The sequence below is a fragment of the Diadema antillarum genome, unplaced genomic scaffold (assembly GCF_040938485.1).
Source record: "Diadema antillarum isolate AM-2024a unplaced genomic scaffold, OU_Dant_1.0 scf00000053, whole genome shotgun sequence".
Taxonomy (NCBI): Eukaryota; Metazoa; Echinodermata; class Echinoidea; order Diadematoida; family Diadematidae; genus Diadema; species Diadema antillarum.
The window spans coordinates 2531366-2675544 of record NW_027270942.1 but is presented as its reverse complement, the minus strand read 5'-3'; the positions used below and the strand labels follow the sequence as shown (position 1 = coordinate 2675544).

The window sequence follows — 144179 nt, the reverse complement described above, 5'->3', positions numbered from 1 at the left end:
GACATATCTATATGATACATTAGAATAATTGCGGTAAGGGAAATAACGAACGGACAAAAAAATGATTAAAAAAATATACTCAGAGAATTCAATTACATACAACTAAATACCTAACTGACGTAGTAATCAACAAAATAACAAAATATGTTTGAGTAGTGTGTGTGCCTGTGTGTGTTGGGGCGGGGGGGGGGGGGGGGGGGGGTAATCCAAAGCCTGAAACCTGTAACCGGTAACCAAATTATTAAAAATCGATACTTTATTGAAAATGTTTAAAATATTGAACAAAAATATATCAAAATTACAACTTAAGACGTCTGAACCTCATTTTTCATCTTCTGACAAAAATAATTCATATCTCGTGTTCTGCGTATCCGGTGTCAATGAGTCAAATAAATTTGAGCTTAACATACAAAAACTTCGCTTCATAAAATTTGTTTTAGGTATTGGTAACCAACTTTGCACCTGAGAACTACGAAATTTATAACATTGATCCTTAAAACATATTCTTGATGAAATATAATGTGATGCGAACCCATACAAACTAATGGTAACTGGACTTTTGTCAAGAAAACGATTAAAGGGGCACATGAAGACAATAATAACACCTATCTAACCGCTTTTGGTGCAAGGCCCATTTATGTTTTGTTTTGTTTTGTTTTGTTTTGTTTTGGGGTTTTTTTTTTGTAAAGCTCCTGGCCATTTCTGACAAATGTCTCACCTAGATATCGAGATACAATGTACAGCAGTGCTTGGCGATAAGGATACTCATACACACACACACACACACACACACACATATATATATATATATATATATATATATATATATATATATATATATATCATGGCTCGACACTAACTTTTTTGTTTGGTGGCCCGATGGGGCCACCAAAATCCTAAATTTCAAATTTTTGGTGGCCCGAGAGAAAAATTTGGTGTCCCGAAAAAAAACCAATAAAAAAAATTAAAAGTCATTTTTTTTAATGAGTCAAATATTTAAGATTTATGATAGTAAGAATTAGAAGTTAGACATATCTACTCATAAATAAACTTCAACAAACTTGCAACACTCACTCTCAGGCATTCATTCAGTCCTTTTCATCCAGCCTTTGAACAAATTTAACTGCTAATTTCCGGCGCAAAAAGTTACGAATTTATTGACATACACTTTTCAAAAAATTTTGGTGGCCCGAGGCGGGCCACCAAATTTGCCTTCTTTGAAATTTGGTGGCCCGACTTTCATTTTTGGTGGCCCCGGGCCACCGGGCCACCGTTAGTGTCGAGCCCTGTATATATACATATATATATATATATATATATATATATATATATATATATATATATATATATATCCGTTGGGTATATATCCGTCGGGAATATATGGTTTGTTGAGGATTGAAAAGTGCTCAATGCTGTAGAGCAAACCAACCTCAAGGTAGTGGACTACCTAGATGTCACACTCAATCTAGACACTGATGGCACCTTCCAACCGTACAGGAAACCAAACGACACCCCCCTCTACGTCAATAGGGACTCCAACCACCCGCCCTCTACACTAACACAAATACCCTTAGCAGTTGAAAAACGCATATCGACATTATCTTCAAACGAAGACATATTCCACAACGCAGCGCCACTGTACGACGAAGCCCTGAAAAAAAAAGCGGTTACGAGAAAATCATCAAGTACTCCAAACCGAGTGAAGAGGGAAAAAGAAGAAATAGGAAAAACAGGAGCGGGAATATCACATGGTTCGACCCACCTTTATACAATGCAGCGACTAAGACAAATGTGGGGGGGGGGGAGATTTCTGAAGCTCATCAACAAACACTTTCCCAAAGGGCACAAGCTGAACCCAATATTCAATAAGAACACGGTAAAAGTGAGCTACAGCTGCATGAAAAACATGGATGCAGTCATAAAATCCCACAACCAAAGAGTTATCGGACAATCCAAGTCACATTCAGTTCAGTTCAGTTCAGTTCAGTTTTTATTTCTGCATTTCAAAATCAATACAAATCAACAAATCAACAAAATACTTACATAGTCATTTACACAGCTAATATTCGTAACGTTTGGATCTTACATACATTTTCTTTTTTTTCATGAACGAATATCATATATGAAAGGAAGCAATAGGAAATGATAAAAATGAAATGCAGGGGACCATCATCATAAGCTAAGCTTGACGAGGAAGATGGCCCCAGGTAAAAAGATACATAAAGAAAATCTTGCCACTCACTGAGTGGGGGGTGACACCGATCCCAAACCCAAATGCAACTGCCGCCAAAAAGATCAATGCCCGTTGAGAGGAAGATGCATGGAAACGGCTCTTGTGTATAAAGCAACCGTCAAGCATGACAATGGGGAAAAGTGCTACTACGGACTGGCGGGGGGTACCTTCAAGGACAGATATAGGAACCATGTTAAATCCACCAAGAACGAGAATTACAAAAACGAAACCCAACTCTCAAAATACATCTGGAGCCTGAAAGACAAACGCGCAAACATCACACTGACATGGGACATCCAAAAAGAGTCAAACTTAACTCTAAGAAGGAGTGGCATGTGCAACCTCTGCCTCGATGAGAAGGCCATCATCATCAGAAACAAAAAAAAGCACTTAATAAAAGGTCCGAACTTGTATCCAAATGCAGAAACCGGAAAAGAAAAACCATCCATGCGTCAAACCGATCCACCGCGCCACATGAGCACAGAAACACACCACTTTGTCAGTCGGCCTGAAGATCGTGACAGCGTGAAACCGCCGGTAGCAGACAAGGCACCAAAACGCAGGTACGCCTATATGTATATATATATATATATATATATATATATGTATAAATGCATGTATTGACTTCCTATATACCATCGCGTGCTAGTCTTTACAGACGAGGACAAAGATTAACAGACAATAATGCGTATTTTGCCCAAATATAACCGGGACTCACCATTTTGTCAACTTGCCCGACATTTTTAGAAAGGTATACGAATGGCGGCGCAGCAACATATAGCAATATCTACACGATCAAAGAGTCTATTCCCACTGGTCATGTCGTATACGCCAACCTATTGAAGGGTGCAAAGTGGCAGGCCGAACGATTCCGCTCCACGTATAGTAACAACCACTCAACGACCAGACATAGTATATAGTCTTACTAGAAAGAATGAAATAAATCCTGATTGTTGAATTGACAGTCCCATTCGAACCTAACACCAAGGTTGCCCATGAAAGCAAGGAAGATAGATACAAAAACTTATCAAATTAACTGAAACGCAAGGGCTATAAGCCCTCCTTTCTTGCCGTCGAGATCTGAAGAAGGGGACAGTCTGATAACACTTTAAAAAACAGCGCCTGAAAGGCCTACTTAAAAGATATAATTCAAACCACCAACCAAGTCCTACCACATTCCAGTAGCAAACATGCAATAGTGTCTTCCTTCGCAATATGCTATGCAAAAAAAGAAAAGACTTGGGGGACGATAAACGCATCTATGTAATGTATGAATGCAATATATAAGTATATAAGACACTTCAGTGAATTGTAATGCTTATATAACCTGGATAAATATAATGATTTCCTGGAATGACACTTGACACTCAGAACATGTAATGTGTATCCTGGTCTATTATGCTGATTAATTGGTTTAACACTTAGACACTTAGAAATTATGCAGTATGTACCCTGGACAAAGATGACAATTCATTGGATTGGCACTTGACATTTTGAAAATGTATTATGTATCGTCGATTTATTATCTTATAATGATTTATTGGTTATTGACACCTAAACTCTTATATACTATGTCATATATATCCTGGTTAATACATAGATACTAATGCTTATTGTAAGGAAATGTAATGTGTATACTGGGGAAATGTACGATTATCAATTGAATTGCTGTCTGATCTATAGCTTTTTCAATCACCACAATGTGTTGTTCTTATTACTATTATCATAACTTCTTCAATGTTACTATTTGTAAGTGTGCCATGTGTCTAGAATAAGACATGGACCTGGTATAATTATAAATTAACATGTTCTAGCTTTTGTTTATTTTTGGTTTTTTTTTTTCGTTTACCAATAAATGCATGATTAAAACAAAATGCACTTCTAATATTTCCTCCTTGCATTGTTTATTTATTGAACATGACCTGTTCCGTAACAATGTATTCTAAACCTGAGATGATTTCCTTTGCTTGGTCGTACGTTGATTATTTCAATAATCGATGATTAAATTTGTCTCCCTCGAGATTTTTCTTTTAATAGTGTCATCTGTTTGCAAAGCTGACTACACCGTTGCCATGGCAAAATTTTGCCATGGCAAAAGGAACAAAAGTAAATACGAGACCATTTGCGATCGGGCCCATTCGATGTTCAAACAACAGCAATCGCTCATCCTAGTTGATGAGTGTTATTAAACAAATAGCTTTCCGCTGAATCTATTATTACTGTTTAAAAAACGTGTCATGTCGAGGAAGTCTACTCCATACCCATCTTTACCAGGAGAAGTTTGAATAGAGCACTTAAACTAATAGCTTCGAGTGGAGAGAAGATATAATCAAATTATTAATACACATTCTGAAGAGCGATGTCGTGCCTAAGCAAGAAGGAACTGGTTTTTTTTAATGTCCTTCTGCGATCATTATTTGATCTTTCATGTGCTTTGAGTGTCGATTACACATAAACTTAGCGTTATATACAAAAAGTTTTAGGGGTTTTTACACACTGGTCAGATTCTCTGTTACAGAGAGGGTTAAGTTGCTCTGCAGGAACCAACACAGTGTCTCACATTGTGAACACAGTGTGAACACATTATGAACACAGTGTGAAATCTCTTCACACAGTTCGAGAGTGTGAATAATAACTATGATAATAATAACAATAATAATAATGATAATAATAATAATAATATTATTGAGACTCGTATGTATCGTGATTCTCTTCGCATCACTTTGGGGTTTTTTTTTTTCTCGTAAATATATAAAAAGTGATTATTTAGATAATATTTGCTGTATATAATTACCCATTTTGGTACCCCTGGCAGACTGCCAAATACTGTTGTAGGTTTTTTTTTTTTACCCATTAATTCTTCCCGCATATTCCAGACATTGTTTATTTTTCTAGTTCTGTATACGGTGACTCTAGTTTCAAATAAATAATTTAGACGCTTCACTCTTTATCACATACACTCAAGATGAATGCACACGCACGCACGCTCAGCGCACATGCACACACAGACACCTGCACTTGCACTCAAACCTCTTCCCACAACCCTTCAATTTCTACTCATACCCCCACACCGACAATGATCCCTCATGGTATGATCTTTGATGATCAAAGTTTGAATGACTCCGAAAGTACTTATTACACAACTGCCGAGTTTAATGCACTCATAAAACAAAATAAATTTCAATCATTTTTGGATTTGTTTAGTCTTCTTCACATCAATGCCAGAAGTTTAAATAAGAATTTTGATTCCATAGAATCATTTCTTTCCTCTTTACAAAATTTTCAATTTAGTATAATTGGCATATCAGAAACTTGGCTTAATACAAATTCACCACCAATGTTTAATTTAGAGCATTATCGAATGTATCGTTCTGATCGTTACTTAGGCAAGGGAGGTGGGGTTGCTTTCTACATTAAAAATAACATTGATATAAAAGTCAGGCATGACTTACATATCGAGGGTACGGAAGATATTTTTGTTGAAATTGTGAACAGTAAAGCAAAAAATATAATAATAGGTAATATATATAGGTCCCCAAGAAATAACATTGATTGTTTTTTAGAAAGTTTTGATCAAATTCTGAGTATTATTTCTCAGGAAAAGAAAGACACTTTTATAATGGGAGATTTTAATATTGATCTTTTAAATAATTCTGATAATCATACAATGCAGTTGCTAAGTTTATTAGCAACTTTCTCATTTCAACCACATATCAACAATCCAACAAGAATTTCTAGTACATCAAAAACTCTTATTGATAATATATTTTCAAATGTAATAAACACAGAATTCACAAATGGTATATTTTATTATGATATATCCGATCATTTACCTGTTTTTACCATCAACAATAGTTCTTTGAAAATAAAACAATATTTTGAAAATAAAAAATCTCAAATGTATTATAAGGAAACAGAAAGTAATATAAATTCTTTGATATTTGATTTAGCGCAGGAAGAATGGGACGATGTATTTGATGAAAGCAATGCTGATACTGCTTATGAAAAATTTATCAGCAGATTATTGTATTATTATCAGAGAAATATTCCTTTGGTTAAACGGAAACCTTTAAAGAAAAATAGACAACCCTGGATTACCAAAGGTATTATGCGGTCTATATCAACCCGTAATAAGTTATATAAGCAAGCAATAAAGAATCAAAGTAATAACTCATTTATGAAATACCGGAAATATAGAAATCATTAACATCAGTAATAAGATTGTCCCGAAAATTGTATTATTCAACTAATATAGAAAAAAATAAGGATAATCTTTTTTCATTGTGGAAAACTGTCAATGCTCTTATGGGAAAGACGGTAAAAGAAACTACCAACTCTATCATCATTGACAATGAGGAAATTACTGATTTTACCACAATTGCCAATTCATTTAATGATTATTTCATAGATATTGGTCCTAGTTTAGCATCTAATATGAATTCATGTAATACACATTTTACTGATTATTTACCCAATCCTTGTGAAAATTCATTATATCTCACGCCTACCAATGACCATGAAATAATCAATATTGTTCAGAATCTGAAAACAACTAAATCGAGTGGGCATGATGGTCTTAGTGTTCATTTATTGAAACAAATAATCTTTTACATTGCAAGCCCCCTAACTCACGTATTTAATATGTCTCTTTCAACAGGCATTTTTCCGAACTCATTCAAACTTGCAAAAGTTATTCCCATTCATAAAAAAGATGACTTTAAATTAATGAGTAATTATAGACCAATTTCATTATTACCAAGTATATCCAAAGTTCTTGAAAAAATTGTGTATAAAAGGTTATATCAGTTTTTACAAACCAATAATTTATTGATACCCAATCAATTTGGATTTAGAAGTGGATATTCTACTGACTATGCAATCGCTCACATGTGTGATAAAATGATTGAAGCTTTTGCTGATAAAAAGCATGTTATAGGTATATACATGGATTTGTCGAAAGCATTCGACACCATCGACCATGAAGTATTGATACATAAACTTAATACGTATGGTATGCGAGGTCACGCTCTGCTCTGGTTTATAAATTATTTGCAAAACCGTCAACAGTATGTTAGTTTTCAGTCTTATGAATCACACAAACTTGATATTAAATGTGGGGTACCTCAAGGCTCCATTTTAGGGCCTCTGTTGTTTAACATTTATATAAATGATATTATAGGTTCTTCTCCATCTTTGAATTTTATACTTTTTGCTGATGATACATCCATTATTACATCAGATTATGATATTGGGACACTTGTTAATCGTTTGAACACTGAATTATTGAATATATTGAATTGGTTTAAATCAAACAAGTTATCTTTGAATGTTAATAAGACAAATTTCGTTTATTTTAGAAAACCCTACTCACAGGATCTTAATGTCAACATATCAATTGATGGGTTTTCTCTTTGCGAGAAACAGGTTATTAGATTTTTAGGCATTACAATCGATTCTCATTTAACATGGAACGAACATATATCCTGTTTACAAAGGACCCTATCAAGAAATATTGGTGTACTCTGGAAGTTGAAAGATCTCTTATCAGAACGATCCCTGATTATTTTATATAATTCTTTAATTTTGCCTCATATATTGTATTCAAATATTGTATGGGGAAATTGTAGTATTACTAAACTGAATTCATTGTATTTACTCCAAAAGCGTGCTATTCGTGTTATTACTAACTCTACATATTTATCTCATACAGATCCTTTATTTCATCGTTTGCATACTTTGAAGCTTCAGGACATCCACATTTTACAAACAGGTATATTTATGTACAAGTATGCAACAAATCAACTTCCCTCTTTATTTCATAATATTTTTCACTTAAATTCGAATATACACACATATCCAACTCGCCGTTCGACAGATTTTTACCTTGTAAACCCCAAAACTGTTTTAGCTCAGAAATCAATTAGACATTACGGTCCCGATGTCTGGAATAACCTACCTGATCAATTAAAGCAGTGTACTTCACTGTTTTCCTTTAAAGCTCATTTAAAAAAGTATTTATTATTGAAATATGTTTCCAGTTAGTAGTTTTTGATCAATGTACTTTTTCTTCTTTTTTTCTGAAGTCTCAGTAAGCCCTGATCCATGCAAAGTGTTTTTTTTTCATTCCCTCCCGTTCCTTTCCTTTCTTTGATAATGATATTGCATACATTCATTAAAGCGTATACCTTACCCCCAAAATAGGCATGCTACAGCCTTTATTCTCTCTTGCACTGTCACCTGCACACACGACGCACTGTCACTCGCACACACCTACACTTTTATTGTCTACTATACCATGCAGCAGTCAATGGTGCTGCGTGCTGTTTTTTTTTCTTGTTCTAAAGCGCCAAGTCACTATTTTTCTTTTCTGTTTTTTTTTTCTGTAGCAAAATGTGTTTTGTGTATTAAGATTAAGAGTTTTATGAGTACATATATAATTGGTGTTGTATTACATTGGTATCACATATTCAGATAGGGCCTCATCCACGTCAAGCTCTGCTTATGATGACGGTCCCCTGTATTGATTTCTCCTTTGTTATTAGATACAGTAAGCCTTAATATGTTATTTTGATTCATAATTATGCCACTTCAGACTGAATGTTGTTACGCAAATGATTTTTTTTTTGTATTGATTTGTATGTATCTGTATCATTTTGTTTTCATTTGCAATTGTATTCGGAGAAAGAAAATGCAGAAATAAACCAAACAAACAATAATGATAGTCAGTTCTTAGAACGCATAATACCATAAGATAGTCTCTATGCATGCGTGTACAAAATTAATGGAAACAAAATTTATCACATATTACTCAATTCAAACATGCAATTAACAATTATCAAAAAGGTGAATTTAAAAGACAGATTTGAATTTATCAAAAACTGTAATGCATCTAATACCGAGAGGGAGATTATTCCATAATGATGGTGCCATTTTTCCAAAAGCCATATCACCAAAATGTCTTAAATTAGACACATTGTGACTCTTTAATTCACAGAGTGAAACAGAATATTACTATGTGAATGCCCCGTGAAACACTACAACACAGTATAGGAGATAATCTACACACCGTTAAATTCGAGTGTTTTCATATGGTATAGTCAACTATTTGAATACCGTGTGAACACACTATGGGACACTGTGTTTTCTCCAGCAAGACATGATCTCGATAGATCTAAGGTGCGATTTTTCGTATCATCACCAAAAACAGCAGTTGTTTAATATGTTTGCTTATGTGATACTATTTTCCTTTAAAAGTATAGCCCTTATATATCTTTGTATCTTTATTTGTTTATCATAATTTTTACACATATTCGTTTGGCATGACAAAAATGGACATAGTACTGTAAAGTCAGTAATAGCAAGTATATAACTTTCATACTCTCATATCATAGGTTTGGACTAAATAAAACGATTCTATTTTCATGACACGTTCAGTTCAGTTCAGTTTCACTTTGATCATGTTGATTCTATTTTCTGCATTTGTTTGAAGTTTGTTGATGCGAAAACAAAATGACGTTCGTCATCCTCAAAGTTTGTCAGTACGTATGAACCTTCAGAATAACGAACCTTCGTGATCACGTCAGAAATATTCGGATAAGCTAACCCTTTTTCAATTTCGGATATACGAACACGTAGATATAGGGACCTTTTGTGTTTTGGAATCACGAACCTTCGGAATGACGAAACATGATGTTTCACTTTCGGATTAACGAAAGAACGAACACCACCAGAAGAATTTGCCAACTTATTGCCTTCCCAATATGACGTGCCCGTCAGTTCTGGTTAGGGAGGGAGAGGAGACCCCTAAGTATAAGAAATCCTTTTGAATTTTGCCTTTCATAAGACTATCCTTTCGGAGCAACAACCGAACCTGCGACAGAGACTCCATAAAATCCTGATTAACCATTGCCGAGCTTCTTTTGTCAGGATCATGAAGGCGATCGGAATTGATGTAGTACTTATCACAATGAGTATATCAAATAGAGGGTTAAATTTGATATCAAGTAGTACATTTTTTAATAGAAAGGGTAAACATGCAAGAAGTAGGCAGATTAAAGTACCGCAGACACGAGATAGAAATTTAGTCATAGGGTGAAAGGTCAAACGCAATCGTCGATTTTGTGTCGGTTGTGGAGCTGGTGGAGATATCTGTTCTGGGACTACCGATGTCGACTGGTTTCTGCCGAAGGATTGATCCTCGTCGTTAGACGCTGCTGGAGCCACTACCGTCGATGTCGGTTCAGTGTCAGGGGGAACGGGGGGAACCAGATCGATGCACTCGAAGTCTGTCCGCCACATCGATAGCGCGGGACTGCTTCCGCACGATTCGAGCCAAGCCACCGCCGACGACCACAAAAGAGATGAATGCTGTGAGAAAAGGTACGGTTAGGATAAAGTAGTCGTAGTCGGCGACAACCGATTCGGCGCGAATTGCCTTTCGGAGTACGCATTCAAGCGAGAAGTGGTCAACGAAGGGCAGACCAGGGATGGGTAGGTAGACGATACAGAAGGCGACGTTCATCGACGTAATGAGCGTAAAAACTAGTTGTAGTCGTGTCATAGTGATGACCACGTGAAAACGAAGTGGGAGCAAGACGCTAGTGTACACGCAGACGCCAAGGAGCACCAAGCTGCTGAGCGTCACTAGGTAAGACCCCGTTTACAGTGCTGGGCCGGGCTCGGCCGCGGCTCGGCCGCGGCCGAGCCCCGCAATTTTGTCCGTTTACACTGCTGGGCTCGGCCGCGCTTTTGATTCAAACCTTTCAATATTTTGTCGTAGTGGCGCTCTGCTTGTAAACAAATGCAATTTGGTATTGTCTGGTTTTCAGACCCTTTGCCAAATGAATTCCGTGGCGACGAAGTCGCCGTTCGGGCAAAGGCCTTTGCCGAAGGAAAGAATCCTTTGAAGGACAAAACCACCTTAAACTATACTAGTTTTCGACGTCGAGGGGGTTAATATCCTGAATAGCGAAAGATACAGGCAGAGGGTTTGGAAGCCAGACTAAAATTGGCCGCGCATTTGGCCGCGCATTTGGCCCAGTTTGCGTTTACACCAAGAAAAGGCCGGGCTCGGCCGCGGCTCGTCCGCGGCCGAGACCACCTCCAGAGCGAGGCCAAATGCGATGCCAATTTTGGCCTCGCATTTGGCCTTTTGCGCGTTTACACTGAAGCGGGGCTGGGCACGGCCGCGGCCGAGCCGCGGCCGAGCCTCGCACTGTAAACGGGGTCCAGGAGACACGACACGTAAACGGAAAGACCATACTCAAATAAGCGCACATGGTGGCAGTAGGCCTACTGGAGGAGTACCAGAACAGGGACCATAGGCTCCAACAAATACCAAGCGACATATTGCCGATAAAAGTCATCATACGTGCGCGTTGTGTAACTTCATTCATGAAATCCTTCTGAGAGCTTAACAACGCCAGCACATTGACTAAGACGATAAGCAAAATGTAGATAGTGTAGTAAATCGTACTTGAGACAACTACCATTGAGCGTGGCGACCACGTCGTGTTCATTGTTTCGTCTACCATTTTTGCTCTAAACTACTGTATCATTATCATTATTACTATTTGCATCAATAGCTCATTGGTTTCAAATACATCTTCGTTGCAGCTTGATTCGAATAATAAACAAGTCAAGTGATTACCCCCTTGTATACCACACAACAATGTGCCCTGCTCTGAACACCAGGGTGACTACATCATCTCAGCGGTAGTGGGTTAATGTGTAGATGGATTTTATCGTCTTTAGCAATCCATCCAAGTACGTCACAACAGCCCAGCATACTTTTCCGACCCTTGTGGTTGTCCGTGGTTGCTGATGTTAAATGAAAATTTGTCTGTTGCTCATGTCAGTTTTCGGAAACAGGCTTACCACGACGGGGTTGATTTTGGAAGTTCGATAAAATCTACTCGTTCAAACTTTCTTGCCGTATATGATCAGACAGATGGTATGGAATAACAGACAAATCAGTCGTTACCCATTTTCTGCTCCGGTAAATGTTGTCAAATAGGTGACTACGTTATGTACCAGCTGTTGTGGCCTGGTTCAGCAGAGAAACTTTTTTTTTCCAGACGTCTTGCCGCGTTCGGAGATTTTGGTTCGTTTAGGTCTAAATAGGGCTCTAATCTCGAAATCTTGTGACCACTGTGATAGCTGCAATTCTCCATGGCTCACCGCTTGCCCAAACAAGTCCCCACGTCAAGTGGTTTCGACTTTTCAGCTACTGATTTAGATGGCAGCCGAATAAGTGCTGAACGGACAGAGGCAGTCATCTACCGTAGATGTTGATCACGCGCTCGCACACGCATGGAAGTGCCTGGGGGGTAACATAAAAACGTTAAGCAAATATTCCAAGATGCTTTCTTTTTCCATTGCCTGTCAAGAATCCTTTTGGGGAAAGGAGGTAAATGCAGGCAATAGTTTACTTGATTAATGTCAAGATCAATGAAAATGTCACGTAGCAGTATGTGACTACTGTGTGTGATAGCGAATTACCTCACTGCACACCAAACTGCTCAACAGACGGCCACGCCATAATAAGAAACTCGGCTTCCACTGATTTCTTTTCCTGTATGGCGATTTTATTCTTTTACAGGGCCGGTTAATAACAATACCATGTGGTCCAGCAACACTGCAGGACTTGTTTTGATGTAATCAACTGGAAAATTTTACTGCATAGAAAGCTTCTAATACAAGCAGTGCCTGTTTTGTTTGTTGTTTCATTTGTGTGTCACTTTTAAGTGACGTTTACTCTATACACATTTTTATAGTGTTATCAAGTTCTTGTTTTTACATTTTCATTTTATATACATAATTGTGTTACACATATAAATATGCACATAACATACATAACATATATAATATGTATATACACTGTATACATATATATATATATATACATATTTACATACATATACATATGTGTTTGTGTGTGTGTGTGTGTGTGTGTGTGTGTGTGTGTGTGTGTGTTTCCTCGCTGTATCTTACATTTTCAAACAGGACTGGTTCCGCAATGACGTATTTTAAAACTGACATGATTTGCTTTTTTTTGTGGAAGTACGTTGATTATCTCAATGAATATTGACGTTCTGTTCCCCATTATATTTTTTTTCATAATGTTTCCTGTTTGCAGAGGTGACTACTTCGTTACTATGCCGACGGGAACAAAGCAAGTACGACATCATTTGCGGTGGGGCCCATTTTATGTCAAAACGACAACATTCGCTCATCCTTCCATTGAGGTTTTGTTGGCGAGTATCATAACAATACATTTCAACAGAAACCATTTTTTTTTCTGTTATAATGTGTGTCATACGAAAGAAGTCTGCTCCCCACCCATTTTTACACTCGTAAAAGTTTGAAAAGAGCACTTAAACTAATAGCGGTGAGAGCTGGAAAGATAAAATCAAATTATTCAGACATGCCGTGAAGAATGATATCATGTTGTTGTTGGTTGTTTTTAAAAGAAAAGAAAGGAGAGAGAGAGAAAGAAAGATGGGACCCTATTAGAAAGTAATTTGCCCCAGACAATATTGACATTAAATCAGACTATTAAAAACTCTATCAAATCAAACATTGTGTTGTATGCCTGGGCAAGGTGGAACTGTCTCACATCTTCTCTCTCTCTCTCTCTCTCTCTCTCTCTCTGCTCAGATGTTATGTTGTTCGTGACAAAATTCAGGTACGATGAACAGAATTTACAAACGCACTTCTTTAAAGAGACAAGATGTAGAATGGATAGACAGCGAAATCAGATGCATCTTTAATTTGCGTATTGTTTCTTCTTAGATTATGATCTGGGCACAATCATTACATATCGGTGACAAGGGAAAAGTTACCAAATGCTAAGAAATGAGATTTTTATTGAAACTGTAATAGACATGCAATACAAAACAATATAATTCTTCACATTAACGCTTCATACTTCTAAAATTATTTGTTTTCCAAGTAGCGCTTTATTATAGCATAATTATATGAAAAGAATCACACACAGGTGACGTGGAAAATCACCCCTTTATACGACATCATTTACATCACAAAGAGGGGGTACGCAAAACATTGCAACTGATTGACAAAAAATCGACGTAAATAAGCACCGAGTCAATCGGTGTTTTAGTAGTAGTCATGATAAAACAAGAATCTCCATGGGCTGGGCAAACATATTCGGGCAGGCTTCAAACATTCAACCTCATGATCACCGGACAGGAGCCTTGTTCAATGGACCATTCACCTATAACCACCCGACAGCCAGTGCTGGTTCTAATCTTGGTTCTAATCTTTATAGCGTGCAGTGGGTATACTGCGAAAACGAACAAACAAACAAACATGTCACGCATATCTGAATGATATGTACGCAAGAAATATTCAGTGGTCAAACAATGTGTCTGGAAAGTGTCTGCAACAGGTGTATATATAGTGAAGTGAAGAAAAGAGTTATACACTCCAGAAATTTGATTTAAAAAAAAAAAACATTTTCATATAGAGGTATATCATTAAAATAGCAAAGTGCCCATGTTTGAAGACAAATAGAAAATTCAATTGAAAAAAAAAAGGTTTGTAACGTTCAAGTGGCATTGTATGAATGAACGTTGTGGTTGTCCGGGCAAACAAAAATAGCCATCTTGGTTTCAAGCCAAACAACAATTTATGTAGTCACAATTATTCGTTTTGTTTTGTTTTGTTTTGATTTGTTTTGTTTTGTTTTGTATTGTTTTAGGGGCAGGAGCTTTAGCATGAAAGTTTTATAACCCCCCACCCCCTCCCCCCCCCCCCCCCCCCATTTAATGATGTGGAAAGGGTGATCTTCGAGATGTCTTTTACACGATTCAATATGCTGGTAATATCACTTTCTTGTATCTCCTCCCCTCCCACAATAATATTATGAAAAAAGTAACAATGCATCATCTCTAGTTACGTTCAGACGGTGATCTTTAACCTCGAAGAAAGCTATTTTCGATGTTAAGCTCTGGCCCACTAAGTGCGACACGCGTTCACACGATGAAGCTTATCCTCGGAAGGTAGCTATCCTCGAGGATAGGCTCACTGCCCCCAAACTACGCTTTAATGTAAAAGTTCCTATCAACATGTTCTGTCCACACGATGCTTAACTACAAGTGAGGACCCTCCGCGGACCCTCCGCCCGTTGATAGAGCGCTAACCCTGAGATATTTCATTGATAGCTCTCTTCAAGATAACTTGAAGTTAGCTATCACCGAGTGCGTCTACACGGTAATAACTACAAGTTTATCCTCGAAGATAGCTATCCTCGAGGTTTAGGATAACTGTCTGAACGTAACTTCTATAATTTATGACAATTTCAGGGGCGGATCCAGGAATTCCGTGAAGGGAGGGGGTGGCGCCTTTACAAAATTAAAGCGGGCGCACGCCCCCTCCCCCACATTTTTTTTCTTTGTATTTCTTTTGCTTTAACAAAAATAAAGGGGACGTGCCCACTGAATTTATGGATGTTTCTTTTACTGTTGCCCAGTAGTAAAGCATTTCATTCACCTGCTCCCGAAACGAATTTTTCCATAACTTTAAGTATATGTAATGAAAATTGTATTTGTTTATGCATATATATTAATGTATATACACATGCTGATATGTATGAATACTATCTAAATGATGCACATCTGTACATTGTGAGAGTACGTTTTCGTTTAAAGTCGAGATGCTACGCACTCGACATTATTTACATTGATCAAATATGACCGACATGGTAAATACCCGACATCTCTAGTGCGCCGCAGGTTAGCCATTGCTTCCTCGTAAACTTAAACATGTGCATTATTCGTTTTATAAAATCGGTCTATAAATAGATTTTTCACTTACCTTCACATTTTTCGCCATATTACAATGTAATGGGACCCCAAATGATTATCTTTTTGGATTGGTTACAATTCAAACAAATCTTATGATATATTTCATTGCACTTTTTATCAAATGCCATGTGGTGAGCAGTTGACCAATTATCACAAAATTATTGATGCACAATGACGAGTATAATTTTGTCGCTCAAGGGATAATTTTCACATACATGTATTTAGTATTATATTTGATTCTTTCATGTGTTCTCCCATATGTATGTATGTATATATACATATACATACACCTATATATATATATATATATTTATATATACATATATATATATACATATATATATATATATATATATACATATATATATACATATATATATATATATATATATATATATATATATATACATATATTTATGTATAGTGGAAACCTTGAGCACACATACACATACACAGCGGCACACATACACACACTAGCTTCTGACCACACGAACATTGAGAATCAAGGCTTATGGGACGAATACTATACCAGGGCTTTCTATAGCTCAGTCGGTAGAGCACCGGGCTTCCAATCTGGAGATCTCGAGTTCGAATCCCTGTGGGAGCCCATTTCTTTGGTCAAAATTGTCACTATTTATCAGTCGTTTCTCTTCAGTTTTCCCTTTGTTTGTGTTACGATCGTATCCAAGCAATTACCCCAAGTGGGCAATTACACCCGGCTAAATACTGGTTAGTGGTAAGGTTAGAGTAAAAACTATGGCTTAGGATTAGGATTAGGATTATGGCCAGAGGAAGGGTCAGGGGTAATTGCCCTAGGCCCATATATATATATATATATATATATATATATATGCAAGGAGGGAAAGAGAAAAGAAGAATGGTGAGTGTATGTATTAGAAACCATCTCGTATTAGGCTGTCCTATCAGAGTAGCATCGGAGCATGCGACAGAGGGGCGAAAACATCTTGATTATCCGTTGCCGTGCTTCTTTCGTCTGTATCATGTAGCCAATTGGTGTTGAGATCGTACTCATAACAATGAGTTTATCCAATATAGGGTTATATTTCATATCCTGTATGGCACTTTTAAAAAAGTATGGTAACGCTGTGAGAAGAAATAAGATAAAAGAAACGCAGATACGACGCAGACTCTTGGCCATAGGGTGAAAGACTACGCGACATCGAATATGTTGCGGTGGCTGTGGTGGTTGTGGTAACGGTTCTGGTATTGCCGATGTCAACTGGTTTGTGCCGAATGACTCATCCGCAGCGTTGGACGTTGGTGTCATTACCGTTCCTGTCGGTTCTGTGCCAATTGGAACGCAGAAGGCAGGTCGATCCACTCGAAGTCTGTCCGCCACGGCAATAGCCCGGGACTGCTTCCGCACGATTCGAGCAAGGCCGCCGCTGACGACCACAAAAGAGGTCAAAGTTGTGAGAAAGGGTAAGACAAAGACGAAGTACTCGTAGCCGGCGACAACCGATTCGGCGCGAATTGCCTTTCGGAGTACGCATTCAAGCGTGAAGTGGTCAACGAAGGGCAGACCAGGAATAGGCAGGTAGACGATACACAGAGCGACGTTCACAGAAATAATGAGCGTATAAGCCAGTCGAATTCGTGTCATTGTGATGATCATTTGAAAACGAAGTGGGAACAAGATGCTCACGTACAGGCAGATGCTGACGAGCGCCGAGCTGCTTAGCATCACTAGATAAGAGACACGACACGTAAACGGAAAAACCACACTCAAGTAAGTGCACATGGTGGCAGAAGGCCTACTAGAGGTGTACCAGAAAAGGGACCAGAGGCTCCAGCACACATCAAGCGACATATTACCGATGAGTGGCATCATGCGTGCTAGTCGTGGTACGTGTTTGAATGTTGCATCATCATGAGTACTTAACATCGCAAGCACATTGACTAAGACACTAAGCAAAATGCAGATGATATAGTATATCGTACTCGAGGCATCTAACAAAGATGGTGGTGGCCATGTAGCGTTGACTGATGTGTCTACCATTTTGATTTTTTGCTTTCATAGGCCTACTTCGATAGCTTCAAGATCATTCTCGTTGCATCAGAGTGATTCGGGTAACCCGACTCATGAAACCCTTATGCTTACCAGAAAATGATGCATCCAAAGTCACATCAGCTCAGCAGATTAATTTCCAACACCTTTGTTGATGATGCATGTTAAACGGAAAATTGTATGCCTCTTGCTTAATAATCTGTCAGCTTTCCAGAAAACAAACCATGACGGAATTGATGTGAAGATAAAAAGACTCGTGCGGTACTCGTTCAAACTTTCGAGCTATGTAGATGACGATCAGACCGATAATGTCGAAGCATCGACAAAGCATTCAGTACACGGGTAAGACCTACACCTTTTCTCCTTCTGTAATTCTTATCAAAGAGGCGATTGCGTATAGCCGGTGGTCAGTGGGAACAAAAATGTCTTCAAGCGTATGTATGTGTGTGTGTGTGTGTGTGTGTGTTCGACAGAATATCTTTGGATAGTAATCGTCTGCAGATGTTTCGCCCATCTCAGAGATTTTGACTTGTTCTCGGAAAAAGAGGCCTCCGATCTCGAAGTCTTGGAACGACTGTGATATAGCTGCAGTCCTCCATGACTCACCGCTAACCAATGCAAGTCCCTACGTCCAGTGATTCTGACTTTTTGGATTTAGATGGCAGCTAAACACGTCTTGCACAGGCAGAGGCAGTCATCTACCGTAGATGTTGATCAGTCTGGCTGATCACGCAATCGCCTTGGAGAACACGCATGGCGGTAGATCGGAGCGATAGCAAAGAAGACGGTAATATAATGTCCTGAGATTCCCTCTGTTTGTTTTGTCTTTTAATCCTCTGTTGGTGGGAGTATAATACAGCCAAGAATTTAAAGTGATTAATGTCAGGACCGTTGAGAATGTCCCGCAACGGTGTGTATTTGTGCGTGAGAGCGAATTACCGCGCTTCGGACCAAAACGCTGAACAGACGGTCACAGCATGGGAACTCGGCTTCTAGTGAATTTCTTCTCGCGACTCGAGATCTGTTCTGTTTTGTCGAGGGATTGGTAGATTATTGCACAGTCATGCACGCATATTTTTATGTGACGTCATGACCTTTGACCCCTAAAATCTTAACTAGATTACAGTGTATCCTAGGGGAACTGTCAAACGGGGACTTAACGTTATCGTTGATATACATGAAACTTATATTCAAACCAATCACTTAACGTTCCTATATTACAAAAGAATAACAAGATAAATAACATATTCAAGAACACTTTTTTATTTATATATTAGCATCGTACGGAGCAGAATATTACCGTTATTCATTTCCAAATTTAAAAGCAAACATCCGACATTTTATTGTTGTCCACTTCCGAAAGTGAAATGAATCATCTGACAACTATTTTACCATCGTACGGAGCCGAATGTTACTGTTTTTCGTTTTTGAACGTCAAGGCAGACATCGGACATTTACTTTACCATCAAACGCAGTTGAATGTTACTGTTATTCATTTCGAAATGTAATAGCAAATATCCGACATTTATTTTAGCATCGTATGGAGCAGAATTCTCCTGCTATTCACTTCCGAACGTAAAAGCAATTATCTGACATTTATTTTAGCATCTCCCGGAGCCGAATGTTAATCATATTTACTTTAGAAAGCAAAAGCAAGCATCCGACAATCAGTCACATTTATCTAATCATCGCACGGAGTTGAATATTATTAGTATTTATTTCCGAAGGTCAAAGGGATCATTCGACATTTATTTTAGCATATTCCGGAGCTGAATGTTATTGCTATTCACTTTCGAAACGTGAAAGCGAACATCCGGTATTTATTTCATCATCGTACGGAGTTGACTATTACTGCTATTCGTTTCCGAACGTCAAGCAAATATCCGATATTTATTTTAGCATCGTCCGGAGCTGAATGTTGTTGCTACATTCGAACATGAAAGCAAACATCAGACATTTATTTTATCATCGTACGGAGTTGAATATTATTGTTATTTATTTCCGAACGTCAAAGGGATCATTCGACATGTACTTTAGCATCTTTTAGAGCTGAATGTTATTGCTATTTATTTTCGAACGTAAAAACAAACATCCGGCATTTATTTTATCATCGTACGAAGTTGTTTATTAGTATTCATTTCCGAACGTCAACGTAAACGTTCGACATTTATTTCAGCATCTTCCGGAGCTGAATGTTATCCTCGTTCATTTCCGAACGCAAAATCAAATATCTGACATTAATTTTAGCACCGTATACGGAGCTGAATCTTACCGTTATTCATTTCCAAAAGTATAAGCAAACATCCGACATTTATTTTCGTATCATACGGAGTCGAATATTACCGTTAATCATTTCCAAAATTCAAAGCAAATATCTGACATTTATTTTAGCATCTTACGGAGCCAATTGTTACCGCTGTCCATCTCCAAAAGTAAAGGCAAACATCCGACTTTTTTGGTGGCCCGACGCGGGCGTTTATGGTGGCCCCGGGCCACCGGGCCACCGTTAGTGTCGAGCCCTAATATGCATATGTTACACATATAAATATGTGCATACACATATATATATATATATAGATAGATATTTATGTCTGTGTGTGTGCTTCCTCGTTGTATCTTGCATTTTCAAACAGGACTTGTTCCGCAATGTTGTGTATTTTAAAATTGACATGATATACTTCCTTGAAAGTACGTTGATTATCTCAATGAACATTGACGATTACTGAATCTGTTCCCCATTAAGATTTTTTTTTTCATAATGTTGCCTGTTTGCAAAGGTGACTACATCATTACCATGACGACGGAACAAAAGCAAATAATTTGCAGTGGGGCCCATTTTATGTCAAAACGACAACATTCGCTCATCCTTCCATTGAGGTTTTGTTGGCGAGTATCATAACAATACATTTCAACAGAAACCATTTTTTTTTCTGTTATAATGTGTGTCATACGAAAGAAGTCTGCTCCCCACCCATTTTTACACTCGTAAAAGTTTGAAAAGAGCACTTAAACTAATAGCGGTGAGAGCTGGAAAGATAAAATCAAATTATTCAGACATGTCTTGAAGAATGCTATCATGTTGTTGTTGGTTGTTTTTAAAGGAAAAGAAAAGAGAGAGAGAAAAAAGATGGGACCCTATTAAAAAATGATTTGCCCCAGACAATATTGACATTAAATCAGACCATAAAAACTCTTTAACAAATCAAACATTGTGTTGTATGTCATATGCCTGAGCAAGGTGGAACAGTCTACATGTCTCTCTGCTCAGATTTTTTGTGATTAACGACAAATCTCACATACGATATATAGTATTTACAAACGCACTTCTTTAAAGAGACAAGATATAGAATGGATAGACAGCGAAATCAGATGCAACTTTAATTTGCACATTGTTTCTTCCTTAATGGGCACAATTCTATTTCGGTGACAAAGCAAAAGTTACCAAATGATGCTAAAAAATGAGATGTTTATCGAAACTGCAATAGAAATGCGTATGTATACTGTTTTGTATCACATTATATAATGCAAATAAAATCATTTGAATTGAATTGAATTGAATGTAACACAAAACAATACAATTCTTCACCTTTATTATGGCTTCATACTAACTTACTAATATACCTCCCCAGTAGCGCTTTACTGTAACATATGAAAAGAATCACACACAGGTGACGTGGAAAACCACCCCTTTATACGACATCATTTACATCACACAGAGGGGGGGGGGGGGGTACGCAAAACATTGCAACAGATTGACAAATAAGCACCGAGCTAATCGGTGTTTTATGTAGAAATAGCCATGATGAAACATGAATCATACATATTCGGGCAGGCTTCGAACCTTCAACCTCCTGATCACCGGACGGGCGTCTTGTTAACTAGACCACCCATCTATACCACCCGACAGCCAGTGCTGGTTCTAATCTTTATAGCATGAGAGGGTACTGCGAAAAAAACAAAAAAAAAACAAACAGACAAACAAACAAACAAACATGTCACGCATATCTGAATGATATGCATGTGCATAACATATTCAGTGGTCAAACAATGTGTCTTGAAAGTGTTCAGAACAGGTGTATAGGGAAGTGAATAAGGGAGTCATACACTCCAGATATTTGTCTAAAAAACATTGTCATAGAGGTTTATCATTAGAATAGCAAAACTGACTATGTTAGAAGACAAATAGAAGATTTAATTCAAGAAAAAAAAGGATTTGTAACGCTTAAGTGGCGTTGCATGAATGAACGTTGTGGTTGTCCGGGCAAACAAAAATAGCCATCTTGGTTTCAAGCCAAACAACAATTTATGTAGTCACAATAATGTATATTCGTTTTGTTTTGTTTTCTTTTGTTTTGTTTTGTTTTGTTTTGTTTTGTATTGTTTTAGGGGCAGGAGCTTTAGCATGAAAGTTTTATAACCCCCCCCCCCCCCCCCATTTAATGATGTGGAAAGGGTGATCTTCGAGATGTCTATTACACGATACAATATGCTGGTAATATCACTTTCTTGTATCTCCTCCCCTCCCACAATAATATTATGAAAAAAGTAACAATACAACATCTCTAGTTACGTTCAGACGGTGATCTTTAACCTCGAGAAAAGCTATCTTCGAGGAGAAGTTCTGGCCCCCTAACTGCGACACGCATTCACACGATGAAGCTTATCTTCGAAGGTAGCTATCCTCGCGGATAAACTCACTGCCCCTGTAACTACGCTTAAATGTAAATGTTCCTATAAACAAGTTCTGTTCACGCGATGCTTAACTACAAGTATAGCGTTGCTGGGGTGACAAGACCTTGTATCTGAAATTTTGGTGAAAAAAAATTTTTTTTGATTAATGGCCAGATAATCAGTTCAGTGATGTTCTCTCCAAATCCTAGCTGTCTTATTTCCAAAATGAGGCCTCCACTGCATGTCAAAGGAAAGGCTTTCCCATCGGATATAGTGCTTTGGCTGCCTTGTTTCTCTCTCTCTCTCTCTCTCTCTCTCTCTCTCTCTCTCTCTCCTGAACATTTCACAGTTTTATAGATATGAGGTCTTGTCTCCCCAACAGCGATAATAGGGACCCTCCGCGGACCCTCCGCGGACCCTCCGCTCGTTGAGCTTATAGATCGCTAACCCTCTTGGAATTTCGTGGATAGCTTTCTTCAAGATAGCTTGAAGTTAGCTATCCAAGAGTGTGTCTACACGATGCTTAACTATACGAGTTTATCCTCGATGATAGCTATCCTCGAGGTTAAGGATAACCGTCTGAACGTAACTTCTGTAAATTTGTTGGAATTTCAGGGGTGCATCCAGGAATTCCGTAAAGGGGAGTCGGGCGCCTTTACAAACTTAAATTTTTTTTCTTTATTTCTTTTGTTTTAACAACAACAAGAAAATCAAAAAATGGGCGCGCATGTTGCGCCCCCGCCTGGACCGCCACTAAATTTAAGGATGGTCCTTTTCCTACAGCCTAATAGTAAAGCATTCCATTCACCTGCTCCTTCCAGGTACCTTCCGTAGACAGGAATTCACATGGTTTAGGTAAGTATAGGACAAGCCTCTCTCAAGCTTTTGGTTGTGAAGGGCAACCATTGTCAACAAAGCATGTATGAAGTCTGAATACATTACAGAACCCGAATACACGCAAAAAAAAATAGCGAAACGACTAGTGGTACATATTTTTTCAATAACTTTAAGTATAATTATGTAAGGAAAATTGTATTTATGTATACATGTATCAATGTATGTACACATGCTGATATGTATGACTATCATATTATAAATGATACACATTACATTGTGAGAATGCGTTTTTTGTTTTTTTTTCTTTTTAATTAAGCGGAGATGCTACGCACTCGACATTATCTACATTGGTCAAACATGAACGACATTGTAAATACCCAACATCTCCAGTGCGCCGCAGGTTAGCCATTACTTCCTCGCAAACTTAAACATGTGCATTATTCGTTTTATAAAATCGGTCTATAAATTAATTTTTCTTTTACCTTTATAATTTTCGCTATTACATTGTAATGGAAACCCAAATGATTATCTTTTGAGATTTGGTACAATTCTAACATATTTTACGAAATATTTCATTGCACTTTTTATCGAATGTCATGTGGTGAGCAGTTGAATAGTTTTCTCGTTTGGATTCATAATGACGAGTAAAATTTAGTCGCTTAAGGGATACTTTTCACATATCTAATATTACATTTTTATCCTTACATAATTATGTTCTCCCATATGTATAATCTTATGTATGTATATATATATATATATATATATATATATATATATATATATGTATATATATATATAGTGAAAACTTTGAGCAAAGAAAATGGGTTTCAATCGGCACACATGCACACACTATAGCTTTTGACCACACGAGCAACACTTGTAGCAAGGCTTTCTATAGCTCAGTCGGTAGAGCACCGGGCTAGCAATCCGGAGATCTCAGGTTCGAATATCTATGGGAACCCATTTTCTTTGCTCGAAGTTTTCACTGTCTATCATTCGTTTTTGGTCAGCTTTCCCTTTGTTTGTTTGTTTTTCCATTATATATATATATATATATATATATATATTCCAGAAGGGAAAGAGGAAAGAAGAATGCTGAGTATTAGAAACCATCTCGTATTAGGATATCTTATTAGAGCAACATCGGAGTATGCGACAGAGGCGCGAAAACATCTTGATTATCCGTTGCCGTGCTTCTTTCGTCAGTATCATGTAGCCAATCGGCGTTAAGATCGTACTCATAACAATGAGTTTATCCAATATAGGGTTGTATTTAATATCCTGTATGACACTTTTAAATAGGTATGGTGCCATTATGAGAAGAAATAAGATCAAACTGGAGCAGACACGACACAGAGTCTTAGCCATAGGGTGAAAGGCTAAACGACATCGAAGATTTTGCGGTGGCTGTGGTGGTGGCGACAGTGGTGGTGGTGGTTGGGGTGGTATCGGTTCTGGTACTGCCGATGTCGACTGGTTTGTGCCGAATGACTCCTCCTCATCGTTAGACGCTGGAGTCATTACCGTCCCTGTCGGTTCTTTGCCAACCGGAACGTGGGAGGCAGATCGATGCACCCGAAGTCTGTCAACGACGGCGATAGCGCGGGACTGCTTCAGCACGATTCGAGCTAAGCCGCCGCTAATGACCACAGAAGAGGTGAAAGCTGTGAGAAAGGGTAAGGTCAAGATGAAGTACTCGTAGTTCACGACAACCGGTTCGACGCGTATTGCCTTTCGGAGAACACATTCAAGCGTAAAGTGGTCAACGAAGGGCAGACCAGGGATGGGAAGGTAGACGATACACAAAGCGACGTTCACAGAAATAATGAGCGTATAAGCCAGTCGCAATCTTGTCATTGTGATGATCATTTGATATCGAAGTGGGAACAAGATGCTTACGTACAAGTAGATGCAGATGAGCGCCGTGCTGCTAAGCATCACTAGGTAAGAGACATGACAAGTAAATGGAAAGACCATACTCAAGACAGTGCACATAGTGGCAGTAGGCCTACTAGAAGAGTACCAGAACAACGACCAGAGGCTCCAGCTCACACCAAGCGACATATTACTGATGTGCGGCAAAATGTGTGCTAGTCGAACGTTTCTAAATGATGTATCATCATGAGTACTCAACATCGCAAACACATTGACTAAGACACTAAGCAAAATGCAGATAATGTAGTATATCGTACTCGAGGCACCTATCAAGGAGGGTGGTGGCCAAGTACCGTTGACTGATGTGTCTACCATTTTGTTTTATTAATAGACCTACTTTGATAGCTTCAAGATCATCCTTATTGCATCAGAGTGATTCGGGTAACATCCGACTCATGAAACCCTTATGCTTACCGGAAAATGATGAATCCATAATTCGCAATAGCTCAGCAGATCAATTTACAGCGTCCTTGTTGGTGATGCATTTTAAACGAAAAATAATATGTCTCTTGCTTAATAATGTGTCAGTTTTCCAGAAAACAAACCATGACATTGATTTGAAGATAAAAAGACTCGTGCGGTACTCTTTCAAACTTTCGAGCTGTGTAGATGACGATCAGACCGATAATGCAGAATCATCGACGAAGCATTCAGTACCGGGTAAGTCCTACACCTTTTCTCCTTCTACAATTTTTATCAAAGAGGCGATTGCGTATAGTCGGCTCTTGTGGTCAGTATGAAAAACGTATTCAGGTGTGTGGGTGTGTGTTTCGACAGAATATCTTTGGAAAATAATCGTCTGCAGATGTTTCGCCGATCTCAGAGATTTTGACTCGTTCTCGGAAAAAGAGGCCTCCGATCTCGAAGTCTTGTAACGACTGTGATATAGCTGCAGTCCTCCATGGCTCACCGTTAGGCAATGCAAGTCCCTATGTCCAGTAATTTCGACTTTTTGGCTACCGATTGAGATGACAGCCGTACAAGTCTTGCACAGGCAGAGGCAGTCATCTACCGCAGATATCGATCACCCTATGACCACGCATTCGCCTTGAGAACACGCATGGTGGTATAGATGGGAGCGACAGCAAAGAAGACGTTAAAACAATGTTCTAGGATTCCTTCTGTTTGTTTCGTTTTTTAATCCTCTTTGGTGGAGGTATAATACAGCCAAGAATTTAAAGTGATTAATGTCAGGACCGTTGAGAATGTCCCGCAACGGTGTGTATTTGTGCGTGAGAGCGATTTACCGCGCTTCGGACCAAAACGCTGAACAGACGGTCACAGCATGGGAACTCGGCTTCTAGTGATTTTCTTCTTGCGATTCGCGATCTGTCTTGTTGTTTTGTCGAGGGATTGGTAGAACATTGCACAGTCACGCACGCAGCTCTTATATGACGTCATGACCATCGACCCCTAAAACTTGACTACATCGTTACGGGAACTGTCGAACGGGGACTTAACGTTATCATCAATATACTGGTACTTGCAAGTTTTATTCAATCCAATCATTTAACGTTCCTATCATAAATGTAAAACAAAACCATCAATATAACAATATATGAAATTATGCGTATTCATAAACACGTTTGTCAGGGTGTATATTATGTGATTCAGCTTTTTATGGATCTCCACTTTCTACGATGTGTTTGATTAGGTGATATAATATTGTGCAACAGCAAAAAAAAAAACAACAACAAACAAACATGTAGTAAGGACATATCAAACAATGTGTATATATTGTGGATAGAAGCCGAAAGCTGTCAGTGTTTAGCTGTTATCTGAGTTTCCAGATTTGGCACACGACCTAAAGCAAAACAGTTGCAAGTAGGCCTACTCTTTAAATATTCTTGTTTTTTTATGTGAATATTGTTGATTTGTCATGATTTCATTTGAACAAATGGAGAAATAAAACAAATTATCAATGAAACTGAAACGTCCCCTCGACTCAGCATAACTTGCATGTTTCTGTCATACTGTGACTAACAAAAGACATGGCGAGGGAACATGCAATTAGTTATGCTGAGTCGAGGGGAAGGTGCATTCCAATGTCTTTTGTTAAACATTTCAGCACTTTAGCAATGATTGACAGGATGATGTCATCTCAAGAATATGAATATTGATTGGTTTGGAAGGATTTTTTTGTGGGTGTTCCCAAGTAATCTGAGGAAAAATAGAAGAAAAAATCATAAAAAATATTTGGAATGTTTCTAGATATTCATTTCACCGCAAAAGTGATGTTGAGGATATCATAAATCAACACAGATCAACATGCATTTGGATTTCAGGGTCCCTTTAGGTGTCTGACGCGTGGGCTGTACGACTCGGATATGGGCAATACATGTACAATATGTGACTCGTGGCTCGTACGACTGGCGTGCATCCGGTGACTCGAACCCGGGCTCGAACCACGGATCTTGAATCAACAGTCCATTGTCTTCTCTGCTGAACCGCGACAGCTCCATTAACGTTTACTGGCAGAATAACTCGGAATGTATAGAATTGGAGCATAAGCTGGTCTACTAGTAGGCCTATATGTGTACATGGCATACTAATGGCCAGTGAATGGCAACCAGTAAAGATAAATTTACAAACAACTTTTCATTTCTTCCAGTGACTTGTTGTAACTGTTCTGTCAATCTGATTTGAACTAAATTTAGTTGAAGTGAGCATCAAATCCATGAGTGGTGGATCCAGGGGGGGGGCGCAACCGGCGCACCCCCCCCCCTTTATTTTTCATTAAAAACCAAAGAAATAAAAAGAAAAAAACGAAATGAAACCCGGAAGTGGCACCAGAAATATTAGTCACGCCCCCCCCCCCCCCTTTACAGAATTCCTGGATCCGCCCCTGAAATCTTTCCCCAAGGTGTGTATGCACTTCAGACAACAAACAAATTCGCATACAATTCAATATCCTAAACATTCTAAGCCACTTCTTTTTTTGAGTGTGTGTGTAGGTACTATAGTACAATGTATTACATATCCCATCCAATGTTCCCTGATGGTACAATGTACATAGGCCTATATATGTATGTATGTATGTGTATAATTATATGCATATCTATAGTAGGATGACCCTGATATTTTTACCGAACGCTTCTGTCATCTTGCATGGGAAGAATAATAATATCATTCCATGGGTATATACAGCCTGTATTACATACAGACATATCACACAATGCCACAGACAGCCACGACACAACCCAAGAAACACGCGCGTCTGCCTAGCAGGTATCTACACGTACATGTACATTAACTTTAGTTATGTTTATTTTTGTTTATTATCTTTCATTGTATGATAATACATGTCTTACAGCAATATATTGTGGAGGGTTTTGTAATTCCTAAATATGTAGCCAAGCATGTTCTGAAGTTGTTAACTCATGCTGAAACTATACTCAATGTATCATGTTCATTACTTCATATGGTTTGTTATGCTCAAAACCTCTATTTCATTTTGTATAAACAGACAATAAAGCTGACGAGGACCTCTGGTCGAAAGCGTCTACCACCAGCCTGCATCTGCGACATCTACTGTCTCCGTTGTATCAAGTGTATGTATATATATATATATATATATATATATATATATATAGGGCGCAACGGCAATCTCGGAAAGGTTTTTCACCGCTGCAAATTTTGCCCAAAATTCCGGATTTGACCGCGCCCGCCGACATCGTTATTGTTATCACTGTTTTGGTGAGTGTCTCAACATTTTAACCCGTCGTTGAATTTGATATGTTATCGGTTGATATTTAAGAAAATATCGGCAGAACATTCCGTATTTTCTTATTCGGAAATTACAACGACCATAACGGGTGCTCAAGGTGACGACCCGCTGACCAACCCCACTAGCCGATCGCCGTCAGCCCCCTACCTTTCCAGCTGCTACCATATCAAAGGTCTTAGTGGCGCCACCTAGCTGACCACGTGATCAAGCTTCGCAAGTGCATAATGGGCCGCAAAGGTATAATGCATTCCGTCGTCCTGCTGCTAATCATCTACATAGCTCAGACTGAGGCTTTCACTCGCTTAGCCATCCCACAGTATGCGAGGAATGAATGGCAGCAAAGGAACAATGAGCTGAAAGAACTCATGAGCACCTATTCATCGTGACCTAAATCACCGCATCTTGACCCCCAAGGAGGCCGCCGACTCTTTCAGTCATACCGTCTTCGGCTACTTCGCTTCGCAACCCGACTTCGTCCAAGAAAACAACTCACGAGCATACGTCGAACATGAACCAAAAACTCTAGCTGACGCGCGAAAAAAGAAAAACATTCTCCGTCGAAAAGCATTTGGCAAGGAAAGCACTGAGGAAGACAGAAAAAACTTTCGGTCAGCAGTTAAAGCAGTATCTTTTCTGAAAAAGCGATCTGACAAAAGGAAAGCTGGAAAAACGGCAGCCTACCAGGAAAATCTCTACAGAAAAGACTTCTGGAACTTCTCAAAACAAGTATGTAACGGAGACTTTAATAAAGCTACCCCCAGTATTTCCTTCTCGAAAGAAACGGCAGATGAGTATTATCCACAAAGATACTCCCGAGCTGAGCACATCGATTTTAATCAGCTCCAATGGTAGTATACATAAACGTAGATGAAAGAAATTATGAATTTGATTTAACCCCGGTTACACCTAAACAAGTGAAATTAGTATTACAAGCCAAGAAGGCTTCTTCCTCTCCCGGGCCAGATGGCCTTATGTACGGCTTGCTTAGAAATACTCCTTGTGTTCACCATTTTTTTGGCCACTCTATTTTTCTCAACTACTTCTTGAAACAAATGACCCCCTGAGAGCTGGTCCTGTTGCCAAGTAACGCTGATACATAAGGCCGGGGATACAAATGTACCGGAAAATTTCAGAATGATTTCGTTAACTTCTTGTGTAAGTAAAAAATTTTCACCAAATACTCGCAAACCGTCTAGCATGTTATCTGACTACAAATTGTTTCATTGACCCGAATGTGCAGAAGGCTTTCATCAATGGAGTTAATGGTTGTGTCGAGCATAATCAAGTCTTACATGAAATAATTGCGCACAGTAAAGCCAAGAAATGCACAGTGCATCTACGTTTTTCGATCTGGCGGATGCTTTTGGGAGTGTTAGCCACGAGTTGATATCCCATTCCTTGCATCGTTTTCATGTACCAACCAATCTATCGGTGTACATCGACAATCTGTACAGTAGATTGCAAGGTAGTGTAAAAGGTAACAAATGGCTGTCTCAACCTTTCACGTTTAAAAAAGGCGTGTTTCAGGGAGACCCCCTCTCACCTATGATTTTTCTGTTATGTTTCAACCCCCTTATCGAATATCTCGGACAGATGAAGGATAGACTGGGGTAATGATCTGAATGGTACCAGAATCATAACAACTCCGTACGCAGACGATTTCAATTTGATCACGAACAACAAAGTACAACATCAAAAAATAATTGACCAATTGCACTCATACACAGCGTCAATGGGACTCAAACTAAAACCTTCCAAATGCTGCAATCTGTCTATCTGCGGTGGTGTCCCTAAAGAGATTGACTATTCAATCGGCTCTGAACGTATTCGTTCAATCAAAGAAAAGTCTCATAATTTCTGGGTTCGCGTATTTGTTTTAGTGGCAAACCAGCCGAAGTATGCGAGTTCTTCACAATGAAATAATGGTCAAGATGCAAAGAATTGAAGAAACATGTGTCCGTTCGGAGTTTAAGGTTGCCATCTATTCACGTTACCTGCTAAATTCTATCCGTTTTTTTGCTTACAGTTCATACACTGCAAAAGACCCACCTAGATAAACTCGATGTAATGACCGACAAATATCTGAAAAAATGGTTAGGTGTTCCCGCTCGTGGTGCTAACATCGCCATTGTTCACTTACCCCATGGTCCTCACAATCCCCAGCCTATCTGACATCTACCGCCAGTCTTCAATCTCTAGCTTTCACCAGATCGAGAGTCAAAGCTGATAGTGTCGTTAACCAAGCGATTGACTCCGCCATTGAAAGAGAGTCAAATTGGGCACGTAAACAGTCCACTGTTGTGAATTGTAACGTAACTCATGGTAAAGTGAAAATTTAGTTAATGTGCAGACAAGCTCATGGAACGCAGTAAAGAAAATGGTTAAGCAGGTAATAGAGGAGGATACAGTGAAATACTGGACTGATCGAGTAGCGCCACTCTTAGTGCAGGGGAAATTCACATCATTACTGTTACTGGAAAATGAGAATCTAACATGGAAATCGATCATGTATAACCTCCCCAAAAGAGTTCTCAGTTTCATTATCAATGCGTGTATAGATTCTCTGCCCTCTACACAAACTTGCACACCTGGGGGTAAACGCCTCAGTGATAAATGTGTCTTCTGCCCGGGCACCACTGGCACTTTGCATCATATACTTTCAAACTGCCCAGTTTTTCTAGATAGATACGAGTGGCGTCATACAACCTGCTGAGGTATATGTATAAAACATTTCTTGAAAATCTGTCCAACGGGACGATTTACACTTAGAGGGGCACTCAATCGCCGGGAGGCACCATACCTCCCCATATTCTCACTACAAGTTTGCGCCCAGATTTAGTTATCCTTAAGGAAGAACAAGATATCACGATTGTTGAAACTAACTGTTCCCTTTGAAATGAACCTCAAAGATGCACATCAAAGAAAAGTAGAAAAGTATAATTCAATTGTGCGGGACATCCAGGATAAGGGCTACTCAGTGTCATTCCACGCGATAGAAGTCGGGGCAAGGGGCCTAATAGACCGGGGGAACAAAAGCCGTTTAAAGCGAATTCTGAGAACAACAGGTTCAAAGATTCGTCCAAAACGAATTTTTCCAGACACTCTCTAAACTCGCCATACTCTCCTCTTTTTCTATATTTTATGCCAGGAAAGAGAGAGCTTGGGGGGAGGTACGGCACCTAGATCCGATGACTTAATAGTTATGCAATATTCACACCCACCTATGAAGCCGACGTGGAAGTACAGGAATATGTTTGCCGGTCTGTAAGACACATGTTTGTAATCATGTGTTATGTATGTGATATAATTGTAGAATACTGTTTGAGGTATGTTATAATTATTGATATAGATATTTATTGTTTGTATAATATACAGGCGCAGATATTTACGGTTTATATGTGGTATTGGCTGTAGATTCTTTTTTTCCCGGGAGGGGGTGGGGGGGGTGGGGGAGGAGGAGGAGGGTAGCCGCAGGTATGAGATGGGGATAGCGGGTGAAAGTTTATTCTGCCGCTGCGGCTGGTTTGGATTTCGCATTTTTTTTTATGTTTTGTTTTTTGTTGGAGAAGGAAAGGAATTTGAGTTTAAATGATATGTTTGGAAAGGTTGAGATGAAATTAGTATTGATGCACTGTAATATTATGGGTGAATGGGTAATTGAAAAAAAAATGTAGAAATGTTTGTTTATAGTTTTTGGTTTTAAGGTTGAAAAAGATTGATAGTTGTAAATAAGATGGGTTCTGATAATTATAATATGTGGTAGGGGTATGGGGCACAGAGCCAAATAAAGATCTACGTTGATGAAGATTTGATGAGATGATGATGACAATAAGGTTTATGTGGGGTTTTTTTTGTATATATGTATGTGTGTGTATATGTATGTATATGCATATATATATAGGCCTATATGTGTATTTGTATAATTTATTATATTATATTTTAATGCGGATTATTGTATTAATACTGCGGATGATAACTACATCACTGCTGTTATTGTAACACAGAAATAGTATTATGTATTGATTGTTTTTATTGATTGATCACCGGTAATATCTGATATTCTATGTGTGATATGGGTTGCAATATAAACTCTAATATTGTTGTTTTGTATCCCCATGTACGTGTCTAAACCTGCCATTCGTTTTGAATGAAACGGTGGACCTGGTTCTTTTGTATATTTGTTATTCTCACACTTACTTGAACTTGAATAAAGTCATGATTAAACAACAATATAATTATATATATATATATATATATATATATATATATATATATATATATACACATGTATACCTACAGTGTATATATATACTACACACATGAAAAGCATACATACATTGTACATACATACACAAATTGTACAGATAGATAGATAGATAGATAGATAGATAGATAGATAGATAGATAGATAGATAGATGGATAGATAGAGACAGGTCTACATATCATACACTTGTACACTGAGATGTATTTTTAGGTGACTTGCTGGTGTTTGGTAATTCTGAAATCTGCAAGTAGGCCTACACAAAACACAATGATCAATAATCAAGAGACCTCCAATGGACATCTGACATTCTTCTTTGCATGAAGTAATGAACGTCAAAGCAACACATTGCAAAAAAGAACAAGCCCCCCCCCCCAAAAAAAAAAAAAAAACCATTAAAACCAACCATTGCAGTGACTGAGTAGATAAATGCAAAACTCTGAAGGCTAAAGTGTTTGGCAATTAATTTATACAGTGTACATTTATTTGCGAATGAATAGAATTTAACATATGTGTCACCAAAGAAAGATCCCTTGTGAACTGACAAGACAAAAATTTGTACAAATCAACTTTGTCGTCACTCGTCATTGCGACAAATAAGTTACTGCACCGTTATTGTGTAATACAAATCTACATACCATGAGGACATTTACACCATAAATGTTGATACATATTTACAAATCACTTTCACGGTAGTTGAGATGGCTTGTTGGATACTTTTGGATTAACTTTTCAATGCAGCTCATTTTTTCTCTTCTATATGTTTTTTTTCAGGATTCCATTGTTATGCTTACAAAGAGAGAGATAAGATGGCACATACATAACATATACATAATACAATGTAGGTGTTAAATAGCATCTGCACATACGACAGTTTCGGTGTAGGTAAGATTACAACATTCCAAACACATGATTCTGTATTTTTACGTTTACAAGTACTTTATACAGCAATGGGGTTAAATGGCAATGTGTTTGTTGCTACAAAATTGAAATACACCGAGTATATGACTGAAAGTCCACCTACTGCACTATCGATGTGCAAATAGACTAGCAGTCCATTACACAAACACTTTTACACCGAGGTTACTCCAGATTTGAATATTGTAATCCTGAGTTTCCTTCTTGTGTTCAAAGTCATTAATCCAGCAAATGCCTTTCAAGGTCCTCATTCCATTCTTTTGAAATACGTTTTACATGCATTTTCTTGTTAATTTGAGATGTTCATGATTAAAGTTAAAAACTAAAACAAAGCAAATAAGAAAATATGGGGTATTTTTAATTGTAACTTCAAGAATATTCTCTGCGGAGATATGTATCACTGGAAAAAGAAAGGTTTTGTTTTGAAAAGTTTCTATACTTGTATCTGGTGATGAACTTACTTTAAAAATTTTCAAAAATGGCATGTAACCAATTTTGAGATCAAACCTATCATATCTCTTTAATTCAGATTTGCTCTTAATTCATGAATTTGAGGAGGCCACTGACCGACCCAAGAATTCATCCAAACCATGATTACCCCATGATTTAGATTCACATCATCTTACAGACTAAAAACTGATAGGAATAGGCTCATAATTGCACAAGTGACTGTTCTAGAATAGCTTTATCATGAGCAGAAATCACTCCACAAGTCAGAGAAAATACAAAGGGAAAATGCAAATCTTTTTCAAAGCAATGGATGAAACAGTATGTACGAATATCAATGTTAAACAGTTCACATTGGAACAAGCAGTGACCACAAACTTTTTACTATAAAGAGGTGACTCTAAATTTGAGGTGGGTATAGCTAGTGTCATATTCAGAGATACCACCTGAAAAAAAAGAAGCATTGCAAATATCTTCCTTTGTATTCAATCAGAAACAGAAGGAGATATCCTATAGAACAATTGCAGAAAGTAATCTATGCTTATACCAAAGTCACATGGCTCATAATCTACCTGTGAGCAGTAGATTCTCACACTACAATATGAACATTATGTGTTATTTACAACATGTCAGTTGAATATTGCCATAAGTTGAAACTTTTTTCTCCAGTCTCAATAGATTTCACTGGTAAAGAGTTGATAGTGTGTAATATAAAAAAAAGCCTTAAATCAAGATTTTAGAAAGTAAAAAAAAAATTGATAAATCCTGATAGATGTACTTGTATGTACTCATATCTACAATCTTTATCCGCTCATAATGATCTTCAAAAGATGGAGTATCTTATTTTTCTCCCTCTCAATTCACACATTCTGTTTTGACTCAAATAATCCCTACAAAATAGGCTATGGTAATTTGCATAAGTGACCTATACATACTCAATTAGTCAGAGAAAAGTTATTTCCTCACTTAATGTACAGATCTTACCTAAATCATTTAAGCAACTTTCATATGGAAGATAGTTCACAGCCAGAATCCAAATTTCAGTGGAAGTGGTACACAAACACATCGTCCAATGTGAACAAACTAGCCAAATATGAACCGGAAAAGGTATTGAAATGGCTGGAGCAACTTCTACACCTTCGTGAAGACAATATTTGCCTAAGAATAATCATGTTAACCATTTTGCTACATTTGTCTACCACATCTGAATCCCAATGTGTTAACCCTGCACAGTTATGGTGTAGATATTAGACGAATACATGCAATACAGGGTGGTCCACAACTTGAAATTGGAGCATGTTGCGCGCTCAGAATCTGAGAATATTGCAGAAATTGTATGTGTGTGGAGCGCACATCACGAGCATGTAGTATGCAATATTTCACAGCTTATCTCTTTTTGTGCTGCTTACATTCAATGTTCTCTCTCATGTTTTGCACACAAAGTATCAGGTAGTTTGATGTTAAAGTTTTACACATGATTTTTCACATGTTTGAATACATTTTATTTTGAGCTTGTTGCAAATTCTTGAGGATGTTGCATAATATGTTGCTGGCTTTTGAGGATGTTGCACAAGAATTTGAGCATGTTGCAGTGGCATGCTGAAAGAAACCCCTTGTGGACCACCCTGCAATATTTTCACCACCAAAGTGCAACTCCATTCATGCTGTTGCATTGCAATGGCTTCATTCATGGGTAAATTCGAGACAAAAACATTTCCGACAAGAAAACCACACATCAAGTGAGCTGGTTTAAATATCAAACAGAGGAGAGCACCTTTGCGCAAGTTTTCCTTCTTGCCATATATGCCATACTTTCTTCAAGTCTTTACTTCAAAACACACCATTTTCTCATGGAGCCCACTCGACAACCGTTGTCGAAACAGAAGCACCAAACCTGATTTTATGTAATCTGATGATAATATTCCACTGAGTTCTGACAATGGGTATCTTCATGTATCAAAAATAGTCATGACTTTTCTCCACTACAAGCAAAGTTTAAAGTTGAGATGAGAGAGTTTCAGTATACATTGGTGATATCTACAGACCATCTGCAATCAGACAAAGAGTAACTGTATTGTTTAAATTATGAGTACTCTCCGATGTATCAAAATGCTAGCACAAAGAAAACCCAATTCCAAACATCAACTCTTCTGATGAAAATAATGGTGAAATCTTGCAAGGAATTAAATGTAGTATATTTGAACCCAGAATGATGTTCTGTCTCTATACGTAAACATCTGATTGTATTCTCTTTTTTTTAAACATAGCATACATACAAAACATAAACATAGGAAATACCGTATTTTCATCTCTAAATAACAGCAAAATGCCTTCACAAGAAAAACAATCAATACATGTGTAATCTGATCTATCTGGATGGTTTAAAATTGTCCAGCAGCAACATTGTTCTCTGGTAAAATTTGTTCTATTTGCAAACTTCATATTTGATTTGTGGATTCTGTGTAATTCAGTGTAATCTTTCTCTAATTTAAAACATTAGGAAATTCAGAGGTACAAAAATCATTACATCATGAAAACGATTTCTGAAGCATATTTTCCCCCCGAGACTGGATCGGTTTAAAGGTGCAACGCTTGTTGGAAAATATTGCAGGTGGGCCATAAAAGCAGAAGGGAGGGGCAGTGTGCTTCTTCAATGACATTTCATTTTGCAAACATATCATACCTTAAATTCCACTCCAGGCTTACATACATTTGTACGTGTGACTCTCATGTCATCGAACCATTGTATGAAGCCACAGACATCTGTGAAATAATTCTTCTACTACAAATCATGTTGGTGGCTCGAAGAAGATGGGGACGTCTTTCTGCTACCCAATGTATTTTCACAATAAAGGAAGCAGTGGTCATTCACAATGCTTGAATGGGAGAGTTAGCACCATTCTGCATCTAAGGAGATGATGCACATTTGAATGAACCTTACCTTTGACCTCTGAATGAACAAACATTAAACACACTTGTCGTGACATAGCTTATCATTGTTATTCATCAGATTAAAAAGAAAAGACACCATTCAATTAGTTTTGTTTGTGTGCAGCTACAAAAAGCTAAACTTGTGCTGTCTAATTAGAGTGATGTCGCAGAGCATTTTTTTTTTGCCCATATCACAGAAAAACAAAACAGGATCTAAAAACAAAATTGAAATACACAAACTGTCTTTGTTCCCTATTTTTGGCAAGACTAACATTAATTCATCACTATAATCTTTAAGTACAAGACAATGATGTGGCTAGATTGAGCAAAGTTGATGTGCATAATTACACAAACCATTCATAATTTTCAAAGTACATTGCTAAATTGCCTGTAGTTGGAGGTAGACTCACAATGATGTGAATCAATATTTTGTGCAAGTTCAATAGGTAGACAGAATTTGCCTTGGCCAAGTTTACTACACGGAAACACATTAATTACTTGCAAATTAAGATACGGAATTACCAGGGCAGTGATTTAAACATCATACGTTAATGTCGCATGACCTGTTCATTTGTTTTTGATCTAGTCATTTTGAACTACAGTTGTATACCTGCCTTTTGACCACCAGATTACAGACTGTACATAATCATGCTTTTCATAGCATGGATTTCAATTAAAGCCTTCCCAGGTACAATCATTGTGTCACATTTAAAATACAGCAGTGTGTCGTAGAAGTACAGACCTGCATTCATCTGCATGTATCACTTTACAAAGGAATTATACTAAATGCATGGGGAAAATCTCATATAATTGCAGCACTACTTTCCATCTTAGTACATTTACAAATTGTATCATCTCAAATAGCAGCACATGATTCTACAAATCTAAAAAGGTCTCTAGATTAAAAAAAAGAAAGTACTGTTCCCTGCAAATATTTATCTATAATACTACATACTGCTCATTGCTTGAATAAAACTCAATATGGCCATATGATAAAGGGTGATAAATACCACTATAGCACTGTGCATTAAACATGAAATAACAATCCTCAAAAAGCTTCACAACTGTTAGGTGAAACCGTATTTACCACCTTCTCAGTGATTGGTATGAGCAGAAAACTGTCATGTTTTGTTTGCTGTTAGGAAACATTCTGTGTATTATTTGTCTTACATCTCTTGAACCATGGAGCTAAAAAAGATATAAGTTCTTCCCCTGACCCTCTCTTCCACACAATAAATCAGTTTTTAACAAAAGAGCTATCTTATGCACATTGCAATGCTGCATACATCAAAATTGTATGTCCATAAATGCAAATGTCCTCAAGCTTCTGGACAAAGTTGTTTCTTCAATAAAGCGCTATTGACCTTGCGTTTCAAGAGACTCAGGCTACAAGTATCTTTTCCACAAGATAAGCAGAAACTCTGCGATTTGAGAGGATCATCAAATACTCATTTCTATCTTGCCCAATACATAATATACTGAAAGTGACAAGGTGGATATAAGAGATGACGTTAGCACAGGAAAACAAACTTTGCAATACATGTATTGTATTTTCCAAAATGAGGGGATCTAATGCAAATAGGGTAAAATATGAGGGACAGGCTCTACTGACTGCACAATGCAGATACATAGTAGAAGCTTGGCCACATACTCCAAACTTATTCAGAAGATTGGCATCCTCAAAAAAGAAAATGTGACCATCCAAATACTATAGTTATTAGTGCCAGTTTCTTTCTTTTAGAAACTCTTATCTCTTTAATAAGACTCAGCTTGAAAGTGGTATCTTACTTATCAAACTGGAGCTCTCTTACCGACTTCTAAAAAGTGAGCTCAAGCCAATGTCGATTTAGAAAAAAAACTAGAAATGTCGCTATGGCGACTGGTATGCCTCCGCCATAATGCATGATTCTCCTAATAGGTCTAGATAGTACATGTGGACAATGTGTGATTACATTTTCACAAAATTGGCAAAATATTAAAACAAGTCTGTCATAAATGTGTTGAAGGTTCACCTTCCTTGACCTAGGTTTAATTGGATGAATAGGAGAGCATGTGTTTGGGATTTAAGGACTTTGACCCATTCATACGTTTATGCATTGAGTAATTTTCAAGGTATGGAGAAAAAGTGCAATTTCTGTATTGAAAAGTACATTGTTACCATTTTCATCTGGCCTTTGACCCTCAAATTCATAAGATAATCACTGTCAGGCAGTACATGCATAAATATGTACAATGTAGTATGTTTCAAGATAACTTGAGCCACTTCCGAGATATGGAGGAAAAAGTTAGTTCAGCACTTTCACTTGATCTTTGACCTTTTGACCTTTGAGGCAAAAACAAAAGGAAAAAAAAAACTTTCCTGAGAATCTCTATTAGGTTATACATGCATACACCAAGTGTAAAAAAAAAAAATAATCCTGCTGGCATTGCATAAACATGAGGGAAATAGTAACTTTTGAAGTGTTGCCCTTGACCTTTGACCCCTGACCTTTGACCCCAAGAACCCTAAATTCTCTAGACAATCACTGCCAGTCAGTACATGTATACATACTATGTTCCATGAAGATACCTTGAACAATTTCCAAGGTACAGAGAAAAAGGGTGAAGTTTTAATATTTTTACTTGACCTTTTGACCTTTGACTTCATGACCCAAACTTTCACCAGAGAATTTCAATCAGGTAATACATGTATACACTAAGTTTCAAGAAAATATCTTTAGGCATTGCATAGACATGATGGAAATAGTGAAATCTTATGTATTTGACCTTGACCTTTTGACCTTTATGTGCACCCAAAAGATGACAGGCACAACTTCATCCCCTAATACACATACATGCCAAGTTTCATTAGGATACCTCAAAAGGCTTTGATAGTTACCCTGTCCACAAAATTCATTATGGACGGACAGAATGACGGACGGAAGGACGGACGGACAACCCGAAAACATAATGCCTCCAGCACCACTTCGTGGTGGAGGCATAAAAAAAAAGGGGGAGGAGAGGCACAAAATTTGACTGTGGGGGGCATTCAATGTGGACCAAGCTTTCTTTATGAGCCTGTCCCTTGTTCCACTAAACTTTTCAAAATTTCAAATAGTGCTTCTCTTTGCAACACACTTCCGACTTACAATGCATACAAAAGAAGAAATATGGGCAAACTACATACATGAAAGAGAAATATGTATGTTTGCCGTCAGTCTCACACTTTCAACATTTAAAGATGGTACATGCCACAATGAACTTCATTAAAGTGTAGTGGCACAAATTTCAAAGACTAATTTCAAATCTTGGATGATCACTAAGTACAAAATACTCAGCATCTTTCAATTCTGTCAAGTGCATTACTATTCTCATGTCCAGATCATCATTCAAAATCAATTTGAAATTCATAAATGGTCACCTTCTGAGTATCAAATACTTCCTTTACACATGATGAAAGCACTGTCAGGCTTTGCCCTTACCTAAGAAAAAAAAAACAGTCATGAAATCTCTTACAGCATTACTGACTTTTGAAAGCATAAAACAAACTTGTTGATACACAACATAGGAAATATATAAAGATCTCACAAACATCATAGTTGTTGTGATATATAGGCTTTTGCTATCACAGGCTGAGAATTTTGACATACAATGATCGACAAAATCTATGTATGCAAAGAAAGAAAGTGCCATGCGTCAATTGTCTTTGAACCAGACGCTACCTAGAGGTAAACACAGTATCCAGTCAGTGATCGTGAATACAGTCTGAATGTACATAACATCGGGTCTTTCTCTTTTTCACAATGTGATCATACATGAAGGAATGGAAATACTGAAATTAACACTCCACAAGAAAGATATAAATGTGCAGCGGTCGTTAGCACTTGGTTTATGATGATAGTTATGCTTGTTTTGCCATCTGAGGTTGCACAAAGTACAAACTACAGTTCATTTGCAGACAGAAGACAGAAAATTGAAAACACAGAAAAGACATAAAAAGAGACTTTATGTTGAAGTTACTGGAAAAAAAAGAAGAGAAAGAAGAAATTACTATAGCAACAACCAACCATCTTTCAGGCATTTCTGATGCCACAGTAATTTCTACTTACGTAAGTTCCTTTACAATCCTTTACACAACATGGTTTCATCACAGTGACACACTAGAGGCCTGAGTGTGCATAAGTTGATGACTGCAAAGAAAAATATGTCAAAATGAAGTTGATTCCCTGCTGAATAATACCGTAATCCATTTTGGTAAAACAACTGCTATAGACTGATACAAGGGTCAAACAGTACTTGCATGTTGTGCAAATGCAGAACATGCAAAAAACAATTCATCAGTCCTATGGCTGTCGTGGTGCTAATGACAATGATGATGAGTGTTATAATCACCATTATAATCACTATTACTCTGATTGGCATTATCAATAAGACATCAGATTTATGTGCAATTTGACACAGCAATTTTACAGTGTTACTAGAAACAATGAATATTTTCAGGTGTAAACATTTTTGCACATTTTGCTGCATGTGATCCCTGCACAATATAAAACACAGGTGTTCATTTTGTTTACTATAGTTTCTTTACAAGAGTCCACACTCCTATTTGTAAAGTGTTGATAGTCTGTGAAAGTGAGAAATCCACCTTATGCGATAGAATGGGAAAAATTCATCACACAAAAGTTTCAAACTTTTTAGTATGTAACTGATTTTTGAGCTTGGGGGTGGGGAAAATTTGAGTGAGTGACCACTTACAACTTTGGCAGCAGGCAAAATCAATGACAACACTCTGTGCCCAAATAGAATTTACAAAAACAAACTGATCATAAATTTGGTCATTCACACAAAATCTTGAATCAGTTGTGTCATTGGGCTGTAGCAAAGTCAGGAGTGGCAAGATGGTAGACATTTTGCTTGCTCGAGGCTGTATAACGTTTCTCCCGTAGTAGTTGCCATGGTTTCACAAACTGAAGTATACCTCCAGAGTTGATTACTGAATCAAAACTTCTCACTGAAATTTCACTCTTCCTTGAAGACATGTGTACTGTAAAACCAGAAATTTTTGCATGCGTGAAACTTTCATGAATTTTGCAAGTAGCCAATATTCAGGAAATTAAAATGTGCATGAAAGTATTTGTCTACACAATGCACTGAATGCCAGTACAATGCTGTACACCTTACAAGTATAGTGACAGTAAGTGTCTAGTATTGCGCATTCATTTTCGTTGAAAGTTTTATATTGACCAGCGGAAGGAATTCAAGAAATCGCAGTATTACTAGTTCACTTAGTATACTCCTAATTCTTTTGTGGTCGGCAATTTGCAATATTTTCAGGCTGCCAGAAGGCGGTTAGCTTCTATGCGTGATGGTTTCATGCCACAAATGTTTCTGGTCTTACAGTAATGTGCAGGGAAACCATGTCAGGACACAGAGCCATCTGTAAGGGCTGAAGCAGTGAGGGAAGCGGTACTGGATGTGACCATGGCAGAATGTCTTGTGGGGAAAAAGGCCTTCCGACGGGCTGACCCAGAAACTGACTGCAGGCTATCCGCTTCTTCAAACTCCACAAAGTCTGGTGGGAGGCTGTCCTCCTCTTTGAGAGGGCTTACACTGCAGAAGTCCATCTCCTTCCACTCGACGTCCATCTCAGGGGGATCACAGGGTATGACCTGGGGTATCTCGTCATTGGAAAGTGTGCACTTTGTGTTCTCTGCCTTCACGAGAACTGGAATGTTTCCACCACTTGGGACAACCACACCTTCCCTCGGATAGTCACTACCAAGAAACGCTTCGGAGACACCATCATTGGCAAGAGTGCGGCCAAGTACCGTCTGGCCAGACCCAAGATCAATTCTGCGATGACCCTTCCCACCTTTCATTCTCTCTGGGATGATCTGTGAGCTCAGCAGCTGTGCCGACTGCTTCGTCACAACTGAGTTGTCTTCATGCAACAGCGGAACAAACAATGTCTGGTTTTGGCAAGGACTGAAGTTCACATCTGTCTTTTCATAATAAATGGCATTGCCACTTTCAAATGATGATTCTCCTTCATCACCAGCATGATATGCACATCCACTCTTTTTATGAGCATCTTGTATTCTACTATCACTGTCCTCTACCATCCCTTGACTCAATTGCTGAGAAGATGTAGGACAAAGTGGATACATACTATTCTCTACCATATCTAACACTGAAATGCTTGTAGCACCTGACGTAGAGTTGTTCTTGTTATCGAGTTCACTCAGTGTTCCTTTTTTTCTTGCTCTGTACCGTCTCTGCCTCTCCCTGTCTTTTTCTCTAATCCTTGCTGCTTGTTCTGGTGTCCTGTTCCTGCGGCTTTCTTGTTTCCGAGCAGCTTCTTTCTTGAGGAATTCTGCATACTCCTCAGACACTGATTGCCTATGAGGTTGCCTATATCCATCCTGATTTCTTTCTTGCCTCTCAGATGAACTGTGATTGTTTGTTCCAAGCACAGCACTAGAATCTTGCAACTGAAAATCCCCTGCCATGGAAGCTGCTGCCTGCATGTCTTCTTGAAGGTGTTCAGATGTCTTTGCTTGACGAGGAAAAACCTTGACCCCTTCAAAATCCTGGGAAGAGCAAATCGTGTAAGGTGCATTACTTGAGCTGTCACTGGGTTCCTCCACTTCCCCCCTCTTCCTCGCCCTGTATCGCCGTTGCCTCTCTCTGTCTCTCTCTCTAGTCTTTTCCACTTGTTCGGGAGTCCTGCGACTTCTGCTCACCTGCTTTCTCAGAGCCTCCTTCTTCAAGAATTCACTGTATCTTTCTGAGGGATTCCTCAGTCGTTCCACGGATTTTTTTACCCTCTTCCTTTCTGGCTGGCAGTCAGAACTAGTGTCTGTATCTTCAGTCGCGAGGAGTTCTCCGGCATCATCTTGGGTGTCTTCAAGACCTTCCCATTGATCAACTCCGCTGGAGTTGCTGCCAGTTTCCCTGACAGCTTTATCCTTCTGCCGTGCTCTCCAGTTCCTTGTTCTCTGTACAGACTGAACTCTGTGCTTCTCAACTTGCTCTGGGGTGAGGGCAGACTTTCTGGCTAAATATCTGTTCATCTCCTTCTGTTTGTATGATGCCCACTTTTCAGGATCCTGTTTGAGCCTTTCCCTGTAGTTTCTCTGCTTCTCCGATGCAGTCATACGTTTCCGCGAAGCAGCAGTGACACCATGGCCATTTTCTGGTGACTGCAAGGGGTAGTCGCTCTCTGTCAGTGAGGTAGATGGCTCCTGCTTAATGACTGTAGGAGGCAACAGAGGGTTGGCTGCATACATCACAAGGATGTTGGGATTGTAAAGCAAAGTATTACCCATTAAATTTCCATGAGAAGTTGCCGCCAAAATTGCGTTTTTCCCTTCAGTTGAAGAATTGACTGACAGCTGTTCTCTTTCAGCTATCAAATGGTTCTCTTCATCAACATGTGCAGATAGGAGTGGCACATCATTCAGACTGTATGCCATGTTTGTTGATAGGCTCCCAATTTCTTCAGCAGGCTGTAGTCTCTCCACAGGCAATTGTAGTGAGGAGTTCACTTGACCATCTGATTGTAAGACATCCCCACCAAATATTGACGATAGCCTCTCGTAATAAATGCTTGTCTCTTCAACCCCATCGACATACGCATTACCGGGCTCCTCACAAAGTAGTCGCTCTTTCCGCCTCATTCGATACTTTCGCTGACGCTCTCGTCCCTGCATTCGCCTGCGCTTAATGCGGTCAAACAGTTCTTCAACTTCCCCACATGTCCCAGCTTCATTGTTATCAACAGACTGCACTGGTGTTTCCACTGCCCTCCTGCGCCCTCTGCCTCTTGAGACACTAGCAGGGTTTGATGCCTGGGCTTGCTGTTTCAGCCTCAGGCGATACTTCCTCATCCGCTCCCTTCCCTTCAACCTCTTCAGTGCCAGCTCTGCCTCTGAGAGGTGCTTTTGGATTTCAGTAATTCTACAGTACTTTTCTTGCTTGATCTCAAAATCCTCCGACTTTTTTGGCACCTCTTTGATTTTGACCCTTTGCCTCTGTTGCCTTCCGGCCATAGTCAAGGGGTTGCGAGGGTCAGTACTACAACCAGCTTCCCCGTCTTCTGCTGCTTCTCCTCCAGCAAACACAAGTCCCTCATGTTTTGTTCCTGCAGCCTCCAGCTGAGCATTTTCTTTCGATTCTCTCTCTATCAAGTGAATGATGGTTTCACTACACCCTTCATTACGTACAGCATGCTCAGTATGGGTTTCAGCTCTGTTTTCATTCCGTTTCCTGTTGCGACGTCTGCGAGTAGCAACTCTCCCTCGGGCTTTGCTCTGATTGCACTGTTCATTTGAGCGGGCTTTCTGTTTCTGTATATTCCTGCGTCTTTCCAGATCCCTCCTCCTATACTCCTCCCATTTCTCAGGAGACTGCCTCAGCTTCTCTCGATACCTGCGCTGCCGTTCGGCAGCAGTAAGGGCCTTCCTACCATCACCTTTAACACCCCATCTGGTGACACTTGGTGAGGACAGGTCTGTATCTGAAGACTTCCACGAGGGCCCCTGTAACAGACCATCCTGAACTTCTGAGCAATCAAGCCCTGGAACCTGATACATCAGGGTATTCAATTCTTCACTGTCACACATTGCATTTTCATTCCCACAGTCATTCACTGCATTCCCGTTCATACTACGAAAGTGGGAGGCATCCCTCAGTACATCCAACGCCGGGAATTGGGCATCCAAGATATACTCATCCGTGTTACCTCTCGCAATATCCTCCTCCTGGTCAGGCCTGGCTATGTAAACTACAGTTTGAGAGCAGCTGCTGGCACCATCTGCACTGGTGTTTCCAGAATCTGGCAAATCATTGCTTTGCAGCTCTACTATATCCGATTCGTGGCAGTCACAACTCGATTCACTCTCTGCGCTGCCAAATGTGTCCTCATTTCTTTTCTTCTGTCGATACCTCTGCATCTTCTCTCGCCACTGAGCTCTCTGGCGTACGCGTTTCTCGTTTGTCAATTTACGTTTTTGGGTCAGAGCCCTCTGCCTCTCTGCATTCTTCCTTTTGTACTCCTCATATTTCCCTGGAGTGCGCTTCAGTCTCTCCCGATAGTTTCGTTGTTTCTCGGCTGAAGTGAGAGGACGCTTGTGCTTAACAGTATCCCCTGAGGCCTTCGTGTCAGCCGCTTTACGCCTTCTTCTCCCTCTCATGTTGATAGCTTGAGGTGGTACAGGAGAAGCATCTCCATCTTCACGTTGAAGTCACACAGTCTCCTTTTCACACTGCAATTAAAGATGATAAAAAACACTTTGGGTAAAATCACTTTGCATTTCTGTCTCTGTTTCATGCACTGTGTAAAATTTGAAAATTACAATTGCAGTAGAAGTCTCTCAAATATTTGTAGATTGGCAGTTCAAGCCTCACTGTGTTTCATTTGCTTGTCAACACATCTACCTCCAGCCTTCACAGACACAGATCTCCAAATTGGATTTGGGGAAACAAAGTGAGAATCCTTATGAAATAGCATGACAATTCATTGCCAAGCGCATCTGGGTTAAGTACATACAGTGCACTCCCGTCACAACGAAATGCTCGGGACCGGCCGTTTTCTTTCGTTATAACGAAATTTCGTTATAACCGAACAAATACAATAAAAAAAAAACAATGTAACCACGCATCAGATATCATATTATGTTTGTTGAATACTCATCATACACTGGAAAGCTATGTGAAATGGGATGGTACCTTTTTATTTTCGTTTGGATACTACATTTAAAAGAGAGCATAAAGTTGTTTTTGTCACACAATGAGTCGCATAGAAAATGATAGTTTAGGATTCCATTACAGTTCGCTATTCCAAAGATTCGTTTCTTACTAAAGTTCGTTACTCCGAAAGACTCTTTGTTCCGAAGTTTCGCCATTCCCGGGAATCCGAAGGTTTGTTAATTATTTTGAAGCTTTGCTCTTCGGACGATTCGTTATTCCGAAAGTTCATAATTTAGATATAAATATACTGTTCGTTTTCCGAAGGCTCGTTGATCGGAAGATGAAATGAGTTTCGTCATTCCGAAGGTTTGTAAATGAAAAAATGTGAATGGTTCACTGTTCCGAAGCTTTTTTAATCCGACAATGAAATAAGGTTTGTTATTCCGAAAAAGGTTTGTAAATTGCAAAAAAAAAAAAAAATGAGAAAGGTTATTTATTTCGTAGGTTCGGTTATCTTAAGACGATTATGAAGTTTGCAATTCCCAAGTTTTGTTAGTGGACACACCTTTTTCACCTTTGGATTAACGAAACTTTTTTTAATGTTCCGATTAACGAAAGTTTAGAATTCCTATCATTTTCTGACTAACGAACCGTCGTAATAAGAACCATATATCATTGTCGGTTTAACGAACTTTAGTAATAACGAACTGTTTGAATAACGCCAAAATGTTCGTAATAACAAACCCTATTTCATTTCCGAACCAATGGACATTTAGGTGTATAAGAATCTGTGTGTTTTGTAATAAAGTACCTTCGGAACAACAAAACGAACCTTGTTTAATTTCAGATTATTGTATTACAATAATGCAAGTCCCCCTCGGAAACTGTGCCGGACACAAGGAGCAAACACATACACAGTGATGTGATAGACTTCGATGGCGATAATTTTGGGACCAGAAGTTTTACTTCGTTATAACGAAATTTCGTTATAACCATGTTCGTTATAAGCGAATTTTGTACCATAGACTTCGATGGCGATAATTTTGGGACCAGACGTTTTACTTCGTTATAACGAAATTTCGTTATAACCGTGTTCGTTATAACAGGAGTGCACTGTATATGTAAGTACATGGTTTACTTAATTGAGAAGGAAAGAAAGAGAATGCTGGGCAAATAGAATATTACATTGTAATATACATTGTAACTCAAAAATCAAAGTACAGTCAAACATGTCTGTCTACAGCGGCCACCCCAAGGGAGATGAAAAAAGTGGCCGATGTACACCTGTATATGTGTGGCCGCTATAGACAGGGTCATTAACACGGCTTTTCTCTGGGGGGATTTGTGTTAAGTGGTCGCATACGGCAGGTGATTGCTATAGATGGTGGTCGCTATAGACAGGTTTGACTGCATATAGATGTACCACTACCACATACCAGCAACAGTAACAAAACACATGGACAGATTGAATGGCTCATGCTAAGATTGGTCATCACTACCTGGCAAGGTAGATGCCAGTGGGACCAGCCTCAAGAAACAACAAAAAAGCAAAACAAAACAAAACTAGAAAAGCACTTGGAGAGCGCAGACCTCTGCCAAGCAGCTTATTTCTACCCATACACGCATGCTGAAAATCACCCTTTTATCCCAATGATAAAGAAGCCTTTCTGTTGTGTCTCTGTAGAGTCTACCTCATCATCAGTTTACTGCACGCTGCACCTCGAGCACAAGCTCAGTGCACACACTTCAAATACCCACAGCTTGAACTCTCTCCTTTGTTGGCCCTATTAGCTAATGATAATCCTTCAAGATGAATTGTTAAAAAGTATTCTGGATCCACACGGTTATCCAGATCACTACTAAAAATTAATCACCTGTTCCTTGTGTCATTATCAACTTTTCCTCGAAGTTTCATCCACGCCTGTTTCATAACTTTTTGAGTTATTTTGCAAACAGACAAACAAAGAAAGAAATCAATGCCTGCAAAAACATGACCTCCTTGGCGGAGGTAACAAAAAACAAAACACTGTTTCTAGGAGTTGAACCCTGGTTTCAGAACAAATGTTTTATGCACTAGGGAAGTTGGACACATTGTTGATTGATCTAATGGATGATATCATGTAGGAAAGCAGCACGGGCTTTGAAAGGAGTTCTTACTAGATTACAATATCACACAAGTTTAACCATTGAAATATGCAAGCTCATAGCACTATTTATTTGAGCAAAAATTATACAATGTTGTTTCAGTATGTGCTACCAGTCCCGAAAGGATTACTCCTTCCTTCTTACTGGCACCACCATTGCACCATTGCAGCTTCACACCAAATTCAGCCATTCCAAAGGCCCATTTCATTTATAGTAATATCAGGTTGTTTGTGCAGTCTTCAGTTCAAATCTGTGCTTACATCCTTGATTCATTCTTTTGTCTACTATGGTGTCCTTTACCCCATTGTTCACCATGTAAACAATGTACATGGGTACTGGGCAATAGCAAGGTATTGATACCAGGACCCTCTGGGGAAGCAGTGCACACAATGGTGGGGTTAACCAGGGTAGTGACTCCACACTACATTCATCATCATCATCATCATCATTATGACTTTCATCACCACTGCCATCATCCATTTCACTATCAATATCACATTATAATCATAATCATAATTGTCATTATCATCACTATAATCACCATTATGCTGATTGATGACATGACTCAAATCTATCCAAGGCACATGTACATGCAAGTACACAGACATTCCAGAGAAATTCCTTTTCTTTAAAAGAAGTTGACTAACATTTAAAGCTTGTATACGCATTCAAATGATACCTACGGCGGTATCCATGCTGAATTAAAAATACCACACACTCGAACAACACCATACAGATAAATTCTCAGTACAAGTAAGAATGATGAGCAGTATAAATTTGTAAGCGTAGATGTAGATGGTACTGGTGTCTGAATGTCAGTAAAGTCCATCATCAGATAGAGCAAAACAAGACCTTTCCAGTGTTAGCTCACTTTTTGATTATCAAGGAATATCCTTGAAGTTATGATTAAAAAAAACCCTCATATTTCTTGTTATTTTCTTTGTTTTTGAGCAGCTTAAGTTGCAAATAAATATCTCAAATCAACAGAGTGAACTTGTTTCGCAATCATTGAACTCTTCATATCAACAGCAGGGCATCCCATATCCATCACAAACTAATTAAAAAAAAACTATATTTTGAAATTATCTGACAGTACTGACTACTAAGGAAAGTTATTAACCAATGAGTAATACAAGAAGAAATGATAATGATGACTTCACTTGCAGGAGAATTCCAGACCAGTTAAACATTAAGTTTGAAAAGAAAGAATAAAACCTTTTAGGGTGTGAGAATATTTGAAGAAAAGAGTCTAAAGAAATCTGAGCCCTTGGAAAAAAAAAGTCTGAAGTGTGTTAAACTGAGCATTTCAATGCATTTGAACTGACAAAAAGCTGAAAAGTGGGTTTAGGGCAGAATGAAAGAAAAAAAAAATCTGAAATCAGATTAAACTCTGAATTCTCACATCCCTGAATCAGAAAACTGTAAAATCTTATCAAAATCAGATAAGGAAGTTATCAAACTGAAGATTGGTTAACTGTGTTGGCTGAAATAGTGATTTACTCTTGTTACAATGACAGGAACATGGTTACACATTCAATGACTCAGGACCATTGTGGTGTAAACAGGGTTAGCAAGTGTGCACGTGTGTGATGTGGGGGACTTTCATTGTACATACTTTAACACTCAAAGAACAAACAAATAAGGGCAGATTAAAGGTACTGTAAGAGTTACATGAATATGAACCATCTACAATTTGTAGCTAGCATGCAGCACAAGTAGCAGGTTTGAAATGTCACATGACACCACGTCAGTAACAGTGAAATTCACTTTTCTCTTCCAAAACAATACACAAACACCTAAAATATCCAGTGTAATGACTGTAAGAGTCCCTACTCACAATGGAAAAAAATACATGAGATATTAGATATAGAGTAAAAGCCCCAATTTTCGGACACTTAAGCTTTTTTGCAATATTTATTCAACTCAAATAATTTTCCACAAAATGAAATCTATAATAATGTTTGTTACATATATCAAACTAATTTTTCTCAATATTGATTTTGTTAAACCGATCATAAAATTTCACAAAATCCCCAAATATTATCACCTTGTCAATTCCCCAAAATTTGGACAGCGTCTCCAAAATCCGGACACGCGTGCAATGTCAGTACGCATTCAAGGCCGCTGAAAAATCCGTGCGCACCATACCTTGTTGACGCAAGTTTGCATTGGGGATGTTGCGGCGCCAGTTCGTGTCCGAATTTTGGGGACTCTGCACTTGCATTCAGCCCCTGTACATTCACTGCATCGGCACGTACGGAGATTTTTTTTCTTTCGTGTTTTTGAGGATACCATCACACTCTGAGCTTGCGATAAGCAAAAAATCTCGCAACCGAACGGCGTAATTTTCAATTTTTAGCGCTTTTTCGGCGACCCCGATTCTTAACACAGGCCCTAATTTGTGCGCGCTTTGGAAAAGTCACGGCGATTCCGCGATTTTGACGGCAAAATTTGGGATTTTAGATGGATTTTTTGAGGTGACTCGGGCATTTTCGTGTGGTGAACGAGTGTGCTAGTATGTGAAATGATGTGATATTCTTGTGCTGTGACAGTTGACTTTGCTGCCTTGTGATAAGTGGCAAGTGTCCGGATATTGGAGGCCGTCCAAAGATTGGGGTTCTTACTCTAAACAGAAATTATGAATAGAATCAAAGCAATTATCGAAAATAAACTCAAATTGTCATATCTCACACAACTAAGGTGCTGTAGTTTCATTTTATTGTTCTACACTGACTACAGCTCCGTTATCACTAACATCAATTACCATTAAGTCGCCACTACCTATAGTCGTCAGACATTCACATTGCATGTAACGCGCACCGCGATTGGAGATCAGCTGGGGCGACGGATTTTCATCGCTCTCAAAAGACATTCCTAATTCACCTTTTTCCTCCATAAAAACACAAATAATTGTAATCCAAATGTATGTTATCATATGTAACAGGTGACAAAACCATTTTTTAATGCGAGAATGTTTTTGATTTCGAATGGATTTCAGGTGGCAGACTAACAGTTTTTCAAACGTGATGATGCACAATCAGACAATGCATCCTACATTGAAGTGTGTGTATAACATACGCGCTAATAATATGTGGTGCACTATGGGCGGTGAACTAATTCAGTGCCTATTTTCAGTTCACCAACTCGGGAGTGCATAGGAAATACACACAAGTGGCGACTACTGTAAAAGTGGAAATTTTTGCGGTGTTCAAATTTTCGCGCATTTCGCGCAACCAGAAATTAGCGCGAAAATAAAAGCACGCGAATATTTTTGCTTGCCATAGACCTATGTGCCTGTGCGTGATGTCTTGATTCCGCGGAATTAAAAACACGCGAAACTCTTCCGACCCGGCCAAGCGCGAAAAATTAGTCATGCGAAAATATCCACTTTTACAGTATACGGTAATTGACGCGACGTTAGACTGTGCCGACTCTTGACCGTCTTGTGTTTAGATCCGCCCCACTCACTTTCATCAAAATGATTTCCTTTTCAGATGGAATTTTCCAATAAATTTCATTTGGATGATTGCATGTCTACAAAGACAGGCTGAAATATCAGCATAGCATCTGAAAAAGAGTCAGTAGCCAATAATAGTTTGATGGCGAAACTAGCTACTAGTAAATTTATTCGTATTCATACTCAATCATAGTATGTGGTGCATGGCGTTGTAACAAATCCCCGTTGTAACATAGATATGGGCGCATGGGACTGAGAGATTTATCAACATGATAAAAACGTGGAGTGATATGAACCTTGTAGGACTCTGGAAATGCGATTAAGATAAGCGCTAAATTAGCAAGCTGGATGAGTATATGTCACATCTTACACATGGGATTAGCTGCTTACCTGGAAAAAATGTCTAAATCACAGGAGAGCGCTTTTCCCGACGTTTTATTGTAGCTCTTTTATTCCGGGCCTCTGATGCGAACTACTATCTAGCTAGCTTCAAGCATTAACAATTGGTCATCAAGTGAGGGCGCTGTATATTTCTACATCACCGCACCGCATCCCGCTCTACACTCCCTTCTTTTCGCGAGAGCGAGAGAGACAAAGACATTTACGTTAAACACCGATGCGAGAAAAACACCGATGCAACTACTTGTCCATTCATCAATTTTGAGGAAAATAACTGAAATCCTTGGCCAGTATCTTAAGATGTATCGATTTCCCCTCGCATGAAAAATATAATTTCAGTATTTCAGCTCTACCACTAAGCATATATTTTGGGGTCATCCCCTTGTAATAAGAGGAAAAAGCTCAGCCAAATGAAAACTGTGTTTATTTTGTCAATGATGATAGTTATGAAACTTATAGTGACAAAATTATAATACTAATTCATTCATTCCAGTTTTATTTTCATTTCCAAACAATGTACATGGGTAATGGAAACGTCAAAATGATGATATTGATGATAATGATGATAACTGCGGTAATTATGATGGTGATGGCTATTTTATTGGCTAGGATACTAATAATGACAATGATGATGAAGATAATGGTAATAACATCATCGTGATTAGTTGTAGGATTAGTACATGAAGTTTACAGTAGATTGAGTTCATGTAATCTTAAAGGTATCGTCTTGCTTTCTGCTTGTCTCCCTAAGACATTCCAGCAAACAAAGAGCAACCAGCTTGTGAAGGAGAAAATGCCATGAGGTATGTGTGCCTTACTTTGGCAAAAGAAAGCAAGTGACAAAAGTGACATTTCTCGTAAAAGAGCAAAATGTGTCTGTCATTTTACACTGACGTCAATGGACTATCATGATGTCTTATCTAACATATCTTTTAGTAGGATAAGCGTTTCTGCATGAAATTTGGCCTTGAAGAAGAGCTCATTATGTGAATTATGAAGACATCAATAACTCAAATTTGGATGGTATGTCACTTGCTTCCTTTTGCCAGAGTAGGGCAGTTAATATGTGTGCCTTCCTTGAGAAGACGTTCAATTTGAAATGTAATTTCATTTACAAGTACAGTATCAACATCAATTTTTGCATCATATAACATTTGATGAATCCTACCTTAATTCTTCCATCTTTCCTTTCGGCAATCTGATTTCATCATCGAATGAAAGTACTATTTGACTCTTTCTTTTTTACTGCATTAGTGCAATGTTTGCATTATGAGCATCTACTGAATGTTTCCCTTACCACTACAATGTGCTTTGGTCGATCATTGAGTTGTCATTATTATGTTTTACTTCCCTGATGGACATAATTTGCAGAATAAAAAGATTAAAACATTTTATAAAATGAAACTTGCAGGTGATAATTTATGTACGGTTGAGTTGTTATTGCCGTATAGATTTTATAGTAATTCACGAGAAAGCAACATCTTTTTATCCCAGGGCCTTGTCAAATTCTTTTTTCACTTCCGTCATTTTGATTATTCCCTTTCTATGGGAACCTCGAGCAATGTGGAATTCCAAAGTAATCAGGTCACCCACCCCAAACCGATTAAGTTAATAAAAAAACGTTATGAAGCAAAGAAAACGAGGTGATTTTACTATATTCCCCGAGAGTATTTACACGTGTACTTCTGGCCAACAATCGCGATTCACTCAAATGGAATATTGAGAAAGTCTAGGCTTACTAGTATTTTGTGTTTGTGATGCGAATATGGGGGGGGGGGGGGTAGATACGTCAGAACGAGTGGGTCATTATCGATCCCATGGTTTCCTCACGCCTTTGAATGCTAGTCTGTGTTTAAAAGCCTTATCAAGAAAAAATGTATGTAGTTCAGCTAATCATCATAACTCAGTATCCAGTGGCTCAAGATTATCTTGTGTTGAATCACACAGAATTGATGAGGAACTGAATGTAATTACACAGTTTATACTTTGCTTTCTCTTATCATAACTCTGAAACAGGATTAATACATTTGATTATCGTGATCCTGACTCTTTTTCTCACATTCATTTTCATTGCACGACGGTAGTTTCAAGGGCAAAACTTAAGGGAGTAGTTCGTGTAAAGAGTGGGGGACACAAGAAGCGAATTATTAGGCCAAGATATCAATACCTCCTTGGTTATACCTTTCCTTGGAAATAAAGTTCCAGAAAATATATGTTACACACAAACTAGTGCAGATTGACCTTCTTCAAACAAATTATTGAGGAAAAAGGTTAGAAAGTAATAAGTAGGGTCTGTAACTAAGTCTAATGATGCCCAAGCTCCGCAGCTCAGCGCATGCGGAACTCTGCTGCTTAGCGCTCCACCAAACAAAATGCACGAGACCGGACGATCATTCAAAGCTACGTGGTGAATGAATGAACAATGCGAAGATGCGGATACGACACGTTTGAATGGCATGCTACCCACCACCAGCGCATCTCCAGGTAGAGCGAACTACGAGAGCAACAGGAGATCAGATCAAACCATCTCGATCAAAACATTGTGATGGATTTAGTACATCTCAACCGTCAAACATCACAGATGGAAAGTCTGGTGGACATCAGCAGAGAGTTCCTCTTCTGGATTTAAGATATGGAATCGGAATTATTGGATATTCAGTCGCAGCTGAGACCCGTTTTCGAAGCACTCGATTTCGAGAAGAGTGGATGGATAGAGACCAAACGGTTTGTTGAACTCGCTGAGGAGTACTTTCAAGGCGGAAGCGATCACAGGGTACGTTGTTGTTCACAGGCGAAATGTAGCGATACTATAGTGAAGCACTGCCGAAGTCACAAAATTCTTCATCATTTTCTAACTATAGTAGTGGGAGTACATGTTGATTGTCTGGTCTATGGCTGTTAAGTTTGCAATGTACATCATCCATCACACGTACGCCCTTCGAGCAAAAGAGAGCAGTGCTATTTTTGTTTATCAGTAGAGCTCAGCAAAACACCAGCTGAACTGAGTGAGCACAAGTCTTATCTCAATTCACTTCCTGTTTAAATGATTGATTTGAAGGTTGCACTAAGGTTTTCTCCAAAGGAAGAAAAACACACATTTAATTTTATGAAGTGTGAATGAGTGTGATGAAAACTGCTATCCATTGTATTCCAGTTCTGATGGAGTAGTTACTGCTCAAACTCATTCAAGTTCAAGTACCTTTACTGTAGTGCACATGTACGCACCATGGATTTTCAAATCCAAATTAGACAACCTACAATGTATTACATTGTCATTGTAGATGCTGATTTTTATCTGAGACAAAGGATTTTTATTTTTTTTATAGCAACCTGGAATGACAACATAGTTTGAGAATGTGAAAGTTTTTATTTCTCATTGTTCAAATTTGATCCAAAGTGAGAATATATTATACTCTGCAAAGTAAAAATCATTTATTTTTTTTTTTCTGAACATTTTCTTCAACCAACAGTTTAAAAGCTAGACAAAACAAATTTTCATCATTCTCTATGATTCAGATTTCACTACTGGTTTTCACAGGAGCTTAAGACTAGTCATAAACTGTAAAGTTGTCATATCTTATCACATAAAGAATTGATACAACTAGATACTCTATTTGTAAAATCTGGAATGTAGAAGTTGCATTCATTGCGTTGTTTGTAGATTGATAGTAAAATGTCTCTCATGGATATGTGAACCAAATTATTCACTCTAAAACACAAACACACACACAAGTACAATGTCAAATGAGAATCAAATATGTACCCTTAAAACTACATTTTGTATATCGAGTGTGAAGAGAGGACATATCAGCAACTGATTCTGTAGATGCCAGACTCCTGAGGTAAAGCAAGAGTTAATGCTGACAACTCTGGTCTTTACATTCCATAAATGTGACATTTATAAGTCTCTCGTTTCTCTTCCGTAATCTTGAGAAATTACCACCAGAATACTGCCAAACTGTCTTTGTGCATTGATGACTGTGGATGATTATCTCCTGGATGGTTCATAGTTCACCGAGTCAAATACATTTAAATACTAATTACATCGTGTAGTTGTCCTAATTTATGCTGAATTTGCATTTTGAAGCATTCATCATAGATTACAGGTGCTATTTGGCAGAGAAATTTCTGTGACTGATCAAACTTGCAGCAGGGGTATTAAAAGGCAGTTTGGCACTATTTTGTGAGGCATTAGTTTCACTTGTGAGAGAAATATACACTGACAATATGTCCTTGAATATGTCTGCTCACTAGACATCTACATGGCCTTATGGCGCTATAGGTGCGGTATTCCAGCTTTTGATTTGAAGCTGTGGTTTTCTAAATGCAAAGTTTTATGTTGTAAATTGCAGAGAGCAGAGGCACAAAAAGAACCAGGAGACTCATCATGAATGGCTAACGGTCAGCTGTGGCGTCATTTAAAAGCAAGAATCTCGAATACAGACACTTTATAAGTGCCTTAAACATCTTTATCTCCACTCCACGTGTAGATCCCATTTGTTTGTTTACCTTTTTCCATTGAAGACTGTGAAACCCTTGTAGAACATAAAGCTGGCAAGAGACCTCTTTGTATCGTTCAGAAGGAACTCAGCGGAGTGAAACAAAATACCCAACGGTCTCTTACTTAAGTACTTGCTGCAGTTTAGACAATCTGAGGCACAATGTAAATGGCATTAGAGCAGGTCGTTCACTTTGAATCTATCTATAGAATACTTTCAAACAAGACAGCCACTGCTAAATTAAAATGAAATCAGATACCAACTTTTATGGAGAAAATGAATGAAGTGCATATGGAGTCATGTTTTGTAACAGAATAGTACTTAACTCCTAATAGTTGTGTGTTCATTTGTGGCACACATTGTATAGTAGAACAACAACCAAAAACAAACAAACAAACAAACAAATAAAACCCAAACTTCACAGTAATGTACAAATGCAATATCAGTTGCATCTAATTTCTGCACCAAAGTAACAGTTATCATAAGTCTTAATTTAACATCACACTCAATTCACTCCCTTTAGATATGAAACTGAAACTACACTAACATTTTTACTGAACAGAGGATTAGACCGAAAAACTTTTCAAATTTCACCCTAAAGTTTCCTCAAATTGATCCTCACCATGCAACAGTGGGTGTATAAGAAGTTGCTTCAGTTTTCCTCATCATAGTGCCACTTCAGAAACAAAAATTTGTGTAATAGTGGTATGAATAATATCATAGGCTGTGTCTAATAGTGCATTTCTGATCCACGTTCAAGTCGATGCATTAGTAAAAAGTAAAATCAAGCAAGCACAATGGAAATTTCATCAAAATTTGATGTGATATTTGAGAAAGTTATGGGACTAGTGACACATTTTCATAGAACACTGATTCTAGTCACAACCACATATATAATTTGTATTTCACTATGCAAATCAGGTGAAAGTGATGTCATTTACCCTTTGAACCCATTGACCTGAGCACAAATCTTCACCAAATATCTTTCTTACTTTTTTGTTATATTGATGTAGAATTAAAAAGGAAAATTTTTATCCATTATTTTTGTTGTTGTAAGTTATCAGACCAGAATGTGTACTTTTCATTAGATAAAGAAATTAAATTATGTAGAATTCTTTGGGTAGAATTCCCCTTTAACATCCACTTAAACATACTGTATACTGCAAGAGGAATTTACTATGTTAAAGCATGCTCTTCAAGTTCTTACATGAGAAGCTGCAGGGAGTATGTATTCAGATCTCATTACCTCAATATTTATGCAATGACACAATATTTGAAGTTGAAAGTGTGTTTCTGTTTTTTCTTTCCAGGGGAAATGTAGCATTCCCACCAAGACTACTCACTCACAACGCAACACTCCACAATGCGTACAAACATTCACATAAAAACAGTAAGAATGGCCAACTACCAAGTGAACAGAAAAAGTGCAGAGGTCACAATCAGCATGCACATACATGTACCATTTATGTGGAATGACCTGTAGGACCAACTTATAGTGGACACGTAACAGGAAACTTGCTGGTCAGATAAAAAGGTTGGATGCTAGATAGTTTTGTCCAGTGCTGTATGTACACTGTATGACAGCATAGTGCTTAAATGTGAAACACTGGCTCAAAAGTAGCATTCTACAATTTTTGTGGAAGACATACTGTATTTGAAATAGAATGTTGACTGGGGTCGACCAAATTCACCTTCCAGCTCATTTAAAAGAGGCAGTTTGAAATCGCAGGTAGCCAATTAAATGTTTGCCTCACTTTATCACATTTTATTTTGTGTGTTGTCAAAACAAACAAAAGAATCCTTACAAGTGACGTAGTCATATGAATTACATGATGACAATTTAGGTAGCATAGAAGTCTATCAAAGAGAAAGATTATATATAGCAAATGCCCAACCAGTATGCATGTACCTATACAGTCAGTTTGTCATTTCTGAGAAATTTTCTGAATTATTATTACTGGACAAAATTAAACCACATAATTACTTGTAGGCCTACATGTTTACTGTCTTCGATGTACAAGCTTTTATGGTGATATGATTACTTTTAATCAAATTTTTGTCTTTGAAATATTATGCAAGGAATTCTTTCTCAGCCAGTTTCCCAACACAGGGCATGAAAGATAATAATTCCATTTGGAGCCCAGTTTCAGAACTCAGCTACATTTCTCACAAGAACATGTAAAAAACAGACAATACAACTGTATCATTTTATGTAATATGGCACTATGCAGACAACAGATCACAAGGACATACACTATACCACCGATAAGGAATATCGTGTTTCACAAAAAGACAGCTGTGCAGTGTGCCGTACGGAGGTAGTGTCTCGGCAATTGTGTGTCCCAGGTTGCGGCAAAGTAAATGAGTAACTGAAGGTTAGAACGGGGTCTACGGGAGGAATCGATAGAAACATGCCTGTGCCTATCAGTTGTATTTTCTGTGTAATAAGACTAAACATATAGGATGTAGGTCCTGCATAATTACAAATTTGTACAGTTTCTACATCTTCAGATGATGGACTCATTAATTTTGAATGAGTTTTTGTTTGTTTCATAAGCTCTATTAAAAAAAAAAAAACACACACAGTCGATCGGAATTGTACTAAAGAGCTACATGATTTTGATTTGAATTAATTACAAACAAAAACACAAATAGCATTGTATTTTGTGAAGTGCCTTTCTTTCTCATTTTTCATTCATGGAAAACAAGAGAGAGAAAGAGAAAGGAGAGAGGAGGGAGCTCTCTCCATTGCCAGAATGCTGGGGGCAGCATTACAGGAGATGTAGGGGGTGAGAAGAGAAAGAAGCCAATACTGCATAATTGATTAATGCTGAAGGTTTTGTTAGACCAAGCATCAAGGATAAGACCTCCAATGTGGGTAGGAAAAGAATGTGAAGCCTCCCTGTATCTTCTGCAGCACACTCACAGAGCCTGCACTGACTCTTTGTTTAGGACTGTTGGAGATTTGTATTTGTTGAGCAATGCTTTTGTCATTTCTGTTTTGCCCTGTTGGATTATGCAGTTGTGACCTCTAAGATGACTAATAATCTTTCACAATTATTAATATTCATTCACTTCTCCAATACAGAATGATATTAGATGGTTTAAATAATGTACTCTTATCATTTAAAAAATATATTCTATGTCAGTTCTGTTGTGATATACAGAATTCATGTACATCCCCTCTCCCCACCCCTCCCCCTCCCCCTCCCCCCTCCCCCCCCCCATTAATCAATATGGCTACAAATCAATGAAGGTATATTGGTAACATTTTCTTTTGGTCACCCATCACCTTTTTTTTGGGGGGGGGGGAATGAAATGTTTTGCCCCCTTCACCCCATATTTTATAGAATCCTTAGTTCAATATTCAAGAAAAGATTAGTTTGTGGAAATCAGTGGGTTCACTGTGGTCAGTCAAGTTGGTTAATGAAGCAAGTGTGCTGATCTAATAATAATCAATTTCATCTAAGTATTCACATCAATTTTCATTCATTCATTTATTTTTTCCATTTCCAACAGAAACATATATATATTACCCAAATTGAATACATGAATTGCATCACAATACATAATAAAAGATAAGTTTGCAGAATATTTTAAGTATACAGAAATGCTGGGAATGGAGAGGAATCCCTAATAAATTGTTTCAGGCATTGTGATAAAAATGGAGACTGTCGGTAGGATGACAAACACAGATCCGTTGTTGTACGATGTTATGGTGAAAATTAATTCTAATTTGATTTCTCAATGTGTATGTTTGAACACACACACAGGATGTTAATGTTTATACACCTATATTCTCATGCTCTACCACTTTCCAAGAGATGAAGCCATAATATGAGGATTTGACGTACTCAGGTTATTGAATGTGATGCAGTTTATAATGTGAAGTTGCAAAGTAGATCAGATGACAGTCTGAGAGCTAGTCATGATTTGGAACATCAGATTTCCTTAATTTGTATTCTGTCACTTAGAAAGGTGGATATCACTATGTTTTTACTCCAAGATGATAAAGCTTATTACAAACCTCTTATAATCAGATACTTGTACAGTGTGTTGCAAGTCTGTGGTGAGAGTTTCCTTTGCATAGCATACATTTTTGTCACCTCAAGCTTCAAGCTGTATAATGCTAACTGCCAAATTATTGATTGATTGCGACAAACAAAAATCTGGTTCAGTTGTGAACACCTTATGAGTTTTGCTTCAATGCACATTGTGAAAGCTTAGGTGTGTGTGTGTGTGTGTGTGTGAGTGCACACCACTTCAAACAAAATGGCAGTACGACCATGAGCAGTGCAAAATCACCCTCTGCCCGTCATGAACATAACTGTCGCAGAGCATCAAGTGTATGCTGTAGCCATGACGTCATTGTATGCATAATTTGATAATCTGTCAATGCCATAGGAGAATGTGGTATGACACTGGGTATGCACACATTTGATTTTACAGCTATGTACTACAATATCATACTTCAACTTGCATTAGTGGATGGCATCCTACAGTTTTTATGCCTCCGCCACGAAGTAGTGCTGGAGGCATTATTGCTTTATGTTTTTCTTTCTGTATGTGGCATCAATGAATCCAAATCATATATTGAAGAAGTTATGTTGAACATTAGCTCACAATATGATCACAACATATACCATGGCAACAGCTTTAAATCCCTTTAAGCTGACTTGCTGTTGCCATCTTTGTTCTGAGCTGTACTAGATATTAACTGTAAGTTTAACTATGGATGTTTTATAGAATTGCTTGAAAGGCTTTTCGTCACATATGTGTAATTAAGTAAATGTACTATAAAAAATTTTGAATTTAATTTAAATCTAATTTTGAATTGAATGTCATGCTGTATGAACCTTTATAGAACCACCAAAGACATCCTCTGTACCTTTTCATAATGTTTTTTTTTCACTTGTATTATTATTATTATTATTATTACTATTACTATTACTATTATTTATAGTGCGCTTTTCCCACAAGGCCCAAAGCGCTTACAATCAATTCAAAACATATACAACAGTATGTAAAATAATGGATAAATGTTACAGCTACGAACTAGTTGCTACTGAAAAGATGTGTTTTCAAGGCTTTTTATACTACTAATGTTACCTTTGAAAATGATCACATGACTTCGCAAGTGTGATATGTTGTATGTGAATATACAGTAAATTGGAGGTTTATATTATGTAATAGTACAATGCATGGACTACACCACAAATATTCTTTTCATGCTACAGAAAAGAAACACTAGGTATCAATACTACACTTGATATGTCTGATGCCATGTTTCAGTAAGTGATTGAGAATAGAATAGTTGAATAACTTTTTTTTTTCTGTAATGCTGTACATCATTTCGTTTGCAATTTAGAAAGGAAAATCAAATCTTAGTACAGTATTTTGCCAAGAGAAGTAGTATACAATTTGTACTATTGTAGAACTTTATAACCAAGGAGTTACTACTCCTTGTTATAACCTATACCCAGCATTCACAAATGCAATTTTTTTGCATCACTGTGATGCATTGCATGCTGGGTAACAAACGTTTTCTTCTTGTTTTTGTTCTCTTTCTGGTAATCTCTCTCCCTCTCTCTCTCTCTCTCACTTTCTCTCTGTTTCTTTCTCTCTCTCCACCTGACTTATATTTGTCTATTTCAATTATATCTCTCTGCTCTGGCATGAATTTTTTTATGCACTTTCTAATATGTTGTGCCATTCACATCTCTTCCCAACCCACAAACTATATGATATCTTCTTATCTCACTTTATATGACATTCCTGGTGGGTGGCACTGGTATTAGCATCATTAAAATATTCTGTTAGGCCCTCCCCCCCCCCCAAAAAAAAAAAGTTGTTTGTTTGCCCTTAATTGTCAAAACCCATGAGGGTTGATAGGTCGGTGTTTTTTGTTTTGTTTTTTTGATACCAGGTCCACATTCTTTCGCCGTTTGGCGGATCGCACTGCATTAACACCTCCAGTGCATTTGCGGCGTGATTCGTTTCTAGCAATTCTTCGATTTTGAGTTCTACGTGTATTTTGAACAGAATATGGTGCAAATTTAGTACACTTAACACTACAAGCTATTCGTTCAAACTAACGTCTTGCCGGGACCCGGTGGGCGAGGCTAAAACACTAACTGACAAACACTTATAACGGTCTTCTTTGTTGAATTTAGCAAACAGCTCCAAAAAGTACCTTCCCGTGAGATGCTGGCACCAACCTCCACACAGTTTTGCTGCCATGACAGCTGGTTACGGATATTGCAAAAGTAGCCATCTTGGCAGTCGCGCTGCACTGGCGTGGGTAGTCCTGCGCATACATGCATTGATTGGATTTCGTGAGTGTTCGTGCACACACGTGAGCCAAAAAGCTAGCTAGCAGCAGTGCATGCTGTAGCCTGCGGCCCCGCGCAGCTTTAATACGCTTACGAAGAACAACACGATTTACGACGGGTCGAGGTGATGAAAAAACATTTTTAGACTTTTTTCACTCTTTCTTCAGCTTAAAATGGATAATTTTGGGTTTAAAACTGTTCATAAATTTGTAGAAAATGGAAAAAATTAAACTTGAAAGAGTAAAAAAAAAAAATTTAAATGCGACCCGAGATTTCTGTGATTTTCGATGGGTCTGTTTATATCTGTTTATATTCACCTGTCTATCCATCTATCTATCTATCTATCTGTCATTCTGTTTATGCACGTAATACATCTGTCTATCCATCTGTCTATGCATCTATCAATTTAATTTGTAAATCCATCTATATATCTGTGTTGTATATATATCTGTCTATCTGTCAACCAATCAGTCCATCTATCTATCTATCTATCTGTCCATCTGTCTATTCATCTATCTATCTATCTATCTATCTATCTATCTATTTATCTTCCTACTGTATATGTACAGTACATATGTGACCCTGCACCTCAAAACAAACAAAAAGTCGCCAGACATGAATTTTTAGTTAAGACCATATTCTGAAAGAGCAGACTTTAAGCTTTAAAATAATGTATAACTCAAATCAAATGGACTCTCCTAACCTATCTAAATATTGGAAAGAAAGCACAAACTCAGGAAAAGTGTGAACTGAGAAATAAGGCTCTGAAGTACAGTGTCTATTCAAGCGCTTAATCTTTACCAAACCGTGCTGGCTGTGCGATGAATGGGACAAAAAAAAAAACAGGAAGTAGACTACCAGAGTAACAACAATGAAGGGATTATCAGATTAACCTGAAATTAAGCATGCCTCATTAACACATTCTGTCCATAATTGATACCAACTTTCAAAGCAGTAGCCCTCTCCTTTTAAAAGTTATTAGAGTTGAAAGTGAAGAGTGTGGACAAGGTTTTTCAGAAATGAAAAAGGGATTCTAAAGACACATCTAATCACACTATTCTACCAAGAATGTTCGAGATAAACTGCTAAAAAAACACACTTTCCTGCCCATTTTATGATACCAAATTTTAGCATAATGTAAAAGAAGACCCCCTCTTTCAGAAAGTATGAAAACGTCAAGTTCGGCTAGGTTGACCCATTTAACTTCTTGTCAGTCCTCATGCAAAATCAGTGTGTGCGACTTTATGTTCGTTTTGAGGTGCACGGTCACATATACAAAAGGGTAATCAAACTTTAGAAGGCTATTATTTCATAATTGTCAGATATAGATAGCCCTATGATGGTGTTGAGGAAAGAAGCATTCTTCTTCTTTCCATTGGTACCCAATTGCATTGACAGACAAATATCATGCATGACTGAGCACATCAACTTTAAAGTAAACAATGACAAGTTACACTTTTTCAGGTTTGAGCATTATCATAAAGGAACATTGAATGTCTCACTGAAATATCTGCTTGTGTCTTTTTCTGTCCATCTCCTCTCCTCTCCACAGAGTATACAGGACCTCCTTTCTGCCCTGGATCCCAACAATACAGGCCTGATCAATTTCACAGCATTCTGTCAAGGTGTAGAGTCTGTCATTCTTAGTAGGAAAGGTGAGTTCTAGTACTTCGAAGTGACCAGTATAGTGTCAATTGTTTGCTCCTAGAACTTCCCCTTTCCTTTCATGCTTCTGTTGACATGTGTGAGTTTGGGATCACAGACATTTGTTTCCCCGTTTATCTTGGAAGCCAGTCACAGGTTATTAAGTATAACCAGAGGCTTGGGTCTCCCCTTTATATCTGTCCCCTGGTGTTAAGTCAGCTTTGTATAATCTGCTAGTGACAAGCATCTTTCCGATGGTTTTTAGTCACCTTGGTACAGTATACAGTATAATAAAAGATTAGAAGATTGCAGCAGAGTGATCACATGAAATTTACAGAACGTTTTTTAATGAAAGTCGTGAAATGGCATGTGTATTTAATATTGATGTACAGATGTACATGTACATTTTGTAATCTGTAGCAAATTCAGACAAAAAGCATTGTTGATACATGCAGTTTCATGCAGATGAAATATGAAGATGTCAGTTTTTCTTGCTTATATTTTTGATGATCAGTTTTGAAGAATATGTCTCGTTGCACAAATGAAAAAAAAAATAATCACAAATCTGAAAACTTTTTCATAGCTTCCAAGAATGATAATATGCCATATATAGAAAGCACAGCACACAAACAGTGGATGCTCATTCTGAAAGTGGTGTTGACAGCACTAAGAACTGCCCTTTTTGTAATTAATGTACCAAATTATTGCAAATAATCAGGGTGTTACACAACACAGGCTAGGTAGGCCAATCCAAAATTCAAGGAAGAAAAAGGGTATACTCTAAGCCCATGGCTCCTGAATGGTATCATTTACAAAAAGCTGGTTGAACAGCTCAGCTGCCACTAGCACGCAGTGACTTAATACTGTATGATGTTTGTTACCCAGTGCTCTTACTGTGCCCCACAGCTGACATTGTTGCCATGGTAATTCTCTCCCCCTGCAGTGGTAGATTGATCAAGTACTTAGCAATGAAAAGAACCCTGTTCATTTCATATTTAATACCACCTGCCATGATGGGAGCCCTCTAGGGGTAGGGAAATGAGAATTGTTTGATCAGTCCTATTTCATTTTCATTTGGTGTGTTGTACAAATCACTCACAAATTTAATCAACCCTTTAGCTCCTACACTCACTGTATCCACTCCTGAAAAATTGATTAAACCACTTGCAGCAATGTACTTATTGGAGGGGGTGTGAAAATGTTATGTGTTTCATTGCCTGGGTATATACCGTGGAAGCTAATGCATGGGCTTTATGCGCAATCAATTTGCCCCAATCCCATGCAAAACTATGGTGAAACTTTCTGATTTCCTGGGTAGGGAAAGGTTAACATTGTAAGATATCTCTAGGTGCCTAAAAGGCCCTGTAGCTTGGGGAGCTAAGGTTGACCCAATTCAATCAATCCTCATTCGCTGCCCACAAGGGTATTTTCGAAAACCAGGACTGGTGCAGGCCTGCTAGAATAGGATTGCCCATCAGCGAATATGCACATTGAAGCATAATCATTGGTAACGTTTGACTCCAGTGGAGATGCTTTAACTTTGTGCATGCATACTTAAATGGTTATCGGTGATGAAGCTGTACACAATTCTTAAATATATCCCAAGTTGGGCCAGCCTTCCTATTGCGTGGTATCCCCATGATACCAGGGGTCCATTTCATGAAAGTCATGTGAGAGACTTTTCGCTCATAAGACAAGCTTCTATTCAGAGACTTCATGAAATGGATTTTACTTCTCTTTGAAAAATCTCTCATAGCTACATATGAGGGACTTTAGCCATTCTTAGATTTATGTAAAGACTTTTATATTATGATGACTTCATGAAATGGACCCCTGGGGGGTGTTTCATAAAGCTGTTTGTAAAGTTACGAACGACTTACGAGCGACTGGTGATCAGTTCTTGTGCTGAATTATGGAAATTTTGATAGGTATAGCACATCAGAACTGATCACCAGTCGTTCGTAAGTTGTTCGTAACTTCACGAACAGCTTTATGAAACAGGGTTTCAGGGTTTAAAGCACATTTAGGATGTCACAGATGCAAACATGCAGGATGTTGTATGAATTCAGTAAATAGTGTTATTCTTACTCTGTCAGATGACTAGCATGCACCAATGACCAGTCAATGGGTTGTTTGTTTGTTTTTTCTAGATAGATACATAAGGGCCATCATTCATTTTTCCATACAGTTCTACATTTCTTCTGTTATAGTATGTTGAGATGATGCTATGATATTATGTAATAATACATTTGCATGTGTTAGTGAGACCAGGGCCCCATTTCATAAAAGATGTTAGGATACAAATGTAGCAACTCTTGCTAGAATGACAATTTCCATAGCAACAGCGGCCAATCAGGAAGCTGGATTTTTGTCATTACCATGATAATCACCAGTGTAGCAAGTTTCTGTCATATCAACTTTTTATGAAATGGGGCCCAGGGAATAGTATGTAATTAATGCATGATTACTGTTGTAGATAAGTGTATGAAATCCCTATCTTTGAAGAGAAATATGTTGCTTGCATAAATTAGTAATCATTTGCCGTGGTATTAGAAGTCGCTATCAGTGATGCAGGTGTTTATCAATCTATTCACTTATTTACACATTGTTGTGTGGAAATGTTGTCAAATCCAAGAGATTTTAGACCATTGCATGATTGCCATTACCTCCGGTAAGAATTCATGTTCGTCTTCATGAGCTGGTATAGCCTGTTTGCTCCACAATCTTCCCTCCACAGATGTAACCTCTGTATAATGGGGTCACTTGCTTCACCTCTATTTTTCCCCCAGGAACTGTAAAGTTCAACCCCGTTAGGGGAATCAATCCATTCTAAGCCAACTGCATTTGGATTGATTCGGAGACGTATGTGAAGATGTGTGGTTGCTCCCTACTCCATTGCTCTCAACTCTGCTTTTATGGCAGACCTTTATGAAGAATTTTCTCAAGAATATGAAAGCAGTGAAGGATTCCAGTTTAATAGTTCCCTGCTCTCTATAAACCTGCAAAGCCTGCCCTTAGTTTTATGCCTTTGCCCCAGGAGAGGTGTCACAGGCTATCTGTGTACAAGTCATCCACCTGCCAGTCACTACCAAATCTCATTTTCACAATAAGAAAAAGAAAATTGTGGAGTTTGCTTGGTACACGACATCCGTGACGCAGGGTGTGCTCGATAAGGTGCTGATGTACTGATTACATGTTGGCACAAGCCTTCAAGCTCACAGTCAATGAACTTAAAATGGCAATTTCAACTGTAACGTCATTTATGAATGTCCTCCGGTAACATAGTTTGATAGGCAGGGTAGAAATGATGGGACAACTTTATACATAAAATGATTGTCTTTCCACTTTTGCCACTTAGATATAAAGGTACTTTGTACCACTACTTCAGCTGAGATTTTTAGTGAGGATGTAAGTTGGTTGACTCTCCAATGACACACATCCATCGCTTTTGTCATGATGCTTTCATTTTGAAATGATTGTAACAGTTTTAATTCTATCATTTACCAAAGGTTTGAAGGTCAGCAGTAGATGCAATACTGTATACACCGAATATTTAGCGAGGTTTTTATTTTTGCAAATTTTGCGAGTCAGGTGCTATTCGTGAAATTAAAGACACACAAAAATATTGACTCTGATCCCGATATGAATGTGACATAAGCATATACATTCCTCCGTTCAGTTCAGTACTCCACGACCACAAATTTAACCACTCGCGAAATTGTCCCGTTTCGCGAAAATTTAGACTCGCTAAGTATATGGTTAGTCACTACCTAAGAAGTGAGAGATGTCGTGTTGTGACTCTTATCTCCTGCATAGTAAAAATAATTTTTGCAGTATCTCAAGTTGTATCTAGTGTCAATCCAAAAAGATATATCGTTGCTGGGGCGACAAGACCTCGTATCTACAAAACGTCAAATGTTGCAGGAGAGGTAAAAAATATATGGCAGCGAAAGCACTATATCAAATGGGATAGCCTTTCCTCTGGCATGCCATGGTGGCTTTAGTTTTGGGGTCAGACAGCTAGGATTTGGACAGGACATCACTCAACTGATTATCTGACCATTAATCCAAAAAAAGTCATTTTCACCAAAATTTCAGATACGAGGTCTTGTCGCCCCAGCGACGATACATATCTGGTGAAGATGCCTGCAGTGTCAACCTATCTTTATCTGTATGAATAATTGGTGAAGGTTAACACTGCTAAGGCTGCTATATTGTTGAGCAAGTCACATGAAATCACAGTGTTCTTTTTCTTCTTCGTCAACTTCTTCTTTTTCTTCTTCTTTTTCTTCTCCTTCTTCTTCTTCTTCTTCTTCTTCTTCTTCGTCTTCTTCTTCTTCTTCTTCTTCTTCTTCTTCTTCTTCTTCTTTTTCTACCGCTTCTTATCCTCTGCCTCCTTATTTCTCTGGCCGGACTTTCCTTCCAGGTGGGGGCCATGGAGTAGAGGTGCCCCCATCGCTGTCGGACGACCCCAGACAGATAACGGTGGCAGACGACGATGACACAAAGAGCAATGGGGTGAGTATCAAAAATGATAGATCCCACTCTCTGACTGATGATCCGTTACGGGGTAAATAGTCGTCCCTTGGAGGGCAGGCTCTAGTATATGTCTGCCACGGTTTGACTTTTCTCACACGAGTCCGCCAAGTGTGAAATAATAGTGGTACCTGTGATGGCAGTGTAAACATTGAGGCAGACACGGTTACAATTGAGTACTTCATTTATTTTTTTCTTTTACCTTGGTCTTGCTCAGTTTTGAAATGTCAGTAGATTTTATGCTTTGTTTTGCCCATGTAGGCACAAACACAAATTTGTCACAAACTGTCATAGTAAATGATATGTGGTTTCCTCATGCTTAGTACCAGCTCTAGGGGTACATTTCTAAATAGGCTAGAAATAAATTGTATAGGATCTCCCAAATCATGCATTAAACTGTGGAGTATAATGGAGTGTGGGAATTCTTATGAATTAACCCCAGATGTAACTGAAAGCACCTCAATATTATAGCACTATCACAAACTGCACTGATATAATGTGAAGAAGTGGCACCGAGGTGAAAGGTGATATTTCATTGGCGTGCATTCTTGAAATTTACTCCATTGATATAGAATGATTTTATATTTATTTGTTAGTTCAGTATAAAGTACTGAATGAATGGTGTATAAATCAAAGGCTTTAATGATGAAGTACCGTATTTCAGAACATTTATTTTGTTTCAGGTCTTTTTTTAAAGAAGTTTTAAAAGATAACAAAGTGCCAAATTTGCTTTAGCACTCACTGGTTATTCAACTTAAGATATTAGCCAACTTGTCAATCTATTAACAAGTGGGTTCAAACTCTATTGCTTTTGTTGTCATCTTTTTTTTTCTATGCATCAGTCAGTTCATTTTCAGTGTGTTATCATTGATCAGATATTTGATTGAAGATTACACATTTTTTTTTCTCTCTTTTTGTTGGTCCTACTCTCAAGACAAAACCCCATATTTGCAGATTAACCCATTATTATCATCCAAGATATCAATAAATGGTGTGATAAATACCGGTCAAGTATCAAATCAATTTGACATTGACAAAGGAGACTGCTCCTTGGATTTATTTTTTCTTTTTTTGTCCTTGTCCAGTTTCCTTTTCTCATAAGAATGGCAGTGTATCTGCAAAGTCTTTATTTTATCATTTGTCTTTATTTTATCATTCTTCTTTTTTTTATACTTGACAAGGCTTGCATGTCATTTTAATCTAGAATTCTGACTTTTAGAATAGATGTGTGGTTACAGACATAATATGACCTTAGTGCATTTCTGCAGCATGTTGGAGCCACTACCTCCTCAGGGTGGAGGTCAAAGGCTATCTTTTGGTTATAAAGATATAAGCTGCTATCAGAGCTGTATTGAATTTCGTTTAAAATGCTGTGGACAGTTTTAAAGGTCTTTAGTGGTAATTCATTGTGCTCTATCATTACAAGCCCCTCACGTACTGCCCATTGTTGAACTAAATCTAGATTTACTATCCAGGTGTGTGCAACATGTTTGCCTCTCTTCTTAGAGATTTTCCTGTGCATCATTGAATATAACTATCTTTTTTTTTATGATTTATCAAAGGAGCTGGGAAGATTACTGTAAAATGGTTTGTTGAACTTATGAAAACCTGTGCAGTGTTTGGAATCTTTTAACCAATTCTCTGCCAGCTACTAAAACTTCCATGATTTTGTACTGGACTGACTTTTGAGCTGCAGTAGGCAATGGATTTAACAACATTTAAGTAAGAATAAGCTAACAAAGTGATGGGAGAGGGAGAGAAATATGGCCAGCCGTAGTGTTGATGTGATTATCAAGTAGCTATGTAGCAAATTGCATTGACAAGACAACTGACCAAGTCTTCAGGTGAAGCAGTACCTGCCACCTCAGAGATGAGAAACATGTTTATGAATGTGTGGTGTTGTGTCTGTGCTGAACTTCACAAGAGTCATCCTCGTGACCTTTTACAGCTTGTTAAACTACAATCGAGCCGCGATTATCGGCAACAATTAAATCGATGCAATGTGTGTTTAGGGCATTCTCCCTGCAGCTTGGTATGTTATCACAGTCTTTAAAAATAGATAATGAAGCGAGCGATATCCACAATCTCTGCCTGAGCGTGTTTTTGGTTTTTGCGGCTCTTCACTTCTGAGAGTCACTTTTGTGGCAGTTGCGCAGTGTGAGGATGAGAGGTAAACCAAGCAGCCAGGTTTGTGGATGCCTGTCGCATTTCTTTATTTTCCACCAGAGATACGGCAGTATAGTTCTTCTTTTCCTCCGAAAATGATACAGCGATTAATATTTGTTTCCCGCTAGCTGACAAGTTCTGCAGAGAGACCTGTCGAATGACGGAACAGTACATTGCACCTACTGTCATCTGGATTGACTTCTCGAACGTCTTGCACTGTGAGGTCTTCATCAAGTATTGACATAACTCTGGATGATGTTTTTGTGGAGGTTTCACATAGTGTGATTTGAGTCCACCACCTTGTTAAAACAGTCAAATGGTTTTGCGGGTAAAAATGCCACATCTGTGTAGGACGTGTGGCATGAACAGCCATGCAGACATGCATTCATTCTGGTTCTAGCGATCTTTGAAGGTTGTTGAGGAATATTCCATGCACTTCAAGAGCCCTTTTCATCATGCTTGTCAACCAAATGAAAAGGGAGTGAAATTTGTGGAAACATTTCAACAGAGTTTTCATTTGCACTGCATGCATATCAGTGCAATATACTGCTTGATAGATAAAACACACCTCTTATGGCAAAAGAAATTTTAGGAAACCATAATTGTTTTGCAGCTGTGCTTGACTATACTGATGATGTGATGTATAGAGTCAGCATAGAAAGAAAGACCTCACCAGTATAATACTCTCATGAAGAATTATTGCACAGTGTCTTTTCTTTTTTTTTTTATTCAAATAATTCTCTGAATAATTAAACTGCGGTCAAAATCCATAATCCCCAAAAGTCAGGCATAACATTTTCAAGAGTGTCAGAAACTGAAGAACGATTACAACTGTGGGTGCCATGTTGGATATTTCAAAGCCATCCGCATCCCTCATGATTCCACTGTTTCTTACGTGCTTTGTGAGCGAGCTTCCAGAACTCCTGCCATTGAAATCGTGTCGAGATTTGCTCTTTAGAGCCGCTGATGCTACGGCAAGCGTGGCATGGAAATTGCTAGGAGCGTGGCTTTTCATGGGTTTCTTCATTTATGCCGTATTATGTGAGACAGAGGTAAGTGATACATTGAAGGTCGATTGCTAGAGTTAGAGTTGGAGTGTACTTCTTCCTTTAATCATCAAACATGTAAATTTAGCACTATTTCATGATCTTGTAAAAGTAGTACCATATTTGCAAGTAAGGTCTGAACATAATTATTTCAAGCCAAATATTTTCTTTGCAGACATTAAGTGATGGATTCTGTTCATGGCCAAACTACAAGAATCGCACCATTTTCATTTATGCAGAAATGTGTTGGGACAGTGAGTTGCATATAGCCTTTTGAATCATGCATTCTAATTTTGATTGTACATTTTCAGTGTGGTACAGTATATCAACAGTCTTGCTAGTCAGGGCAAACACAAAATACATGCAAACATACTTGTTCAAAAAATACTTAAAGCAAAATGTAACTGTTTCCTTCCGTGAAGTTCTTTTTTTCTTTTCCTCATCTTGTTTTTACATAGAATTTTATGTTGTGACCATTAAAAATTTACTGTGGTACAGCTCTTTCTGGCAGTGGATAATCATCCAAATTCGATAGTTTATGCATTTCATTCATGGTACTTACGTACTTGTTTCTACAATTAGACAAAGTGAACGTGACAGTACATTTTTAATTAATTCAGAGATTACTTCCTGTATTCCCATTTTTGTTCAAAGTTTATCAGTTTGTTTGTTTGTATATTTTTTTCTCTCTTTTTTGTTGCAATGCTAAAGGGTTGAAATTTGTTGAAATCAACTCAACCTCAGTATATGGTCAGAGAGGAAATTACTGTCATGGGAATTACTCAGTTTATTTGACATTCCAAATGTGTCAACTCGCTGTAATGTGTTTGTTTGTTCAGGTTTTTGTGACGTTCTGTCACTACTGTGCAATTACCTTGTAAAACCACAGCAGTCTGTAGATGTGAGTACCACACTGGAGTGCTGGCACTCTCCCATCAAGCTTCTAATATGCCTGTTATGCAGTGTAACGCATTGTTGCACTAATAGCAATTTATGGTCACGATAATCATCTATTCAAGAAGTCAAACGTGATCTAAATAATTCTGGTTGTACATGAAAGTAGTGCAAGGAGGCAAAAGTAATAAATAAACTCAAATTTGCTGCCAAACCAAGGAACATTATGATAGACTTATATATTTTCGTGAGGTAGATAATTAGTATTTGGATGTCATACCCGCATACAGTCCTTCAGTGTTTGTACTTTTGTTTTTGATTTTCTAGTGGGAGGGATGGGGAGTGTGGATTTCAGGACTATCACATGATATCCTCGGTTGGTTTTAACTGTCAGGTGCCTTGTTGTAAACTTCCTATCTCAAATAACATTCTCAGCTGGTGGGGAAGGGGAAAGAAAGAGGGGGGAGGGACAGAAAAACTGGGGTTCCTGGTGTCAACAGGGTACACTGGAATGCCAGTGTCACGTGCGCCGTGGATGGAAGGAGGGCGACTTTCGTTCCAGCTCTGTCGCTACTTCCAGGGCCTGGATGCATGTGATTAGGTCCTCCTCAGATTCCAGACAGACTTAATATGAGCCCATCTGGCATCACAGATGCATCGCAAAGCATACTGGAGCAATGTCGCCTTTGACATTTGTCATTTCATCAAGGTGGTCACAGAATCGTTCACGTTCGTGTATACGACTTCAGCATAAAAGTCGTGCCTGTTTGGATGGTTGGGACGTGGTACAATAACACCCTTTGACGATGCCAGTGCTCTGCTGATTATTAATCAACCTGTGATGGTAATTCAGTGGTCCAGCCTGGACAGCTCTTCCTCTGTAGCTATCGTGTTCTTTACTCTCCTACCGCTAATGATCGCATCGTCACGGCAAGCGGAGGATGGCCTACAGTCACATGACACCTCATGTAAGTCCGAAGCATGCTTAGAACGTCCTTGACTCCGCCGCATGATGAGACATCTCATTGCATTTGAATTTGTGGAATTTGGATTCTGGTAGCATCTTTTTCTTCATCATCCTCTTTTTTCTTTTTCTTTTTCTTCTTAGGGGTTGGGGCGACAGAGTAAAATTCCTGACAGTAAAGCTAAGAAGCTACAAACTCTGAAAACATAATTGGTATGTTTAAAAAGAAAAAATGATATATCTTTAACTCCTTGCTGTCTAAATTTCAAGTGTTAAGAATACTTTAGAGCTGACAACTGACCTTTTTGCTTTTGAACTGACATCATGATTCAAAATGATACAGAATGATTGTAGCCCTCTCTCCATTGCATTGTTTGACTTCGCATCATCAGATTTGTGAAAGATAGGTTTTTGGGAACACCATGTGCATGTAGTCCTTGGAAGGACTGTTGTTTGGCGAAAGAAGACACTAAAAAGAGAAGAGTGAAGACGCCCTCAGAAGGGAAGTGATATAGGGAGTTTGTAAAGATGGCAAATAGTGATGGTCGAAGGGCAGTGGTGAGCCAGAGTTAAGGTTGCACTGAGGGAGGATGGGGGACAGGGACAATTGTAAGGGAGAATAGGGTGAGAATCAGGTTAAGGGTTTGGAAATCAGTGGGGAGAGGAAGATGGACCAGAAAATCATGGGAAAAGATGGAGCTAAGTGATGAAGATACTATGCAAGTGTAATTTCCGAACGATGTTATTGTTTATCAACTTTGTTCTCGTGCTTTGTTTCTTTAAACTTTCAAACAACACGTAATCATCTGACTTGCAGGGATGTAGTAAACCAGGGTTTGGTTTCCACTAGTAAGATGATTATATAGCATACAAGATTTGACTTGTGAAATCCATGGCTAATAACATCTGACCTTTCTCTGCCGGTCTTCCTTTACCTCATTACCTCTTGCAAATTTGTCGTTTTGATTCATTGCCCTACTTTTTCTGAATCTTGACTGGCCTGGCAAGTTTATTCCAGCCATTTTGGGGGCTTTTTTCTGACACAAATTACATCAGCCCTTTGTGTTTGATACAGAGTTGATAAAATTTGATTTGTAGAGACGAACTGAAAGCATCACGAACTTCTTTGATAAATGCAGCCGGACAAGGCACATTTCCGTTGAGGGATTATTCAAGGAAGTTAATACGATACCTGTCAGAAGCTATCTAATTGATTTTTTTTTAGTGCAGCAAGACACCAGCTGTAAACCAAAAAGGCCATATTACAATATGCTGTGTATGCATCACGCTGTGGAAGAAAGTTTTCTACAAATCTAGATGAGTTCCTTTGCAAAAATTTATGCAAGCTTGTATGACAAAAAAAAGGAGAAATGAGCATGAAATGTCACCTGATGGTTGATCATTATGACATCAAACAAACATATGCCCCAAATGCTTTATAATGTTTGACTTTAAGTGCAGAGAAGAATGTGAAAGTTTGTATTAAATTAATATTTGAAAATCAGCTAATTAGCCAATATTTTGATCTATAAGGATGTCTTGTATAAAGCACAATGCCCCACAGATTAAATTTGTAGAGGGAAACAAATTGAAGAAACTCACACCTGAACCTTCACCCCTCTGAATATTATATCTTTCTGTCAAAGAACTTGTTTGTAAACATGTATAGGTATATGTATTTCATACTCAAACATTTTTTTTTTCCTATGAAGATAGCAAGCTATTAAACTTAAATTCAGTTTCTCCTTATCATGTTTCTCAAATCATATGCCCAGTCAGTGATGTGGAAGTGCTTTAACTTTGAACAGTTTAACCTCTAAAACAGTATTAATGGACTGGAGGATTAATAGCTTGACCTTGTGTACACTTTCAATGTCGTACATGCCCACATCTGCATGTTCAGACTGTGTGTAAACGTAATCTAGAGTTGTGCATTTGAATGACAGCTATTAATTGAGTTCATGAAATAGCTTATGTCACGTCATGTACAGCTTTTGAGTCATCTTGGGGGGGGGGGGGGGGCTCCATGACTATAGATACAATGATACCCTTTCTTACAGGTGGTTGCAAAGAAGCTGCAGTGTAAGTGTGAAACGTGTAGGTTTGAAACGATCCCACGAGGTCATCAATTATCAATTTGCTGCCTCCCTGTCTGACACAGTGAGACAAAAAGATTTGAATTCATTCCGTCTGCTGCACTTTATCGAGTGGTGCTAGCCAACAGAAATTATGTAAATCTCACTGTGACATTTGAAAAAATATCGATACTGGTGGCAGAAAGCTTCTCCACTTTGAAAAGTCAGTAATATGATGTCTGCTTCTGCAGTTACTCAAATCACAGAATTTCCCTCTTTCAGCTCTCAGGGTGTTTTTGTACTCACTGACTTTAATTCAAGAGAGAATGAAGTATAGTCAATGAAGGGAAAGGCCAGGCTTTCCTGTCCTCAGAAAGCATCAGTTGAAGTTTGATATAGTTTCTGCTAGGTTCTTGCATAATCCTCATAAAAGTCCAGTGGATAGCCATAGTAGAATAAAGATCATGATATTCTGATCATTTTTGAAGAACTACAATGTATCCTTTTAGCCCTTTATAGATCAAGGTATACAGGAACCAAGTAGTATGTGTTAATAATATTTAGTTCCTTTTTTTATCTTCATCAAGTTGAAAAATTTGTCTTTTTATAAGCAGATATTTTCTTGTACCTTTAAATTTAGCATGCGTAATATCTGCATCCCTTTTATTTTTTGTAACCCTTAATGTGTGTGTGTTTGTTTGTTGGTTTTGTTTCATTTTATTTTTTTGCTTTAAATACATTTTGGTTTGTTTGCTGTTGTTTATATTAATTTTTTTTTATACTTTCCATCAGTGGCAGTCAAGGAGAAGTTGAAAACATATAGATCCCACATATATTAATGAGGTCAGAGAAGTTTACAGCTGCATACATCCTTCTTATTTCCAACTTTTTTTTTTTATTTTTCAAGTCTTCAAAGGCTATAAATAGTATTGGTTTGACATCATGAAATGGGGATTTAGGCAGTCACAGCACTTAACTTTAAATGTTGCATGCACCTGAGACAAGCTAAGCTAAGCTTACAAATCACTTTTCAAAGAGGATTAATGATGAGACGGCCTTTTTTTCCCTGTTTGTGTTTTCTTTTTTGGTAAAGCCAGTTCAGGAAACACCAGTGTGTTTTTTTCCCCCAAGAATGAATCACGCTCCACCTACACAAATTTGATCAAACTGCCAGGCCTTGTGGGGATTTCTGATCTTAGACTAGAGTGAGGTAAGGTAGAAAATGAAAAAGTAGAAGAGAAAGAAAGGGACAGACAGAGATGGAGACAAAGAGAGAGGGAGAGAGGGAGAGAGAGCAAAGGGAGTTTTTAGACTCATTATAGTCTGAAGTCCATTGTGATAGTCACTCCCCAAGTACAATGAACATGTCTGACAATACTTCAGGGGGATTCTTTATAGAATGTTAACTGAAAACAGTCAGGACAGTGTACACCCCCCCCCCCCCCCATGTGCCCATGCCTGAACGCCTCAGTGATTATTATCCCCGTGGATCAAAGGTCTCTATTGGAGATGACAAGATAAAGACAGCATTATGCTAATGAGGCCGACATGGATCTATGATTAGAAACCTGGGACTCTGCTCCTAATTGTGTGCCTGTTGTTTGATCCTTTTTTGAATTTGTATATTGTGCTGATGTTTTATAGGACATCAGCGAAAACTCGTTCCCCCCCCCCCCCCTTTCATGCTCAATTTCCTTGCTACACTTACATATAGAACTATTGGGTCACCTTTGGTTTGACAAGGGGGTGTTTTCTCCAACGGTGTGATGTCATAACAAGACAAACTGATTTTCCCCCCACAACACAGCTGGACGAGCAGTGCAGCGTAACGTACATGTGTGTGCATGTGTGTGTACTCGGCATTGTGTAAATTGGTACACACGCAACTGGCGCTTATATGCTGCACTTGTGTTCTGCTAACAGGAACAAAAACTGACTAACTGTGTGCAAAAAAAAACCTGTCTTGAATGCCAGCATGTTTACCAGGATCTATTGCCGTGAGTAAAGAGAGGAGCCTGTAGCTTCAGGCAGTGCCAAGCAGGAGAACGCAGAACTCAGAACGTAGGCGAACTGTGGACCCAGGGGAAGGAACCACTTTACTGTGGCACTGGCTGCTATAAAAACTCCAGCAAAAAACAGATGGTCCCTGCGCACTTGTTGCATCAATCACATCACTCTGATTGGCCCAGTGCTGAGTCCGTCAGTCTCCCACGATCTACCTCCCTCCCCCTCTATCTGACTCTCATCCACTTTATACCCTATCAAGTTCACGGACACAGTAACAAGACTTGCAAGTGGAGTGCGGCTACCACCACTCTTGGTGAAGCTTTGGTTAAAGATTTCTGAAGGGGATCCTGTGTGGCTATGCTTACAGCGTTGTCTTCATGTCAGCTCTAAAGGGAAACTCGCCAAGTAAATCTGGAATGTGGAACAGAGTCTGTTTTTCTGGTAGAGAGGGCTGTTGAGTTCCATGGAAGAAAGTGACCAAAAGTAGGCGGAGCTATCATTGTTGTGATTTCAAAAAAACACACACGAAATGAGGATAAAGCCAGGAGGCGCATATCCTAGAATTTCAAAAGAGGAAGTTATCAGGAGTGAGTTTCCTGTCATTTGTGGTCACTGTCAGTGGGTGGTTGTGTGGTGACTACCCTTTCATTGCCAGCTTGGCAAAGCATTTGTTTAGCATCAATATTTCTGCCTTTTTAGGGGTCAAAGTCTTCTTCGCAGTCATTTAAGTTGCGTCACATGCGTGTGTATTCAGTTCCCCCATTTCCTGCGTCTGGCGAGCGAACTGCGACGTAATCAAAACTCTCTCCGTCTCATTCACTCTCGGTGGATTGGTAGACAGCCTCGGCAGGACGTTTGCCACGGCCAATGTTGGATTTTTATAGCCTGTAGGGAGGAAGCGAAACTGTTCCGCTTTGCTGATGATAGGAGTGTGTGTATATTGTTATCAGCTTTGGAAGAGCCGGGTGATTATTGTTTATTACGGAGACACCGAATATCAACTTCGCTTGACCGAGCCAATTATGTGTTTTGCAGTGGACCAATGATCACACCTACCGCAAGATTACGATAAAAATGTCACAGGTTTGTATTGGTGATATACATGTAGGCTGAAATCCACAAAGGTAGTTTGAATTAAGTCTTTGGATTAAATCCAAATTTTGATTGCGTAAATGTGTGTGAAACATCACATACACCAACAATATATAGGCTTACATCCAATAACGACTGCTTGCTTTCACTTTATTTTGCAAGGTACAATGTACAACTACCGTATTTCATACAGTATACCTGTTGTCATCAATTGCCTGAATTAAAACCATGGATTTGATGTGTACTACTACCCTTGTGAATCTTGGACCATGTTTTTCATAAATATCTATTTTGTACCACTTAACTTTGTGTGTGTATGTTGGGCAGACATACAGTATTCAGAATAAAGTATGTAATGACATGAAAAGATATAGAAACTGTACTCTGTAATGAAATCAAATACTAGTTTTTAAAATCACATGCTTTTTCCTTTGCCAAGTGTTTGCATGGTTGTGTGGAATGTCATTTAAAGGGAATTTATAGACATAATATATATCATATATATATGTGATTTTTTTTTCTTCATACTCTCTGACTGGCAGCACACTGCTACATTGTATGTCATAAACTTCAAACTGATCATGCGTAATGCTATGCATGACAGGGCAGATCATGCTACTGCAGGTACTGGTCCCCATAGTTTCTGTGCAGGCTTTATTATGCAATCTTTTGGCAACAAAATCCTCTTTGTGTTGTCCCATCCATGCTTATCTCTGTGTGTGCTGTTGGAAGCTTGGTACCGTAATCAGGGCATAGTAAATTGCAGTTTCACCTATTTATCTGCCTATTCGACATCACCAGCAAGTCAGCAATGTATTATTCGCATTGGTTTTCCAATTGAAAATCTGCTGAAATATGTTGTTATGTAGGACCTATATGCCCCAATTGATTCACATTGAGCACATACAATGATTAATTCAGCTCCAGAGGTGCCAAGTTTAAAAAACTTTTATGAGTGAGATTTTCATGACTCGACGTTTCGGCGCCCGCGAATAGGTGCGGGCGAATGAGGAGGGTGCAACCCTCCCATGATAGAGAGCTTTTTTGAATTATTAGCTCTTGATGATGCGATCTGGTGCATACTTAAGTGACTGTTTTTTACTAATTTTGAAAGACAAGAGGGAAATATACCTTCAATTGCAACTATCACTTGAATCCTTTGAGCTGTGCTCCTTATTTTTGGCCCAAATTGCAGACTTCACCCTATGCGTGAGAAAAATGGGTGTCCTGCGTGAGCTGGTGAGACAGGCCCTAAATGCTTGAGTCTCACGCAGAATGTGTGAGACTTGGTAGCTCTGCAGCTCTTGAAAACTGCTTTATACCAGGTGTACACTGTGTGTATAACTGCTACCATACTGGGACACACACTACCATACTGGGACAATCATCAAGCTGTCAGAAATTGTGCTGTGTACAAAGAACATGACAGATATTGACTCTACTCAACCCAATGTTTGCTTTGAATGGCCTTTAATTCCCTATCTGGCTTTGGCAACAGCATTCATTATTTGCGTATTATGTGATCAGGGTTTTTGCTGTACCCCCAAGGGTAAAATCTCCCCAAACATTCCCAAACGCACTCACAGGTGTATAGGCCTAATGCAAGGGAGCGTGGAGGGAGAACCCCCCCCCCCCCTTGGATACCGATACTTAATGGTATAAAATCATAGACCACTCTGTTGTTTTCCAAGCATCCTGAAAGATTTCAAGAGCAGAAATCAAAATACAGCAACAGTACTACTTACTGCTTCTCAAAAACTTGGTAGCGAAAAGATATGAAATACCAGACCTTCGATACGTTTACGAGTCAATTATTTATTTTTTAAAGAAGTTCCCTTCATGATAAATTTTCTTTCAGTTTGACTGAGTTTATTCTAAGCTGGCTGATTGTTCCATTCATAGTAGTCTCTATTTGACAATGCTGTTCCCATGGGAAATCAACTTGTCAATTTTTATGCATAGCATCCCAGTCAGGCTAAGTTGCTCAAAGAATGATTTAGTAGCTTTTTATCCCTGCCTAGTTAACAAAAATTTTCTGATACTTGTATTTGAACTTCTAGTTGTTGTTGGTTTTTTTTTCTATTCTTTTGAAAGAGTTTAAATTTGGCTGCTTATTGTCTTTTTGATGGCTTCACAGGCTTTAAAGAGTCTGCTGCACTGTAGACCTATATGTTTTTTTCAAAGGCTGCAATCATCAACTTTTCCTTAATTTAAACACTCTTCAATACCCACTGTCAAAGTGCATTTCTTAACAACTTTCTTGTCGCGTTTCTCAATTTCTTGCCTTAATCAACTCTGTCGTGAGTCAATTTGGAGGCCTTGTCACTGTACACTATGTGCAGCTCCACTGCGCAGTTTGACCCGAGAAGCAGAGATGTGTAGTTGGCAGTGGTTGGTGTGGGCAGGTCCGAGAGTTCTTCAAAATGACTTCATGCATTTATCAACTCTTACAGAAATGCATCTTGTGGTTGAAACGTGTTTGCGATCACACTTATTTAAAATGGCAATTCAGAAATGCGTTTCTAACCCCATAATCCAAACAGCTTTGAATTCATCAACTGCCCAAAACTCGCTGAAAGTTGTTTTGGTACCTTCATTCTGTGCCAGAAGTGAGTATCGTCCAAAGTTTACCAGTTGGTGACCCCCCCCCCCCCCCCCCCCCCCCAAGAAATAAATGCAGTTGCAGAAACGGCCAATATAAATCATACCAGACTGTAGGCTGCTGCTGCTGCTATAGCGGACACAGTCACAGTAGTGGGTAGGTGTATGCGCAATCTCAGGACATACAGTGTTGGAAGTGCTAAGATTAGCAGTGAAGTATCAGTACTTGAGAAAACTTCAATAGAACATTGGTAAGAGTCATTACGCAAATGGGCCAAAGCCATGAAAAGTATCCCCAGAAAAATCGCACACTGGAGTTTGATCTTTCTAATTTTTTGTGTGAAGTTTGCCTGCATGATTTGTGGTGCAACATTCAACAGACAAAGTGTAATTTAAGCTCTTTAGCCATTCCAAGAGTGACTCTGTTTTTCTAAGGATATGAGTTTGCTGGATGAAATGTATGCGTTCTCATGAAGTACCAATGACGCACTTCTCTCAATAAGGAAGCAACCTGCAAGTGAAGTAGATAACATTTCATTGTTGCATGTTTCAAAGAACACTTTCCTGGAAAACCCAAGGCCCCAAGAGAAATTTCTGTAATAGAAACAGCAGCATAAAGGACCAGAGAGGAGACAAACAATTTTAGTATGTCTAGTTTTTTGCCCGATGAGCACTGATTTGTTCCAACATTGCTATTAGGTAACACAGCTACTGTAACTATTGGATTTAGTGTCTTGTTTTTGCGATGTCATCTGAGAAGTTACAGAGCTGTTTTCAAGTGGTACTGTACTTTACGTCTTCTTACCCATTCTTTTTCTCCCAGTGTGTGTATTATTTGCATGTTACATGTGATACTGTATGCATGACGTACAATTATGTTCCATGAGGAAGAAGATATGTCATGTGAAGATGATATGGAAGATGATATGTCATGTGAGTGTGTATTTTATTGCCTGAAACCCAGCCAGGTCTCAATTGCACAAATCCACATGCATTGTATGGATGAGGCTTACTCTTACATACATCAGATCATAAGCTTGAACTTTGAAGAGAAGGCACACTAAAACTAATATTCTGCTTGTTGCCAATGTATGTTTGTTCTTTTTCCTATCCTTACCAAGATATATTTGCAGTAGATAGACTAATAAGTTTTTATCATTATCAATTGTATCGGGAGTTTAAAAGATATTATTTTCTCTCCTTGTATCAAGAGTTTTAAACAAATTTACATTCTACCATGATTACTATCAGGAGCTTAGAAAAATAAAACAATGTTGTCAGTGTATCTAGTGTATATTTTACTTAATTTGAGGAGTTTAGCTGAGAGAACATCGCACAACAGATGGCACCATTTGCATCAATCAAGAGTCTGGTAATGAGACTACAGCACACTAGAATTTGATAGTTATCAGTCTTGGAGTTGATATCATGGCACTGTACGACCTCATATGACCTTGTGCACTTTGGGCAAAGTTACAGACAGTATTAGTTACTCATATCTTCACCCACATGATGTTTCTAATCTCTAAGATTAAACTCAAAGTTGTAAACTTTGATGGTGAGCTTGTAGTTTTAAATTATGACGCGCGTCCACACAACACCTAATCTGTGAGATTAAACTTTCGAGTGAAAATCCAACTCGATGATTAAACCACAGAACCGGAATAAAAACATACACGTAGCACCAGTAATAAACCCGATAATGTGCATCAAGACAATAGTGTACAACACGCACTGGAGGTTGACCTAGAAGCTAAGGGAAAAAGGGATTCACATACCGTATGTCCAAAAAAAAAAATTACAACGGTACCCTCTACAGCGATAACTTTAAAAATAGTGAATCAATCCAAATAAAATTTCGGAGTATGAAACTACATGTATCACTCATTGCCCATATCTTACAGAAAACCCCATTCAATTTGCTACAGTGGTCAAAGAAAAATGAGGAATTTTGTAGAGCATGTCAGGAATCTCTTCCCTCCAAGTTCTGTCTGTTGTGTTCACGTATAACTAATATATGCAGTTCCAAGAGTATCTAAGTGCTAAACTTAAAGGGAATCAGACTCATGACATGCCTTACAACACTCCACATTTCTCTGTGACCGCTTAACCAAATTGAATGGGGTTTTCTGCAAAATAGAGCTAAGATGTTATATTTTAAGACCCTGAAGTACATATTGTAGCATTTAGTCGGTTTAATCATATTGGGTGTTATCAATGCGAAAATCCGATTGTAATTTTTTGGGGGACATACGGTACAGTAGAGGTCATGCTATTAAAACTTTTCAGTTTGTTGATTATCCTGATTATCTTGTCCACATGATTGCTAAGCTAAGCTACTAGTAGGGACCCCTCGTGGCTCGTGGATAGAGCTGAAACCCTTGAGAAGATGTCTTGTGGTTCTAGCCGTGGACTAATCTTTTAAGATTGCTATCTAATAACCTTCCAGTGCATCCACACAGTGCTGAACTGCAAGCTAATCATTGAAGTTCAAAACTTTTTGATCAATTTTAAGATCAGAAATGTTGTATGACAGTAACTATTGTTTTTAAGTCTCCAGACAGTTATTTTTGTAAGGATAAAACACTGTATGAAGAACTTCAGTCAGAGTATTTTAATTGGTAATTATAATCTCCATAAACACTCATTTTTGGTTGGATAAAGGAACAAAGTTACAACCAAATTTCGAGAACTTGCTGTAGAGTGTAATGTACAGTGCAGTGTCATGGTTATAGTGCTACAGCTGTACGGACACGAAATCACCGTTGTTTAATAGCTATGTGTATCCAATGATAAAACATGGAACCTTTTTGATAAAAAATACAGTTGGTAGGAGTTGGTTATTTAAAAGCAAAATATTATACTTGTCATGAACTCATCATTTGTGTTGATCTTGAAAAGGCATTAGGTAATTTGAGACCATAAAAAATGTATTTAATTTGACAGTACATACTCAGGCACAACATTATGTCACTACAGTGTATGTTTTATATGTCACTTTTTTTTAACATAGAAAACAATGCTTCTTTGATTATTAATTATATGCATTCAGATGGTTATCTTGTCCGTAACATTCTTGAAATGACATTAATTACTTAATTTTTTGTTGTTTCACTGTATCATCATGACAATAACAATAACAATAACAATAACAATCAACCAACAAACCATAATGAATCACTGTTGTCACATGATACGGTGCAGTATTTGTGCACATGGGTATGTCATGCTCAGCAGGACCCCGAAACAGATCAAAGCATGGGCTTGTAATAATACATGAATTCATGATTGATAGTTCAGCAAAACAGGGAAAATTGCCTGTAGTATAAAGCACCATCTAAAAGAACTTGATGTACAGTACATGTAGTTTGTGCAAGGGCAGCATACTGCACAGAGTCATGACTCAAGGTCCAAAGTGCAATTCCACATATCTGCACAATTAAGCCAACCATCTCTTTTCTCTAACTCTCTCTATCTTTCTGTCTCACAGTCATAAAAGTCCTATTTCTTTCAATGTCAACAGTCTGTAAAACATGTGCGTGCAATCATGGGTGCACCTTGTTTCCCATCGTAAAGTAGACATATGATTTCCTGAAACCATGTTTGATTTTTATCATAGCTCCTTTATCTGTACACTAAACAATGGATAATATATGAAAATATATGAAAATAATTTACTTGCGGTAATCAGTACTTCAAAATAGGGTTCATTCTAGACATTATCTGTCAAAGCTTGACTTTGTGCACACCCAGTGTAATGCCTTGTTGTGTAGAAATGTGTAGTATGCCATGTGCAATACATCATTGTATCCTGTATTACAGGATGTATGTGGCTGAAATTATATATTTCATGGTTTCTGCTAGTTATATTTCTCTTCAATAATCAGCAATAACACCATCATCTCGAATTCCCAAATAACTTTTCTCCATTTTCTTCTCTCCTGACAGACTTCTGAGAGTACGTACAACGAGTACGATGACAGCGCCCTCACAGACATGAGTGAAGGGACGTCGTCTCCCAGCCCCCTGATCAGCGAGGCCTACATTCCCAACCTGGAGATGGACGAGGGGGTGGAAGCTCTCATGGGACTGGACTTTGTGCCAAAGTGAGTTCTGAAAGTTGCTGCAATGCAGTGGTTGTGGTGCCAGTGGTAGATGTGTCCATGTAGTGGTTGCATCAGTGCATTATTATATTGCTTGTGGTGACGCATCGGTTGTGTGAATTGTTGCCTCCACTCTGGCAAAGTGAACCTTGATACATATCATTTGTGGCAGGGTTGCTTGAGTGCAGTGGTTATGGTAGTTGGGGTAGTGCCCTGGATGTGGCAGTGCACTGATTATGACAGTGCAGAAGTTCCGGAACAAGTGCTTTATGATAAGCCTTACGATTCTCCCAGGAATTTGTGGTCACATATAACAGTCCCACATATCCATTTCTCTGTCAACCCTGTTTCAATCTACAGACAATGTCAAGCATGTATGAAAGTCTCTTTACTGTAACAAGGGTCTTTCAATTCATGATATGCTATAGGTGAACAGAAATTGTATGGCAGATTTGGGAGAAAAAGCACTTGCACATATGTTCTGGGTATCCCCAAAAAAGCAAGCTAAACATCTATAGTCTGTAGAAAGACTATGGGATGGCCATAGCACTCTGTCAGTAGCCAGCTCCCTTGAAGATGCAAGATGGTGGATGCATTATCAATCGATCCCACTCAAAGGCAATCCATTGCAAGAAAAAAGGAAGAAAACAATCAATATGTCTGTGATGAAGGGGGGGGGGGGGTATTGAGCACCCGAATGCTGTTGTCTGTTGTATTCTATTATTGATTCCCCCATCGTTTTTAGGCAGCAGTCATGTGGGACTGTGAATGTGGTATGGCGGGAAACCATCAGCTCCAGTGACTGATGGTTGTGTATCTCAGCTCTGCAAATCAATCTTTATTTGCATATAAACAATGTACAAGTGAAATTTAAAGCTGTCACAAGGTATCAGTTCCAAATTACATGAATTTGCCACCTCCTCCCCACCAACCCCACCCCACCTTCACCCGTTGCGTACGAGCCCTGAGTATACTCGGGCAGGTGTCTATGGGAAATGCGTGTCGTAGCAAAGTCATTCTGTCCTCAATGGGTTAAAGGACACAAAATTAGATGAGTTCTCTGATGTCATTTTAAAGGGATGGTACAGTATTGGTGGAGATGAGAATTGGGCTATTAACTTTTTGCGAGATACCAAGGAAACACTTATGAAATAGTACAGAGCATACCATGTTAAGAGGAATTTAAAGTTTGATGAAAATCGGGTTTGAAATGACTGAAACATCCAAAAACAAAGTAAAACAAAGCGATCATAATAAGAGGTGGGTCCCACACTTTATTAGAATCGCTCTGTTTTGGATATCTCAGCCATTTCAAAAACAATTTTCATCAAATAAATGTTGAATTCCTCGTGGAATTACATGCTTTTTCATATTTCATAAGAGGTTTCTCATTATCTCACCAAAAAATGTTAGAAACTTGAAATTAGGTCTCAACCAAATCTATGCGATCCCTTTAAGCAAGAGTAATGAGAACTTTGTGTTGATTGTTATGGGCAAAGGATATTATTTGATTTCCACTGAATGGCAAATGTAAATTCATTGTCAACTGATGTGTTTTAGTGTGTTTCATATACAGTGTTTTATAATTCTTTTTTTCCTGCAATAATACTCACACTCTTTTCACTCTCACCTTTAAGTATCAATCACTTCAGAAACAAATTGACTGATTTGCAACGACAATACTAATGAAATGAAAAATCCCTAATTGCTTACAAAACTGATGATAAGAGTAATGATGGTAATGATTAAAAGTAGGACAAATTATGTTGTTTGTTTAGGTCATGATAATAATGCAAATGTTGATGATGACAGTGGCAGTGATTATGATGGCAATGGTGATGATGATGATGATGATGCTAATGTTGAAGATGCTGATGATAGTAATATAATTTTGTTGTTAATAATAATAATAATAATAATAATACATACAATTTCTATAGCGCCGTTCTCCACTTTGATTAAATGCTCAAGGCGCTTTACAATTGTACATCAAAGCAAACAGATTGAAAATACAAGTACATCACAGTAATAGAAGAAGGTAAAAAAAAAGAAGAACTGTAAAGATGATGAGTTGTATTTCAGAAGATGAACGAAACAGTCATATTAGAGTGTTCTGGCAAATTTATACAATTTTCCAAAATTTTAAGTTGGACATTTCGCTGTTGCAGAATGTACGCAAGTGTAAACAAGAGCAAATGACAACACCAAGCAACTATATAGGTGGTATTCTTTTCTTCTTCTTGCCAGCCATGACAGCTCCATATGCAAATAGACATTTACGCAAACAAAAATTTGCATCTGTTTCATAAGGACTGTAACATCTCTTTCACTTTCTCAAGGTCCCACCAGTCAATGCCATTGATTTTCCTTCCGGCAAGTGTGGCTGGTTGCCCTATTCTTCCCCCAAGAAGACTGAAAGACGTCCCCATCAATCCGTTTTGGGTTCCCCTGACTTGCGTAGACAATGGCCCCTAATCAAAATTGTTGATACAGAAAAGAAAGCGAAGGAAATGTGCCACAATTGATGGTATTGATACGCTCAACTGGTTCCATATGTCTGTTTGTCAGACCCACCAGTGTCTCTAAGCAAGCAAAGCTCAACAACCATATTGCAACGTATGTAATACTGACAACTTGAAAACTGTTTCATGAGAATGTACAAATACTGTGTATTTACATAATTGTGTGTGTGTGTTTGTATGTTTTTACCTCCAAGAATCCATTGTAAATTTGACATTTCCATTCAGTTATTTTTTTTTTTTTTTGATAACTGGGAAGAAAATCCAAAGAAGCTTGAATCTCACATTTTTGTGAGTTATATGGCACAGTCACTAGTACACTTTTCTTGAATCAGTCAATACTTTCTGATATTACCACTTTGATATAGTGGGTATATAATGCAAACTGCGTCAACTACAGTATCTATTCTATCTATCTATCTATCTATCTATCTATCTATCTATCTATCTATCCATCCATCTATCTAGATCTATCTATTTATTTCTCTCTCTGTACATATCTGTTTTATTCTCTCTTTTTTCTCTCCCTCTTCCCCACCCCTTCTATCTGACTTGAATCACAGCAGTGTGAACAGTAGAATTGTTACTGAAACATTGTCTAAGGAGGTGTGATATTTTTCTGCTTTTTGAGTCGCTCCCACAGCTGTACTTAAAGCTCCAAGTCCAAGAACAACCACACTGACATATAGTATCGATATTCTGTCCGAACACTAAATGACAATATGTGCTGATGGAATGTGCAGAGTGAGCCAATGAAAACTGCTATCTTTTCTCTGTTGTACTTGGCTGTCATTTGATATGAAAAAAAGATACTTCACTTCTTTGTTTTCTTTTTTTTTTCTTTCTTTTTTGGCACAAGGTAAACCACACATGCAACTTGATAGTTACTGATCAATGTGTCATGTGAAATCCTTTTAGCCATTAGTAAAAAGTGAAGGAGATACATGTATGTTTCAAAACTGAGCAGTAGTTAGCCTGATTTCAGACCTCTGTCTCACATTTATATGTACATTGTAGTAGACTTGGGCACTACCTTTGGCCATTATTACTGTAAAACGTGATATTTTCGCAGCATGAAATATTTGCGAGTTGCCTATAACATTCAATACTGTACATATACTAGTAGTGTAAACAAGCACTTTCGCGTGCATTTTAATTACGCAAATCTTGGCTCTCGTGAAATTAAAATGCATGCGAGCATTCCTTGTTTTTACTGTATTTGACTTCCTGTAGTCATAATGTAAAGATGTGGGTATTTTTTTTTCATGATGACATCTTGGTGCTTGCATGAAAGCTAGGCAGTTGAAAGCGAAAACAGAGAGAACTGCCAGGTCTTCCTGATTCCCGATTCAAGAGGTTCCCTGCAATGTCAACTCTCATTTCAGTTATAGATTCAGTTATTAATTCTGACTATGCTATAATAACAGAGACTCAACTTTAAAGGGACAAATCTTATCAATCTTACCAAAACACTATTTTTTTTACTGCTTAAATACAATGTATACATATGACAAAACATGTCAAATGGAACATATTTCTTCTCAGATATTTTTAACAAAATAGAGACTGTATACAAAATTCATCTTCCCAGAGGAGGAAACATCGATATAGAGTGTCATTGAATATAGCTATGGGTATCATAAAAAAATCCTTTTTTTAGTCACAGAAATTATGTCTGAAGAAACATCTAACGGTAGTGATTGGAATACATTATTGACTGATAATGTATCATGTAGTCCACCAGCACAGCATGATTCGCCCATTGTGGCCCCAAACTCAGCCTGCCAAATACAGGAAATAAAGGCCTGCACTCCATAGCATCTTGAAATACTGGCATTCATTTTGTTTGAATGTAAAAGGTTGATGAAATATGCTGTTCTTTTAATAGATTTCTGCATTGTAATCTATGTCACAAGTTTATCATATCAAACTTTGCTTTAAAAAAAAATTGAAAAAGACAATTGCCTTTGATGAATGAATGCATGTACCTAACAATGTGTCATGAGGTTTTCTGATGTATTGTGAGAGGTATCCAAGTATGCTCCAGTTTTTGTGTGATGTGTAGGCCCATGTATTTAAAAACTCTTTGAAAATATACAGACGAGTCAATGAGTGCATTCATACAGATAAAATTGTGGGATACAGTAGTTAATGATGGCCCAATAATAGGTGAAATGTGGTTGTCCCAAGTCCTGTGAGAATACCATAACGATAATGAATCATACTTTAGAGTGCACATTCCAAAAGACGAACCAAATATATATATATCTACATCCACCAGAGTTGGTATTGATTTTGGTATTGTGATAGCTGCGGGATGAAAAATATCCCCCATTGTACCCTGAGTACCTCACCCTTTATTTCAGGGCCATTGTGCCCCGCTGCCAGATGTGTTTGCATTATTCATGAAAAGTGGTGTCGCCGCCCAAAGCTGATCAATATTAGGCCGACCCGGGCCTGGAGTGGGAAATTGGGCACTTCAAAGAGGGAATTATGGGCATTTATAGACACCTCATGAGCCTTCTGGGAGGCGAGGCCCAGATGTATTTCTAAAGATGTCTTGACGCGAGCCGAGGACCAAAGTAGTGCATCTCTTATTTTTTTCTTCTTCAATGTTTGGGATTTAGGGAATTAATGGGTATTCTAAAACCAAGTAGGTTGCATTGTGACGGAGAATAGTGATGTGGCATAATTTAAGTCAGCGTCAGAATAGCACTTCTGGCCCCATGTTGTGGCTCCTCGCCCTGTCTCATGAGATTTGCATTTTCTTTTTTCATCCTTTTTTCTATTTTTTGATGAAACACAGACAACCCTACCCTTGGTATAGCAACCCAATCTCACCATCAATAATCCACAGTCCACTAAGTATTCCATGCAAGTGATATGAGCACAGCATATCCTTAGCAGACTAAATTACAGCATGTGAACATCATGGATTGTTCCTGTGTGGCAATTCCTGAATCTTGATGCAGACTGTCTCAAGAAAAAGTGAGGTTGCTTGTCATATCACACATGTGATAGGCCACAAACATTATATTAGTGTCAAATTCACTGTCACAAAATGTTATTGATGAGAGTGACTTTTCTTTAAAACCTGCTGAAGACGAGTCGCAAGTATTCTTGGGCTGTATGCATGGCAGTACATGCTCTGTGTATCACACTTCAACTGCAAAGAATATTGTGTGAATATATCATGAGTGATATGAAGTGAAACCTTCAAGGTTTCCCATTAGTACTGATATTTTACAAATTTAAAAGATAGATCCTTTGGTCTGAAGGCTCTTTTTATGTCTGTATACAGCTGAATATGACCCTTCGTGTCCAGGAATAGCACTGTAATAGTCCATCAATAGCTCGTAACTGCTCACATATCAAGCAGTGGGAAATGAACGTATCCTATAAATTGCTTTCTATTTTCTTCTGGTGGCCTGGTAAGTTATCAAGGAGTTGCCCCAAAAGGAAAGGTGAAATATGTGCAGCAAATTTATCCTATACTATGCCATAGATTTATGAATATATGGTGATGCACAATTATATCAAATCGAGATCAATATCTCAGAACTGAAAAGCCAGGTTTAAGGGACTGTACAGTACTCGTTTAGGTGGGGATTCATGTTTTGAACATTCCTATGTGAGATACTGAGAAATTTTTTATGAAATATGAAAGAGCATGTAATTTTAAGACGGATTCTACGTTTATTTGATGAAAATTGGTTTTCAAATGGCTGAGATATCCAAAAGAGTAATAATAATAAAAGACTACAGGCCACGTCTTTTACTGGGATCTCTTTGTTTCACCTTGTTTTTGGATATCTCAGCCATTTCAAAACCGATTTTCATCAAATAAACTTTTGATACCCCTTAGAATTGCATGCTCAAATGACATCTCATAGAGTGGTTTCTGAATATCTCGCAAAACGCTAAAAGCTAAATCCTCACCTCGACCAGAACTGTACACACCCTTTAAGCCTGGGCTGCAGAACAACTTCACATTCTGGCACGCAATTTCATGTCTGTTACAAAATTTTAAATTGTAGAAATGGCATACAGATATAACAAAGTTTAATACCAGATGTGTTAAATGATGGACTTTACAAACCCTTTGATGCTATCAAAAACAGACAGGGCCAAAGATGAGAAACTGACGTACTCTGAAGTGAATATTATCTAATAGGTGATTGCTCAAAGTTCAAACAAATGAGGCATTTTAGATTCCCGTGTAAACAGAGGGCGGGGTTTGTAGATTGAGTGAGATATTGGTATGGGGTGTGTGTGTGTGTGTGTGTGTGTGTGTGTGTGTGTGTGCGTTTGTGTGTGTGTGTGTGTTACTGTAAGCTGTAAGAAGTGCAAATCTCACAGGTGTCGTGTTTACACCATGCCCTTCCCATCTTACAGGTACAACAATCAAATTCATAATCATTTTGTCATTGTTTTGAAGCAAGAAGGGCAATGGCATTTTCTTTCGGGGGGGGGGGGGGGGGATAGAAGAGGATATTCTTGAGGTAAAATATGGTAATGTTGGATTATTGCTTTCATAAATAGGCTTATATCTTGTCATGTACTTCCTGAATCTAATCTTATATTTATTAGTATTTTTATTTTGAAATGGATTATATGACTAGAAGGATTTGAAAATGCAATCACTAGTCAGAAGACATTATGACCCATTGAGGATGGACTGATTTTGGTGTAACACACATTTCCCGTAGACACTTGCCCGAATATTCACGGTACTCGTCTTCAATGGGTTAAAATTTTTGTGAGCTTTTAGTATGTGATTACATAATCAAATGTTGGCACACCATTACCCCTGAAATTTAAGCTGCTTACCTAAATGTGGATGGGTTATAGCCTTATACTTCATATGTTTTGCCTTATGCATGCATATATGTTGTGTGGTGTTTGTGTATATATTTTTTATGTGTCTGTGAGAGGAAAGAAAGAGAGAGAGAGAGAACCTGGGAATATGGAGTGGCTAACAAACTGCCCATTTGGTAACCTGTAATATGTAGTGTCTTTTACAGGACCTGTGAGACACAGCATGCAAACAGGCTAAATATTATTACTTGGATTTTAGAGTATTCTAAAGAATAACCATACATCTGTGCCATTGTCAGGCTTTACAAATATGTATTACACGAAATGTAGTAGTTTGGTCTCAGACAGGCAAAAGCACAATAATTTTCTCATTTCTTTTATCTTGAACCCATCTCCTGTTATGACTGGGCATTTGTACTGTATATTTGTATTTTTCTCTTTTTTTTGGGGGGGGGGGGAGGGATTTTTCTAGCCTATAGGGCATATGTAATTTGTTTTTCTGTCAAGTGAAGCAGAACCTTTGTTTACCCCAGTTTTTCCTTGCACAGTGTGAAAACACAATTTTCTGCCATATGTTTGTTTACTTTATGCCCATATTGATTTTTTTTTTCGCTGTCCCTTTTTTTTTTAACCTGTTGGTTGATTTGAGATTTTTTTTCTGTGTTTTTACTCTCAGTTGCCTTCCACAATGGTGAATTCTATTTCCGTAAACTGTAGACTGCGGTCCCTCTTTGCCCTTGGACTAGATTCCTGTGATAACAAGCTCTGATAAAAACAACAACTAGCAGCGAATCCACAGCTATGACATACTAATGCTGTGAAACAAGGAATGTTCGTATGCTTTTTTATTTCACGAATTTCATGAGAGCGAAATCAGAGTGTAGGCGAAATCAAAGTGCATGGCAAATTTCTTGTCTACACTCATTGAATACGCATTGAATACGAGAGATAATTACTGTAAAACGCGATATATTCACAACGTAAAATTTTCGCGAATTGGAGCCGATGGCCTTTTTTACAGCATGAAATTTTTGCAAATTGCCACTGGAATTCAGTGTATATAGTGCAGACCAGAACTTTCGTGTGTATTTTAATTTCGCAAATTTTGGCTCTCACGAAAATTCACGAATGCATGCAACGCAGACATTCCTTATTTTACAGTAGCCAATATTTCATGCTGTGAAAAAGGCCGTTAGCTGCAATTGTGAAGAATTTCATGCCACGAAAATATCTAGCTTTACAGTATGCAGTATTGTATGGAAGTCGTCATCTGAGGAAACGATCACCCTGCTCATACTGAAGCAAAAAGGGAGTTGTGAAGCTTCTTACAGCAGCCTCGAGCTTTCAGCTCAGTATAAACATACAGAATTCAGAAAAGAAGATCTCTGATCAGGTCCGATCAAGTCAGGTTCTGAAACCACCTATACGGGATGGTTTCAGAGCCTGCTGTGCATAGCAGCCTCAAAGAGCATTGGCTGCATTATAAATGCTAGGGGGTCGAGAAGCCGCTTTTTTCGCTGAGCGCGGACAGTATCACTAAAGGTCATTGCCAGCTAACGTAAACAAACCAGCTCTCGTGACCAACCGCGGCTGATAAAACCGTACAATGTGCACACCTCTGCACTCAATCACATTTGCGGTTATGTAAGAAATTCAAAAGCCTGCGTCATGTGTTGGAGGGAGACATGGGTAACATGAGATTGGAGCCAGTCGCCATGCTCGGGCAAAACCAGCCCGAGCAGTATAAACAGACAAGAGTCTGTTTTTTCAAGCGGACTTTCGAACCTCCCCGAGGAGGCTCCGAAATCCACCCGCAGCGTAAACATAAAATGTTGGAAGGAAAAGATTAATGAATATGCAGTAGAATGTATTAGATTAGGAAGGTGTGTTGAGAGTGATTTGATTTTTAGTCATTTTTTTTTAATAGAAGAGAGTTTTAAAGCCATTTCTGACTACTTAGAATAATAGATGTATTTAGACAACTTGCTGGCATGATGAGTTTCCTAGTCTAATGAAAGTTGAATTGATTTTACTTCACAAATATGTGATTTGCCAATGAAGCACAGTGTTATGATTACATACACACATGCATACCTGCTGCCTTGTTTACCTTTGGGAAAGTGAAATGAGCTTTCAGAGTACTTGCTTTTTGACTCATTGGACTGTAAAATTGCCAAAATATCCCACATACAGTTTTTACTATAAACTAGACACATAATGATATTCATGTTGTGAGTACAGATTTTCATTTTTTTTTCTTAATGGTCATTTGTCAATAACATCATTTCAAGTTATGCGTATTGCTTTGTGATGGAGATTGTTATTTTATTGGTTTTCTGTGAATATGTTTATAGCGTGGAAGCAGTGCTTCTATTGATTTCTCTTCTATATTTACGTGTGTCATCTTTCAACTTTTTTTTTTTTTTCTTCTCCATCTTCGCAAATTCCATCCGCCAGCACTCAAAGCATTCCTGTTCCTGTGATCAAGGGCTCGGAGGAACGCTACGAGGACTTCGGTGAGAGCGATGCGGGAATCGAGGTGGAGGTCACCGAGGCCAGCAGTATCTCGGACTCAGTGGAGACGGCTGTCACCGACCGGCAGACACCGACGAACGTACTCAATGGGTAAGGCTGCGATTTTCCACAAAATGTGCGACGGATCACTATGTTTGTCTGCATGTTTTTAATTTATTTGTTTGTTTGCAGACTCGGAGTGACGGCGTAGCTGTAACATTATCTGCGTATAGTATCAAGTGTGAGCAGCAGACTTTATTATTGCGATACACAGCAACATTGATACGGTGGATGAGAAGATGTTTTCAGACCGTGGTGCGATGCGTCGTGAAAAATTGGCTGCCTCGCATTCTCGCAAATTAAGGATGGAATTCTCGAGTGGAATCACAGACCAAGCCAGCCACAGGCGATTTGAATCTGTCTCCTTTTGTTATCAGAGATAGTGTTAAGACAGCCATCATGTTACACACACAATTTTTTACATTGAAGGAAAGTGATATGCACATGTTGCCATTTTGATGATGCGTGAGATTTGTAGCCTTTTTTTTCCCCATCATATACCTAGGAAAGGTATCAGTTACTCGGCACTCTCGATTGCTTAGGCAGGATCTAAAGAAAATCCTGACTTCCAGGCAAAACACATCACAACTGAGAAGATAACAGCCTGAGACATCCCCACAGAGCTTGTAGGATCTGCTATTCATACCCCTGCAAGTCCACAGTAATCACCTTGGGATTGTTATAGCAAGCCAAATCTAAGCCTCGAAAGGGTAGGGCAATGCATCATTTTGTGACAATATCCCATTTCAAAATAGATATTGTTGTATTCTATTGTTGGAGCTTTTATTAGGAATGAACATTAGATTCTTCTGTTTATACTTCTCTTTAAATGAGTGGAATTTTGCATTCTCAAGCAGTAAATGTAGTTTTGATTTGCATACCCTTCTAATATCAATAAAACTTTCTGTTTTAAGTGTCAATGTTTACCATGTAGAACTTGGAAGATTCACTTTCAGGCCACTGGCCAGATATGAAATGTGGAAAATAATACTCTCTCTAATTTTCCCTTCAATTTTTGGAGTCTTTTCACCTACCAGATTTCCCCAAGGGCATAGTTCAATCATAAAATGGAAATTTGAGGATTTAGTCACCCCAATAAATCTTAGGACTGCTTTAATACATGTAGGTGATTTAAAAAACCAAAGGAAGATTTGTTCATAGAGATGGAAGGTACCAAGGGCAGTTAGTATGCTCACTATCCCTATGTGTGCTTGAGTGCTGGTTGGCACAGAAAACCCCATAGCAATCTACGCACAGTCCAAAGTTCCTGGCACAGAGAGGGTTTATCTTCTGTGTGCTCGAATAAATCCTTTCCGATTATAAGTGTACAGTAACTGTTGAGTTGGTGACGTGACCAGGTGAGGTAACTCTATAATATACTGTATACGCTGTTATTTTTGCATACAGATATTTTCGCAAATGAGGAGGTCACAGACTGTTTTGCGAGATGTTGTTTTCGCGAATTGACACCTATGCCAATTTAAATGTACTATAACTCTAGTGTCTGGCGACATTTTTGCGTGTTGTTTAATTCGAGATCCAACTTTGATTCTCGAAAATCGCGAAAATATAACCCTCACAAAAATAACGGCTTATACAGTATCTGGCACAGATTTCTTCCTGTGGTAGTAGAAGCAAAAGAAATGCAGTATAAAAGGATTGCTCTCCCACATTGAACTTTTTCTTCAAAGCAACTAATTGTAAGGTGTGTATGCAAATGGCCATGACCTTTAATATCCCACCAGCATCCAAATATCAAGTGAAAACACAGATGTGATCAAAACCAAATTCTCTCTCAGGGGTTTGCCCCTGCCCCCTCTCTCACAAAAAGAGAAAAATATTAAAGTTTTGATATCTTTTAGGGGCATACAACACATCAACGGATAACAACAAATACAGTGACAAAATCCAATGATGAAGCATGACCAATTATCATGCCCCCTTCAGTTGCTAGCTCTAATTGCGCTATTACAATTTAACATTTTAATTTAGATAGTGACATACTCCAGCATCACTGCTGTTTGCTTTTTATACCCCCGCCAAACGAAGTTTGAAGGGGGTATATAGGAATCAGCGGACGGTCGGTCGGGCGGTCGGGCGGTCGGGTGGTCGGGCGGTCGGGCGGTCGGTCGGGCGGTCGGTCGGGCGGTCGGTCCGTTGCAAATCTTGCGTCGCTAGCTACTTCCTCAGTTTTCAACCGATTCCCATAAAACTTGGCACAGATGTGTGCCTTGGGTTGTAGATGTGCAAGACGTATTTTTTGACAGTACCCAAAAGTATGTTGCCATGGTAACGGCATATTATGGGCAAAAATGGGTACAAATCTTGCGTCGCGAACTCCTCCCACAGTTTTTGATCAATTTTTATGAAATTAGGTACAGATGTTCATATGAATATGTTAATGTGCAAGACACATATTTCCGCAGTGGCAAAAAGTGCGTTGCCATGGTAACGGCATGTTATTGGTAAAATATAGGGCAAAATGCTTCATGGCAAAACTGCTTCATCAGTGTTCCTCCAATTCTCATGGAATTCATATTGAATGTTTGTCTTAGGATATAGGTCAGCATGACACATTTCTTGACAGTGACAAACAGTATGTTGCCATGGTAACAGCTCACATATTATGAGCCAAAATGATGGAAAATTTTGTGTTGCAAACTACTTCCTCAGTTTTTGCCCAATTTCCATGAAACTTGGTACAGATGTGTGCCTTTGGTTGTAGATGTGCAAGACGCATTTTTCGACAGTACCCGAAAGTACGTTGCCATGGTAACGGCATATTAATGGCAGAAGATCAAGGAAAGATCTTGCGGATTTAACTTCTTCCTCAGTTTTTTGACCAAAGCTTATGAAATGTTGTTTTGACCAAAGCTTATGAAATGTTGTTTGGCGGGGGTATAACCAGTCGCTGTAGCGACATTTCTAGTCTGACCTTTACATGGTGATATACATAATGGAAATACTCTAGATATTCTGGTTTTTGTCATTATTACAATTTTACTTTGTTTCTTCAGGAGAGCTTGTCATTAAGCTTGATCTAATAGACACATACGCCTCCAAAAATTTAGTGAATGAATGGTATGCTATAGATTTTAAATTGCTGCCACGTGCTTAAGCCATAAATATAAGTAATGCTTACAAACGAGTGTGTAAATTGAGGACGACACGGGGTCAGCGATGTGGGGTTGACGCATTCAGTCTGCAGCAGGCGCAGGTTTGTCGGAACTTCATCAACACCAAATTGGCAACATCTGCTAAAAGGAGCACTAAAACGTTAGTGCCCCATCCAGAAGCTGTGCACTTTTATTGTGTGACGTTGGGTTGGACAAGTGTCCTTTGCAATACTGTCGCACACTCAATCATCTCTGTACGAGCCAATTGAGTAGAATATGATTTCGGAAGTCTCCGTCATTGGCAAGGGCAAGTACTTTCACAGTTGATTGGAAGGAAAAATGAAAATGAAGATCTCAGTAGATTTGATGAATGCAGGCCAGGGGTAGATGGTAGGATAAAGAGATAGACAGATAAATTCGTGGTGGAGTGATTGACAAAATTGCTACCCACATATTAGATTTTTTTTTTTCACTCCAATACTGATTAAGTTGTCACAGATATGACTTTATTGTCATGAAGCAAAGCATTTGTTTTATTAGGTCATAGAAATAATGGGATATGTATGTTAATTTTGAAGTGAATTGGAAATAATACATTTATTCATTAAAAAAAAAGCTATTGATATTATGCTCTAGCTTTGGTACGCTCCCCCAAAGTAGACTGTTTTTTTTTCAATTGGTACAGGTTTCTGTAAGTATATCTCATGTACTTTTGTTTTGCTGTTAATTGTAGGGGATGATAATTAAGTTTGATTTTACAAAATTATTTCCTACCCCTACTGGGTTTTGATTTAAAACATTGCAATAACCAAAAATGATGCTTCAGCTATATACATTTCTGTAGCAATTTTTCATTTTTTCATTTTTTTTTTCTGGCGTGGCATTTTAATTCAATCACAGTCCTTTCCTTCATGAGAGGGCTTAACCACTACAAAAAGTAGGAAAAACAGGGTGGAAAAAATGCTTCTGTTGAGTGAAATGCAGAGAAAAATCAGTTATGATGAATAATTTCTGTGTCACTGACGTCAATGCCTGTCAGTTCACAGAAAGAAATGCGACGCTTTGGAGTGTTTTATGTATAGCATGAGCAGCCAAATCTTGATGAGAATTCAACCAAATTAAAATGCATGCAGTGCCTTTGTGCCTTTGTTTTCATACAGTGTAATCGATGTAAAAGCCATAATTTTTTAACTCACTTGTACATAACCACACCCCACTGTCTGCAGATCAAATATGCTATTATAAAAGTCATTCCCTAGTAATTATACATGTATTTGAATGGACACCAGTGTTTCTATTTGTGCCTGGTACTGATGTGAGTTATCATATTAGTAGGCGAACTATATTTCCCTTCTCACTTCCATGGATTGTGAATTTCTTTAAATTGTGAAAATAGAGTATTTGCAGGTGTGGTTTCCGTCATTTATGTGTTTATATCTACTATGCTTTTATTATCATTTCCAATGGAGTATCATTTGTCAGATCCAGAGGGGGGTACTGTTGCAAATCCCAGTATTATACAAGCTGCAAGCATGTGTGATTTTAAGGGCATGGTATGTTTTGTCGTTTGTTATGTTTTGTTTTTGCATATATCATGAAGCAATACCAGTGATATCCTAATAAAAATCTGTTTCTGTTGTTGTTTTTTGGTATTGATTTGTTGACAATACAGATGTCCACATTGTTTATATAGAGACTTGCAGATATATCCATTGATAATATTAACTTGCGGCAGACTTTAATAAAAGGAGACTGTGGGTGGTAGTGGTATATAAAATTCTATCAGTGGGATTCTACTTTATCAGCTTCTTGCAGGCTGTAGGTTATCTGGCTCTCTGTTTTTCGCATTCTTTTTATTGGTTTATTTTCATATCACTACTCCATGAGAAAAAGCCGGAACTTCACGGAGAGTTCATGACCGGGTGAACCCAGAGGGTGCAAAACCATATGGCCGGGGGAAATGTGATCGGTAGTCTCTGTTATTGAGACACTTTTTTGTCCAGAAGATTTAACGTGAAAGTGCATGTCAAAGCCATACACATAAACTATGTTTCCAGAGGAATTCTGTTCTCTAGAGCAACTTGTTTTCAATTTGCTACAAACAACTAAGCAAGATGCAAAGTTGACATACCCCATGGCAATGCAGAAAACCTTTGAAAAAAGGAGATCTTGCAAATATCATGTTGCATAACATTCATGACATGAACATTTTGTGCGTTTCTTTTCAGATTTTTGCTTTATTTTCTTAAGTGAGACTTTGCAAATTTGATTTGGTTGTTGTCTTCTAGCAGACAAAAACATTCTTCTGGTTGTTTATGTTGGTCATGCTATGGAAAATATTTTTCTCTCTACAGCTATTTTCCCTCTTTCTCTTTTATTTAATTACCTCTTAGCCTCTGGTGGAGGCCAAGTTTAGGTGGTATTTTCTTTCGAATATCTATAACAGTATCTATCATGTTATAGTTTAGCATTGCTATGTTTTGTTTTCTTTTCATGAAAGCTGTCTCACAGTTTTTAGGAAGAACTTTTCTCAGAAGTAGGTTTGAAATGCTAAGACCACAAGGCAATTGATATTTATAGAAACCAGATATAATCTGTTTTGCCCACTTATTTGGCTACCAGGTATGGCATACTACATGTTTAGGAGCAAAGTTTGGATGCAGCACTCAGAGTTGAAAAGGAATTACTGAGGATTTTAGTGACTTTCCCTGTTCATGCTAGGTCTCACACTTGTAAATAAAGTGGAGTATCACAAACCCCATCACTTTTTCATACCAAAGATAATAAAATATGTCTGCGGGTAAAAAAATAAAATCAATGTAAGCATGTTTGTCTAGTCAAGTGTAGATGATGAAGGTGAATCCCTCTACAAAATGCACCTTATTTGGAGGCTGAACATGCTTTCGTTTAAATTTTAGGGGACTACATAATATATATCAGTGTTCAGAGATTGATTTCTCATATCTTTGCTTTGATAGTGTTCACAAGATTTTTACTCTGTCATGATTACATAATATTTCCAGAGATGAGTGCTGTGCGTCCTATTCTGTTTAATTCACATTCCTTCCACTACTCTGATGGGTAGTATTTGTTTTTGTTGCCAAGGCAACTGCAGTATTCTGAGTTACATACCTTCACTCAGGGTAATTCTTGATAGTATGATATACTATTTTTCATTATATTATATTTTATTTCATTTCCAAAGTTATGTACATGTTAAGTCTCTAATATGCTGAATATATGACTGATAGTTTAATTGCAAACGCATTTCATGAGATGTAAGCATGTAGGCGTATACGCATATATGTTTCTCTCTCCAAGTGGCAAATTTGTTTGGGGGGGGGGGTTCTGACATAACATTAAGGATATCCATAGTTTCATTTCCATAAAGGTACAGGTATCTCCTCATATCTTAGTTGTGGGAGTATCATATTGAGTCTTTGTTGCACAGGTCGTGCATTTATAATGTATGGGAGGATCAGAATCAAATGCAGCCTCTTTCATTCTCACCCATGCTATCCTCGCAAATCCGTATCAATAATTGAGACTTCGCCCTTCTTGAAATAGCTCAGGTTTAATCCCATAGAACAAGGACCACCTCAATGCACCATTGACTAGTACACATTTATGTTGCTATGGTATAAAAGGACAGAGTTTAAACAGATCCTGTCAGATCCCCCTGTGTACCCCAGTGTAATTTGTCTTGTGCTAATCGGAACTTTGATGAACGTCTCCCGGCGTTGTAATCAAGACGAATTTCAGGACCGTGTGTGTGCATGGCCTGGCTCTCATACGCCGCAGCAATGTGTGAAAGAGGAATGATGGGAGATAGAGAGGGAGAGAGAGAGAGAGCTTGGCACATTCAGTCTCCATGGCAACATGGTCCTCTGGTTACAATACCTATGCCGCTGAACCTTCACCGCTGCGGTGTTGCTACATGCAACGACGCAGTGGTGCGGGGCAGAGCGGGTAGAGTGTTGCACAGTATCTGTATAGGTTGACATGAAGCTAGTCAGATTACCGCAATGCACGGGAGTGCAGCTGCATACATATGTGCTGTGTATACTAATTACCTAAGTGTTTACGTTGGTGATACTCTTAGTTGATGGGGGGGGGGGGGGGGGAGCATGATAGGGGTTACTGCATTGGCTTAGATTTCATTGAAATTTGGTTGTCAGCCGTCAATTCTAGGTAGCTGTCCCCCTGTGCAGAGAATTATGGTGACCTTATGCAGACTTCTAATTGCAATAGACAGTATTCGACAAATGTCTAGTATTTAAAATGTATCACTCACCTTATAGATCTCGCCATTTCATCATAGGACAAAGAAAGCTCAAGAAAATCAAAGAACACTTGTATGTCCACTATGAATTCCCTGCTGCTCCAATAAGGTCATCAATAGTGTCTGTTAATAGTTCAAAAATTTGTTATGAATCATAATTTGCAAAGAAAATGCCTTTAATAAAGAGTATTGATCCATATTAAAGATGGGCGACATCAATGGCTAATGCAAGGAGATTGACACCTATGCACTCAAACCATATGTCCATGTTTTCATGTGCATTTGTGATCGCATTGTGTATACCCCATGTGTGAATACAGTCCCAAGATTATGCAACATATATACCTTTAATGCCCCGCCACTTTTTGTTGAATCACTTAGCATCAATGCTGTACACAAAGCCATCATACAACATGTTATGCGAATTTAGTGTGTTTAGGTGTGCCACGGTTCAACTTTTCATTTTCATACTTTACAGTCTTTTTAGGAGGTTCTTGTCATAGTCTCCAATATCACTCATTGATTATATTCACTGATCTGTCATTTGCAAATTATGTCAGTTAATTTGTGTAGTGTCATCATTGGTATGTATAGCTCATTACCATAATCATCCTATACTTTGTTTTATAGTGTGAATTCAGCATCTTGAGCTAGAAATACATGTAGGTCATTGCATGACACAAACAATTGATAACATCCTATTTTCAGTGTGAGAATGATTCAAAAGAGATTTCAAACTCCCCAAATAAAGCAGTTCTGAATTGCAATGATTGGACAAACCTGTACCATTGATTGGACAAACCTGAGGGCATCAGAAGAAAAAAAAAATCCTTCTTACTCGCCCTATTTGCCCAAATGAGCATTCAGGCAAATGGTCCCATACAGACAAGTGCATACTTGACTTCATACTTTCGGAGTTTTAGTTGCCCCTAAAAGGGCATATGAGTGAGTTGATAGAGATCAGCATCCTACCGTTGATTCAGTAGTTTTTGTTGGTTTTAATGAGTGTTTATATGCATATGTATGTGTTTGCTCGAGTGTGTATGGATGTCATCACATGGCAACGACACAAGCATACACTTTTCTGTTATTTTCGATTTTGAAGACCATATATTGATAAACGTGTTTAGCACGCATATCTGTATCTTTTATGTGCCGTTTGAACATCATACAGAAACTTCTGTTGAATGTGCATATGTGTGTGTTCCATCCACTTTTGCAAGCAATTGAAATACAATTTGTTTGGAAAACGATAACTAGGGGCTGTGGTGTTTCTACTGGTGTTAATTACATCATGGTTCTCTCCGCAGGACTGCTTTGGTTCCCTGGCACCAAAAGTATTTCATTTCAGCACCGTTGCGAGTCCTTGCCCCCTTGTGATTTACATTTGCATACCAAAATGATCAAGACTAACTTGATAACATTGTGGTTTTTTGTTTGACTCTCTATTTCTTTCTATGATCTTTACTGATTCCTTCTGTCTATATCTCCTCTGTCTATTCATCTTCTGTCTTTCGTTCTGTCCATCTGTCCTCATCTCCCCAGCCTGGTGGGTTACGACGGTCACAAGCCCTTCATGTCCAAGAAAGACGTTTGGTCCCACGTCCATCAAAGTCACCTCCTTCATCGCCACAAATGGTACTTGTTTCTCCCAAAAAATGCTGAAAAAGAGCACCTTGGTCTTCAAAACTGTAGTTTTGTCTTGTCCCATTTGTTTGGTATCGTGTTTTGTTTTGTTTTTCCTCTGTCAGAATGCTAGTTTTGCTTTGTTTTTTTCAGCATATACAGAGAAAATATGGTGCTTGCGGCTCATATTGTGTATTCGGAATGTTTAATATCGTATGTGCACGCTTTCCTTGACACCATTCATTTTCCACTGGAGGCATGACTCTGATACTAACAGTCCCGGAATGCTGATGAATATCATCATGATCACGAAACATTTTTTTTCCTTTTGTCTGGGAATGTTGAAGAAATGGAACTTTCATGTTTCACCCTAACATTTTCAAAGAAAATTCATCTACTGTAAAACATGACATATTCGCGGCATGAAATTTTCGCAAATTGGAGCCGACAGCCTTTTTCGTGGCATGGAATTTTTGGGAATTGCCACTGGCGTTCAATGCATGTAGTGTAGACAAAAACTTTTGCGTGCATTTTAATTTTGCGAATTTGGGCGCTCGCGAAATTCGCGAAATTAAAATGCACACAAAAATTCCTCGTTTTACAGTATTTCAAAGGGGAAATCCAGTCCAAATATAAGTTAGTCTGATAAGAAAGAGTAAAATATTACGAGTTCAACAGTGATATTTTGATCAAATTTGGATGAAAAATAAGAAAGCTATGACATTTTGAAGTTTCGCTTATTTGATTGTTATTAGGTGTTTGCATTTTTAACATACAAATATGATAAGTTAAATGTAAATGACATTTATTCAAATCAAATCAAAATGGTAGGATTGTGAAAGAGTTTACTGAAGTAGTACAGCCCAAAGTCAAAGGCCTTCTTGCATGGAAGCAACATGCTATTGTCTACAAACAATACTGTGATGAACTTGAAAAAATCAAAACATGTCACAAAAGTATCACTCCCATGTCATATCCCAAATCTATTAAAATTCTTCCATAGAAACTGAAATTGTTCAGAAGCTGAAGTACATGAACAGTGAATGTTAAGAAATTGTATTTGGAATGGCACTGTCCTGCATCTTACATCACTTTTTACAATGTTTGATGATAGTATTTTGTGGACATTCTGCTAAAACAGGTTTCCTTCTCATGTAATATGCAACATAGCTTTAATGTTCAGAAATTATATAAGATGATCTTTCAAATTTTACTCTTTGTAAAAAAAAAATTAAAAATGACTTCATTTTCAACAGCATGCTGCCTTGTGATTTGATTATATGATTTCAACATGACTGGAGCATGCTGTGTTCAAATTTACTATGGATGAGAGATAATAGTATTACAGAAGTTGACTTTAATTGCATGTCCATACAATTTTTAGTACAATACTCTCCTTTTGCGTGAATATTAGATACTTAAATCTCTTAGGGCATTTTGTAGTGCTAGTCAGTTATTATTTAATTCAAAAAGGGCATCGAAGCTTAATCTGAATTATTTCCTGTTTCAAAACCGTTTTTCCCTTGGGGCTTGTACTTTTGTTTTGGGGTTGTTCCTTTTTGTTGTTGTTGACCATTAAGAAGTTTTTTGCCGCCATCTTGACCCATTAGCTGTGTTTCACATTTTACAAAGGCTGTCATATTTCTGTGTAGGAACGTCCATCACCACACTATATCTATGGACTGTTTCGGTTGTCTTATTGCTCTTCACATTGCAGTGTTGATTTGAAGCTAACCTTCCATTCTACATTAAATAGCATAGCCATTTTTGTATTAGACAAGCTATTCAGGCATATAATTATCCTTCTGTCTTCAAAATATGTAGGTGTTCCTGTGTTTACCTTTTTATTAGTATCTGACATTTTAAACTTTTCGTGACTTCTTCGTGACTGCTTTTACACTTCATAGTATTGAGCACGAGTCAAACCCATTTATCTTATTTTATGCAACCATCACCATGATCATACTTCTTATTATCTTCATTCATGTATTCCATCATCATAACTCTTCATAGAATTAGTTGACTCAAGTACAATAATGATGAGAGTAAGATTTCAACCGCAGAAAAGAATTTTTGTGCGTGCTGGAGTATAGCAAGTTTATACATATATATATTACAGATCGCAGGAATATGGCTGCATGGGAATCAAACTGCCACTCGGCAGGTATGGTGTGCACAGAGTGCAGGGAATATATCGGGGTGTGTTCAAGATTTCTGAGTTCATTCATTGATTTGTGCTCGGGAAATCAATGAACGACCATGCGTGTATAGTCCCTGGACTCGCGTTGCATTTGCTGATACGATGCTTTACTGGTCTGTAATGTATGAAAAATCTTAGGTTGCTAATATTTTCCCTTTCTCAACCACACTTGCAAGCTTGATGTACCTGTCTATATCACATGTTAGATAGTTCAGTGACATGAGACTCAAGGGTACTCCACTAATATGCCAATTCATCTATACATCTCTTGAGGCATCTCCATCTGTTTATGACATTGACTGAGAGATGGTCCCATTCAAAGATTTGTAAGGGTAACGGGGCAGCCCGTCATTTACTTCAATATGAACAACACTCCTATGATTATCAATTAAATATTAAAAAAAAACACATACACAAAATACACACACACACACACACACACACACACACACACACACATGTGCAAGAGCTTGATAAGCTCTTGTACTTACTGTTAGCTCATTTTAGAAAAAATAAGATCCAATCAAATTAACATTATTTTATAGCTGATCTGTGATGGTATGCACAATCTTTTGCCTATCACATGTGATGCCCATGAAAATCATAAATGGTTTACCATTGTGGAATGACAGATTTATAAATGTGTGGTTATCACTAATTTTGTAATATTCTACATCATATTCATTTTCTCTTTAAACAAAAAGAAGGATTTCCTGCATTTTGATTTTCCTCTCCCTTGTACACTGTTGTGATTGCATCACCATCTAAATTTGTACACATTTTACAGTCAAATTGTTTTAGATAGCCAGAAATAGATGTGACATTTTATCTGTGGTGTGTTTGTATGCCTAGGAGCAATTAGTTTGTGTCTTGAAAATGCAAAGTGTCTCAAAAATAACTTGCGATGCACTGTCCTCTACGCTTAGTCTTGTTTTCTCGAGATGTGGGAGACAACCGTGATCATACTCAGGTTGTGCTGTATTTGTGTGCATGGCCGCAAAACACAGGAAGACTGCAGTATGTCATGTTAACCACAAAGTCACATCAGAAGAGAAAATCTATTTCAATAAGAAGGTCATCGAAGTGTCTTTTTTGTAATTATGACAACGGATTGGCAATGGTCTGAGCCAAATCAGATGCCTATACAGTTACATAGACAGCAAAAACAGCTTCAATGTCGGTTAAAGTCATCTGAAATAGCTGTGGAGGACTCACTTGGGTATTTTTTGTCTTATACCACTCTCTCTCAAAAAACAAAAACAAAAAAGAAGGGAAAAAATAAATTGAATTATGAGATATATTCTCGTCAGTTTGAGGAAGTAATTTCCACTGCAAGGGAGGAAGCACAAAAATAAAGTGTCCTCGATGTATATTTTGAGCAGAATGGTTGGAGGGGAAAAGAAGATGTCTTGCAGACCAAGATTTAGATATCTGACATTTCAAATGAGTTGCATTGTGGGAGTGACATCACAGTCATATGATAAAGACAACAATCTTTGGCTGTTATGACTTCCCATATTTTCTGGAGGTTGCAGCTGGGCTGTTTTTTCATTCCAATATCTGTACAATTTTGTGCTAATTTTGTGAGCAAATCCTTTCACTTGCATTTAGCTGCATTCATGAATGCGTTTGTACGATTCAATTTCGCCTTGCATTTTGTCTCTAAGAATGCAGTACATGTTAAGCAAAAGTACTGAAATGGCTGATGTAAAGTTAGACATGTGAATAGTGCATGGATCTGCCTATGTATCAGCTGTGCACTCGTGCTTGTATATTGCATATATCAAATCCATGTTAGCCCAATCAAGTTTTAATTCACACTAGAATAGAACTTTCTAATAAAAATAATATTGCACAAGGGCTAAGTACATGTATATGTGTCCAGAGTGCATATAGCCTAGAATATTGCTTGCCAAACATATCCACCATTTATTTGTTTTTGTTGATATCATGAATGTATGACATTCGTTCCCTGTGCATGACTTTATGGTTATAGTGCATGACTGTGCACTACAATATTCACAGTGAATGGCATACAACATCAGTTCTACGGGTCATGAATCATGTATATAATCAGATATATTCATGGATCATTTTGTATGATATGCACGACTATTCATCTATTTACTGTAACTAGATAATGGACTACTGAATGGATTTGTTCAAGTCTATGCAGTACTTTTGATGCAACATACTCGTGTTACATTTTAAAGACAATTGCATAATGTAAGAATGCTGCATGCAAATTATGTCTAGATTGTATGATTTGAAAAAGCGTGGTGAAGCAGGCATACTCGTTTGCATATTCACTGTGACACTGATAACATTACGTCATACTTTTTGATATATCTAATTTTTTTTTTTAAGTACTTTCTTTGTATGCATAAAGTGTGTGGGAGGGGGAGCTTGGAAGACATGCATCATAAAGCAAATAGAATGCTTTGTGTGTATATTGAATTCATATGATGGTAGATTGCGTCACAAATTTATGTGTCATCTGCTCATATTGGTAAAGAAAATAGTGTGGCATTCCTTTGTATCATCGGGGGCCACCGTATACAAACACATGTAGCTATAAAAAGGGGAAGGGAATTGTTTCGATGGAATGTTTGTATGCTTTGACGCAACACAAGAGCATGCTGTTGCAAACCACAATTGTATATTGACAAAACAGGTAAAACAGAACAACCACAATAGCTCTCAAAATTACTCACCATGTGTTTACAAACAAATGATTTGGATAACTGTGTAGGACGAAGGGGGATTTTTCCTTGTTTGTACACACAATGGCAGTATTCAATTATAACATCGCAATATACCCATCCGCTTTAGCTCCTGTGGGGAAATTAGAATATGTACGATAATATCTCCATTTGTGCCCACTCGTTGCTGCAAAATATTTCAATTAGCATGATTATGCAGATTACGTGTGGACAGTGTAATGGCCGTCCAAGGTCTATTTGTACCGAAATGTACCGGGTATGACGTTAGAAATAAATAGAGATAAAATGAGTGATAGTTGTGGCCAACAAGTTGATGTAATAGTGGGTGGGAAACAAATTGGGATTTTGAAAGGTTGCAGAGGTTTTAGAACTATCTTTGGACACCCCAAGGAGCTTCAAACTCCTTGGATACCCTCCTGTACTTGTCTTTCTGGTCACATTTTTTACTGATTAAGATTTTGTGACTTGTCAAAGAGAGCAGTCAAAAATTAAAAAGGACCGATTCAAAAACTTGTATCATCATTTTATATTCAGGCAGTATTTTTTTTTTCAGTATCATGAACAAGAAATCAAACAGAAAATAGAACACTTAAAACCAGTGTGCCATCATATGAGAAGCCAGCATACATGTAAAGTTGTTTGTTTGTTTGTTTGTCTGTTTATTTGTATGTTTGTTTGTTTGTTTGTTGGGGGTTGAGATAGCAAATGTCCTGTGGATTAAAGCATTCAATGATTTGTTCATGTTCATTTCTTATGACTGGTATTTTTTCTTTCTTTCTTTTTCTAGTCAAGAGAAAGTTTAAATGGAAAACAAAAGAAAAAGAGCGATGAACAAATCGGAGACCCCTGTCTACACATGTAGAAGTCAAAGAACCTTAAAAACAGAAACTGTTTCATAAGTAACTAGATATTATGTCTTACTCATTGAATTTTACATTTATGTGCTTAGAAATTGCACTTGTTTCTGGTAGTTTGAGAGCAAAAGATATCTCATCTTTGTGTTGTTCTTTCTGTTTTCTCCATTTTCAAAAGTTCTCATTGTAATGGCTACATCTCTAGGTAAAGAAATCAATCAAAAGTGTGACGCATGTTTAAAATGTTGTCTTGTTCCTCTCTGTTTTTGTTTTGCTTTTTTTATTCGCAGTGAAGTAGTTGTAGTCATTTGAATCTTTGCAAATTTTTATCATTGAGACTTGTTCAGATGTATACACAAGCTCTTTATTTTTCTGTCTCTTAGACTTAGCTCATTTAGTTAGGCACAAAGTTGTATTTTTGTTGATGTGTGTCCCCCTAGAAAATGAATAATTATTAAAAAAAAGAAAAAGATCTGTGGGTGTGTGATTGCAATTGTGCTTGCGTGTGTGGGCAATCACTTGTGTTTGCGATGAATTTCTGTAAAATGAAGGTTCGGCTTTTTTAAACTGCAAATCTGTGCTTATTTCAAGTTTTGAAACTGTCGGGCTTTTGAAATTCTTTGCAGTGTGAGAAAACGTAGTGGAATTGACCCTCCACGCAAACATCCGAGGTAAGCCAAGAGTATTGCTGCTTTAAAAGGAAAATGAACTTTTGAAACAACATTTGAAGCAAATTGCACATTCAAAAAATAGCTGATATCCTCATTGAGCTTGATCGTTCCCATTTGGTGAGCCATACATCCATTTTTGCATCATGCAAATGTGTGCATCACAACTGCTAAATCACCGTGTTTGACCAAGACTCCTGGAATAATCAAAACACCCAGCTAGAAATTCTTTTGATTATCATTCAATTCAGTTAACTTCCAAATCATTTGAAATCAATCCAAAATACCAATAAGAATGAATGAAAATTAAAAGAAAAAAAAATCTCACAAAAGTGTGTAGAATAACCCTCTTCATACTCCCAAGTTGGAATGGGTTTTAAATTTAGAATATCTGAGGCTCTATGTCTGGTTGGCCTTTTCTTCACAAATACAAATATTATTCCATTTGCACCATTTTATCTTCCCCAGGATAGTTGCCCATTTACTTTACTGGACTCAGGACCTTCAAAATGGCCTTCGTAGCCTTCAGAGTAAAGAGAGTAGGCAGTCTGGGTGCCATGAGATAGAGCTTTTGTGTGTGTTTTGTTGCCTGCCACCTGGCTCTGCTCATATTGGTTCATGCTCCAGGCATTGATTGTATGGGCCACTCTGCGAAATACAGAAGCCACAGTACATTAAAGTGCTAGACAGTCTTCTGTGCCGTGGGAATTTGTGTGTACCTTGGTATATATGTGTGTTTGTGTGTTTGCTTGATTACAGATGTTCATGTCATGTTCAGAGATTTTTTTCTTTGTTGTTTTTTTTTTATTGCATTTTATTTTGCATTTGTATAGGTCTGTGTTCATGGTTGTTCATTTACGAACATTAATATTGCTAGGATTAGGAGATTTATTGATCAATCTGCATGTCATAACGCAGTGCGTTCTTTAGTTCTATCCCGTATAGATTATTGTAACGGGCTTCTCTCTTCCATTCCTTCAACTCAACTGGATCGTGTGCAGCGACTTCAAAATTGGGCAGCCCGATTAGTGTTTCAGGTTTCTAGGGACTACCCATCTCAGCCACTTCTGAAGTCGTTGCACTGGCTTCCTTTGAAGCAACGGATAATTTTCAAATTAGTTTTGTTTGTTTATAAAATCCTTAACGATCAAGCTCCGAAATATTTAGACGCCTGTTTGACTTTATATACACCTATTAGAAATTTGAGGTCATCTAGTGATCCGCTTCGTCTCACATACTCTGTTACTCGCACCTTAGCCGGTGATAGGACATTTACTGTGTCTGCTTCAAAGCACTGGAACAATTTACCACTTACCGTTAGACAGTCTCCATCAGTCAGTGTGTTCAAAAAAGCCTTGAAAACACATCTTTTCAGTAGCAACTAGTTCGTAGCTGTATATATAACATTTATCCAATTATACATACTGTCGTACATGTTTTGAATTGATTGTAAGCGCTTTGGGCCTTGTGGGAAAAGCGCACTATAAATAATAGTAATAATAATAATAATAATAATAATTTAAAAAAAATGTGTGACCTCATGGCATTTCATTCATCAAGGAATGTCATCCTGTTTTTCTCTTCACATTTAAAAATGTCATGGACTGTACATCAAGTAAATTGGAAATCTACACGCAGAAAATGAAAGGAAAAATGATGTGATTGCAATTGATTTGTGGGCATTTGTTATTACTTTTATCCTGTGTCAGCTGCAAACTTATCAGGTATGGGAAGTAAATGAACTATGCCTTGTGACCTTGTGAGAGGTACAATTAGATATGATATTGATACTTGATAAGGTCAGGCTGAATCAAATATTTGCCTGTTCAAAATATCTTCATATCTCATGCTACAATGCGATGTTATTGTTAGTTGTGTGTTACTATGCTTTTTCATATTGAGCTGTGGTAGACATTTGCAATATGCAATATGCTTTCTATATGTCTAGGCATTCTTAGTACACTGTATATAAGTCTGAGGTAGATTCTCTATGTGGCTGATCCTCTTTCAATCGTTATATTGCTACAATATTTGAGAAACAAAACATAGTAATCCCTTTTTAACACTGATTCTGTGTGCAGTGGTAATACTCCTTCTGCCAAACTTTTTGTGTACATGTATCATGTTTTGTCTTTTTTCTTTTTCAGCATCTTATTACAGGCATCATATTCTATCACTTCCATGCAACACAAAACCCATATTTTAACTTCATTAGTCATTAGCGGATCTACTTTGCACACATCTGTCACTTGTTTTTCACAATGTCCATGTCTTGTGTGTGTTCATTGGTGCTGAATACGAATGCCATACTGTAAGACTCATTGTCTTTTTCTGTATAAGTCAATCATTGATGCAAGCTGATTCTATGCTTGTAGTGTTGGTGTTTTTTACTCTGCTCTGCAAGTAAGTCACAGGAATATTGCCAGAGTAACAATGATTTATATGTTGCACACCAGCCAATCCATAAAAAAAAAATCTGTAGACATGTTGACATTTTTAATTGTTCTCTGTTTTAATCATGATGAAAACTGCAAAAAATTTCAACAACTTTTTGCAACAATACTGCATGGAGTATAACACATTGTTGTGTACATATACAGAAAAGTTAAACTCTTGAAAGGAAAAAAAAAATCTTTTGCTGACCTTTTCTAAGTTTACACGTCTCGAGAAATTGCAAATGCTACGAAGTGGGGATGTCAAAGAAATGGATCACCTTCATGTGATACAGATACAGTTTTGATGTATGTGCACATATCACTTACTTCATTGAAACTGATAGCTTCTGTTGCCATGGAAACCGCATCAAGTAACGAAAGATCTGCTTCCATGTCAACAAACCCATGGAGGCTAACGGATGAATAATGAGAATAATGAGATAGTTCGAAGGCTGGCCCAATTAGTTACTTACTCTGGAGGTGTGGTGGTAAGAACAAAAGACATGATCGTGATTATTTCCTAGCAGAAGGTGATTTGTTAACATTATTTCTTTGTCTATACCTGTCTTTCATTCGTTTTCCTCTCTGTCTTTCGTCATGCAGCCCGTCCAAGCGCCTGACGTCCAGTGACATAGCGAGGTAAGTATGTGCTCATTGTGCATCGTGCTCGAGAGTACAGTCTACGTGCATGTGCTGAGGAATGTAGCAAAACGTGCATTGTGATGTTTGCCAAGCCATAACATGTGTTTACATTGTTATTCTTTTTCTTTCTTCTCTGTTTGTGTATAAAGTTGAGTAAAGTCTAGATGAGTCATTACAATACAATGCATGTCTGCTGGTATCCACTCAGGCATTTTTCATTTTATTGATGAAAATCATAAATATTGTACACACACACACACATGTGATTGCACAGACACATACATGTATGTCAGAGCAATGAACGTACAGAGATATAACAGAGCCATAAATCTCTGGTTTCAGGGGTTTGTTTATTTGAGTTGAAGGAAAAAAAACCAACAAGTCATTGATAGGAGAACAGGATATTTCAAATTTTAGAAAATCTTTCATGTGTTGATAATAAAATGATTCCGCAATATCAGTAATTATTGTAAAGATTCATACATGTTTATCTGTCATCTGATATAGGTAGAGAATGTATGATATGATATTATTGTCCTCCAAGAATGTAGAAGATACAGGAGGGGAAAAAATAAAAGTGGCAAATGTTTAGTGGAGATACATTACGGTATATACAATGATGCACAATTTACACTCCCACAATTGATGGGTGTTTACATGAAATACAGTAATTGCGATGTTTTGTATCATTCACATTATCAATGGTCATAGTCATTTTTAAAATATTTTACACAAACTTTTTTTTTCACTCTCTTTCTCTATCTCTGTCTCTATCTCTATTGCTGTATCTCTATCTCTATCTCCATTGCTCTGTCTCTCTATCTGCTTTGTATCTCTTCTCTATCCCTTCTCCTTCCATCTCTATCTTTTCTCTCTTGTTTCTTCCGGGATGCAGTCAGTTGTACCGGTCCTCCTCATCCCACAACCTCCCAAAGAGTGCGTTGGACGATGTCTATGGGGAGTACGCTGCCTCCGACGGTGACGTCCTGGAGCTTAGTGACAAGGTGAGGTGATGCGGTCGCCATGGTAGCGGTGTGTGATGCTCACACCAACCCTGACCTCATTTCTTTCTCTCAGGGTCAGCATGGGATAGTGCGTGGCTCAGCTGTTTCAAACAGTGATTAGACTGAATTTTTCAGGGCACTGTGGAGTAAGCCTTGCCCACACATGCATCCATTTTGTGTTGATGATGAGAGCAATGATATCAATTAATAATAATGATACTGATAATGTGAGCATTTATATTGCACCAAACAATAACCACTGTATGTCTTAAGCATATCACTCAAATTAAATGAGATGTGTATTCATCAGTATCAGTATCACATTATCACCATCTCAAAGTTTCATAGACATTGTATAGGAACAGATCAGCGACGGTGCTGACAGAGTTAAAGGGACTGTACAGTCCTGGTTGAGGTAGGGATTCATGTTTTGAGCATTCTTAAGTGAGATAATGAGAAACCTCTTATGAAATATGAAAGAGCATGTAATTTTAAGAAGGATTCAACGTTTATTTGATGAAAATTGGTTTTCAAATGACTGAGATATCCAAAACAGTGATAATGATAAAAGGCGACAGGCCACAACTTTATTAGGATCTTTTTGTTTCACCTTATTTTTGGATATCTCAGCCATTTCAAAACCGATTTTCATCAAATAAACTTTTGATACCCCTTGGAATTGCATGCTCTTTGACATCTCATAGAGTGGTTTCTGAATATCTCGCAAAACGTTGAAAGCTAAATCTTCACCTCGACCAGAACTGTACACACCCTTTAAAGCTCAGGTGTCCTTTTTTGCAACCGTGAAAATTAGATTCCTTTCATATGCTGGTATACTGTAGAGGTAGGTAATTCAGACCCTTCCTCAAAATAACAAAACTGGAAACTTCTCTACGATGGAGGGCAAAACAATACTACAGATTTCCAGTGAATTTCTCAGGACCTCAAAAAATTCCACCTGTTTTTCTTATTACAAAATAGGAGCACATTCTCAATTGATATTTGATTAGTTTTTCTCTTTTTTGAAACTCTGAAATGTATTATCATATCAAAAAAATTCATAAATGATGTTGGGAGGTATTATTCTTAAATCATGCAAGATTTTGTGATGTTTGCAAAAGCGCCATACGACCTTTAAGGAGTTTCAACCGATTGTGCATGTCAGCTGTTATGAGGGAGATAGTTGAAGAGCATTGTTTGGTCTTGGAAGTGCTGCTGTTGATTTAAAGGTGGAAGACGAAAGAACATAATATTCCCAGCAGTCTCTTGCGGAGTGTACCTCAAATCTCTTAGGAATGTTACCACCACCCCTCCCCACTCCCACCCCCACCCCCCGCCCACACACACACACACAAACTCATTTTGTATGACCTCATAGCTTGAACAAAGACACAGCTCAGTGATATTATCATCTCCCTAAATGGGTGCGTACACTCACTCTGCACTTGTATGCAGGAGGGTCAGAAATTTGTGAGGTTACATTTTATATTGGGATGGAGGAACCCACTTTCATATCCCTGTGTGGTGCAACATTGGGCATATCTACACATCTCACCTTTAGTTACACAATTTCAGCCTTCACATTTTCACCAAAATTGGGAGGGGATGGATGTCGTTTGAAAATTTGTGAATTTAGCCTCAAATGATGGCCTATATATCGTGACATTGCAAAGTCGAGGTCATGGTGTCACATACGTGTATATACCTGGTGGATCCACCCATCCCAGCTGTTTCTCACCTCCCTGGATGGAGCAAAAGTGAATTCATGAGAAAGTGTAGTGACAAGATACAAATCCTCTACACTTTCTTTGCCAACATCCAGTCCTGCAATTTTGCAATTATTTGTAATAAACGTCTTTGAAGAATAAAGACTGTGGAATGTGAAAATCAGATCGGCAGGAATATGAAGAGTTGGCAGCAAACTCTTTTCTTTCTAAAGGTATTTTACTTAACAAAACCATTTTGTGCAAAGTGATATTGAAAGTATATTTGAGCCGTGCTGGAGTTTATGGCAGATATATGCAACATGCATCATTGCTTGTAAATATGAAATACTTCACAGTAGAATGTTCATTCATGTTGTGCAACATGATTCCAGGCATAAACAAAGGCATACAGATACTTTGATAGTTTTACCTTATCTAATCCACATGAATTTTGATATATGCATGTACTATTAATAATAGCATGTCAGCAGTTTTTAAAATTAAGAACATGCCATAGTCATCTTACTGTGCAGAGATAGTAAAAATTGGTTGCAGTAAATTTTGACTCACATGGTATTTGTGATGATCTCAGTGATAGCTATCACAGAAAAAAACAAAATGAAAATGAGTATAGTGAACTGGAAATCACTGGTGCCAAAGACTGTTACCATGGAAACAGTCACAGACCACTTTGGCACGATTCCCGGTAACTTCTGACCCTGGAAGGAAACCTGCCCTAACGACTGCATATTGTCTCGCTTTGTGAGCTTGATGAATTGATTATGTAATGACGGAAACAATCAATCCACTAATTGGTCCCACACTGGGAAGTGGAACATTTATTGATGTTCGCTATTAAGGTGATCAGATGAGATTCGGCCAATTACTCTACCGAGGGCAGTCTATGCTGAACATTTTATGGAATGCTGATACAATTTTTGCATTTTTCTTAACCCGTCGAGGAGAGGCTGATTTTCCTGTAGCATGCATTTCCCGTAGACGCATGCCCAAGTATTCTCGGGACTCGTCTTCAACGGGTTAATGTGTAATATTGCAAAGAGGACATCAAATTTTCCTAATTGTATGAAATATTTACCTTTTAAAATAGCAAGATATAAAGGAGTGACAGGAAGTATTACAGATATTAGCTCCTTCCCCACAATGTCCAGGCAGTTTTGTTGAAAGCAACATTCTGTTAGTGATGAAACCCACCAACCAATAACTGTTTTGATACTTCTTGATGTACATTGTCTTGTATAAAGCTATTCAAAGTATCGTCAAAATTTGCTTGTCCAGTAGAATGAAGAATTAATGATTTTCTACTCACAGTTTGGATAGAGATGTTATCAAGAAGATATTGGATATCACTCCGTCTTGCTTTATGTTTCATATCCTGGACTACCAAATATATACCATTCATCTCCACATCTCTCCCTCTCTCTCTCCCTCTATCATCTTGGTTGTCTTCTATGCAGGTGCGGGATCTTGAAACACAAATTACCTACCTTGAGGTGGACAAGAATAACATTGAGGACACGAAGGAGCAGCTCCGGAATGAAAACCAGCACCTCCACAAACAGTATGAGAAAGATATCATTTATATCTCTCTTCTCTTTCTCTCTCTCTCTCCCTCATTCAATCTTCGTTTTTCATCTTGTCAGTGGCAGAAGGCCGCATAAAAGCATCTTGTATGACATTCACACGTATGTATGGGCCATTCTTGGTTCATGTAGTTCCCCTTTTTCTTCGTCTTAAATATTCAATCCTGTTTCTTTGAAATCAATATTCTGATACTCCTGACAGCATAATACAATACTTCTCTCTTGTTCAGTTTGAGCCTCATAATACATCTTACCTTTTTCTCTTTTTTATTTACTATGCTTCTTTTGTTCATTGTGGGGAATATCATTATTAGTAGTATGAATGTAGTATCATTATTGTTATCATTATTATCATTATTATTATTATTATTATTATTATTATTATTATTATTATTTTCATTATTATCATTATTATTATCATTATTATCATTATTATTATTATTATTATTATTATTATTATTATTATTATTATTATTATCATTATTATTATTCTAATATAATTATTATTGTAAGGACTACTTCTACAATTACTTCTTCTACCACTAAGACATCCGTCAAGCTCTAGCAAGTTTTATCATAGATAGATATATAAATAGGTAGATTGATAGGCAGATAGATTGTTAGATAGATGACAAGATTTTTTATTTTCAACTTTGACCCTCAGATTTGCCCTCCTTGAGGGCCAGCTAAGAGAGATGGATAGATGCATATATATATATATATATATATATATATATATCTTGTTTCAATTTATATATATATATATATATACAGTCAAACCTGCCTTAGCGGCCACCTCTCTATAGCGGCCACCTGTTTATAGCGGCCACTGAAAAATCCCCCCGAGAGAAAAGCCATGTTAAAGACCCTGTGTATAGCGGCCACCTGTCTAACGCGGCCAGCGGCCACAACTTTTGTTTCCCGCGGTAGATTTTAACCTGTCTATAGCGGCCAAAAACCCGATGGAGCCGTAGCCGAGCTGATAATTCAGGGTGTTTTTCTGCTTTTTAGCCGTGCCAGTCATTTCTAGGCAACATTCAGTGATCGCCACCGTTGCATTCATCACTTATTCAGTCACAATAATGCACTAATTCATGACTGTGCACATGCTACATCTAGTGTACTGTGCAACAATTTCATAAACACCGGCATTGTTCTATGCATGATACACACGTGTGCATACGTACACACATAAATGTACATGTATATACAACAATGATACATGTACATGTAGGCAATGCACACAAAGTTGACCCGATTACCTGTCTATAGCGGCTACCTGTCTATAACGGCCACTTTTTCCGTATCCCTTGGGTGGCCGCTATAGACAGGTTTGACTGTATATATATATATATATATATATATATATATATATATATATATATATATATATATAAAGGTAGATAGATACATAGATAGAAAGGTAGATAGATAGATAGATAGATAGATGACAAGATGATTTATTTTCACCTTTGACCCTCAGAGTTGCCCTCCTTGAGGACCAGGTGAGGGAGATGGATAGGAGAAACACTGAGAACTTAGAGGAGGAGAGCAGAAAACACCAGGAGAAAATGGTGAGTCTGAAACAAGATTTCTAAAAGTACAAGGATTTTGAACAAATATTTCCATATATGCATGTTATATATTTTGTATTACATTGATTCGTTGTAATGTTTATATCTGAAAAAGCAAAACGGTGTGATATTGGAAATAGAAAGTGGAGAAATGAAAAGAAATTTGTTTTTAATTTCAAAAAGATTTAGGATAACAGGAGACTTTTACCTTAATATGATATGTATAATATCTGTGTGCATTTTCAGTGTATGCAGAAATATTTCCTGAAGACATCAATGAGGGTTGTGGAACAACTTGGTGATCATGTTAGAAAATTATGATTTTTGAAAGGTTTGGTTAAAGTTGTGTGCTGTCATTCCTGGATAAAGAAGATTTCAACAGTTTGTGATGTTAAAATAGTGAAATGGTCATTTTTGAATAGACAATTTTTTTTTTACCTCAAACAGGAATTTTAATTCAACAGGAACAACAGCAGCCAATAAAACAGGCATTAACTGGATTGAAATTAGACAAACTGTAAGACGGTCATTTGTGCTTGGATGTCCGTATTTTATCCTTTACATTATGTGGCTCTTGAGAAAAATCACAGTTTTATCACAAATTGGTTTTCCAGTAAACTTTTGTTTTCACAAAGAAATTTCATTCACATATCAACATTTAGGTACAAATAAATGTCACATTATATGATACATAAAACAAATAACATGATTTGACAGGCAGCTGCAAACAGTCTAAATAATATGAATTTCCAGTAAACTTTATTGTCTGATAAAATGTGAATGGTTCACAATGTATTTGATATATTCTTAAATCCTCTGCTTGCCTTTTTCACACAGACAAGACAGCACAAATCATACAGCGAGGAGATCGAAACATTACAAAACAGGTGAGTATAATTATGGTTCATTTCAGTTACCCACTATATTGGAAGCTGTTTAAGTTTTGTCCTCATGATACGCAATTGACGACAGCAATTACAAATTTTTTCCATCCCTCCGCTCAGAAAAAAAAAAATATGAAAGGACACTGGTATTTCTTTCAAATAAGATTTCAAGTGGTTAGTCATATTTTCCCCACCCCAAAAACTTAACAAAATCAGTTTAGGAGCATGAGGTTGTAAATTCAGTAGAAGGTGGATGATATTGGTGCCTATGTGGTTCTCAATTATTCTCAAAAGGATTATAGAGTATAATTTTTTTTTTCAAATCATTTTCATGGAGAATGATAGTATGGATAACGCTAAACGATTGAGAACTACTAGATACATGTACCTCTCTAAATAGGTATGAGCAATACCAGCACTTAAAGGTCTTGTAAATCATAAAATCATAGAAATAGATACATATTTTTCAAACAACTCGGTTTTCTGTAAACACCATCACCATAGAGGATCCTGGTGGGTACTGGACTAATTTTGTGTAGGTCTCAGAAATCTTGTTCATAAGGGGTGAGATTTTTTTGAAGTGACTACAGGATTATCAGCAGAGTGATGTTGCTCTTTTCATTTACTAAATCACAACGAGCGTACGACTGCAAGTATTTTATGAAATTCAGGTACAACTCTGCAAACTGCATATCCACAGTATGAAAAATAAAGTTGGCAAGAGACAGAAACTGGTGATTTTCTCCAAGAGGTGACTGAATCCTACGTGTCTTCTCCTCTTCCCCAGAATCTCAGTACTATATCAGGAAAACGAGTCATTAGCTGAAGAAGTGCCTAAACTGAAGAGTCAGGCGGAAGCGATAAGACATGTGAGTAATCCCAGAGAGACTGGGAGCCATGATTTCACTTAGTGTTTCTGTGCAACCAAGTTATATTGTGTGTCTTTGTTTTGTGGACAGTTGGCACATGTTATGAAATTTCATTCTTCGATTACTTGAGTAGAATGTTCAGTTAGTTTCTGTGCAGCCAAATTTTGTCGTTCGTCTTTGTTTTGTGGACAGTTAGCACATGTTGTAGAATTCTATTCTTTCGTCACTTATTCATCTAGTTTGTGTTTTTTTTTTTCTTCATCATTTGGTGTGTGTGTTTTTTTGGTTTTTGTGGAGGGGTAAAAAAATGATGAAGTAGAGTTACACCCATCTGATCAAAATGGGCCCAGATTTCATTCTAAAACAAGAAATAATGTACACGCCATAGTTTTAGTGAGTCTAATTTTTTTCATGATTCGGAACTTCCCATCAGTTTCATGAGTGGTTAGATTCACGATTATGGACATTCACATAGGAATGAGAGTTGATATTTTTGTGTGTTTTTGAGTTCGCGAATAGCACCCAACTCGCAAAATTCACGAAAATAAAAACCTCTAAAAGTATTTGGCATATACAGTACACCAATGACATGAAAAGATATTTTTAAGTGTCATCACTATGACCAGAAATACTTTTTAGGTATTGGTTGTTGCCCGTCTGCAGCTGCAGTTATTAGAATTATGACTTTTTAAAATCTCTTCTTTTTGTCAAAGCATCCCAGCCCTGTAACTGGAGATTAGCATTTTAGCGTCTTTTATAGGTAATTAACCCGTTGAGGCTGAACTGATTTTGCTATGACACCCATTTTCCGTATACACCTGCCCGAGTATACTCAGGACTAGTCTTCAACTGGTTAAGAATGGCATGGCAAAGTTACGTATAGCACAATGTCCAAAAGCATTGAATGGTTGATCACAGTTGTGCTTGACCGTTTGGTTTTCGAACACCCCCCCCCCCCCCCCAAAAAAAAAAAAAAAAAAAAAACAGGAAAGAGACAAGCTGGAGCAGAAGCTGCTGGAGGTGGACAACAACTGGCTGGCCCTGTCGTCTGAGTACCAGCGGAAACAGGAAGAATTCAGGTTGACGCGGGCGAACCTAGAGGAGGTGATCCACAACAATGAAACGGTCAGTACTCGAGGAGAACGGATAGGCATGGTCAAGGAGGACAGATTTACAGATTTGTCCTCACTTGATTGAGAGCTCCGTATAATAGATAAGATAAACGAAGGTAAAGAAAAAGGAAAAGAAGAAAAATAAGGAGAAGAGGAGGATTTTTTCTACAGAAATAGTAATAAATGATTCATGCATAATATTCATAGCAATGTAGGTGCAGAAGATGAAGGGTGAGCAAAAGAGGTCGAAGAAGATGAAGTAAACGAAGGAGGAGAGGAAAAAGAAGAATGATAAGGAGTAGTAATAATGGCGATAATAGTAGTACAATTTATGTACAATAGTTACAGTGATAATGACTTTGATAACAGTGGTCACATCATGATTATATACAGAAAATGTTGAATGGCCCAGATTGATACTGGTCAGTGATTGGTCATCATGCAATCCCATGCCAGTTGCCGAAAGGATTGAAATTTTTATAGTGCCTGCTGGGACGTCGGGTCAGGCAATATAATTCCAGGATTTGATTGACTGTCAACAGAGCTAGAATGAAATGGCAAATATATTGTATATCTAGACCATGTAATATAACCAATGTTGCCTTGTCAGTCCCTGAGGAGTTATATTTTCCCCTTTGAGACAATATTGTTTATCTCAGTACTGAGCATTCCAGGCAAATATAATCTCTTGGGGAAAAAAACAAACAAACAAACCTTTGGTGGATGACACCTCTAAAAAGGCAGTGTATATGTATAATTCACGGTGACACAACATTTGCTCCTGTGACAATTGCTCCAGTCTTATTTTCTTCAAGGACTTAGTGTTAGGGTTGGGGTTGTGATAGGATTTTAGATTTAGTTTGATGTGTGAGTTAGGATTAGCGTTAGGGTTATGTTTGTGGGTAGAATTTCTGTTTGGCTTAGCGTGCAAATATTTCATGGGAGCAATCGTCGCAGCAGCAAATGTCCAGCCATAATTCGCACAATAAACAAGTGTTACGTAACCATGGCTCACCTTTTCCTCTTCTTTCTTCCTATTTTTGTTGTCACCCAAACCAGATCATTGACGAGATGGCCAAGGAGCTGGAGCAGCTGAGGAGCGAGGGTCAGTCGGAGATCGCCAGACACGCCACACTGATGCGCAGCCCCAGCATCCAGGATCTCCCCAGTCGCTACAGCGAGCTGCAGCTGGAGGTCCAGCAGCTGAGGAAGGTGGGGTGAAAGGTCGCATGAGATGAGATGAGATGTGTTGGGACTGGGGGTCATGAGGTCGCAGGTCACACAGTGGAAATTGAAGCCGAAATTCTTGCATTTCGGTGTTGTTATTTCAGAAAGAGTTGAACATGGTGCAGTTGTAAACCATGCTGAGGCAAATGCTTGAGTTGGTTTTCTGTTTTGTTTTGTTTTTTGGGGTTTTTTTTTGGTTTGTTTGTTTGTTCGTTTGTTTGTGTGTGCGTGTGTTTTGTTTTTTAATATAGCTGGTAAAGGTCTATAATGGTGTGACAAGAGTTTGACAATTTGGAAAGTTTTATATGAATGGAGAAATGCTAGCTGAAATATATTGAGACCTGCAGCACTTGTAAAATGTGAAGATTTTGTTCTTGTTTGCTTTTGTCCTATTACTTTACAAAAACTGGACATCATGCACTTTATGAGAACACTGCAGTCATTTCAGGGTTGGAAGTTGCTACAGGGTAGCTCATGGCTTTGTGGCATAAAAGAGTTTCAAATCATCGTCTAGTGGCAAAAGCTTTGTATCAAATTCATTTTTATTGCCATTGTTACGAGATTAGATGAGTGAAGAAAATATTTCAGTTTGTATATTAATTTTTGACTGTTTCCCTCCCCCATCCCCACCCCACCCCATTCAGGAGAACAAACAGCTGAAGGAGTCAAATGATGAGTACAGTGCCCAGATCCTCAACAACGGCATCCAGATTGGCCGCAGTCTGCTCCACCGGGGGGCAGCCAAGTCCGAGTCCTTTGCAGCGGAGCTAGAGACGGCCTCCAAAGATGATGTAAGAGATTGAAAAGGGAAAAAAAAAAAACCCTCTTGATTGTAACCATCCCACCCCCCCCCCCCCAATGATAATCACAGAATAGCAAAAATTAATCATTGTTGTTAGAAATGTTATTTAGAAGTATAGACAGTGATATGAGTATTGACATGCAAAATCATAAGTAGTTTGATTCACTGGCGTAGCCAGGGGGGGGGGGGGCGATGGGGGCGGTCGCCCCCCCTAAGATTTGGACCGGGGATTTGGGAGGCGAAAAAAAAAATGCGTGTATACTGTATGCATGCACATGAAGCGGGTCTCCTTTGCAACCTTTCATCAAATAAGATATTTTTTTTGAATATTTCACTCAAATTGTGCACCAGATCGTTGAATTTCAATTCAAAATATGCAAAATCTCTCGTGCTTGGGAGGGGGAAACCCCCTCCCAAACCCTCCCCCTCTGTGCCTCTTTCCCTAGCTTAGTACACTTTTTAGATTTGCACAAAAATTATGAATTATTCTGAGTGCACAAGACTTATCACTTTATTCCGAAAACTCAAGGTTCCCTCATGTATAAGGGGAGTTTCCCATTTTAATCGACCCTTTCCTCCCTCAGTCCCCCCTCCCCATCAGTTGGTTGTTTTTTTTTTTTGTGATTTCCCAAATGTTGATTCCATCAAATATGCGTATACGAGATATCTCAATTTCAACCTCAAAAAGGCAAAAGCTCCATCGGAAGGGAAGGGTGGAGATAACACTCGCCCACGCCTTCTCCCTGCTCGCCCGCCCCTCCCCCCCCCCCTTCCGCCATGCATAGAAGTAGACTGTGGCTATACCCAGATCGCTTTATTTCAATTCTAAAAACGCAAAAGCTCCGCGAGCGGGAGGGGAAATCCCCCTTCCCCTAAGCTCTACCTCACTAGACTTTATACATACACACAGATGGTGCACATTCGGAATAAGAGCTAAATTCCGTGATTTTAACACTTCGATGAAAAAGTATTGCACCAAAAATTTGCACCAGATCGCTGAATTTCAGGTCTGAAAACGCAAAATCACGTTCGTGTGGGAGGGGATATGCCCCTATCATCTACACCCTCGTGTGCATGCTTTTTCTGTTTGATTGCTGAACAGACAGCGTTCATGATTTCAGTGTAAGAATTAATACAAGAAGATTATTTAAATGATACCATTTTATAGGCATATTGTTCAATAATAATCTACACTAAAATATACTGCAACCTTAAACAAGTGGGACTGTTTCAACTCGTTAAAACACGCAAAAACATGCATCAAATTGCACCATTTGCAACATCAAAATGCAAAAAGTTCTCCCACACCTTCCCCTCCCCCCTCGCTCGCTCCGCTCGTTCGGGTTCAGTCGCGTTCATGATATTCAGAGAAAAAAATTAATACAAGAAGTGTATTTAAATCATTCCATATTACAGGCTAATTGTTCAATGATAATCTACATCAAGATATACTGCAACCTTAAACAAGTGGGACTGTTTCAACTCGTTAAAACACACAAAAACATGCATCAAATTGCACCATTTGCAACATCAAAATGCAAAAAGTTCTTACCGTGGGAGGGGGGACACCCCCTCCCACACCCTCCCCTCCCCATTCGCTCGCTCCGCTCGCTCGGGTTCAGTCGCGTTCATGATATTCAGTGAAAGGAATTAATACTAGAAGTGTATTTAAATAATACCATTTTATAGGCAAATTGTTCAATAATAATCTACACCAAAATATACTGCTACCTTAAACAAGTGGGACTGTTTCACGTCGATAAAACGCGCAAAAACATGCATCAAACTGCACCATTTGCAACATCAAAATGCAAAAAGTTCTTACCGTGGGAGGGGGGACACCCCCCTCCCACACCCTCCCCTCCCCTCGCTCGCTCCGCTCGCTCGGGTTCAGTCGCGTTCATGATTCAGTGAAAAGAATTGATACAAGAAGTGTATTCAAATTATACAATTTTACAGGCAAATTGTTCAATAATAATCGACATCAAAATAAACTGCTGCCTTAAACAAGTGGGACTGTTTCACGTCGATAAAACGCGCAAAAACATGCATCAAATTGCACCATTTACAACATCAAAATGCAAAAAGTTCTTACCGTGGGAGGGGGGACACACCCTCCCCTCCCCCTTCGCTCGCTCCGTTCGCTCGCGTTCAGTCGCGTTCATGATATTCAGTGAAAAGAATTGATACTAGAAGTGTATTTAAATGATACCATTTTATAGGCAAATTGTTCAATAATAATCTACACTAAAATATACTGCTACCTTAAACAAGTGGGACTGTTTCACGTCGATAAAACGCGCAAAAACAAGCATCAAATTGCACTATTTGCAACATCAAAATGCAAAAAGTTCTCACCGTGGGAGGGGGGACACCCCCCTCCCACACCCTCCCCTCCCCCTCGCTCGCTCCGCTCGCTCGGGTTCAGTCGCGTTCATGATTCAGTGAAAAGAATTGATACAAGAAGTGTATTTAAATTATACAATTTTACAGGCAAATTGTTCAATAATAATCGACATCAAAATAAACTGCTACCTTAAACAAGTGGGACTGTTTCATGTCGATAAAACGCGCAAAAACATGCATCAAATTGCACCATTTACAACATCAAAATGCAAAAAGTTCTTACCGTGGGAGGGGGGACACCCCCCTCCCACACCCTCCCCCCCTCCCTCGCTCCGCTCGCTCGGGCTCGGTCGCTTCGCTCCCTCGCAGACTAACCGCCCCCCCTAAGATGAAATCCTGGCTACGCCGTTGGTTTGATTTTAGTTTTCTATGTATTTTTATTTGTATTCTTTGCTACTGCAGTACTGCTCACAATGTCGTTTTCCATTTTATATGTTTCCAAACAGTGATATTCATATTGCAGAGCAGCTTTGTGTACTTTCCCGAAGGAAATTGACTCGTGTTGTTCTGAAAGGACATAACAATGTGTAATGCAGACACTTGTGTGAGAGGTTCACTGTTCTATCACATGATCAGTCATCCTTCAACAGTTTTTAAATGTTTTTTATTAAAATTTCATTTAGTATTGCGTCCAGCTATAGTTTATTTTTCTTGTCTATGACATCCAATGTACTCCTTTTTTTTTCATTGTTTTGTGTCCCTAACCCTTCTCAGATGGTACATACTTGTGGCACTGCTGTATGTCTGTAGTCCATACAAGTATATGCCTACCTTTATGATAGTCAGTTTGCTGCTGACTAAGATTTTGCTACGATTGTAAGCTCAAGTCCCTTTTGACTCAGTTCTACTCCACTGGCTTGCTATTTTTGGATAAGCAGGTTTTACCGGCCTCTCTCTGCATTTAAATCCCATTTCAGTTATCAAAAATGGTAACACAGCATATTTCCACGAAAGAATGACTAGTGGTTAAAGATGATGGGTCATTGATGTCATATTGTAATGAAATACTAATTCCACAAAATATTGTTTTTTCGCATCCTCTGCTTCAGATCATGGAGGCGCTCCGAGAAGAGGAGAACATGAACCGCGATCTTAGGGAGTACATCGGCCGCATCCTCACGAAGATCATCGAGAACCATCCAGGCCTCCTGGAGATCAAGCCGCGGAGCAAGAGCGTCTCCTCCATCGCAAGCTTCAACTCATACTCGTGACGGTGACAAAGAGGATGAATGAAAAGAATAAACAATCAGAAATGTGTTCAGTTGACACGGACAACTAGAAAGTGAATACAGCAGAAGGAGATCGTTTGTACGCTCCAGCGTGAAATGAAGTTACAACTGTAGGTGCCAAGGGAGAACTCTACAGTGGCAAATCCAGGCAGGGGTGCATCGGGGGTGCACCCTTCCCCCTTCAAGTTTTGTTAAATCAACAGAAATCAAAAGAAAAAAATGGGGGTGTGCAACCCCCCCCCCCCTTTCACAGAATTCCTGGATCTGCCCCTGCTCCATGTAGCAGAAAAGAGTGACACTGCTGCACTTGCAATGTAATGTTCTTCATGGAAAAACACATACACACACAAAAAGGATCATTCTGGTATGTGGAGGAGACTGCAACACTTTATGCTGGAGAACATTTTCTCCTTTGATTGGTCAGGGAGCAAATCGACTGATCAACTGAGTGACACGCTTCACTTGTACTTCACGGGGAAAGATGCCTCTGTTTTACCAATCTTTTCACAAAGTTCTGCTTCTTTCATTAGAAAAGATACACATATATGTATTTTTCATTTTTTATGTTTGTCATTGGGTTTTGGTTCTGCCATTGTTATGGTGCACAAATATGGCCTTACAACATTTAATATATGGTATTGCTGACAAGGTTTGGCTATTTTTTTTTTTCCCCAGTGCTCAGTCAAGAGTGATTTGTGGCAGTGGATTTGCCGTTCTTCTAGCATTGTACCGACTTAAATGCCAGCTGTGTGCAAGTGACCTTGAGTTAATCGTGCCATAACCCAGAGTCGCCATGTCGTAGCAATTAATTCCATAGCTCCAAGTTTGCCTGGGAGGATCTGACTTTTTTTTTTCAGCCATCATAGTACAGGACAAACTGCTAAAATACCCCCAACCATACTTCATCAAAATGTGGCTCAAATTCATACAGTATGCACCATCCTTGATTGCAATGCAATTGTCCTGTTATTTTTTTAAGCGGTGGCCTATTTTCAAACCAACTTGAGACAGAGTGAGCACAAAACAAAAAGTACTTAATAGAGACACCACTATTTTTTTTTGTCAAGACATTTGTGTACCTCAGTCATTAATCTGATCATTTGCGACATTTGCCCAATCTTATTGAAAAAGAAATATATGTATATGTTTCGCTTGTGCCTCTCCTTATAGTTTAAAAGGATAAAAAAATAAACGCTTTGATTCTTTCATAAGATCTCTTTCAATCAGAGAGGCTTGATTACATTTTTTGTATGAAATCTTTTATAAGGTATTCACTTCAGACTTACAGCTGTGTGATTTGCAGTGCATGCAAGTGTAGAAAGTGATTTTGCATCTTCATCATTTGATGTGGTTGAACTGACTTCTCAGCTATTACGTCACAATCCAGTGCCATACTCGTATATCAGATTGCATACCTCTCTACGTTTCTACTCTGCTAAAGTTTATCTCAGCCCTGTGGGTTTGCATTACATTATTCTCAGTTATTCTGTCCCATCCTCATGTCCAGTACTTGTATCACACCACTGGATAATTGTTAATACCGTACAATGGTGGGCAATGGCTGTTTGGATTGATCCACAGTTGTGTTCTTTTTTTTGTTGTTACCATTGAGCTGCATTGCCTACATTTATCATGGTTTCCTGTCAGCCTTCCCATTATCTTCCCCCCTGCGGTCTCTTAACCAAGCCACCAAATTTTGATAAAAGTAAATATTCATCAGAGAGCAAAAGAAAACAAAGAAAAATTATGATTTCGAGATTCCGATGCAGCTATTCTAAAAGTATGAGCATGTGAGTCATCACAAGTGTATGGTGTGTGATTATCATGCATGCCATATGCTTTGAAGTGTAGGATGATTGCCACTATTTCGTGATGTGATGACATAAATGGTATCCCAGAGTACCAAATAAAAATCAGCCATTTTGTTGAATTATTTTTTTAAAGGTTGTACCCTGGGTTGCCAAAGAGTGGAAATTATTTTGGTGCTGGAGCTAGTGCGCACTACACTGTACGCTATTGCTAGCACAGCGTACCATGCATGCATAGTATAACATGCAGTGGCATGGGAATGAATATGTACACGCACACACAATGCAGCATTTCTCTATGGCGTAACGCGTGATACATCATGTGCTCTTGATTTATAGGTGCAGTCACACTGGCAAAACTTGTCAAAGTTTAACTTTTAGAACTCTTCACAAAGTTTGCCCGTCCATTCACACTGGCAGGCAAACTTCTCGAAGTCTTAATTTTTAAGTTTGGGTCATTGGTGCACATGCGCAACAAAGAAGAAAGTGATAGCCATTGATTGTTACATAAACAGTGCACACATGCACATCCAAATGAGCGCATGCTTCGGAGGCACCACTGAAGACAGGCACTGAACTGGTCGTGTGACAAACTTTCAGTTGTACGCATTCAAACTGCACACACTTTTGAGAAGATTTGTGGGGGTTGGGAAATGTCCCTAGTTTGAGTGGGTTTTGCGAGTTTCATGAATGATTTCTCGAGAAGTTTTTGGGAAGTTTGCAGTCACACTGGCAAAACTTTGAGATCTGAAACTTTGCGAAGTTTTGCCGGCATGACCGCTGCTTATGAGTCAGTTTGCTCTCGAGATGTAACACCACATCTGAATTTTTGCAGTTCAACCATGACCTCTCGGATCTCAGAGAGAACATACAAGGCCTTTTTATGGTAAAACATGAAGATACTTCTCATGCTGACTTGTGTGACATTATTGTATTCATTCTGTATTATATATGTAACATACAGAGAGGAGAGATTTTTATTATCTATTTTAGAAGAGAATATTTTGGGTCTTTTTTCCCTCTCACTTACTATCACCGGAGCTCTTTGTTCATGACCAAATGCTGGTCGAATTCGAAGCGTGCTGCATTTATGAGGAGACATATGTGCGTCTGGTGACTTCGCTGCATAGGGTCATTGTATCATTAGTCACACTGTAGTAGTAAGAAGCTCAAAGGAAAGCAGTTGTTTTCAGTTTTAGAGATGCGAATCAGAGAAACACATACAATTTGTGCGAGTTGTGTAGAGCCAGTTCTTTTGAAAACCCATGCTACAAACCTGCTGTAAAAATTGTTAGTTGTTTTTTTTACTTGTTTCATTTGCTGTCGAGCATCTTCCATTTGATGTGCCAGTGATGACTTGATAAAAAGACACAATCCTAGCACATAACACTTTTAGTTCTATGTCTCGGCTGTTCTCACGCAGACACATATCTGAAATTTGACCTGGTTTGTGTACATGTCATTGCAAGCTACATAGATCTACTGTTTCAAAACATCTTTTTAATCTGTCAGCAAAAATTCATATCTACTAATGCCAGATCCAGTTGTTCTATCTGCTGGATGCTCCAAATTAATTTTCCAGATTGAAGGATATTCATATCAAAACAACAAGAACAGTATTATTCATTTTTTTTAAAGGAAAGGTTATTCAGCAAAGAGCTCCGATTAATATTGTAGATCAGTGAATTATTATATCAATATGCATAGAGAGGCATTAGTTTTTTTAAGGCAGTTTTATTGAGCAAAGTTCCTTTGTAGAATTTAAAAAGTATCTGTTCTACTTAAACATTTAGAGACAGTAGGATCTAAATCACAAATGTGCAATGTAGATGTCTGGTAGCTCTATTAAACACATGTATGTGAAACTACTGGAGCATACAAAGTATAGCTACTTGTCATGCAATATGGCCCCCTTTTAGCTTAACTTTTTTTAATATTAATCAAAATTTATTAATATATCAATATTCAATGATTTGTAATGCTATGAGCATAATTATGTGATAGTCCTGTTTGAATACTATTTGTTGCATTGTAAGAGTCATCATTTGGAAAGAATCCCTGCCTTACTATTGTGTTTGCCACTGAAGATTATAGAAATAGATTTGGACATTTCCGTCACCATTGATATTTATTGCCACTATTGGTCTATCAGAATTCACCTCGCATACACTTTGTATCTCGGGGTACAATTGTGTGTTTTATGAATACTTTGAAGCAAGATATATTCACGTCATGAAATCTTTGTGAATTGGAGCCGACAGCTTTTTTCACGTTATGAAATATATGCGAATTGCCATTGGCATTCAATGCACATAGTGTAGACAAGAACTTTCATGAGCATCTTAATTTGGGAATCTTGTTGGCTCTAGCGAAATACACGAAATTACAATGCACGTAAACATTCCTCGTTTTTATGGTAGATGATTTGTGAGGAGTTATTGTTTAATATTATGGCCAACAAAAATTTTGGAGTAGGGTTACAAAATGAAATGCTCCATCTCCTGGTCAGTACAAAATGATGATTCAAAGAATTTTTAAGAATAAATTGAACAATTATTTTTAATACTTTTAATGAAAAAAGTGTGTAGGTATCGGTACCCATGTGTGTCACAACCTTTTTATAGTCAAGTCAGGTATGTGATATGGTGACACATGTTTTGATAAGGGAATGTTAAATGTTGTCATTTGTTTCTTGCCAGTGTTGTCTGATGAAGTACTACTAGCGCCAATTTTATTCCCCCATCCAGAGAGCCCTCATGGACCATAGATTTTTATCATTGCCATGTCATCATCTATACTTGTTTCAAAATGTTCAATCCGAGAGGGGATTTCCTCCTGATCCCAAGGTCAACAGAATGTCCAGGTCTTTCTGTTTGTGAGTTTGACCCATTACCTCTCTGCTTTCTTGTTGTGTCTTTGAAGTGTTTCATTTCCTACATTTGCAAAATGATATGCAAAAATGGTATAAATTGCCAGTTTTAGTAAAGCTTGTCAATTGTATTTAGCATTGAGAGAATTTGCAATCTTATGTCTGTAAAAATGAGTAAGGGAAGGAATCGCCAGTGAAGACGCATAGTGAAGTAACTTTGTAGTTGCTTTGAGCTGTTTCAGGCATTTGCCTTTTCTGTGGGATTTCTGTGGAGGGCAGTGGCCAGAGTACAGTGGTCTCCACTATCATGGGACTCAGAAATGGGGTAACTAGTGGTTATTAAATATTGTTCTTCAGGAGTCATTTTAATCCATTTTGGTTAGTGTGACGTCTCCAGTGAACTGGGGGGGGGGGGGGAGAGGGGGGCAAAGGTGTTCATAGAGACTATATTTGCATTAATAATGCCACGGCATATTTAAGTTGACTTTCACAAATAGAGCAGAAACAAATGAACAGGCAAAACAGTAAAACAATATTCAAATTTTATGTAAGAAATTGATTGTTTAATGCCTGAATTTTACACATTTTCATCAAACATTATGTTGGTCACAATCACAAATGCCAATCAGATGAGGGGCTGCCATCACCATACAAGTCTCATTAACTTGCAAACAAATCTTCATTCAGTTTTTCCTGTTTTTTGTTTAAAGGAAATTCATGGGGAATCAATTCTATTCATTGCATCAAATGATGTTGAAGTTGTAGTATCTCAGCAGTAACTTTTGATGGGGTAGAGGGGGTTGTGTTTTGTTAAATAATTGTATAATATGATTAACATATTATATTTACAAACCAATATGAGAGAGTTAGAAGGTGATGACATCATACTATTCTAATTTGCATATACAAGGTTGATCAAAATAACTGTTTTCTACAAGGTACTTTTTGTTATTGATAACCATTAATTTGAACATAGAGGTGAGTTACTGTGTGAATGCTTCCATTAGCAGTACTGCAAGAGCATATGACAAAGGTACATGTATGTATGTCAGAAGGACCATCAGTATACTCCAATATCATTAATTTAGGACTGGTATATCAGTTACCCTGTAGGAAGCCAGTAGTGTTTACACCTGTCTGCTTTGTAACTTTCATTTAAAAAAGAGAAAGGGAAATCCATGTTTAATATGTTGCAGGGGTACATAGAGACTCTATCTCAATATGATATGATGTGGTAGAGGAGATGTTGCCATAGTATAAAATATATGTCTGTTTGTTTTAATAATAATGATGTTATAGGGATGGTATGGTTTCAGTTGAGATGTGGCTTCAGGTTTCGAACTTTTTTTCATGACAATTTGTTGAGATAATGATAATGAAAACCTTTCATGAAAACATGAAAGAGTATATAATTCTAAGGAGAATTCAAAGTTTATTTGATGAAAATTGGTTTTGAAATGGCAAGATAAAGCGATCCTAATACAAGGTGGGACCCACCTTTTATTAGGATCGCTTTGTGTTACCGGTACGTTGCTTTTGGATATCTCAACCAATTCATAACCAGTTTTCATCAAGAATAAACTTTGATTTCCTCTGAAAGTTGTATGCTCTTTCACAGTCCATAAAGTGGTTTCTAAGTATCTCGCAAAAAAGTCCAAAGCTGAATCTTCACCTCAACCAAAACAATACCTTCCCTTTATGGTTTATTCAAAAAAAGAATAGTCTTACTCCAAGCCTGTTGGATCCCCCCCCCCCCAAGACCTTTTGTGCTCAGTTCAATTCTGCCAATACTCTCAAACCCACATATGGTGAATAAGCTAGGACCAAAGAAGATGAACCAATCAAGAAACATACTGGAGTCACACCTCAATGCTGTGATGGGAACTTCAAAGAGGAATTCTTACATAGCCAAAATTTTAAATTCTAGAGAAAATTTTTTTAAAAGGTCAAGGGTTATCTGTACAGAATTGATTTGTACACTTTCAAATCTTTGCACCACTATGTTTTTTAGTATACTGTATATCATCTTGCCAGACTTGAGTGCAGTGGCTTCTTCAACATTCGCAATTGGTGCCTTTCAGCCTCCAAACATTATGTGTCCATGGAGGGAGGGTTATTTTAGAAGGAGATTAAAAAAATCTTGCTCTCCAAGGACATTCTAGACAATGTTTCGCTTTCTTCTTTTCACTGTACAGGAGTGCTCAAATTTTGCTTGTTCTGTTTGGATTTTGTTCCGACAGGAGAAAGAGAGAGAGTGTGTATAATCTGTTTTTATCAGAGTTTTAATTTTGAATGTAGCCTAGTGCCTTTCTGTAATATAAAATGGTGAGAAAACCTTTAATAGCACTCTGTGACAGACTGCAACCTGTGGACTGTGAAATATTTCATGCCAGGGATCATTGGAAAAAAAAAAGAGAAGTGATTTCTGCAAACATACCTCTGTGATCTTGACTGTTTCATTATGTCTTCATGTCTTTAGTTGTGGCAGGAGTGATGAAAGTTATCCATTATTTTGACAAAATTAATGTTGATGTTACAGCAATGGTGATGGCGCCTGTGGCAATTGATGATGATGATGATAATGATGATGACGATGATGACGATGATGACGATGATAACGGTGATGGTGATGATGGTGATGATGGTGCTAAGGTGCTGATGATGATGATGATCATGATGACAGTGATGATGATGAAGGTGTAGATGATTAATATTAGGATTAACTTAATTGAATGATCATATTGAAGATGCAGGATCAGCTGGACAGTGAACCTCCTCCAGTGTGATGCCGATGATGATTGTGATAATGGTGATGATTGTGATGATGATTATGATGATTATGATGATGGATGTGAGCCTATACTCAGTGGTCGTTGGGATCCACAGGACGAGGGAGGATGTGGTAACAGAAAATAAAGGTCATCAGGTGGATGTTGAGATTGTGTTGCAATCTTGATTGATTTATGAAATACATGCAGGTCAAAAATGAAAGATTCACATCTCTGGCTATTTCTCATTAGAATTAGCACTTGAAAGTGATGATGCAGAAAATTTGTGAGTTTGATAGTATTATTATTTTACATATATATACATATATCACATTATATTACATGATACACTATAACATATCATTATACAACGTATAATATACTGTGAAAGAGAATATTTTCGCCTGAGTAATTTTTGTGCTCGGCTGGGTAGGATAAGTTGTTGTTGTTTTTTTTTTTTTAATTCCACGGAATCAAGATGTATGGAACTAGTGGAACATGTGGCTAGCAAAAGTGTTGTTCATTTGCTTTTGTTTTCACACTGGTTTCTGGTTGCGGGAATTGTGCAAAAATTTCAGCACTGCGAAAATGTTCACTTTTACAGCAACTATGATAACATAATTTCAGAAATATGGATCTAAGCAAGATGTACACACAGTATATAAAGTGCTAATTTCATGTTTTTCAAGTATTTTGTCTAACAAATTTATCAGACAAATTTGCTCTCAGCCAATCAGATGCAAGGATTTCAGTAGCTTAGAACAGTTTGTAAAAAAAAATAATAATAATAATAATGATGAAAAATATCTGACAAAATGCTTCATGAAATGCCCCCCAGGAATCAATTCCTGATGAATGAAATACTATCATTAACATAATTTTGAGGAAGATGATTCCCAATTCTCATATGTAAATAACAAAAATGAAAGGTCTGCAAAAAGAAGTGCCATCTTATTTGGCATGACAACACAACGCCGATAAGATGAATGGAGGCGATGTTATTCCACGGTTCATACCTCCTTGATAGTGTACGAACTACCTTTTCTGAAGAGCGCCCTCTTGTGTTTTACATGAACGTTCCAAAATCGTGGACTGCGTTTTGTGGCTCAAGATGAGAGACAAGATTCGTTTACAATCAGTATAGATGATGATGATACACGAAATGATTTGCCATCTAAGGACCCATATAATTTGCTTGGTTTATCCCGATCAATATGGTTCTGAAAGATGTGAATTTCCTCTTCTTTTTTTTTTTACTGTTGCTTATTCATTCGCTCTCAGTTCCAAAATCCTCCAATTTTCCATCCAGAAGGGACCGTCACCTGATACCCGACACGTCGAGTTTACTTCTTTGCGATCAACTCACACTCCCTTTGTTCAACTTGAAACGTTCCAAGGGGCCTTTTTCCATTTCAAGGATAGACCAGAAAGGCATTCTAGCTTTTTGAAGATGATAAAAGAGCTTCACTGTATAAGACAACGTACTGCCAATCCGAGGGCCACGGGTTCGTGCATGGTCCGTGCATAGTTCGAAAAACAATGAAAATGACGCGTCAGACGAGAACGGATACGGAAATTTTATGTTGTTGGAGACTCAGGATATGTCACCGGAACAATGTATACCAAAGGGGAAATCTACGTCTTGCAATGTTCTTCCTTTTTGTTTTGTTTTGTTTTGTTTTGGGTTTTTTTTTTCACCCACTGAACGCGCTACAGAATTAACATGAAAAGACTTCCCTATCATGCGTTTGGTTTTGAAAATAATAATAATAATAATAGTTCATGATTATTCTTGTTATTTCTTCCCTTGCAAGTTACATACAATTTCGAATCGTGCATGATCATCTTTAGCCTCGATCGATTATGCATTATCACGTATTTTGATATCATATTCTTTTATACAATACAATAAGAACAAACAATTCGAAACAATCATAACAACATGTTAATACTCTTCTGACAATATCATTGATTTATTAAGTTCTTATAAACTAAAAAAAATGTTGTTCCCTTCCCAATCCTAGCCCAGTCATCCCTTTCTCCTTCTCTCTCTCTCTCCCTTCTTATTCTTTATCGTTAATATCACAGAAAGAGGTGGAGAGAGGAAGGGGAGATATTATAGACAGAAAGACAGACAATATAAAATTCTGAAGATCGCTGGTTTTCAATGTTTATGTGGACATTTATCACTATCATACTAACGATGGAAAAGCAACAAGCATAGTCAGACAATGTAGTGGAGCTATTTGTATACTTGTTGACATAAAGAAATAAACTAACAAATAGAGAAAATGAAACATTATGCGAAACATTAAACATTAAGTGACATGATCATTATTCTGAACGTTTATCTTACGAACGACACTAGACCGGCACGCCCATGGTCTACAAGCAATGGCAAGGGCATGATGTTCTATTATTGGAATTTGGAATTATTATATTGGTCGGTGAACGTCGCATCAAAATACGGGGAAAACTGATGTATCGAGATCAAAACACAAAACAAAGCAAATAATAGGCCCTATAATGTATACAGTTTTTACCGATAATACTCCGATTTCGCTCGGTTTCGCATAACAAACAAAGATTGGCCACGCCCACCTCGGGTAATGGAGGGAGGGGCCACCCCACAGCTGCTTCATCAGAATTAAGTAATTTGCATCTTTATCTTCACTCGCGTTCATTCTCTTTAACGATGATGTGGCTTTGGTCCTCTTGTCCTAATTCTTCACGGTCCCAACTATTCTAATTGTGATCATAATGTCATTAGAATGAAAGAGAGAGGGGTGGATGCATGAGGAGAGATTTCGTTCTTCTTTTCGCTCATTTATTCATTTCTATTTTTAATTCCAAAGCTTATACGTCATGATTGTGTTATACAAACGTCAAAATAACAGTATATTCCATGTAATATAAAGTATCATACACAATAATAGAAACGCGTCTTGTTTCGTCAGAACACTGTAAAAATTGAGGGGCTGCTAACGAGTGTTGTGAAATTATAATTTTGTATCATGCAGTCCCCTCACTCACGGTAGATGAGAAAGAAGGAGAGTCAGAGAAAGAGAAAGAGCATTAGAATAAATCAGAAAGGGAGAGCAGAAAATATGATAGACAGGGAGGTGGGGAAGGTTTAGTGGGCACAGGGCGTCGCCGACATAGTACAATGGACTGTCTTCTCTTTATTCCAAAAGAGTATCGCTTTGCTATTTATTGGTCTCTCCTGCGGTGTGATCTTTCGGAGCTGCGCGGCACTCTGTCGCGTGCCGAGATCCAACAAAAGAAAAGAGGAGTACAAAAAAGACGCATTATCACGAATAGAATGGCTCTTTTCTCTTCTCAGGACGTGGCAGGGGGTGTAAGCTCATAAGAGCGTGCGCCATTATGATGTTTTGTTGTAATTTTTGTTTGTGTAACATGTAGGCTACTGGTAATTTCAAGTGATCATGGGGGGGGGGGGGGTTGGCTAATAACTCAGAAAATATTGGCATATACCATTGACAAGAGGGGTACACAAATTTGACATGAATTTCGAATTGTGCTTTTCCGATAAAAAAATAATAATAATAAGCGTGAAAATTAAGAGAGTTCGCCTCAAAGTAATAACAGCTCCTTAATACAAAATCGTATCTTATCCCCAACAACGACATGATCAGACGCCGTGGAAGAACATTCGTATTTTGTAAATACCTGCAGCTGAATTGGCAATCCCCCGTTTCTTCGTACTGTACACGAATTTTCCTTTTCTGTCAGATTGTAACTTTTTTATTCAATACGGAAATAAAAACAACCAGAATTCCCCTAAGATTCGATTCCATTATACCTAACTATGATATTTCGGATGATCCATTGCCCTTTTACTGAACATTGTCTGTACAAAGTGTCGAAATTTGGCAAGACTATCACAATGGTCGCATACAGTCTCACCTTTGCTTTCTCATGAGCAAGTTGTTCTATATACACTGTATTGATAAAAGAAGCGATATACCTACATACCTACACTACACTTGCATGTTCTCTTAAACCAGAGATATTGATTTAAGATGTGGTAATACATTTCATCGCCAGTGCACCGGCGGTGGAAGTAAACAAAACTTTCTGGTGTCTATATATAACAGACATTATGACTGTATGGGGTTATGAGAAAATAACGCCAAGAAAGTTCCTCCTGACTATTTTCATCAGGAATGGTTAAATGCTGTTGATAATAAATGTCATCCAATAACTTCAAGAAATATGAGAAGGAGTGGCGATATCAAATGGGACGATCCGAGAAATATGTAGGAAACGAAGAAGGAAAGAGGTGGATATACGGAGAGAAAGAAAAAAAAAGAGAAGAGAGAAAAAAGAGGAAAACCGTATAGAGGAAAGAAACAGGAGCATTGTCGAATTAGGCCGTAGAGATAGAAATTATATATCTCTATGAATAAGGCCTACATACACAGGGGCGGATCCAAGAATTCCGTAAAGAGGGGGCGCGTTTACAAAATTAAAGGGGGGCGCACGCACCCCTCCCCCCATTTTTTTCTTTTTATTTCTTTTGTTTCATCAAAAAATAAAGAGGGGGGGGGGGGCGTGCGCCGGTTGCGGTCCTCCCTGGATCCGCCCCTGATACATGAAATAAAGTAATTGCCCAGACCATCAACCACTCGGAGTCACAAACTCAAAATCATGAATCGAATTTCAAAATTTCCCTCGATGATAATCCATGAATTTTTCCCATCATATCTTCCTAGCTCTTCAAGATATTACAAAGTTGAAATGAACGTTACTATTCCTAAATTCAAATGCTTCTCTATTCTTCAGGACCCTGTTTTGTTAAGCTACAGTTTTAGTTGATTTCTGAGACTTTATTAATGTAATCAATTTATACGTTTACGGTTTTGATAAAACTCTGTAGTGTTTACTCCATCTGTGAGGTCGAAGAACTGAGGCAGGTGGTAATCTAGAGATCGGTGGTGGATGGTATTGGGTAATGATACCATGGCACAGCATGGAGAGACCGAACGTCTGCTGTGCGCTATTATCTGATATGAATTGCTTTAGTATCAATGGAAGTTTATAGAATAAAGAGCGCAAAACTCGCGTGTGCCGAGACGCGTACGTATTTAGCCATTGACTGATCATCTAGCTCGTGCTCACACTCTCGGCCACTCATTCACTAAATCCAAGCACTGTGCATGATTGTATGCAGCACTGCACTAGCAGCGCTTTGTAGATGCGGGATTCTTTTTCGTACGGTGAAAATGACCGCTGCGAGTGCTTGAGGCGCTAGGGACTTCTAATTCTAGCTACAGGTAAGAAAATCTTTACGTCAGAAATAATTGATGAATATATGCTACTTGATTTACCGAGCACTGTGTGTGACTCCGTTTCTCTTGCTTTTGTTTACCTCACAGATACAGGGGAAGAAAGGCTTATGAACTGACAGCATCTCGCTGCTGATACTGCTACCGTTTCATTCACGCTCCTCTATCTGTATGTGTGTACGTGTGTAGAGTGTGCAGCCAGCCGCCAGCCAGCCGCATCCCACGCACGCTCTTCCGGTATTTTGCCAACCCGAGTGTCTTCGACACATGTATGCACGGTCACCCCTGCTGCAGTGTACCACGCGCTGTGCTGTGTGTTGTGTAGGCGTGTGTGACGCCCGATACCAGTCCCAGTTTATAGCTGTTGCCTGCATCTGAAGAAGCGACACGGAGAGTGACGGCTGCACTCATTCACTCACTGTCTGTTTAGTGACATCGATCCACCCAACGCGATTGCGTTGTTCTGAATCATCGGGATTTTTTGTACTCTGACAAAGAAGGGAGGTATTTGGAGTGGCGAGGAATCAATTCACCACTCTTTGATATTTGAATCTCTGTGGAAGTACAAAGGATTAATAAGCACACAACGTCATGGCGAGTCGCATGAGAAAACTATTTCATCGGCCAAACACGGCGGCCCTGGAGGAGCGGCGCAAAATTAGACAAGAGCTCTTTACATTTGTCAAGGTTTGTATTTTATTTTATTTATTTATTTTTTTTTTTGGTCCAGGGTCTTACACAGTCAGTACCGATACACAGAAATTTGTAAATTTACTGATGTAAGGAAATCTAATAACCATAGTTATCTGGGTAAACTCGGCCTACATCTGTTTAGTGTAGGAACCCTAGCAGGTAAACTCGGGCACTTGTAATTGCACTTGCACTTGTAATAACTTTGTTTTTGTCAGATGTCTGTCCTGGGGAGTTTTATGATTTTTTTAAATAACTTTTACGGTCCTCCGGTGACGGACGAAAGCCTGTCATATTAATCGCTGTATACTAGCTAGGGAGATGCTTAATAAAGTATAATATCTCTCCCATCTGTCGACATGAAGCATTGGAAGGGTGAGGTACCTCACCCTCCTCGATTTCATCTAACAATGTTAGAT

The 144179-nt window shown here is 38.2% G+C and overlaps 2 protein-coding genes across 2 annotated transcripts; one reads left to right on the top strand and one right to left on the bottom strand.

Annotated features, from left to right (window-relative positions):
* Positions 1-42427: 42427 nt before the first annotated feature.
* Positions 42428-53556, bottom strand: LOC139715651 (uncharacterized). The gene is made up of 2 exons (XM_071627208.1): positions 53478-53556; positions 42428-47061 (listed from the first exon to the last, which is right to left on the bottom strand). The coding sequence occupies exon 2, from the start codon at positions 46987-46989 to the stop codon at positions 43216-43218; it is 3774 nt and encodes a 1257-aa protein (XP_071483309.1). The 5' UTR covers positions 46990-47061; positions 53478-53556; the 3' UTR covers positions 42428-43215.
* A 2350-nt stretch (positions 53557-55906) lies between these two features.
* Positions 55907-130415, top strand: LOC139715713 (rab11 family-interacting protein 4-like). Its single transcript, XM_071627265.1, has 16 exons — positions 55907-56259; positions 65870-65972; positions 70388-70479; positions 87291-87448; positions 97240-97407; positions 106300-106392; positions 115864-115899; positions 116798-116906; positions 120088-120191; positions 121697-121787; positions 122625-122674; positions 123459-123540; positions 124528-124665; positions 125712-125864; positions 126524-126670; positions 130137-130415. Exons 1-16 carry the CDS (start codon positions 56119-56121, stop codon positions 130296-130298), a joined length of 1827 nt encoding a protein of 608 aa, XP_071483366.1. The 5' UTR covers positions 55907-56118; the 3' UTR covers positions 130299-130415.
* Positions 130416-144179: the final 13764 nt, after the last annotated feature.

Coding starts and splice junctions, on each gene's coding strand:
- LOC139715651 (XM_071627208.1), bottom strand. CDS start 46,989: ATGAGAGGGAGAAGAAGGCGTAAAGCGGCTGACACGAAGGCCTCAGGG.
- LOC139715713 (XM_071627265.1), top strand. CDS start 56,119: ATGGAATCGGAATTATTGGATATTCAGTCGCAGCTGAGACCCGTTTTC. Junction 56,260..65,869: donor AAGGCGGAAGCGATCACAGG/GTACGTTGTTGT, acceptor TCCTCTCCACAG/AGTATACAGGACCTCCTTTC. Junction 123,541..124,527: donor AGGCGGAAGCGATAAGACAT/GTGAGTAATCCC, acceptor AAAAAAAAACAG/GAAAGAGACAAGCTGGAGCA.